General features: G+C 37.3%; 2 protein-coding genes, 1 long non-coding RNA gene and 2 other non-coding genes across 8 annotated transcripts; 2 read left to right on the top strand and 3 right to left on the bottom strand.

The window, feature by feature from the left end:
- Window positions 1-8827: 8827 nt before the first annotated feature.
- Window positions 8828-8934, bottom strand: LOC141626098 (small nucleolar RNA R71). Its single transcript, XR_012535823.1, has one exon. It is a non-coding gene; the product is annotated as a small nucleolar RNA R71 (small nucleolar RNA).
- A 30162-nt stretch (window positions 8935-39096) lies between these two features.
- On the top strand, window positions 39097-42357 carry LOC141617727 (uncharacterized). Its single transcript, XM_074434891.1, has 4 exons — window positions 39097-39867; window positions 40034-40225; window positions 40683-41498; window positions 41665-42357. The coding sequence occupies exons 1-4, from the start codon at window positions 39097-39099 to the stop codon at window positions 42355-42357; spliced, it is 2472 nt and encodes an 823-aa protein (XP_074290992.1).
- A 1313-nt stretch (window positions 42358-43670) lies between these two features.
- Window positions 43671-63870, top strand: LOC141623428 (mannosyl-oligosaccharide glucosidase GCS1-like). Of its 2 annotated transcripts, XM_074439537.1 has the most exons (22): window positions 43671-44141; window positions 44219-44292; window positions 48629-48880; window positions 49521-49695; window positions 50326-50412; window positions 50787-50855; window positions 50971-51067; window positions 51579-51661; window positions 55760-55867; window positions 56338-56456; window positions 56556-56663; window positions 56748-56821; window positions 57105-57230; window positions 57434-57501; window positions 58317-58463; window positions 58690-58740; window positions 59034-59090; window positions 60110-60256; window positions 62005-62096; window positions 62227-62336; window positions 63139-63202; window positions 63297-63870. In XM_074439537.1, exons 1-22 carry the CDS (start codon window positions 43851-43853, stop codon window positions 63457-63459), a joined length of 2562 nt encoding a protein of 853 aa, XP_074295638.1. In that variant the 5' UTR covers window positions 43671-43850; the 3' UTR covers window positions 63460-63870. The 2 variants fall into 2 exon arrangements, with proteins under 2 accessions (XP_074295638.1, XP_074295639.1); XM_074439538.1 differs by lacking the exon at window positions 48629-48880 and having other exon boundaries at window positions 43717-44141.
- A 26031-nt stretch (window positions 63871-89901) lies between these two features.
- Window positions 89902-94363, bottom strand: LOC141623427 (uncharacterized). 3 transcript variants are annotated; one of them, XR_012533370.1, is made up of 6 exons: window positions 94021-94363; window positions 92850-92902; window positions 92418-92493; window positions 90750-90829; window positions 90529-90581; window positions 89902-90186 (listed from the first exon to the last, which is right to left on the bottom strand). It is a non-coding gene; the product is annotated as an uncharacterized LOC141623427 (long non-coding RNA). The 3 variants fall into 3 exon arrangements; XR_012533369.1 differs by having other exon boundaries at window positions 89903-90186; window positions 90750-90811; window positions 92414-92493; window positions 94021-94362; XR_012533367.1 differs by having other exon boundaries at window positions 89904-90186; window positions 90750-90811; window positions 94021-94362.
- A 6430-nt stretch (window positions 94364-100793) lies between these two features.
- On the bottom strand, window positions 100794-100900 carry LOC141624844 (small nucleolar RNA R71). Its single transcript, XR_012534648.1, has one exon. It is a non-coding gene; the product is annotated as a small nucleolar RNA R71 (small nucleolar RNA).
- Window positions 100901-144179: the final 43279 nt, after the last annotated feature.

The raw sequence follows: 144179 nt of genomic DNA, 5'->3' as shown, positions 1-144179 counted from the left end.
AATGAATTTATAACTTCAGCTATAACATGAATAACTATATCAAAATTGGTTCTTTAGTAAGATTTTTACGCACAATTTAGGTTTTCAATTACCCTGTTACCTGAAGCTGCAGGAAATATTCAAAGAGTTTTACTACAAACGTCTGGAGTTATAATACTGTATTATTGAAGTTATACATATTTGGGTCAGAGTTTTTCAAAAACGCACTGGAGTTATAATTCCTACTTGATCAAGCTTTTCAATTTCGATCATTTTTTGCCATCAACAACAAGCTACCAAAATGAAAGAACAATCTTGATGAACACCATGAAAGTACAACAGTATTAACAATAATAACCTAGACACAAATAAGAAAGTAAACAACTCACCTTCGACGGCAACTTCAATCTGCATATGATCCACTTCACAAACACTGAATGTCATTTCCTGCTTATTTCTCTGATGAAGAATGACAATTTTTTTAACGGATGAACAATAACGTACTTTATCTTATAACAATTTTTTTATCTGACGATCACTGACATAGTTTTCCATTAGCGCTGATATTTCTCTTATTTTTTTGATGATTTATATTGTATTTTACGGGATTTTGGATCGTTTTTCCGGGATTTTTATGGGTTTTTGCTTGTTGAGAGGTTTTGAATGGTGAAAAGAGGAGGGAAGCATGCAAAATGATATAGGAGGCTTTGTTTATTCATAATGTCCGCGGGATTTGATATGGTGGCGATACATAAAACGAGTGGAAGTGGTCCCTCTCTCACACAATCAACATTTTCTTTTTTTTTTTTTTTTTTTTTCAAAAAAACACGCCCTCTCTCCTCATCTCATCCCTTCAATCCCTTCATCCAAGGGCTCTTATAAAGACTTAGGGCCTTATAAGGTATGAAGACCTTATAAGAACCCTTCTATATATATATATATATATATATATATATATATATATATATATTTTAACTCACATTCTCATTTTAGTACTCTATGTCTCCATGATTCCTTATCTTGCACCATATAAGTTTTGCAAACTTTCACTTGACTTATTCCAGTCCTTCTTGTCCCATTATACTTGACAACACCCATAATCCACTCAAATCATTACTCCTACTACCTAGCTCTTTAATCATTCTGTTACCTTCTCATTACTTCCCAAAAATCAAATTCCATAGTCTATATCAAGAACTTCTCATTCATTTCTTATCAACAATCTCTCTCATCATGCTACTCACTTATATTCACCACCAATAGGTCCACCCACTCAATGATTTCTCCTTAATTGATTACATGTTCCTTTAATATCTCCATAAATAAAGATTCTCCTCACCCGTTACTTCCCAAAGAATTACACACTAGGCTCACCTCCTAGTAATCCAAATTCCCAAACACAACCACTACATACAAATCCACATTGCGGTATCCATCGACCTAAGCTCATTAAACACCATTCTTTTCCATTCTTCTATCACGGTTTCCAAGTACACATATCCGACACCAACATAGTCATACCCATTTCCCTCCATTAGACCCCTACATATCCTAAATTACCACAATTCACATCCCTCATTTCAATCTTTTCATTCTCACATTCCTCAGAAGTACATTACCCCATGGCCATATACACCTATCACTACATAAATGAAGTTTACGACTATATCGCTCACCATCTCACAAAATATGCTCTTTGCCTCAATAAATTCATCAACTTCACTTCTATTCGACACGCTCACATATGACCACACAACTTCCTCACAACCCATACTAACCACAACATGATGTTCCCACATTACAGAATCCGTCTACCTCATGCATTAAGACCAAAATACACGTAAAACAACACATTAAGAACAAAACAATGCTATTGAAATCAATATGACATCCAAATAGGTCAAAAGACAAGCGTAGGTCCATGACAGGGGTCACTCGAACGAGTACAAGCCACTCGGTTGAGTTCTACAACTACTCGGCTGAGTGCTCACACTCCAGAAGCCGACCTATATATAAAATAAAAGAACTCGGTCGAATACTAGGGGTACTCGGTCGAGTACGACCTATTCGGTCGAGTACTCACTCAACTCGATCAAGTACGACCTACTCGGTCGAGTACTCACTCAACTCGGTCGAGTGGCCACATTCCAGAAGCTACGACAAAATCACAAACACCGTACTCGGTCGAGTGCCAGTGATACTCGGTCGAGTACCTCAGTTACCGCGTACTCGGTTGAGTACTTCAGGTACTCGGTCCAGTACCCTGCGCAATTCTCAACAGTGTCCTGTTTTCCTAAAACAGACATATCTCCCTTATTTCTTGGTCATTTTGGGCGTGCGACCTATCGTAGAATCGTAAGAGAACAAGCTATCAGTATTCTATCACCTCCAATTACAATCACGTCAATATCATTCCCAGAACTCGACTTATGACCTAAAGACAGCCCTTCCATAATCGGACTTCATACAAATCAATTTTTCTGAACAAAACAACTTAAACATTACCAATGCAAATAATAACAACTCAATACTTCTAAAGCCAATATATTAAGTGAGCTTTTATCATACCAACATGTAAATTAAACACAACATTCAATATGCATAACAAAACGACGTCTTTCTTCACATATTCAATTCCTCCACATTCGCATCCCTACTTTTATCAATTCGTGCTCATACTTCCCCACCACTAATACACATCACATCTCACCCATTTGAAACACCACATGATTGATACCATTCGCTATATTCATCACATTTTCATGCCAACCACACTACTCATAAAAATCATCCCATTACTCACATATACACGTAATCCACATCATGATACTTCACCTTTTTTAAGCATACATACATTCACTCTACACACACATACATAGAACACACATACATATAACGATCCCCTTGACACACCCCGTAGTAACTGGTTCGAATTTGTGAGGGCAGTATTGCGGTTTTAGGACGTCTCCCAAACCTTTGCGGTAGCTCCAAACAATCCTACCCAGGTTCATTTTATTAGATGCCCTATGTTCATTTTGTTCATTGGTTTTAGGTTCCAAAATTATCGCTCTGATACCACTTTGTAACACCCTCATACACCGATGTGCCTTACCAAGGACCATCTTAGCATATCGAGTCATCTCGGTTGCCCGAGGAAAAGTATATCAAATGGACCATAATAGAACGTTTATTAAAAGTACAAACTGTTTAACCAAACTCAAACTGAAACCAAACCAAAACTGTTTACAACTCTGAAAAAGAAACCAAAAGAAAACCTAATGTTTAAGACAATAGCGGAAGCTAGCTAAAGAACATGTGATGACTTTGCCCTGTCCATATCCCGCGAGCTACATCCACATCCAATGCCAGCTAAACCAACTGCTCACCATCCCCGAATGGATCACCACAGTTTTGAAAACAATAACGGGGTCAGTCAACTGCATAACTAAAATAAGAATTGCAATAATACAACTCAAACGAACTGTAACCAACAATCCTCCAACTCCAAATGTAACCAGTAACCGACTACACACCGAAGTGTGTAGCCCTGCCAGGTTCTCATCGCAATGGGAAACCCACACTACCAATGGGGGACTGCAGCCTTGCCCACCTAATCCCCGCTCATCGCAACGAGCGAACCCAGGTTATTAATGTGCATATTCCCCTTGTAACGGGAGCCAGAAAGGGTGAACATGGGGTTTGAACCATCTCCCAAAAATAGTCCCATAACAACAACCAATCAGCAGTACAATCTCAATCACAATGATAACAATACCAAACAATCAACCACAATCACATCTTATAATTAATTATACAACCAAATGAGTATGGAAGCCCTACCTTTTTGCAATCCAAGCACACACAAGTAACCGTAATAGCAATCCTCCATGAAACTGCCACCTACAAATAATAATCACATACAATTACTAACTACCCCTCAATTAACTGATCTAGTATGCCCAATTACCAATTCCCCCAATTTCCCCAAATTAGGGTTTACTTAACTATAAGAATAACAATAAATCAACAAGGATAAGACACTTACTACTGCGATTGACACGAAATAAGATGCTAAAACTCAAGATCTAGCAACCTTCACCTTGGAGATGATTAGGATGATTAGAGAGGCAGTGTACGTAGTTTATGTTTGAGAAAAGTGATTAAGAAATGATTAGAAACTTTTAACACGACTTTATATACTTCTCCAATTATTTTAATCAAAACCGCGGAAAATAAACGTAACTGAACCCGGCACTCGGTCGAGTACCTGACATACTCGACCGAGTACGCCATACTAGACCGAGTACCAACAAGCTCGGTCGAGTGCTAACACTCCATAAGCCAAACTCCAGTCACCCGATGACCCACTCGGTCGAGATGAGTATCCCCCACTCGACCAAGTTCCCTATACTCATAAACCCGTGGTATTACATAAGCTCAGTTAGATTTGTCATAATTATACAATACTCTAGTACAACCAGTTGTATAATAGTATTTGTGAAACCCGAAAGGATGGGTAATCAAAGAAGGTTAATTGAAACTGTTGAAAGTGTAATGTGAAGCTTACAATTAAGATCCATAAGTGAAATATGCAAATTTCTAATTAAGCACTCCCTTCCTTCACATCCAGATACTCCATTTGTTTCATATTTGCCGACACACATATTGCAATGTTAATATTTTGAATCACATTATAAAAAATTATAAAATTTTGATATTTTTATTGTACGTAGGAATACGTATTAAACAAGATCCACATGACTATATTTTATCTCATATGAAAATATGAAGATTCCTTTCATCCATGAATAGTGTCAAAAACACAAATATGGGATTTGGACTTGAATGGGCAAGGTAGTATTTTTAGGGTTTAAAAAAACTTCCTAATTCCGATCCTACGTAATGTTTTTAATATAACGTCTTTAGCTAAGTCACAGGCTCTAAGCAAGCTTAGGCCTATGTTAAAATAGACCAAGTCGACCGACTGGGATAATAGGACAGATTAGCTCAACTGACTTCAACTCTTTTAAGCGTCTTTCTCTTCTTTTCTTTTCGTTCCAAGTTGCGGTAGCGATGCCACTAACTCCCGACCTTTTGTATGCGGTAGTGGGTGTTGAGTTGGAAAAGCCGGTAATATAAGTGGTAGTAGATAGTGGTATAGTTGGCGGAGAATTAGAAATGTGATAAAAAAAAAGAGAGGGGTAAAGTTGTTTAATGTGTGTATGATTTACTAAAAGTCACACTATTTATAATTGAAAAGAGGTTCATATGAAAGAAATTATATAAAACGGATCCATGTATGATATGGAGCCAATGGAGGCACAAAATTGTGCTATGTAATAACTCGCTTAACTGTTGAGCAACTAGGGGTTAAGTCGCTAGGCACCTTAACGACCTTAATTTTTTTTCTATAATTTTATGTCAGCTCTGTTTTATTAGTTTTCTTTTCACTTAAACAATAATTAAAAAAAAGGGTAAAAAATTTGATTAAACACTTCGTAATTTCGTATGAGAATCCTTGGTGATTATCGTAAACGGGGAAGTGGCAAATAAGCCCCATACGTTTGACACTATGTGCAAATTAGCCCCATAACTTTCTACTAGTGCAAATTGACCCCATTAGTTGTACCTCATGTGCAATTAAGCCTAATTAGAGATATTCGGGTAAATTTTTCGCCGGAATAAAATTACATGTTATCGGAAAACTGACTAGGATTAAACTAAATTAAAAAATTGAAATTACCACTACCAAATTCCCTGCCACTTTGTCACTTATCTCATTACTTTCCCTTATCTCTATTTCTAATGAGATGATTAAATGAACAACTTGGATTTGCTTCATTGTGTCTTTGAGCGGAGCTCTCTTTATTTCTCTTGTTATTGTTGTTCATCTCTCTCCTTACTTTCCTTCACTTCCCGACTTCTTTCCTTCAACAGTAATATCAACATGGTCGTCATCTTTTGTTGTTCTTAAAATACCGAATCTTGCATTAATTTACTTCATAAGACCCGGTGAAAAAAAAGGAACAATATGAATTTGTTTGATTTGTCTGGAAAATAGCTCAATTTGATCCAGTGAAAGAAGAGGAACAATTCGCTTAACCTAATTTTTTTTTGTTTTTTTTAATTTAATTTATTCCAGTCAATTTTCCGATGTCATGTAATTGTTTTCATGCGAGAAATTTAAAGGAATATCTCTAATTGATGGGCTTAATTGCACATGCGCTATAAAATGTGGTCAATTCGCACTAGTAAAAAGTTATGGGACTAATCAATACTATATATTAATTCCAGAAATCAAGGGACTTCAATGTAATTAAATAAATCTATACAAATTAATTATACTATATAGTTTTAAATCAATATCACTGTGCGATGGTGATGTGACCATAATTAGCGCATATTTAGCCCCCGAATTAGCCTTGTTCCCATGCTTTTTAGTGCATATTTGGGTCATTTATTGTCTTTAGTTCTTTGTTTTGCATATTCTTTGAGATTTTGATCCCTTGGTAGGAAAGGAGTGCAAATCTTGCATTTTCATGGCAAAACGAGACTAAATTGATCGAATTCAATGACCAAGCATCAAGGAGAGATAAGATTAGAAGGCCTTTGTACATATTATAGTAGATGAGCAATGTTGAGAAAGGATCCTTGAGTCTCCGAGGAAATCCCCAAGGAATTTATGAAGAAAAGGGAAGAAAAGAAGAAGAAATGTTGCTGAGGCACAATCCGTGCGGTTTCCCCACAATCCGTCCGTCCTTCTCAAGCACAATCCGTGCGTTTTCTCCCTAAGACGCTCGGGTTTGCAGCCACCAGAATCCGCCCGGATTCACCTGAAGACGCCCGTGTTCCACCGCCAGAATCCGCCCGTCCCGACTCCAAAACGCACGGATTCCTGTACAGCGCAATTTCGTCTTCTCCAAACTACAAAGAAAGAAGCCCTTCCTTCGAAAAATACCGGCTCCTCCTTGCTCAATCTAAAAAGTGTAATTACTAGTTTAGCCCTTAGTTAACCCTAATGCATCCCCCTAATTTCCACTATAAATACCCCATTAGTCTAATTAGAAGAGCATGTTCTTCTTATCAATAATTAGAGTAGTTAATATCAATCAAATATCTATTTAGTATTGTAATCAACAATTAATCAAGTTCTAATACAAGTTTTATTTCCTTAATCTCTCTTTTGTTCATCCTTTATTTTGGGTAATTGAAGATTATTTAGGTTATTATTGGGAGATTGACAACCTCTCAATCAAGCATCAAGTACTTCTTTTATCTTTGCTTTATTATTGGAATCATTAGTAGGTATAATTCTCTTAATCCCTCTTTAATTATCATTAATTACTTTTATTTATTCATCATGTTTCCTTTTGTTGGTATGATTGACAACCTTGCTAGCATGATCAACATGATAATGAGTGAGTAGTCTCTTAGCTAGGGTTAATGGGTGATTAGGGAAAACCAACATGGGGAATGATTCATGCTTAAATTAATATGCTTTCATGGTTTATTTGCTTGCTTGTTTTGATCTCAACTCATGAACATGTTATGTTTGATGAAATGCTAAGCCTATGAATCCTTGCATTTACCACCATCTCCTATCTTTTCAATGAGACTTGTAAGACATAAACCAACTCGAGTCTCATTAGACCATGCATGTTGTTGAGTAGGGAAGACTAAGTCGACTTGTAGGTGTTGTACAATCTAATCGATTCGGCTCCGGGACCCAAACTTTCCTAGGATTGTAAGATATAACCCAACTCAATCCATCACAACAATAATTGCTTGCTTATAATTTGAGAACATGTTTGTATGATCAATTCCCATGAATCCCCTATGACCCCATGACACCCTAGTGCTTTTTTATCAATTGTTTACAACCCTTTCAATTCATCTTGCTTGTTTATTTCCATTGCTATTTAGTTTAGTGACCTTCTACATCAACCCAAATTGTGACACCCCTAAGACACCACTAGTTTCAATAGAAATCTCATCTCAATTCCCGTCCCTTGGGATCCGACCTTTACTTGCCTCTTTACTAATTGTAGAGTTGTTTGTGAAGCTATAAATTGTGTTTTGATTCGGACGTGACCCAACGACCACATCTATTTAATTTTGAACACGAAACGGACCAATCAAAAATGGCGCCGTTGCCGGGGACGGTGTTTACTTGATTTAGATTTTCTTTTATTGTTATTAGTTGTGTCTTTCTTCACCTTGGGGAAGTAAAACTCCTCAAGCTTTGTTCTAATTATTTTCGAGTTGTTTGATATTTTGCATGTCTAGAAGGTCACAAGGTGATTTGTTACCTTTTGACCGTGAAATTGAAAGAACCTTGACAAACAATAGGAGATTTGCTAGGAGGAATTTGAGAGGTATTAGTGAGGTTGTTCAACCAACTATTGAGTTCATCAACCCTTTTGCAAGAGAAGGTGAGGAGAACCCAATACAAAATACCCCACAAAATCAACCTACAATGCCTAAATTTTCGTCACATTCCGTACCCACCGAGGAGAACCTACCCAATGGTACTCCCACACCACAACATCTAACCGGAAATTTTATTGCCCAATCCGCCTTTATCCAATTAGTCGAAAGGAGCCAATTTGGGGGGATGCCTAGTGAAGACCCTCATTCTCATATGGAAACCTTTTGTGACTATTGTGATGCGATTTCTCAAACCGGTGTGACTCAAGACCAAATTCGATGGGTCTTATTTCCTTTTTCTCTAATCTGCACCGCGAAACAATGGTTGAAGGGCCTTGACAAGGCCACTCTCGGAATAGATTCTTGGAAGAAGTTGGCTCTAGCTTTCTACAAAAAGTTCCACCCACCGGAAAAGACTAACATGCTAAGAGCTCAAATTACGGGTTTTAAGCAAAGGGATGAAGAATCTTTGTATGAAGCTTGGGAGCGGTTTAAGGGAATTTGTCGCTCATGTCCTCACCATGGACTTAGCGAATGGTTCTTGGTACAACAATTTTGGAACGGTTTATATGAAGATTCAAGGAACATTCTCAACATGGGATCAAATGGAATGTTCACCGAAGTTGATGACAATCAAACATGGAACAAAATTGAGGAAATGGCGGTCCATAACTCACAATATAGTAGACCTCGCAAGGCTACTAGAGGAGGAAGGCATGAAGTGGACTCCGTTACTCAATTGGGTGCTCAACTTAGTGCTCACATTGACACAATCAATTTGAAGTTTGAACAAGCTATGGCTAAACTTGAAGAAGCCTCAAAATCACCAAAGCATCATGTTAATGCCATGACGGCATCCTCATCAATCCCAAGTGGGATATGTGAGAATTGTGGAACTTTGGGACATGACCAAAGTGAATGTAGGGGAACAAATGAGCAAGTAAATGCTTTCCAAGCATACAAGAGTGGTACCCCTTATTCCAATTATTACAATGAAAACACCAAGTTTCACCCAAATCTCTCATACAAAAGCCAAAATGTTCAAAATCCTCAAACAACTTACACTCCACCTCCTATGAGAAACCAAAATCAAAGACCCTTTTACAACCAAAACCAAGGTTACCAAAATCAAAATCCATACAATTACCAAAATGACCAAAGTTTTTATGTTCAAAAAGCGGTCCTCCAAATGCAAAAGAATCAACAAGAGTTTTTCACTCAAATGCAAAAAGATAGTCAAGCAAAGGAAACCACCATCAACAACATTCTAGCTCACACCAAGATGTTGGAAACACAATTGACTCAACTAGCATCTTCAAGCTCACAAAGACAAAAGGGGCAATTACCACCTCAAAGTAATCCCCCAAGACATGAAACGGTTAGTGCCATTCACTTGAGAAGTGTTACAAGGTATGAAGCACCGAAGAAGCAAGTTGAGGATGAAGTTGTGGAAGCTAGTGATAAGGAAGAAATTGTGAAAAACTCCAAAGATGGAGAATCATCAAAAGAAGAAATTTCAAAGAGAAATGAAGACAAGGTCAAGAAGAAGGAGCCCATTGTGATTAGACTTCCTTTTCCAAGTCGTCAAGCCAAGCCCAAATTTGATGACCAACTTGGAAAGTTTATGGAAATTGTGAAGAATTTGGAAGTCTCAATTCCCTTCACGGAATTAATCAATCACGTCTTCGCCTATGCGAAATACATGAAAGACATCCTCACAAAGAAGAAGTCGATCCGGAAACTTGAGACTATCGCCTTCACTAAGGTGAGTAGTGCAATACTTCAAGGGAGTTCACCTCCAAAACTAAAGGATCCGGGAAGCTTCTCAATACCGTGTACCATTGGCGACATCACGATCAACAAAGCCTTATGTGATCTAGGGGCTAGTGTGAGTGTTATGCCGTACTCGGTAAGTAAAAGGTTGGGGATGGGAGAGCTTAAATGCACCAATATCACACTCCAAATGGCCGATAGATCGACAAAGACACCATTAGGGATATGGGAAGATGTCCCCGTGCGAATTGGGAAGTTTTTCATCCCGGTGGACTTTGTCATTGTTGATATGGAGGAAGACTCTAACATTCTAATCATTCTTGGAAGACCCTTCTTACACACCGCGGGTGCGGTGATTGATGTAAAACATGGTGAGCTCACTCTAGAAGTGGGAGATGAGAGTATAACTTTTAATCTTGACAAGACTATGAGAGCTCCCCGTTTACATGAACCATTTTTTATGATCGATCATTATAGTCGGAAGGATGAAAGGAAGAAGTCGGAACTCCAATGGAAGAAGAAAATTGAAGATGCTCCATTCAAAGAGCAAGTGAATTATGACAAGGAGAGCTTGCAAAGCTCACCAAAATCAAACAAAGAAGAAGAAGATGGCCTCATTGGCCAAGAAAAGGAAATGGGAAAGTTGTCACCATCAAATCAAGAGATTTTCAATGATCAACTTAATGAAGTTTGTGGTCTTTGGGACGACGAATTTGAAGGGATTTTTAATCCCTACATTGGTAATGCCATCGATCAAGACCGACAACAAGGGCCAAGGTCTATTGAAGACCTCTACCATGACAATGAACAAGCTTTTGATTACTTTTTCAAGGTGTTGAGCAACATCAACAACACCTTGAACATGCCCTCTTGACATCTCATCAAGAATGAGAGTTTGGTGGAGTCCTCCCTAAACCACCATTTGTAAATATTTCTAACTCCCTAACTTGCATTTCAATTCTTGTATTGCATTTTTGTTATTTTTGGATTTTTATACTTTGATCAAGATAATTGTCATGTTTGAGAGAAGTGAGGGAGGGATTAATAATTTCAATTAATGTGTAGTGCTTTAGCATAGTGTGGGGATGACAATTGCCTAGGCTATCCATGCCTTAGTAGTGCCCCCACAATGAAGAACACAAGATTTGAAGAAGAATGGAAGAATGACAAGGGATATGCATTGTACACGGATGGAACTGAACCCGGGTACAAAGGGGTCGAATCCGAGCGGATTCAGGAGAATCCGCCCGTTTTCAAGAAATCCGAGCGTGTTGGGTAGAAGACGTACGTCCTGAAATGAGCTGAAGTTTTGAAATTTTTGACTGTAAGCGAATCCGGGCGTCCTGCATCATAATCCGCCCGTCTTCAAAAAGCCGCCCGTCCTGAAAGGAAGACGCCCGTTTTCTTGGCTGAGGAAAACAAGAAAAATCCCTGGACTGAAATCCGCCCGTCTTCTGTATAATCCGCCCGTCCCGTGTCTGCGAATTCGAGCGTCTTCCCTTAAAGACGCCCGTCTTTAGGCGAGTTTTTCCCAACCCATAAAAGGCAGAATCCGCCCGTTCCGAGCAGAAACCGCACGGATTGCCCCTGCAGTTCAAATTTTTCGGGCTTTATAAAACCCCTCCCACATTCATTTCTTCATTCCTTCATTCATAACATTACTCAAAACCCTCAAAACCCTCATCCTCTCCATCACAAAAACAAAATTCCTCAACTACATTCACCAAAATCAAATCAAAACATCCTTTTAATAACAAATCAATCACTCCTTTTTCAATAAAAATCAAAACAAAGCACAAAATCTTCAACCTTTGAGTCGATTTTTGAATTCATAAAGGCAAAGCCTTTCATCTTTAAATCGATTTGGGTGCACTAGAAATTGAAGATTTTTCACTCTTTCTTGGTTAATTCATCAATGGCAAGGACTAAGGGAGCAACAAAGGCAACAAAGGCGAAGGCACCAAAGGCAAAGACACTTTCACAAAGGCAAAAGACTCTTCAAGCAAAGAAAGCATTGGCTATGGTGGTAGCAAACCCAAACTTGGAAGTGCAACAACAACAACAACCTCCCATGGGTGCAACAACATCTACTACTCCGGAAATTGATCAACTTGCAAACTATCCGGAGGTAACTTTCATTTCCAAAACCCATAGGGACACTTTTGCTAAGTTTGCTAGAAAATCATTTCAATCCACCAAGTTTATATGTGAAGATACCTTAGAAAAATTGGGTGTCCTTGAGCAAACTAGAGCCTTTTTCAAAGCCATGGGGTTGGAGAAATTGTTTGAATCAAAAGAATTGACATACCCCTCCCTTACCTTAGAATTTTTGAGTTCTTTAAAAGTTAACAAGGTTGAGACTATGGAGAACCTCGAGTTTCGTCTAGCTAATGTTAGTAGGCGCATCTCCTTTAAGGAGTTGGGTAAAGCTTTGGGTCTTAGTGATGAACCGAGTTATTTTAAGAATGTTGGCAAATATGACCCCGACCCTCTTTGGGAGGCAATTTCCGGAAGGAAATTTGAGGACTTTCATGCGAGTCGTGCTCTTTTAGTCCACCATCCGGGCATAAGAGTATGGCACAAGGTCATAGGGAGCACCATCAATGCAAGAAAAGACACCAACCATTTCACCAAACTCGATTTTATTCTCCTTGAGTCGGCTTTGAACATTGGAAGAGTACACACCAAGCCTTTCAACTTTCTAAGGCTATTGGTGGATAGATGGCTCAACATTGATTGTGGGAAGAAAGGCACTACCGTTATTGTGAATGGAGGCCTAGTCACTATCCTAGCTAAATACTTTGATCCTAACTTCAACAAAGATAACAAGTATGAGGCGAAAGAAGGTGGTCATCTCGTTGATTTGCATACTATGATACACAAGTACAAGTGGGTTGCCCATAACCCTCTTGACACCAAGTATGGATGGCTCACTAGTGAGGCTAGTTCTTTCACTTTGCCTTCAAATATTTGTCGATTGAGTGTCCACCGGACCAATTATCTACTTCCCCTTTCAAAAGAGGCCGAGTATATTATCCAACAACAAAAGGGTGAACTTGAAATACCCTCCTCTTCCATTGTCACACCACCTTACCCTTTTGAGTACCAAGAGTTCAAGCCGGAGGGTGTTGAAGTAAGAAATGATTACTTGACTCTTCTCATGCAAGCAATGCACAAGCAAGCCTTTAAGGATCGGAAAAATGCTTACTTAGCTCAATATCCACCCCTCTTACACTTAGCTAGGCAAGGACTACTTGACCCATCATGTCCTTTGCCTAGTTAGGCGGATAAGGAAGTCCTATTTCCGAGTGCATCTAGGGTTGTTCCGGGTGACAATGAGGTTGTTGGTAATGAAGAAGTTGATGATAACATTGATAAAGAAGCTAGTGAAGAAGGAGAAGAGGATGATGAGCAAGGTGAAGAAAAAGGTGAAGAAGCAAGTGAAGAAGGAAGTGGCAATGAGACCACTTCTAATGAGGAAGATGATGAAAGTGATGATATGATGGAAGATTAGCAAGATTTGGAGGCTCCTACCCTCTCAAGGTTTGTCTATTTCTCTCTTTGTTCTATTTATTTATTTTTCTTGATCATTGTTGAAGTAGTCCAGCACCATTGAGGACTCACACCTCGGTACTTTTTGAGGTGTTCTCATTTTATTGTTCCCACTTTCAAAATCCAAAATGACAAATTAGTTTCATGCATTGCATAGTGTGTGCATGAACTACACCCATCCTTGGACATTAGCAATAGTGTCTAACTCGGTTTGGGGAAGTTAATGCATACACAACGGGAGGTAATCTAAATTATCCTCTCCGTCATAAACAAAAAAACCATGCATCATGTAGTGTAGACTAGTGTAGATTGCATTTAGTATAGAAATCATGCATCATGTTTGCATAATTTCCCATCATTTTGGCCATTGAGGACAATGCCCATATTAGTGTGGGGATGGGGAATTCTAACTTAACTTTTATTCAAAAATCCAAAAAATTGAAAATTTTCGAAAATACATAAAAATTTGAAAAATTGAAAAACCCAAAAACATGTTTATTTCCTTTTGTAGTGTAGTTATATTGTATATATTGTATATATTGTGTTTGTTCTATCCTTGTTCACATTGATTGATTACGCCACATCCGAGACATGAGGATCATGAAGACCGCATGGTATGATCTTTCCAATCTCCTTTTTCCTCTTTATGTTAATGACTATGTGGCTTTATTTTGATTGATGCGGTATAACAATGTGAATTTAGGACTTGCATTTAGTTTATATGTCATACTAGTTGATAGAATCACTTTCATTAGGATGTGTATATTAGTTGCATCATTGCATGTAGTTGCATTTAGATAAAACATTTTGAAAAGTGCCTAATTGAGAACTTTGACAAGAGCAACTAAGCCATTACAAATACTTTTTCAACTTAAGACTTTGCCTACTAGAATGGTTGTAAAACACCCTAGATAGTGTCATACTAGTGTCTTTTGACCCATGACCCAAAGCCTAGTCAAGGGTTTGCATGTGAGTCACCTATCCAACCCCCTGATGCGATGTGGACTTGGTTAACTTGTCTAGGTGACCTTGATTGACCTTGTGGTAAGGCAACCCAAAATTATTTTCTATCAATAAGCTTGAAGTGCTCATTTCAAAGAATTTTGTCATGTGGAAGTAATTTAATGCCAAGGAAACCTCAAAAGTTATGAATTGTTGAATGTTGAGAAATTTAATTGTTTTGATGGAGGCGTACCACTTCGATGTGCTTTGGAGCGGGATCCATTGAATTGGGCCCCCACACGGTTGTGAATTCGGCCGCCCAGAGACATAGTGACTATCACCCCGAAAAGCTATTGTCTAGAGGTTAACCGGTTGCCTAATAAGCGATTGGCGAAAGCAAAGGACACTAGCCCGGAAGGGATAAACCCCATCTTAAATTTTTGAAATGTGAAAGTTAAATGAGGTCAAATTTTGAATACTAGTCATATCCACCCGTTGTGTATAAAGATTTGACCATTTCATTCCCAAAAAGCCTTTTTGTCAAGCCACTTTGTCGAGCTTGGGACGATCCATGACCTTTACTTTTGTAGAGAATTCGAGACTTGTCATGTCATATGCTACTAGCATCATAGGGATCATCATTCCACCACCATTCGATCGCTCTTGACGAAAGCATTTGGAAATTGAGGACGAAAGTAGTCTAGTTTAACACCATTTGGAGGTGATTTAGTGCCATCCTCTTAACCTTAGTAATTTGTTGAACTAGTATTTGTGAAGGATTACATACTTTTAAATTTGTTCTCTCTTGGTTGCCTCCGCCACTTGATGAGGAAGTGGCTATTCCTTTTGTAGATGTATCCATTATTTGATTTTGTGTGCTTAATGTTTGGATGTGTCGCCATTTTGGCAAGACCCGCCTTGCCTTGCAAGAAGGCATCCTACCTCATGGTTGCCTTGTTATGAGTTGAAGGGGCGGAGTGAGACCCGCTAATTGTCTCATATCGGCTATGTTATTAGGATAGTTTAAATAATGGTCCTAGTCTTTGTCACCTCTTTACTCGGGACGAGCAAAGGTTCGGTTTGGGGATATTTGATGTGACCATAATTAGCGCATATTTAGCCCCCGAATTAGCCTTGTTCCCATGCTTTTTAGTGCATATTTGGGTCATTTATTGTCTTTAGTTCTTTGTTTTGCATATTCTTTGAGATTTTGATCCCTTGGTAGGAAAGGAGTGCAAATCTTGCATTTTCATGGCAAAACGAGACTAAATTGATCGAATTCAATGACCAAGCATCAAGGAGAGATAAGATTAGAAGGCCTTTGTACATATTATAGTAGATGAGCAATGTTGAGAAAGGATCCTTGAGTCTCCGAGGAAATCCCCAAGGAATTTATGAAGAAAAGGGAAGAAAAGAAGAAGAAATGTTGCTGAGGCACAATCCGTGCGGTTTCCCCACAATCCGTCCGTCCTCCTCAAGCACAATCCGTGCGTTTTCTCCCTAAGACGCTCGGGTTTGCAGCCACCAGAATCCGCCCGGATTCACCCAAGACGCCGTGTTCCACCGCCGAATCCGCCCGTCCCGACTCCAAAACGCACGGATTCTGTACAGTATGCAATTTCGTCTTCTCCAAACTACAAAGAAAGAAGCCCTTCCTTCGAAAAATACCGGCTCCTCCTTGCTCAATCTAAAAAGTGTAATTACTAGTTTAGCCCTTAGTTAACCCTAATGCATCCCCTAATTTCCACTATAAATACCCCATTAGTCTAATTAGAAGAGCATGTTCTTCTTATCAATAATTAGAGTAGTTAATATCAATCAAATATCTATTTAGTATTGTAATCAACAATTAATCAAGTTCTAATACAAGTTTTATTTCCTTAATCTCTCTTTTGTTCATCCTTTATTTTGGGTAATTGAAGATTATTTAGGTTATTATTGGGAGATTGACAACCTCTCAATCAAGCATCAAGTACTTCTTTTATCTTTGCTTTATTATTGGAATCATTAGTAGGTATAATTCTCTTAATCCCTCTTTAATTATCATTAATTACTTTTATTTATTCATCATGTTTCCTTTTGTTGGTATGATTGACAACCTTGCTAGCATGATCAACATGATAATGAGTGAGTAGTCTCTTAGCTAGGGTTAATGGGTGATTAGGGAAAACCAACATGGGGAATGATTCATGCTTAAATTAATATGCTTTCATGGTTTATTTGCTTGCTTGTTTTGATCTCAACTCATGAACATGTTATGTTTGATGAAATGCTAAGCCTATGAATCCTTGCATTTACCACCATCTCCTATCTTTTCAATGAGACTTGTAAGACATAAACTAACTCGAGTCTCATTAGACCATGCATGTTGTTGAGTAGGGAAGACTAAGTCGACTTGTAGGTGTTGTACAATCTAATCGATTCGGCTCCGGGACCCAAACTTTCCTAGGATTGTAAGATATAACCCAACTCAATCCATCACAACAATAATTGCTTGCTTATAATTTGAGAACATGTTTGTATGATCAATTCCCATGAATCCCCTATGACCCCATGACACCCTAGTGCTTTTTTATCAATTGTTTACAACCCTTTCAATTCATCTTGCTTGTTTATTTCCATTGCTATTTAGTTTAGTGACCTTCTACATCAACCCAAATTGTGACACCCCTAAGACACCACTAGTTTCAATAGAAATCTCATCTCAATTCCCGTCCCTTGGGATCCGACCTTTACTTGCCTCTTTACTAATTGTAGAGTTGTTTGTGAAGCTATAAATTGTGTTTTGATTCGGACGTGACCCAACGACCACATCTATTTAATTGTGAACACGAAATGGACCGATCAGATGGACCTGATCAAGGGACTTCAATGTAAATATAATATAGTTTTGGTTAGTATAAATTTAGAGAACACCGGAATATGATGATTTTTCTTAAATAAACATGCCCCATTTATGGTATTAATTAATATAAATATGTTAATTATTTTAACATAAACAAATATAATATAAGTATACTAGTATTGGTGTCCGGCTTTGCCCGGTCTACCTCTACTTACCATTAATTTTTTTCATTAAATAAAATTCCTTAAAGTTGCATAACCCTTAAATTTATCATTAATATATTTTGCAATGACATAACCTAAAATTACGATGAAATAAATTTTGAGACAAATTCACTACTCCCGCTATTAATATTTTACTTTTAATAATTAAACAATAGTAATAACATTTCACTACTTGCCTGTAATCATTGTTACTTTCACTACTCCCACCGTAATTATTGTTACTGTCACTACTGGCGCATTAATATTGATAATTTCATTACTCCCGCCGTAATTATTGTTACTTTCATTATTGCCGCATTAATATTGATTATTTCACTACTCCCATTGTTGTTTCTACCACTTTCACTAATCTCGCTGATAATATTGTTACTTTTATTATTCAAATGAGTGATTACTATCATATAACTATATCCAATATTACTACAATTCTTTTCTTCACTGACGAAATTACTTTTACTACTTAGGCGTGCAATTTTAAGAGGATTATATATTTATATACATATATTACATATATGCATTAAATCAAATCGAAAGAATTATGCAATATTATATATTATGGAATCTAACTTGAATTATTTATAACCTACTTATATTATATTTTTGTATGTTAAATAATTAACATCTATATACATCTAATAAACTATAAAGTTTAATAAAATTGCATAGATTTAAAATTATAATATAAATTTATGATGATAATAATTAATACCATAAGTGTGCATCCCCTATTTACTAAATGAATAGGCGATTCTACGTTTTTTCCCGCCTAAAATATTAACTTCTAATTGGGCTTTTAATTTTGGCATTCTACTATGGGCCAAGTCTAACGTAAAAAATGATTGCAAAAAAAAAAATATATAACGTCCTTCTATTCAAGATATGTGATATATTAACAAGGCCAAAATCTGTGATAATAAAGGAAGATTTAGGAGGGAGGAATATTTATTTAATGTTTACTAAATGAATAGATCCGTCTTAGCATGAGTATATAGATATAATGAATTTCCAAAAATTATTGTCTTATATCACGTGATCTAAACTAGGAAATAAGACAATAATTTATAGACGTGTGGACAAGGCCCTCGGGAACTGCGTCCGCGGGATCCACACTAGGCATAATCGACTCGAGGTTCTTTCGAATCGAATTAAGACATATTAGAGTCGCCACCAAGTTTTTTGGGAACTTGGAACCGTTCAAGTCAACTTTACACCTTTCATCGAAAAGCATAAAGCCAATCGACTACGAGTGATTAAAGATAAAGACTTGTACCCTATATCACTCGATTTGAATGACTCTCGTAATCCAATGGTATTTAGACGGATCCACAAACCATAGATCTTGAGTAAGGGGTGAGGGTACGTGTTGGGAAGCCCATAAGGACACCCAACCCCGCCCGTCGATAACGGCCTCTACTAAGTCAAGTGTCGGAGTTCAAACAAGGTCATAGCTACTACGATGTATGATATGCAAACGTTGTTTTAACCCTATCATGTGACAACAATTTCTATGTCGTTTTAGATGCAACTAAACTAACTTTGTCAAAGTTGTAATTTAGCATGTGGGTTGATTGATCTAGCAACATTCAAACGAAAGCAAACAAGGCTTAAGGGGGAATGGGGGAGCCGTTGGGATCTACCTATTACAAACCAGGCATTTCATGCCGACACAACGATAAATAAATTACAACTCGATCTAATTACAATTGCTACATACAACTCAAAACACGACACAAAACACACGGCCATTGGGCCTTGAAAACCGTGCACATGAGGATGGCCCACGGCTCACATGACCCACGGTCCTTGGGTCACTCCTCGTAATGCGTGCTCGCGCTTAATCTCATCGAATTAGACATAAGGCTACGCACCAAAGCATGCATTAGCATAAACCGGGCCATGTTGCTTTCGACAACATGCGGTTTACTACGCTCCTACAAGCATTGGGGAACAACCGTCTAACCAAACAAGACCAAGGTTTTTGAAAAGGTTTTGACTCAATAAAAGAAAGCTAACTTGAAAAAAATACAACTCGATAACAAACGATAAAATACAAACAATGAAACAACGAGGAAACAAACGGTATAAAAACAAAACGAGAAAGGTAAATAAAACGGCCAACCCACGGCCCAAACCAACGGCCAACCTAGTTCCTAAGTTAGATTCATTGATTAGATCGAGTGATTGCGAAAGGGGATAAGAAACAAGTTAGAAAACGAGTAAAAAAACGATGTTGATTGATTGTCGCGCAAGGGTGCATTCTACACGGCCTAAAGGGTCTAATTAGGTCAAATTCGCTAATTAATTTAACTCATCGAGTGTCAATAAGAAGGTGCTAATCACGCACTCTTATACTAGCGAGAAATTAGGTGAAAGAGAGAGATGCATTCAATTATTTACAGAATCGTCGATTGATTTTATAACTTATGTCGAAGCCACCTATCGTGTCTAATTAGGTTATTAAATTGAATTAAAGTCATCTAAATACGTCATAGGTTAACAATCAGAGGTTAAACTAACATGCAACGGGTCCTAGGGTCTGTCGATTTGGCCGAAACAAAAGGGGGTCGAAAACGAAGAACAAAGTTAGATAATTGTTTTATTTATGCCCTACCTTGAACACGAGGATATGTAAATGAGACGGGGGTGTACGACCGACAGATGTAGCGGTTTCTTTTCCCATCTCAAGTCAACACGGGTGTTCATAGTGGTACTTTAACTCATACTCGGACTAACTAGTTTCATAGTTAATTTAAAACAATCGATAAACAAGCGAAAAAACAAACAAAAAAAGACAATAAAAAAGGCATAAAAAAACGAAATAAAAAAGAGAAAAGAGAAGGGGATTTGATGCACCCTCAACCTACATGTATCGTTGACACCGTCTTGGGTCGTAATCGATGGTAGATTTTATCTCGAGAGGCCGTCGTCGACGAAGAACAAAGCAAACACGGGTTTTGGAAAGTTTCTGGACAGCGATTTTAAAACAGTGATATCTCCCTCGTTTCACGACGAAAATTCGATTCGAAAGATGTTTTGGAAACTAGAAAGAGAGGAGAACAAGGATCTTAAAGCAACCCCTGCTCGATTTGGGTTATTGGGCACGAAAAACGAGCACAAACAGAACTGGACAGACAAGAGTAAACCGCGAAAACAGAGTGTTATTTCACTCTGTTTTTCGAGGGATCTCGTGTACTCTCAAGGGCAATTTGGCTCATAAATCTTTGTCTAATGTGTAGATGGATGTTATGTGGTTAATTAGGAACAAGAAACTCGAATTTTTATGGAGTTTTGATGGAGGAACGAATGGGTTTTCGAAGAGGACACACAAACAGTTTCAGTTTGTGTGTCGGTTTTGTTTAGGGTTTTTGGAGGATGTTTAGGGTTTGTTTATAAGGTTTAAAGCTTGTATGTGATGCTTGGATGTATGGAGAACTTAGAGGAATGAATGTATGGTGAAGGGGTGGTATTTATAGGGAGTTAAAGTAGGTTAAAAGAGAGGAGGAGGCAGGGGGCTCAATCCCGTATGGGCTCCGCTGTCCATCGGTTTTTGTGAGGGTTTGAGGGGGGTTTTCTTGGTGATTAAGCTAGGATAATATGGGTAGGATACTAGGGTATGGGTTAGGGTTAATGGGTACGGGTCTTGGTAGTGTTTGGAGCGGGTTTGGGCTCGAGAATTGGCGGCCAAAACAGGGGCCTGTTGCGGTTTAATGCGGGCTGCTTGGAGTTGTTTTGAACGAGAATTTGGGCCATGGTATGGGGGTTCGAACATGGGTGGATGGGTATTGGTCTAGGTGGGTTAGTGTACTCGAGATTCGTGCCAATTCGTAAAGGAAACGGGCTCAAAAACCGAGCCAAAATCGAGCTCAAAAACAAGTACTCAAAACGAGTTTCCTTCGCTTTTCAAATCGATTTTTCAAATCAATTAATAAATTAAAATAAATGACTTTTCAAATCAAATATTCTCATAAAATGATTTTTCAAATCAAATATTTATTTTATTTTCAATAAAATAAACTTAAGAAAATAAATTCAAAATAAAGCTTTAATTTAAATATCATTTAAATTAAATGAATAATGAATTCACTTAAAAAACACATTAATTTTAAATATCATTTAAAATAACAAAATGAACTCACTAAAGCATTAAAATAAATATCATTTAAATTAACAGAATGAATTCACTTAAAAAACATTAATTTAAATATCATTTAAATTAATAAAATACTTCATCGACGACGCCCATTCTACCTCGTAAAACGAGCTCCAAATAATGACAGTGACAACTAAAGAATACATGTGTCCTATCATCATCGGGTGTTTGCCGGGTTCTCTATAAATTCCAATATCGACGGATACGGGTATCTACAGAGCCCCCACTTTGACTGAGGCTTGGACAAGGCGAAAGTCAAGTATACCCCAGGTCCCTTTCGACCTTAGGATTCTTCGGGTCGTTTATAGTCCATTAGACTTGCGTATATAAGCTCGCCAGCCATAAGAAGAGATCATACCTGAAACTTCGTCGGGGATTAACTCTTCCTTCTGTTGCGTCGAATTATCTTCGTTGGTCATCGACCCATAAGTTGCATAAATGGTGGGTTGAGCCTTATCCTTAGGCGCCTACGTATCCGTTTCTCGACGAATCAAACCCGCGTCGTAGTTCGGCCATCGCCGACACATGCCCAAAGTTTATCATCTCACGCGCGTATATCCAAAATTCATCATCTCACGACATTTGCCCAAAATTTATCATCTCGGCGCTTGTCTAAATGGGACGGGACTTTCCGAGGAGGTTGCCGCCACTTTCATCATTTGCTTTCACCAAGGAATTCTTCCATTTCATACTCTTGTATTGAATTGAATTCTTGGTGGATGTCATCCATTTCATCTTGATAATGGTCTCTCGAAGCCAACGGCTTGTAGCCCCATTTTGATTCTAGAACGGCTCTAAAGTCGAAGACTTTAGAGCCCCCAGTTGAAGCATATCCTGCTATATTTGAAACACAAAAACGTACTAGCAATAATCATCACATAAGCACATTTGGATCATCGATCTTGAAATTGGATCATTTTGAAGTACTGGGTCATCGACCCGAAAGTTGAATTTGATAATTTTGAATAATTGGGTCATCGACCCGAAAGTTGAATTTGAAAATTTTGAATGATTGGGTCATCGACCTGAAAATTGAATTTGAAAGACTGGGTCATCGACCCAAATTTTGAATTTGAAATGAATCACTTGGATGCTGGGTCGTCGACCCAAAAAGTTTTTGAAATTTTGAAAGTTTTTGAAATTTTGAAATTTTGAAATCGAACTTTGATGGGTGAGCATGAAATGTGACTCAGACATTCTATACGACCGGTAAACAACGTGGGCGTAGCCCGCTACCGCAAAACAAAAAAAGAAAATAAAACCGTAAGTGTGCACGAGTTTTAGTTCAAATATTGACTTGTCGAGGGTAGAAATTTAAATCGGCCGTTCCGGCGCCAAAAGATGGCAAATGGGAATCACAAGGTCGTCGAACTTGGGACGGAGAGATATCGTATGGCATGGGCGTGCTCCCGAGGGCACATGGGAATCAAGATCACTTGGCATTGACAAGGTGGATTAAACTCACAGAGGAACAACGTTGGCTTCGCCCAGACACTAAACACAGGTTAATTTTATGGGAACACTTAGACATCACAAATCACTCTTGTTGGGAACATTCTGTCACTCTTCTCCTCGCCTCCTTTCTTTTCAGCGAGTATTCATCATTTATTGCCACCGCCTTTTTTCTTTTCAGCGGGCTTTTAATATTTTTCTTCCACGCCTTCTTTCTTTTCAGCGGGTTTTTCATATTTTATGTTCCCAACGCAAACCTACATCTATATGACTCGGCATCTTTGCCTAAACCGTTAGATAAAGCTCATTCCGAGACTTGACACTACTCATCTGAACCTATATCCTCGTCCTAGCCTACGTCGAGTGCTAAGACTGAGAAGACTCCTAAGACCGACTCACAAAGCGACGGTGTGTGGAAACGGTTTGGTTCAAAGGCACACTCGGGCTCAGCCTTAGAAGGGAGGCTTGGTCCTCGCTTGAGTGTAAAAGATAGGCTGGGCCCTCGGGAGGAAATGACGATCCCTCCTAAGAAGCGCGCTAGACAGAACACAACTACCCCTCCTCCACAGGAGCCTCGGTCACGTGACCCACAAGGCAAAGGGAAAAAGAAGATGTAGGAGCCTTCGACTCCAAATATATTATTTGATACTACTACTTATTATTTGTTGCTAGCTGTTTTTCTTTTTTTTTTTCTTTTGAAGGATGTAATGGGCATCGCCCGATCTTTAATAAGACTTACTATCTATTAAAAAATTCCAGTTTCTGCATAAAATTTCATTTTATTCAAGGAAGGGTCGGTTGTACTCTTTTAAAGAGTCGCCTACGATCTGTTATCAACGAGAATCAAACCGAGCTCGTAGTTCCACAAAACAAATGCGCTACAATCATTGATTTATAACGCACAAAAAAAGCAAATGGCAAAAAAGTGCCGCGGCCTAGACTCGCTCACGAGCACTGCAATTCAAAATTTTTATTTTACGACATTGAGAATGAGTTCTACGGATAGTATTTCTTCAGTTGATCCAAATTTGTCGGATTCGCAAAGTCATTTCCATCTAGATCTGTCAGTCTGACTGCGCCTCCCGATAATATCTTCTTTACCAGGTAAGGACCGGCCCAGTTCGGCTTGAATTTTCCCCTCGGGTCAATTGGTAGTAAAGCGCGGACGGACTTTAGGACTAAATCCCCATCTTTTATTCCTCGAGGTTTCACCTTCTTGTTAAATACCCTTTGTATCCTTTTCTGATAGAGTTGAACATGGTGTAATGCGTTTAACCGTCGCTCGTCGAGCATGACCAAGGAATCGTACCTGGCTTGTAGCCGATCGGCCTTCAGGGACGACTTTCTAACAGGATCCTTAAAGAAGGTACCTCTAATTCGATAGGTTGAACTGCTTCCATCCCATATGTTAAATAGAACGGAGTTGCTCCAGTGGCTGTGCGAATAGACGTCCTATATCCCCATAGTGCGAATGGTATCTTCTCTGGCCATTCGCGATAATTGTCGGTCATCTTTCTGAGGATCACAGTGATTGTCTTGTTGGCGGCTTCCACTGCACCATTTGTTTGAGGTCGATACGGTGACGACTTGTGGTGTTTGATTTTATACTTTTCAAGTATTATGGCAGTTTCAGCCTGGAAGTGAGTGCCATGATCGCTAATGAGCTCATGCGGCACCCCATATCTGCAAATGATTTCATTCTGAATGAACTTTGCTACCTGCTTTGCTTGTAGAACCTTGTACGATTTCACTTCCACCCACTTCGTGAAGTAATCGATGGCGACTAACATGAAGCAATGCCCACCTGTTCCAGATGGGTTGACCTTTCCGATAATGTCGATTCCCCATGTTGAGAAAGGCCATGGTGATGTCAGAGTATATAACAGTGACGGTGGCACATGCTGTATGTTTGCGAAGATTTGGCAATTATGGCAATGTTTGACATATTGGCGACAATCTGTCTCCATCGTGGTCCAATAATACCCTAATCTCATGATTTTACGAACCAAAGATATGGGCGTTCATGTGTGGGCCACACTCTCCGTCATGGACTTTTTCCATGACTCTTTTCAGATTGGTGAGTCTATGCATCGCGAAGGATGTTCTGCGCGTCTCTTCTTGTACAATTGTCCGTCATTGGTTCTAACGAACGGAGCGGCTAGCATTCGAATAGCGCGCTTTCCGCGGTTATCCATGTCGGGTGGATACTCTCCTGATTCTTTAAATTTCAGAATAGCATGATACCAAGGTTCGGCCTCGGTTTCTTCTGTGTCTCCGATTACATTAACATAGGCGGGTGATGATCTTCGTTCGACACATATCGGCATAGTATCCATATGATCGGGTATGTTGATCATAGCGACTAGCTTTGATAGTGCATCCGCAAACTGGTTTTCATCTCTGGGGAGGTGCACGTACTTGACATCGGCGAACAACTTTTCTAGTTCTTCGATTTTTGCTTGGTACGGAGCCAAGCTATCACTTCGGGTCTTCCACGTCCCGGCCACTTGATTGATCACTAATGACGAGTCCCCATGTACTACAAGCTTTTTGATACCTAACTCGAGAGCACCTTGCAAACCGAGTAGGCATGCTTCATATTCACCGCGTGCGTTATTAGTGACGTTAAAGTCCAACTTGATCGAAATAGGAACATGTTCACCTTCCGGCGAAATGAGTAGAACTCCTATCCCGTATCCCCTATAGTTCGATGCTCCATCGAAATAGAGGTCCCACGTATCATTGTCTATGTGAACGATATCTTCGTCGGGAAACGACCATGTATCCACAACCTCGCTTTCTTCTATCGGGTTATCCGCCGGAAATCTCGCAACCGCCCTTCCCTTTATCACTTTTAGCGGTACATATTTCAGGTCGAACTCGGAAAGCATCAAAGTCCATCTTGACACCTGCCGTTCGAATCGGTTTTTCAAATAAGTATTTGATCGGGTCCATCTTCGAGTGGATGCGGAGACACTATGACCGAGCATGTAGTGCCGTAACTTCTTCGTCGCCCATACTAAAGCCAAACATGTCTTTTCGAGTTGAGTATACTTGATTTCATACTCCAAGAACTTTTTACTAATGTAGTAAATTGCTCTTTCCTCTTTATCGACTGTTTGCGCCAGCATTGCCCCCATTGCAGTATCCGTGACTGTAAGATACAACAAAAGTGGTAACCCGGCCGTTGGTGGGCTGAGCACGGGAGGGGAAGATAGTATTTCTTTGATCTTATCGAACGCAGCTTGACAGTGATCATCCCATACGACGTGTTCCCCGACCTTCAATTTCTTGAAAATTGGTTCGCATATCATAGTTAGCCTTGCCACGAACCGACTTATATATTGGATTCTTCCCAGGAAACCTCGAATTTCCTTCTCGGTTTTCGGGTGAGGCATTTCCATTATAGCCTTTATTTTTGATGGGTCCACCTCGATGCCATGGTGGCTAACGATGTGACCCAACAGTTTGCCGGATGTGACTCCGAATGCGCATTTTTGTGGATTCAACCTCATGTTATACTTGCGCAGTCGCTCGAAGAATTTGCGTAACGTACCAAGGTGGCCATCACGCTCCTTTGACTTGACAATCATGTCGTCGACATAAACCTCGACTTCCTTATGCATCAAATCATGTAACAATGTTGTCGCGGTCCTCCGTATGTAGCCCCGCGTTTATCAACCCAAAAGGCATTACTTGTAGCAATAGGTTCCCCATTGCGTTCGAACGCAGTCTTATGCATATCTTCTACCGCCATCTTGATCTGATTATAACCGGCGTATCCATCCATAAAGGATAGTAACGCATGTTTTGCCGTGTTGTCCACCAGGATGTCGATGTGAGGTAATGGGAAATCGTCCTTCGGACTTGCCTTGTTTAAATCCCGGAAGTCAACACAAACCCGAACTTTACCATCTTTCTTTGGGTACTGGAACGACGTTAGCCACCCGGTCAGTATTCGACACTTTGATGAACCCAACTTTGAGTTGCTTGTCGATTTCTTCCTTGACTTTCAAAGACCAATCTGTGTGCATTTTGCGTAGCTTCGCTTGATCAAGGCTTATACCCCGGCTTGATTGGGATCCTGTGCTCTGCAATTTCCCTATCAATGCCCGGCATGTCTTTGTAGGACCATGCGAAAACATCCTTGAACTCATGCAACAAATCAATGAACCCCTGTCTTTCGGTGGGACTTAAAGTAGTTCCTATTTTAAGCTCCTGTGGTTCTAAGGTTGTACCTACATTGATGGTTTCGGTATCTTCGATGACCGAGGTTTTCTGTTCGTACTCTTCCAACCCTTTTATCAACTGTAGAGGTGGTTCCATTTCTTCTTCTTCTTCCTCGACCAACTGTTCATCCTCGACCTCAGTCTCAATGTCATTATTAAAACAATCATTTTCAAAATTTGAATTGCAATGTAAGTAAGACAAGTCGTAAGCAAACTGGTTCATATTATTATTGATTTGAAATCGCGCGAAATGCGCTAACATTTGAGCCAACTGATCAGAACTCAGTGGCGAGATAGGGGTATTCGGGACAGGCCCCGGAATACCACCATTAGGAAAAGGTGCATAGGAAGGGAAAGCTAGGGGAGGGGTATTTTCAACACCTGACTCCTTAGACTCAATCTTAGGACCTATCTCAGACTCAGACTCCGACTCAGACTCAGACTCAGAATCGGTAACATCATTTGGCTTGAACATCTCTCCTTCTCCCGTTGTCAACTTGAAAAGAAGTCCTTTGTTGTCAGTCCACTTGATTGTTTTTCGCCATCCCGTGTTGGTCCTAAGAGGATCCACATCGGTGATGAGGGTAGATGGGTCGAACCGCTCGCTTCTCAGGATCATGCTTACCAAATCTTCGTTTGGTATTGGTGATTTCTTCTCTTCACCGAAAAGGAGACCCATAGCTTTCGTCATTTATTGGATCCGGTTTGGTTTCTACCGGCATCACGGTCGAATGTCTTCGGGGATGTAGTAGCAATCTTGGAATACTTCGATTCCTGGGACCATAAGGTTCTTCTTTGGGTCAAAGATAGGTTCGGGGAAGTCCATGCAAGGGAGTTCTTCCCCAGCTTTCCCGAAGTGACCATTGAGAGTTAGGTGATACGGTCCCATTTTAATATCTCGATCTTCGATCGTTCTTACCCTCTTTTCCCGTAGATCTTTCTCAGTGGGCTCATATCCAAGCCCGAAGGTTACTCCTTTGGCTACGGGTGGTTTCAACTCGAAAGCCTCCTCCTTTCTAGGATATAATGAGAAACCGAAGTACTTCCCCGTTTTGAGAATCACCTCGCAGACATGACTTCCCGTATATAGATCCATATTTTCTCGCCGGAGTTCAAATTTCGATCATGTTGACAATCTCGAAACCACATGCGTCATTGGTAGCTTCGACCCTTACTTCGGAAGTAATGTCTCCTCCCGCTACAGTAATTGGCGTGGCGTCAATGGTGACGGTTTTGCCATTGAGTGGGACCTTGATTTTTCGATGCAGCGTTGATGTTACGGCCCTTGTAGCGTGGATCCAAGGTCTCCCCAACAATAAGTTGAAGGATGAGCAAATGTCAATCACTTGGCAACTCACTTTCTTTTCTACTTGCCCAGTCTGTACTACTAGATCGACAAGTCCACTTACTCGACGCACAGTGCCATCGAATGCCCGGATCCGTACGTGTAGTGGGGATGAAGTCATTCTTCTCCAAGCCCAGAATGTGCGCCGTTTTCAGAGGGAGTACATTGACGGCCGATCCGTCGTCAACCAAGGTCATAGGGATATGCTTGTTGAGACACACGGTAGCAATATAGAGGGCCAGGTTATGTCGAGGCCCGAACGGTGGTAGATCTTCGTCGGAGAATGTCACAAATTGGTAATCCGAGGCCGATTCTGGGCGATGTGAGTGACCATGTCCGCAGGAGTAGTATTCGACGACACGGTCATGTTCATCAAAGCTTGTAACAAAGCTTGACGATGTTCGAAAGAGCTTAGGATAAGTTGCCAGATAGACACGTCGGCCTTAGTCTTTTGGAGTTGCTTGATGAGGGAAGCCTCGGAGGTCGACCCTTCACCAAGAACTTCGACCACTGCCGGTTCCTTGAGAGGCGCCTTACTCGGGGTATCCTTAGCTTTCTCCACACGATATGGGCGTCCGGATCTAGTCAAATGGTTTGACTCTAGGGCATCTTGCCTCACGTTTAAGATTTCTTCTTGGGTGTGAGGAATTGTCGCACCTTTGACGAGGTAAACATCATCCTCGTCATCGGCCCAAACGCCATTGATTTCATTGCCGCTTCGGAGTATGTAAGGAGTACAATCGACAATAAAATCCCCGAATGTGATCTCGTTTCTCGAGCTTGGTAGGAATTCGGAGCAATCCACGAATATTCTTCCGATGAAAACCCCTTTTAGACGACATGGGCGAATCAAGTGAGAGTAATCGACACTATCTTCGGTAGAGACAAAGTTAGTGTGGTCGCCAAATGGATTGGTGACGTTGTTGGGCTTTATGGCCGGGATTGGGAGCGTTCCGTTCTCAATCATATCTTGAATTTCGTGCTTTAGTCTAAAGCACCTTTCGGTATCGTGTCCCTTCCCTTGATGAAAGGCACGGTAGGCATTCGGTTTGTACCATTTGCCTTGTTGATCAGCAGGAGGGTCCGGAGTTGGACCAATGGGCTTCAACTTTCCTTGGGCCATGAGCCTTTGAAGAGCATAGGCGTAAGTGCATCCGATATCAGTGAATACCCTCGGAGCTTGGCGCGGAGGCCTTTTTGACTGTCCATCTAAGAGATTGACAGTTTCAACAAAGTGGGCCGTTGCGGGTGCTTTTGCTTTAGATGACGAAGCCCCTTGGTATCCCTTTGGCTTCTCGGCCAAGAATTCGGACATCGTCCTCTACCTTTATCCCGATCCTTATCAATTCTTTGAAAGAACCAAAATTTTGGTATTTCAGAGCATTACGGTAAACCGGTCGTAAATTCTTCACGAACTTATCTACCATTTCAACTTCATCAGGCTTTTTAGCTAACTTCACGCTTTCGGTAGCGCCATCTTGCGAGGAATTCAATAAAGCCCTCTTTCTCCTTTTGCGTCATAACCTCCAAAGTTCTTATGTTGGTTTGAATCTCGACATTGTCGGATAGTGCTTACGAACTCCACCGTAATATCTTCGAAAGTGGGGAAGTTCTTGAGGTCAAGATTATAGAACCACGCCTTCGGTGTTCGCCCGCAGATTGGGGCGAAAATTTCGAGAGCATATCAAAGGTACTCCCTTCAAAGTGCTAAGTACCCTTTATAGGCCTTAACATGGTGGACTGGATCTTCGGTGCCTTTGAACTTTGGGATGTCAGTGAGTACCATGTTCGTGGGCAACTTGTCCTGAACTGGGGCATAGGCCCTAGCATTCTCATAGTGGATATTCTTCCCTTGGGAGAGCTTCAAACGGTCCTCGATGAACTTGAACCGTTTCTCCAAATCGAGTCGTAGGTGGAGTAGATGAAGAGGAATCTTCAACCAACTTAGACTCGATCACATCCATTCGGGTCATCATGAGGTTCACGGCCTCCGTGAGCTTGTTGATAGCATCTTCCATTGCTTGACGTCGGGTTTTGGGCGGCCTTTCTACAAGAAAACCCCGTACTGAGTCAATATTTAAAGTAAGAGCCCCTGCACACTTAAGGACACGACCCTAACTTGACTTGAACAAAGACTCGACTTGAGATTGACTAACCAAAGGTTCGACTCACGGTTGGATTTAGACCTTGATTCATTTTAGACTCGACGAAACGACATGACTCAAACTGTCATAACTCGATTCTAAACTGGACTCGGTGTGACTAAACCCGTGATTGGGCTAACATAGCCCAGGGTTCGAGTGAAACGTCCATAAGGCCTAGCTTGGACGTTTTTTTTTTTATGGACTATTCTAGACCAAAAGGTCGACCAACATGACTCAAAGCCCAAGAGGTGAGTTTGGGTGACCCAACAAGGTCGTGTTCTAGACTCTTGAAACAAACCCGGCCTAACACGGCCATGACCCGGACACGACTCGACGCATTTCATGCTTGGTTGAGGTTCGAGAAACATTTTGGATCGATTTTGAAAAACGAATGATCGATTTGAAAAAAAGAGATTTGAAATGGGCAGCATGCCGGCTATAAAAGCTTGTTTTGGGCCGAAAATCCTAGTCCTATTTGGGCAGCATTCCGCGTTTTGAAAATCATGCTAGGTTTGAAAGTAAGTTGTTCAAAAGTTCGGTTTTGAAAAGGACTTGGAATTTTCGAAAAAAAGGACTCGGGAAAACACATTGCACATTGTCATTCTCATGTTATAAGGATGTATGCTCCTAGACATCTCTAAGTCTCGGCAAGTCTTCTATAAGAAGGTCTATGCCCTCCATCCTTTTGCGGTCTAATAGAGCGAGGTGTCTTAAGGTAAAGTACCTAGAAGATCGTCCCCACCCTCAAGAACCACGCGAGGCGAAGTGGAAGCGAGCAATGTGCGCTTCGGCATAGTGGGACGTCGCCCCCACGCATCACGAAGAAACGCCGGGACGGCCCGGCAAGTCCTTAAGGGTTTATGCATGAATCGTAGCACTATGAGTAATGTTTTACTTTCCAACACTTTCTTTTCAAGTTTCACCTCGGAGGAAAAGACCCTAGAAACACAAAGTGTAACTAGTCCTCTTTTCCCAAATGAGTCGCCAAATCGTGGACAAGGCCCTCGGGAACTGCGTCCGCGGGATCCACACTAGGCATAATCGACTCGAGGTTCTTTCGAATCGAATTAAGACATATTAGAGTCGCCACCAAGTTTTTTGGGAACTTGGAACCGTTCAAGTCAACTTTACACCTTTCATCGAAAAGCATAAAGCCAATCGACTACAAGTGATTAAAGATAAAGACTTGTACCCTATATCACTCGATTTGAATGACTCTCATAATCCAATGGTATTTAGACGGATCCACAAACCATAGATCTTGAGTAAGGGGTGAGGGTACGTGTTGGGAAGCCCATAAGGACACCCAACCCCGCCCGTCGATAACGGCCTCTACTAAGTCAAGTGTCGGAGTTCAAACAAGGTCATAGCTACTACGATGTATGATATGCAAACGTTGTTTTAACCCTATCATGTGACAACAATTTCTATGTCGTTTTAGATGCAACTAAACTAACTTTGTCAAAGTTGTAATTTAGCATGTGGGTTGATTGATCTAGCAACATTCAAACGAAAGCAAACAAGGCTTAAGGGGGAATGGGGGAGCCGTTGGGATCTACCTATTACAAACCAGGCATTTCATGCCGACACAACGATAAATAAATTACAACTCGATCTAATTACAATTGCTACATACAACTCAAAACACGACACAAAACACACGGCCATTGGGCCTTGAAAACCGTGCACATGAGGGTGGCCCACGGCTCACATGACCCACGGTCCTTGGGTCACTCCTCGTAATGCGTGCTCGCGCTTAATCTCATCGAATTAGACATAGGGCTACGCACCAAAGCATGCATTAGCATAAACCGGGCCATGTTGCTTTCGACAACATGCGGTTTACTACGCTCCTACAAGCATTGGGGAACAACCGTCTAACCAAACAAGACCAAGGTTTTTGAAAAGGTTTTGACTCAATAAAAGAAAGCTAACTTGAAAAAAATACAACTCGATAACAAACGATAAAATACAAACAATGAAACAACGAGGAAACAAACGGTATAAAAACAAAACGAGAAAGGTAAATAAAACGGCCAACCCACGGCCCAAACCAACGGCCAACCTAGTTCCTAAGTTAGATTCATTGATTAGATCGAGTGATTGCGAAAGGGGATAAGAAACAAGTTAGAAAACGAGTAAAAAACGATGTTGATTGATTGTCGCGCAAGGGTGCATTCTACACGGCCTAAAGGGTCTAATTAGGTCAAATTCGCTAATTAATTTAACTCATCGAGTGTCAATAAGAAGGTGCTAATCACGCACTCTTATACTAGCGAGAAATTAGGTGAAAGAGAGAGATGCATTCAATTATTTACAGAATCGTCGATTGATTTTATAACTTATGTCGAAGCCACCTATCGTGTCTAATTAGGTTATTAAATTGAATTAAAGTCATCTAAATACGTCATAGGTTAACAATCAGAGGTTAAACTAACATGCAACGGGTCCTAGGGTCTGTCGATTTGGCCGAAACAAAAGGGGGTCGAAAACGAAGAACAAAGTTAGATAATTGTTTTATTTATGCCCTACCTTGAACACGAGGATATGTAAATGAGACGGGGGTGTACGACCGACGATGTAGCGGTTTCTTTTCCCATCTCAAGTCAACGCTGGTGTTCATAGTGGTACTTTAACTCATACTCGGACTAACTAGTTTCATAGTTAATTTAAAACAATCGATAAACAAGCGAAAAACAAACAAAAAAAGACAATAAAAAAGGCATAAAAAAACGAAATAAAAAAGAGAAAAGAGAAGGGGATTTGATGCACCCTCAACCTACATGTATCGTTGACACCGTCTTGGGTCGTAATCGATGGTAGATTTTATCTCGAGAGGCCGTCGTCGACGAAGAACAAAGCAAACACGGGTTTTGGAAAGTTTCTGGACAGCGATTTTAAAACAGTGATATCTCCCTCGTTTCACGACGAAAATTCGATTCGAAAGATGTTTTGGAAACTAGAAAGAGAGGAGAACAAGGATCTTAAAGCAACCCCTGCTCGATTTGGGTTATTGGGCACGAAAAACGAGCACAAACAGAACTGGACAGACAAGAGTAAACCGCGAAAACAAAGAGTGTTATTTCACTGCTTTTCGAGGGATCTCGTGTACTCTCAAGGGCAATTTGGCTCGTAAATATTTGTCTAATGTGTAGATGGATGTTATGTGGTTAATTAGGAACAAGAAACTCGAATTTTTATGGAGTTTTGATGGAGGAACGAATGGGTTTTCGAAGAGGACACACAAACAGTTTCAGTTTGTGTGTCGGTTTTGTTTAGGGGTTTTGGAGGATGTTTAGGGTTTGTTTCTGAGGTTTAAAGCTTGTATGTGATGCTTGGATGTATGGAGAACTTAGAGGAATGAATGTATGGTGAAGGGGTGGTATTTATAGGGAGTTAAAGTAGGTTAAAAGAGAGGAGGAGGCAGTCGGGCTCAATCCCGTATGGCTGCTGTCCATCGGTTTTTGTGAGGGTTAGAGGGGGGTTTTCTTGGTGATTAAGCTAGGATAATATGGGTAGGATACTAGGGTATGGATTAGGGTTAATGGGTACGGGTCTTGGTAGTGTTTGGAGCGGGTTTGGGCTCGAGAATTGGCGGCCAAAACAGGGGCCTGTTGCGGTTTTAATGCGGGTCGCTTGGGTTGTTTTGAACGAGAATTTGGGCCATGGTATGGGGGTTCGAACATGGGTGGATGGGTATTGGTCTAGGTGGGTTAGTGTACTCGAGATTCGTGCCAATTCGTAAAGGAAACGGGCTCAAAAACCGAGCCAAAATCGAGCTCAAAAACAAGTACTCAAAACGAGTTTCCTTCGCTTTTCAAATCGATTTTTCAAATCAATTAATAAATTAAAATAAATGACTTTTCAAATCAAATATTCTCATAAAATGATTTTTCAAATCAAATATTTATTTTATTTTCAATAAAATAAACTTAAGAAAATAAATTCAAAATAAAGCTTTAATTTAAATATCATTTAAATTAAATGAATAATGAATTCACTTAAAAAACACATTAATTTTAAATATCATTTAAAATAACAAAATGAACTCACTAAAGCATTAAAATAAATATCATTTAAATTAACAGAATGAATTCACTTAAAAAACATTAATTTAAATATCATTTAAATTAATAAAATACTTCATCGACGACGCCCATTCTACCTCGTAAAACGAGCTCCAAATAATGACAGTGACAACTAAAGAATACATGTGTCCTATCATCATCGGGTGTTTGCCGGGTTCTCTATAAATTCCAATATCGACGGATACGGGTATCTACAAGACGTAACACATACAAAATTAGTAAATAATAAATATTAATCAAGCTCTTGGCAAATTTACTGATAAGATTACTTAAAATCCCCTCCCCTATCTACTAAAAGAATAGGTGGAATTCTAAATTTTCCCGCCTAAAATTTTAGAATCTAAAATTGGGTTATTATTATAGTCTATTCTATAGTTGTATCTTGAACTATAAATGGATATAATCTTTTAATTGGATATATTAGTGTAGTTCCCGTGCTATAGCACGATACTTTTTAGATTCATTTTATAAAGAGATATTATCAATTAAATTATTTACATAAATTAAGTATACTTTTAATTTAATGTTATAAATCTACTAAATATAATATTAATAAGAGATTGAAAAAAAAAAGTTTACTACCATAAGAAGACATTTTAAGTTAAGTTATTTTTTTACTATTAAAAATAATACAATAATTTTATACCATTACATGCAACTAATTTATGAAACTAATAATACAATTATTAAGTTAGTTGTATAATTTTATTAAAACGCGTATTGACCTTAAAACGAAAACCGGTAACTAAGACAAAAATATACATAATAAATAACTGATGATTCCTTACAAAAGAGGCAATATATAAATATAATATAAATTTAAATTTATACGAAATTAAGTTCACTCATCTAGCTTATAATATGACATGTAGAGTCCAAAATTATGGGCTATTAATAACTTTTACTTTGATAGATGAGAAAGAAAAAGTGGGCTACGTATAAGGTCCACAATTTATAATCCATCAAATCTTATTGTGTTAGTAGTATCCAGAAAAATAGGTCCAATTAAGAAAAAGTTTCTTTAGGCGGGAAAACTAAGAGAATTTTTATTCTCTTAGTAGTAGGGGAGATTCATAAATTGAAATGCTCACAATCTGCAAGATTTGCTTCCACGAGTTTTATAATAAAAAATTCATTGATTTTCTATGAAAATATAAGAAATTGCGGATTAAAATTACTAAATAAATAAAATGTTTTAAAATAAAATGATTATGAAAAATGATCTCATCAAAATAGACATTTCTAACCCTACTCAATTCTCTTGATTACTTTTTCAATATTGAGTTTATTTTTCAAATCAAAATATACAGATGACGAACACATAAAAAATTAATGAATTGTCAAAAATTAATGAATTGTCAAGTTATAAACTAAAAAGTAAAACTTCATATATACTGTGCACCAGGTCTATACTAATAATACATTAAAATGTGAAACCTCTATATATACCGCGCATTGCGCGGGATCTAAACTAGTGTTTATACTAATTAATTATTTTATTTTAAGAAAATTGACCATCTTCTAGTCTTCTATAAATATTTAGGAAAATTATCAAGCATCTTCTTTCTTTTAGTCTCCTTGAAATTGACCATCATAATTAATTATTTTATTTTAAGGAAATTGACCATCTTAATTAATTATTTTATTTTAAGGAAATTAATCATGTTTTAGTCTCTTACAAATGTTTAGAAAAATTACCAAGTTTTTATATAATTTAATTTTAATCCAAACTATATAATATTTGCATTGAGATCCCTTAATCGGGTCCATCACACGGTGCTACTGATTTAAAACTATATAGTATAATTAATTTGTATAACTTTGTTTAATTATATTGAAGTCCCCTGGTTTCTGGATTTAATATATAGTATTGATTATATTTTGGAAACTACTAAAATGTAAATAAATAAAGCTAGATTTCCAAAAAATATAAAATTCCATAATTATTTCGATTTGATTAATTTAACACATACATGTAATATATTTAATGCATATATGTAATATATTTATTAAAGTAATAGAATTAACATTGGATATAGTAATATGATACGGAGTAGTAATTACTCATTAGATGCTTAAATAGTAAATGTAATTCAGTTAGTAGTGAAAAGAATTGTACTAAATTAGATATAGTCAAAGTAACAATATTAGCAGCGAGCGGAGTAGTGAAAGTAACAGAAATAACAACGTGAGTAGTGAAATTATCAATATTTATGTACAAGTAGTAAAAGTAACAATAATTACGGCGGGAGTAGTGAAAGTGAAAGTAGTAATAACGAATGTAATAAAAGTAACAATCTAACAACAAAAGAAATTATATATATGAACAATTAACTAAAAAATCGATTTAAGTAAAATATTAATAGCGGGAGTAGTGAATTTGTCTCATAATTTATTTCATTATAATTTGTGAAAATTGTAAATTACCACCTAATATTTACGGTATTTTACAAACTACCACCTTGTATTTGATTTATTAAAATCAACCACCTACATTACATGGAATATATCCGAATAGAGCGATTTTTCTTTCCCTTTTCCGGTCATGCCTCGCTTAAAAAAATCTACTGCGCCGCCTGCTCCTCCTCGTCGGGGACGTTCCCAATCGGAGCTGGCTGCTGAAGAGACTCTTTCTACTCCTCAGGTACCTATTTTGAATGACTGTATTTCACATGCTTTCGCGGCTTCGACATCCCGAAACCCTAGATCGAATCATATTTCTGTTAACACTGGTGGTTCGCCGCCGCGAACTAGTACTCCTGTTGTTATTCCGTCGGTAGCGGTTCCATCTGTTCCGGTGATTCCTAAGTCCAAACCTACCTGGGCTGAGCGTATCGCCAAGTCGCCTGTGGGTATGGAATTACATCTGGTTAAGGACTCCTCTGATAGTGGTGTGGTAATTGATGCCGAGGACATAGTGGATGAAGTTGCGTATTGGTCCAATACTCTGGTGGGGCAATTCATAGGTGGGAAACCCTCTTTGGTTCAGGTCAGGGAATTTGTGGCTAAGAATTGGAACCATGTGCAGAAGCCTGAAGTCCTCTACTATAAGAAGGGATGGTTCTTTTTCAGATTTCCCAGTGAGGGGGATTTGTGTACCATTCTGAGAGGTAGTACTTGGAGCTTAGGAAATCACTCTCTTGTGATGAAGAGATGGACTCCCCAGATTTCTAAGGAGCTGGACTCTATATCACGAATACCAGTCTGGGTCACCTTGCCTGATCTTGATCCTATTTTCTGGTCTGAAAAGGCTTTGAGCAAGATTGCTAGTAAGCTAGGTACTCCTATATATGCAGATCCTGTCACTACTCATAAGGAGAGGCTATCTTTTGCTCGTATTATGGTTGAAGTGGATGTTTCTGGGTCTCTACCTGAAGATGTTCTCCTGCATACTCCTTATGGGCAAGTTTTGCAAAGGGTGGTTTATGAGTGGTTACCATATTACTGCTCTCATTGTAAGAAGTTGGGCCATGAGGTTCAGAAATGTAGGCTCCTTAAACCAAAGCCTACTCCACCGTGGGTCGCCATCGTTAAGGCCGGTGGGATTTCTAAGGAGGCAGTGGTTATCCTTAAGCCCGTGCATGATACATCAGTTGAACCAGTGGTTTCAGAGGTTGTTGTTCCAACTGAGACAGTGGGTGAGGTTCCAGCAGAACCAGTGGCTCATGTGACGCAGGAATCTCCTGGGACTGTGAAGACTTCTGGGGTGAATCAGACTGGTGGCAAGGTTACCTTTCATAAAAGGATTATACCTGTGTTAAATGTATTGGTTGATGATAGGGTGCAGTTGCACTTTGAAGAAAGGGATGTTGAGGATACTGAACCCCCTCCTTTACATTCACCATGAAAATTGGAGTTTGGAATATCCGAGGTATGAATAAAGCGTTTAAACAACGTGAAGTAGTGGATTGTTTTAAAAGGAATAATTTGGACATTATGGGAATAAATGAAACAAGAGTGCGTAGTCACAAGTTTAATTACATTAGTAGATTGGGTTTTCGTTTTTTTCAGTATTCTGACTAACTATGACCAGCATGATAATGGTCGTATTTGGGTCATCTGGAATAAAGCAAGTCTGGTGGTTAAGCCTTTGTCTATTGGTAATCAGTGGATTCATGTCCATGTTGAGTCTCCTGGATGTCCCACTATTCAGGTGTCTTTTATATATGGTCTGAATTCTTTGGAGGGGAGAGTAGGTCTGTGGTCTTTTATGCAAAACTGCATTCCTAATGGCCCTTGGATTTGCTTAGGGGATTATAATTGTGTAAGGAATACGGATGAGAGGATTAGTAGTAAGCCTGCAAACCTCCAGGCTATTGATGAATTTAATAATGCTATTTCTTCCTCTGGCTTGGATGAGCTTGTTACCCATGGCTGCACTTTCACATGGACTAACAAGCAGGATGAGAATGACAGGAAGTGGATGAGATTGGATAGAGTTTTGGTAAACTCAGACTGGATTCAGAGGTTCCCTGCTTCCTATGCTGATGCTTTGGTGGCTGGTGTCTCTGACCATTACCCATTAGTTATCACTGTTCAGACTAATGATGTTCAGAGACCAAAGCAGTTTAGATACCTCAACTGTTGGGGTCAGGATCCCTCTTTTGTTCCTGTGGTTAAGAAGGTTTGGGAGTCTGAGATTCAGGGTTGTCCTATGTACAGGCTGATCACTCATCTAAAATTGGTGAAGGGGAAACTTAAGGATCTTCATAAAGGGGTATATTCCAATGTGGCTGATAGAGCTAAGGATGCTAGGAGTGCTCGGATCACCATCAGCTCGGGATTCGAAAGCTCCCCTAGATGAGAATCTGCTCAGGCTGGAGGAAACCTTAATTGAGAAGTATTGTAAGTTAAGGAATGCTGAGCTTAGTATGATTTATCAGAGAGCTAAGATCACAGATGTTAAGATGATGGATGCTAGTACTCAATATTTCTTTGCTAAAGTTGCTGCCAATAGGAGTAGGAGTCATATCAGTAAAATTCAGAACACTACTGGGTTGGATTGTACTACCTTTGACAGCATCTCTGATGCGTTTTTGGATTATTATAAGGGTTTGTTGGGGACTGCCTCTCAGGTTAGTCCTATTGAGGATGATATTGTTCTTAGGGGCCCTTGCCTTCTTCGTAATCGAAGGATTTGTTGGTGGTCAGTAAATCGGCAGAGGTTCATGATGCCTTATTCTCTATCGACATAAATAAAAGCCCTGGTCCGATGGCTTTTCATCGTGTTTTTTTCGTCTTGGGAGTATTATCGGAAAGAATTTGTGAAGGCCATCCAGGATTTTTTTTAATCGGGAGACTTCTCAAGGAAGTAAATTCCACCATTATTTCTCTTATCCCAAAACAGATCACCCTAATACTTTTGTTCAAGATTTCGTGCCCATCTCCCGTTGCTCTACTATCTACAAAACTATTAGTAAGATCCTTACTAAGAGGCTCAAGACTGTGATGCCCGACCTAGTGGGATTAGAACATCCGCTTTCACTCAGGATAGGTCTATTGGTGATAATATTCTCACTGCTCATGAACTAGTGGCAGGTTATGGTAGGAAGAACTCCTCCCAAGATGCGTTATAAAGGTAGATATCAAAAAGCATTTGACTCGCTTAATCGGGACTTTCTAAAAGCTATTCTACCTCTTTTGGTTTCCCCCTCGCTTTGCCACTGGATTATTACTTGTGTTACTACTACGAGATTTTCTCTCAATATTAATGGATCTTCTGTGGGTTACTTTGAGGGTAAGAGGGGTCTCAGGCAGGGAGATCCTCTCTCCCCTCTGCTTTTTGTGTTGAGTATGGAAGTGCTTTCACGGATGCTTAGAAGGCTTAATGACTCCAGTTTTAGCTATCACCCAAAATGCTACAGAATTGGTCTTACCCATCTAATTTTTGCAGATGATCTCTTAGTGTTTGCTAGAGGAGACTTCCCTTCAGTCAAAGCAGTGGAAACTTGTCTTCAGAAATTTGCTGAGTTCTCTGGTTTGCAACCTAATCCAGCAAAGACTAATATATACTTTGGAGGAGTGCATCCTGATGTCAAAAACCTTATCTTATGTGATACCAGCTACCTTGAAGGGACATTCCCTTTTAGGTATCTTGGTGTCCCTCTTCATTCTTCAAGATTGAAAAGGGTTATGTATCACTCCCTTTTGGATAAAATCAAGAGTAAGGTTACTTATTGGGCAAACAAGTACTTATCTTATGCAGGCAAGGTTCAATTGATCAATTCTGTGATCTTTGGGATTGAGACTTTTTGGTGTGCTAGCTTTCTTTTACCTAAAGGGGTTATGCAGGAGATTGAAAGGTTGTGTAGACAATTCCTATGGAATTATCAAGCTGCTAGGAAAATGGTTTTTTTTTGCCTGGAGTAAGGTGTGTATAACAAGGCAGCAAGGGGGGTTTGATATTCGAGAAATTCTAAGCTGGAATAAAACTTTGTTGATGAGACTCTTTTGGAGACTTGCTACTGGTGTTTCATCCATCTGGGTGCACTGGTTCCACCACTATATCCTTCAGGGAGCTGATATCTGGACTGTGGTTCCTGGTAATGCCACGTCCATCATCCGGAAAGCTTTGCTGCTCACCCGTGATGATTTTATTAGTTTGGTTGGCTCTGTGGACATTGCTAAAAACCTGCTGAGTGGATGGAGTCTCTCTGGTTCTCTATTGTTGCACCGGGTTTACTCTGTCTTTAAGGGCAGGCACTCCAATCTGCAGTGGGCAAAGCCTTTAATGGACCAGGTGGTGCTGCCTAAACATGCTATCATCACGAGGCTGGTAGTGCAAAATGGCTTACCTACTGTGGATAATTTGATTAGAAGAAGGATGGTCATTGTGAACAGGTGCTCCTTATGTATGGCAGATTTGGAGAGCATTAGGCACCTGTACTTTGTCTGTCCTTATTCTAGCTCCGTCTATCAGCAAATTCTCCTTTGGACGGGTGTTACTCGCAGACCCTTATGCTTGAGACAGGAATTACTATCTCTTTCCAGGTATAAGGGAAAAGGTTGGAAAAAGAAATGGGCTAGGGGGTGTGTTGCTGCTGTTGTTTATCTTCTATGGCAGGAACGAAATCGAAGGTTATTTGAGGAGGCTTCGAGGAATGTGGATCAATTGGTGAAGTTAATTAAATATTTTGTTTCCATTAGATTATATGCGAATGTAAGTAACTATCTATTTGATGAGATAGTTGCACATCTGGTACCGTAGTTATAAGGTACCATTAGAGGCTTGCTTGTAAGAAATTGTGCTTTTTTCTTATTCTAATGAGAAGCTGATTTCTTCAAAAAAAAAAAAAAAAAAAAAAAAAAAAAAAAAAAAAAAATATCCGAATTCCCACCGTATTTCATTCCCGATCACCATTTTATTCAAGTCCCGACTCGTTAAGCTTATTATACTATAAAAAGACCAAAATACCCTTATTTTAATTTATTCAACAAACACTAACCCCTAAAAACTAAACATGTAAACATTATTCATCAGTCATCAGTCATCACAACATCCCCAATAATTCATAGTCATCAACTCATCTTCATCAAATTGTCAATCACAAGAAAAAAATTATCATCATGAAATTGTGAGATTGTTATGCTTATGCCCCCCACTAGATCGACCACAACCAAAAAACTCAAACCATCACTTGCCACCGCCACCTCACCACATGTCCCACCATCTACTCACCACCCCCACCGGACCACGACCTCATTCACCGCAAACTCCACTCATCACTCGACCCACAAAACCTCTAATAAACCTCCCAAAAACAACCCCAACCTATGAATGAAATCGTCTACACCACCAACAAAAACCCTAGATCTAGGGATTTTGTGGGTTTAGGGTGATGGTGGCTACTAGTTGGAGATCGACTAGAGGTGAATAAGGTGGCAAATCTGGACATGCATAGTTTAGCGGTGCAGAGGGTGGTAGGCCAGGTAGCAAAGGTGAAAAATTTGTGAGATAAGCTTTGGGTGAGGTGGCGACGGCAGCGGCACCGAGGAGATGGTGGAAGGGATGCTGTATGGTGGACTCCCTGGAGGGAGAAAGAGGATTGTAGATTTGTATAATGTGGAAATATGATAACATTTAAGGGTAATTACTTAACTAAAAGATTATCGGTTGTCTTGGTGGATGAAGATCCTCAGAACTTTGCTTGTTGAATTTTGATTTTTCAAGATAATTTGATTGCATGTGATTGTTATTTTTGGGGTTTGAGAAGTAAGGGCATTGTGGTCACTCTTTCACTTAATAAGTCGGGAATTATGTTAACTGTTGATCGGGAATGAAATACGGTGGGAATTCGGATATATTCCATGTAATGTAGGTGGTTGTGTGTAATAAACCAAATACAAGGTGATAGTTTGTGGTAATTTACAATTTTCACTTGTAATTTTAAGATATACTCCGTATCATAGAAAAATATATTAATGATAAATTTATGAGTTATGCAATTTTAAAGTAGTTTTAGTTAATTGAAAATAAATTTTAATGCTAAATAACGATAGTCCGAACGAGCACATAGGCTTATTTGCCACTTCTCCAAAAGTAAAAACTCCCAGTTCCAAGTTAAATAAACCAAGTCAACCCCAAGTCCCAACTCTCACTGTTAGTTCATCGTCTCTCATCAATGGCGGTCACCTCGACATTTTCCTTGTCTATTTCTCTCATGCATTGCTGAATTAATCCTCCTCCTTAAACCTTTAAACATGGCTGGAACTTCTAGAAGAAATGCTCGTATCACACCTAAACCTTCAATCGACACAGAAGATGATCACAACAAATCTAATCTCAAACTTCGCAAAGATCGTCACAAATTTCGCGCATCTTCTACAACATCCACATTCAATTTTCAATTGATTTTCATTTCCGCCATTTTTATCTTCGTAACTTCTTCATACTTCATCTACAAGTATTTCGCCATGAATTCCGGTCACGCGAGTTCGAGACCTAGAGTTATAACTCCATTTCCTTCTCCTAAATTAATGGACCTTCCTCAGGTTTATTTCATCATCTCTACATTTGTATAAATTTCATTTATCGACTGCGTTTTAATCGTTTTTTTTGGTGATTGTAGTTTCAAGGGGATCATAAAGAGAGTCTATATTGGGGAACTTATCGCCCACACGTTTATCTCGGTGTTCGTGCAAGGTGAATTTCATGTTTACATCTTTTTTGTTTTTGCAATTTTAATGAATTGAAGTAGTAACTTTGATTGTCACTGTGTCTATGATCATATGAATTCAAGTTTGAAATTCCAGAGGTTTTTATGTCTAGTTATGTAATGTTAGTGATTAACTTGGTAAGCTTAGTTCATTCATCATTTATGTCCAATTGAAAGCGGGAAGCTTGTACTCCTATCATTTAATTTGTACCGATATTGCTAACAGACATTGTCAACTTAATTACTTAAGTGAAGTGATGGTGTAAACATTAACCCAGTGAGCTTAAATTCGATATTGTCAGTGTTCAAATTCTGATAATACACAAGCTCACACACTAACAAAGATTGGGAACACCCAGTTAATTTCAATGAGCTAGTTCAAAGTTTTCATTTTGTTGCTAAATCCCTGGTAGTTTTGGAGCTTTTGGAGCTTTTGGGTGATGAGGTACATGGCATTTTTTGGGGTTCATTTGGACATAATTTGATAGCTGAAGTCATGTTGTCGAAAGCACACAATTTGTTTGACGAAATGCCTGGACTTAAAAATGCGACAACACCAATAGTGCTGACCCTTGCTCAGAAATATACGTTGACGCAGACACTAATTTTCCTCTTTGCAAGTTTGGGTTCATGGGTACGTATTTTTGTATTTGGGGGTGGGGAAATAAAATAATGCTCTACTTGAGGACAAGGGTGACTTTGGGGTGAGGAAGATAATGTAATGCAACATATACTAGGAATTTTCCCAACCTTGTGGTCTTTTGGCATAGGCATAATTGTCTTTTTGATTGGACAAATAAGGCGTTTCTTACCTAAATATTTTATCGTGGTGGGGAAGTCCTAGAAGTGCTACTTGAAGGATATAATGAAGTCTTGATTTATAGACATGAGTCTGATTCTGCCGAGTGTCCTAAGGAAATAGTGGCACAAGTGAAGGTCTTTGATCCAAGGCTGGTAGCTGTAGATATCATTACTTAAAGGGTATTGTCACTAACACTTTTGTGCTCATGTTAAACAAGCTTGGAGTTTACGGTACTGTATCATTAAGAGGCCACATCAACAGTGATGGTACTACATTTGCTCTAGTTGTCCATGATAGAATTAATTATTATACAAAGGTAGTGGTCCTGGCAGTATGAAGATGGAAAAATTTCTGTCAAATGGATCACATTCGTGTACGCAGAGCTTTCCGACTGAATTTAACTGCCAAGCCCAAACTGTTTTGTGCCCTTACTCGTTAGGAAAAGGTTGATTATAAGGGGGTGACATATGACCGTGTGGTGTGTTGTAACACCACGAAAGACAATATATACTGATCAGGTCGCTACTAGTTCAGATTTTAAACATAAAGGAGTGGAGTGACTACAAAGGTCTCTCTCCAAGTATAGTATGAGTTTTTCAATTGCTTGGATGTTTGACCTACGACAAAATGCTGATTCCCTCAATTCTGAAGGGTGCACACGGAGAGTACCTTACAAGGCGAGGAAAATTTTTCTTTTGCGTGAATCTGTCACATGTAATCAAGGTGGCACTATCCTTGTCTATGATCCTGTTGGCTTGCAGAGCCACTTACTCGTATCTTAGAACTGACTTGACCTGGAATTACTCACCTGCAACCTAAGGGATCTCCTCGTTTCTCACGTACAACATGCTTCTTGACTCCTTCCTATGAGGCAAATATGGTCCTTTAGGACAAGGATCATTTTACAGGGTGGTATATAATGAAGGGTAATTTAGTAACATTTTCTCACTATTATACTCCCTTCCATTCTCTAGTAGCTATATAAGGGCTATAGCCACACTAACATAATTTTCCAGAAAATTTGCTCTCAAGTGAGAAATACGAGCCCATCCTCATCTCAGTCTTCTTTATTTATTGCTTTATGCTATAATCCTAGGTGAATTTCTTCACCCCATTCAACATGGATTTTAGTAATTGCAACCTATCCATCCTTAGATTGAACAGCTTTACCAAGTGCTTTCTAATTGATACTTCGTATTTTGCATTAATTTATTGTTTTCAATATCATGTAGATCATGATTCTACAACAACAACAACATCAGAGCCTTAATCCCAAAATGATTTGGGGTCGGCTGACATGAATCATCCTTTAGAACCGTCCATGGGTGAATGCACACCTCAAAATGCGAAAAAAAATAGAAAAGGGAAAAATGAAAAACAAAAGGGAGAGCGAAACATAATACAAAGTCAAGGTAAATTTATAGGTTTTAAAATCGAATTCCGGATTTCTTTTATCAAAACTTAAAATTAAAATCGAGAATGAAGATTATAACGATTTTGAAAACCGAAACAGAATTTAAGGATCCGGAATACCTTAAAAGTAAACTAAGTAAAATATATAGGAAAGTGGTTGGTAAAAAAGGTCTAATAAAGGAAAGAAGAACAAATAATTTTTTTTAAAAAATTAAATAAAAACACTAAATATGTCAAATAACATCAAATACTAAAAATCCACATGTATCCTTTCCCTCCATTGTGCCCTCTCCGTCACCATACTCTCCTCAAGCCCCAGAAATCTCATATCGTGCTCTATCACTCTCAACCATGTCTATCTCGGTCTCCCTCTACCCCTAGGGACCTTTTCTGTTCTCCAAGTCTCGAGCCTCCTAACTGGTGCGTCCATAGGTCTCCTTCTCACATGGCCAAACCATCTTAGTCGATTTTCCATCATCTTGTCCTCTATTTGCGCCACTTTTACCTTTTCCCTAATCACCTCATTCCTTAATCGATCTTTCCTTGTATGGCCGCACATCCACCTCAACAAATGCATCTCCGCCACACTCATCTTTTGAATGTGACAATGTTTCACGGCCCAACACTCGGAATCGTAAAGTAAGGCAGGCCTAATTGTCGTGCGATAAAATTTTCCCTTTAATCTTTGGGGCATATCTTTATTCCATAAAAACCCTGAAGCACTCTTCCATTTCAACCATCCCGCTTTAATTCTGTGAGCCACATCCGTCTAACTCCCCATCTTTTTGAATAATAGATCCTAGATATCTGAAGAAATCTGACCCCTCAACAACATTCCCATCGAAAATAATACTCCCCGCCTTTGTCGATCTCGACCCCGCCACGTTAGTGAACTTACACCTCAAATACTCGGTCTTACTCCTGCTCAGCCTAAACCCACGAGTCTCTAAACCATGCCTCCATAATTCCAACTTTCTCTCCACCCCCTCTTTCGTCTCATCAATCAACACAATATCATCAGCAAACATCATACACCAAGGGATGTCGTCCTGAATATCCCTTGTCAACTCATCCATAACTATAGCAAAGAGAAAAGGACTAAGTGCGGAACCTTGATGCACCCCGATGGTAATGGGAAATTCTTCCGTTCTCCCAACATTAGTGCGAACACTTGCACTAGCCCCCTCATACATGTCCTTTATGAGGTCAATATATTTTCGAGACACACCCTTTCTCGTCAAAGCCCACCAAAGTACTTCTCTCGGTACCTATCATATGCCTTTTCCAAGTCAATAAAAACCATATGCATGTCTTTCTTCTTGTGTCGATGGTGTTCCATCAACTGTCTCATGATAAAAATCGCATCCATAGTCGATCTCCAAGGCATAAATCCAAATTGGTTATCCTAGATGTCTACACATTTCCTAAGCCTTTGCTGGATTATCCGCTCCCATAACTTCATCGTATGACTCATAAGTTTAATTCCCCGATAATTGGAACACTCTTGAACATCACCTTTGTTCTTGTACAAAGGGACAAGAGTGCTTCTCCTCCAAGCTGATGGCATCTTGTTGCTCCTCCAAATCTTGTTGAAGAGCATGGTTACCCATTCCATTCCTTTCTCCCCGAAGCACCTCCAAACTTCTATGGGTATACCATCCGGTCCCTCTGCTTTCTTTGACCCTATCTTCCTTAACGCCTTTCTAACTTCACTCTTTTGTATTCTACGCACAAATTCCCGATTAACCATGCTTGGTGTTACTTCTACATCCCATGTAGATCATGATTCTACGATTGTAAAAATTGTATATCAATTGAATTCTAAATTTTGTTCTGTGTAACTACTATTACTAAAAGTATGGAGTAGAGACCATTATCTGTTGATGATCAATTCGCTTTGCGTTGTCATTCAGTAATTGCAAATGCTTGTTGTCCTTCACTCCTTCCAATTGAAAATTGAAATTCAAAGTACAGCTACAAAAATGAGTATTGATTAATCAAGCATTATATCCTTAACATGATTTTAGTGCATTTGCTGTTCTGTTGCAAGTTAGGCTTGTGTTGGATTTTAGTGCATTTGAATACTTAACAAGTGAATTTTTTGGTAGGACACCAAAGTCACTGATTGCTGGATTAATGTGGATTGGTGTGAAAGATGGACGGTATCATATGCGACACGTGTGCCAAGATTCTGATGACCTTGGCACTTATGGTTGGACTCATCACAATGGACGAGATTATGGACGACAGCTTATCGTTGACAATGGGTTGACTTTGGAGACTAATTTTGTGAAATCAAAGGCGGAGGGTGGTGGCTATGGAGGTGACTGGGCTGTCCGCATTGATGTGCAGAGTGAGAAGTAATTGTCTTTTCTTTTCACGTTGTTTGGCTCGATGGTTTTCACTTGTTTCTGATTTTTGTTATTCAAAAAGATTTGGTTGGAACTCAAAGCTTGAGTTGCAATTGAAAGATGATTTCACCATCTAAGATAATGGTAATTTGTGTAGTTAGACCATGACTCTAAAGCATTATATGCATCTGACCTTTGTTTTTTGAAACAGTTATCTGAAATGTAATTATTGATATCTTAGGTGACTTGGATTTGAATTTGTGATTCTTAATTTGTTGGAAATATTGGTAAATATCTGCATATGTGTTAGAGGAGAATCCTAAGCTAATTGACGTATGATTTACCCTACTCCCTGAAATAACTGGTGGGTAAGGGATGAATTGCAATTTTCTGTGGTAAGCCATAGTTTAGTCTTTAATGCTCGTATAAAAGAAAAGTGCTTGCTCTATGTGCATCCAAGCTTATATTTATTGTACGGCTCCTATAATTAATTTGCTGTGTTTGTCTTTTGGATGAGCATCATATTCTCTAATCCGATTCTTCATTACTTGTGTGAGTTTTCTGCATGTAATAGGCTGCTAGATGATGAAACTTTTATTAGCTTACGTCTTAAGTTTTCTGCAATTTTCATTTCATCTTTGGTTGACAGGTTAAGCCCAGATGTAGATGTCATGGAAACTGGTCATCTGTTCTTTTATGTGGCTGATGAAGATGCAAACGATATCAATTTGAGTAGGGATAGTTTAGATGTTCGCGAAATTTCTCTATTGGCTTCAGGCTCAAGAGGGGATGTTGGAGGTTGGCAGTTGCATTTACAATCAACAGTATGCGCTTCTAAATGAGCAAACCTCTGATTTGCTTTTCTTTCCCATTCCTCTTCTCCTCTGCTGATTTCAGCCTCACAATTTCTGCTCTCTTTTTTTACTGTACCCCCCTCCCCTCTTTTTGGTCATTTTCATATATCCATGACACAACCATTTAAATGAGAAAAAGAATTGGTTGCTGCAATGCTGCTTGCAGTAGAAACATGAAATAGACAACTTCGTAGCTTCTCTTATCAATTGCATGGTGAAAACTGTCAAGGATCAAATTGTAAATCTCGTGTTTTCAGCTTGTTGTAAGTAATCAATTGTGATGGGCTTCCAATCTTGATGCCGCTGTCTGTTAATATGTTGGCAGTGTGCTCTCACTTTTCCATGACCATCACGATCTGGTTGTTCTATAGAACTGACTGTACACGGATTTGAGATAATATGGACATCAATTGTCAACGTGCTTCTTGAAATAATTGACAAAATATTGTTTGCGACAATTCGCATATGTAATCAAGTTGTTTATATGGGTGTATTGTCTTGGAAGTTATACCATTCTTTTCTTGGACACTGCTGTTCATGGAGTAAATGAACAAGCACTAAATAGTGTACTGATCACTTGCACATTATTTTCCTTTTCAGAACAATGTGGAAATTCACTACTCTGGTCTCAGTACACCACATTTCCACAATTTGTCTGACCTTGTTCAAGTTGATCTTGCACATCAGGTAGTTTTCTTCTTTTATTTTGAATCATAATTGACATTGAAAATGCTTTAAGTACTTGTCTGTACCTGCAGGCTTGTTTACAATAAAAGCAATGCAGTTGGTAAAATAAACTTTTCTTTTTAACAAGATGCTGTCTTTGCCTGTGCACTAGTTTGTTTGGCTTCATTTGATGGCTAAATAGGTAAAGGTGTGTGCTTTTAGGTGAATTTTTGACCACGAGGTTTTGAATTCAAAACTATACTCTTTAGTGCTTGAAATTCCCCTTATAAGATTAATTTTGCTTCGGCCTGAGATAAGATGGCTTCAGTGTGGTCCTTATCTGCTCTTAGGTGACTATAGTTGATATTATTGGAGTTATCTCTGTTTCATGGCAGATTAGAAACTTTGGCCGTCTAGAGCTTCCGGACACTTCTGGCCATTCCTCAAATGTTGCTGTCTTTCAGGTAATATTTTGTTGTAGAACATGCTTGAAGAAATATGTCTTCATTTGCCTACTTAATGTGACAGGGCTTGTCAGGTTCCCACTTTCATGACCCTTACTGATTGAAAGTTCTGCAGATCTCTGCAACATTTCCTTTCGGAGCAGACTTCACTTTTGTGTCAGGTACTGACTTGAAGAGTTCGAGAGTGGAAGAACGCATTAGTAGACTGTCAGGTGGGTTCCTTTTTTATTGGGTGATGTTGATTAGTAGACTGTCAGGTACTGATTTTGAAATTCTTAACCTCTAGCGGGAGCGAGCTCCCCTGCTATCCCTCCCCAATCCCCTAGCTCCACCACTTGCATAGATTTGTGTTGGTTAACATTCGCAATGGAGTGGTTGCTCATATTTTATCTTTTCTTTTCTTATTCGTCCACCTCATTTTCCACTAATTTTTCCATATACCCTCCCCAATTGATAACCGCATTTATGCAACAATGGGGTTCCTCAACAATACAAATTTACACACAAAAATATGGGAACCTCCCCAAAAGACATATCATTTGCCCTTACTTTTCATTTGGGAACCTCCCCTAAAAATGGAGGAGCCCCATATATTGGGGAGGTATGTGCATTGATGGGGTACCCATTTGATGAAAGAGGAGGCATATGGGAAGTAAAAAGTGCCCTTTGCGGATGCTCAGAACTACTGTATATTTTAACAAGCTGATGTAACAAATCATGCAGGTGAATCCCTGACCAAGAAGCTAAGGGAAAAGAAGTATGAGTTTGAGGACAAATTTCAAACATGTTTCAACTTGTCTGAGAAGGTATCAGTTGAATATCCTGCTCTACTTAATAGTTTTTGTCATAACTCAAATGGGAGAAGAATATCGCCCCTTGGATTCCCTTTATGGTGTGTTTGGGAACAAAGATTGTATTCCCAAATTCAGATTTGGACCAATTTGCATGTTTGGCAAACCTATTAGATTTGGATTTCTACCAAATCCAAGTAAGGCTAAAATAAACTCATTTGAAATCCACTCTGTAACCCCCCTCATTTCCAAATCTTTATTTCACTTTGCTAACTTTAAAATGAGGCATTTCAAATTAAATTCTTGTTGCCAAACACTCTCTTAATGGATTTTTTTTTCTTGGTTTCTAATTGGTCAGAGGCCCTTTCTGTTGGGAAATCATACTGTTGCCTTGTGGGGAGTTAGCCGCACCCTTGAATGACATAAATCTCACTGTTGCTTTAGCTTTACTCACATCAGTACTCTCAGTAGCCTATTTCTATGTCTGTCTTGCAAATACAGATTGGTCTGTAACTTTATTTTTGGTAAATACATTAAACCAACTACAAATATTTTACCCATTAACATTTCAGATGATCACATAAAACCTCTATCACATAGCTTTCACTTTTCCGAAATATATCAGCGGATGAATTAGTAGTCGTTGTTCTTGTTTCTTTAGTACCTTTAGTGGTTCCTAATCTTCCTAAACTTGTCATGTTCCCCGATTATTTACAAGTGGAATTCAGGCTCTTATTGTTGAAAATTTTACCACATTATATAGGTGCATCCATGTAATGTCAGCGTTGATTAGTCTTAGGCAGAGTCGAACTTTTGATTTAGATCCAATCATTCGCGGCTCAAGAGGATCTATTTATTAACACTAAATTCTATCAAGATAGAATCTTATCATAATAAAAAAAAGTCGAGGATCATAAAAACTTTAGTTGGTTAGTAGAGAGTGTTTGCACCCAATATGAGGCATTTAATGCTTGTAGGTTCATTTTATTTAAGTGCTCTAGAAAAGAAATCTTGGGGTTGTTTACTGAAGTATTTGCCTGTAGATTGGCAAATTCCCTATAGAGCTCACAAAAGCCGACCCATGTGAAGATATAACACAAATATAATGATTTTATTGATAGATTTGCATGAATTACAGTAATGGAACATTTACTATTTATACAAGGTAGGTTATACAACAATAGTCATGTTTCAAGTAAACTAGTGAAGAGACACAACTCTTCATATATGAGAGAGATTTATCTCTTACAACCTGGCCCTGTAGAACCCGAAAAATGAGTGAACCAAAAACATCTCAACTTGACCCGAGGTTAACCCGATGACCGACAACATTCTAATCTGTTCAAAACCCAACAACCGATACAATCAACCCATGTCCCGATATTGACTCTACCCAATGGAAGACCCGTAACTAACTTAATAATGGTGGAGGTATGACCAAATTCACATTCATCTTAAATTGTTTTAGTTTCGAACTAAAACAAATCCACCTGAAATTGTTTTAGCATGGAATTTTCGCAAACAAATATTTAAGATAAAATATATGTTGATAACTTGACTTGCTAATGGCCCCAACCGAACCGTACCTGACCTAGACATTCTAGACAAGAATCTGAACTGAGCCGAACCTGAATATTGGCCAGACAAAAATCCAACCCGCTTTAACCTAACCCCATAAGTCCATGACCAACCTAAATGGCCCGATTGGCTGGACTATTTCGTTGTTTGGATTCAAATGGCATTTCAAAGGAATGTTGCGTACCTGCCTACCTGGAGACAAATATATTTTCTGTAACATTAGTAACCGTCTCCTGTTAGCAGATGAGATTTAGACCACCTCACATCGGGCCTAGGTAGCTTGTCAAAACGTTGCACTCCAGTTATAATTTCAGACAAGATTAGTTGATAGAAAATAACAAAAGTCAACCTAATGACAATTACAAATACCATTATTAACGGAAAATCAATCATGAATGATCTTTATTTTTGCCCAAAACTGAATTCTAGTGGGGGGGTAAGACCAATTTTGATTTATATTTGCGAAAAATGAACCATTGGTGAAAGTAGTGAATATTATTGTACAACTCTGCTGGTACTGGTTTGAGCGCTAACTGATTGAGAATCTGTACATTCAATTTGGGTCCCAAGCTGAACCCTGGATGCTTTCCAATGACCGTCTTGAATCCTTAGCCTGGCATTTAGGATGGTCAAATGTGTCACAGGCTTGGTAGTCATGGTATGCTGTATGTCACCATGAAATAGTTAAAAAGTTGACTGATTGTTGCATAGGTTATGTGTAATCATCTACAAATTTATTTTCCAGTGATTTCCTATAATGAATTAAGTGCGTGCCTTTGCTAACGTGTCTTCCTGTTGGTCATCATTGTTGGAGATAGTGCTCCAAAATTTGTGTAATTAGTTCCTAATAATATGGATTAAGGAAGTAGTGGATTAGTGGTCAATTACCATGTGTATTATTGACTAAGTAGTGCTAATAGTGGGTAGTTACCATATTTCTAGTAGTTAGTTTTTCATCATTGTTGGAGATAGTGCTCCAAAATTTGTGTAATTAGTTCCTAATAATATGGATTAAGGAAGTAGTGGATTAGTGGTCAATTACCATGTGTGTTATTGACTAAGTAGTGCTAATAGTGGGTAGTTACCATATTTCTAGTAGTTAGTTTTTCAGCATTAGGTTAGGATCGTTAAGCCTATATAAGGCCTTGAGTTTATGTAATTAATTGAGCAAGTTTATCCTTTTCTCTCTAATTACATTCCCCTTAGAAATTCTACATGGTATCAGAGCTTCTTGAGTCGAGAAGGTAAACATAACCTCCATTCAAGTAGCCAGGTTCGATTCGAAAATGGGGTGTTAAAAAAAAAAAATTTAAACAAAAATGGTGAGAAAAGTTTTTAATGAGAAAAAAAATGGTGAAAATTGCACCATTGTGAGATAGAGAGAAGTGCTCTATCGGGTTTGGTAGAGAAAAATGGCTCTACCGTATTTTGGGTGAAGAGAAGTGCTTCACATGTATGGTGAGAAGTGCACCAATGAAATGGTGGAGATAAAGGCTCTATCGATAAATCGGATGTTGGAGAGAAGTGCTCCAAATGAAAGTTGGTGATAATGTGCACGAACAAGAGGGTGACGAGAAGTGCGTCACAAAGTGAAGACAGGGGCTTCACAAAGTGAGATGGAGAAAATACTCTATCAAATGAAAGTTGGTGACAGTGTGCATCAACAAAGAGAGTGACGAGAAGTGCGTCACAAAGTGAAGACAGGGGGGCTTCACAAAGTGAGATGAAAAAAAAAAAAATTTTACTCAATCAATTGAGTAATTGACGTTGGTGATAATAGGCATCAACAGGGTCGGTGACGAAAAAAAAAAAAAAAAGCGTCACAATGTGAAAGATAAACAAATCAAAAAAGTTGCAGTGTAGTTAGGCAAAGCAGCCTATTGCACATATTGGAGTTTCAATTGGTGCATTAGCAATGCAGAGGAGCACGAGAACATGGAACATCTTCTATATTTCAAGTATGCAAGTCTAAGAAGGCATGCATTTTTTGGACAGAAGCAGCAGTCAAGAGTTGTACAAGTCAATACGTACAAGTCTATCAAAAGGAAATTAATTCCAGCAAGTGTCTTGGGAAAGTTGGAGCAATCGAGAGTTGAGACCAAAAGACAAAAGTCTCAAATGAAATATTACGAGGACAAAGAGGTCTTGTAAATTTGAAAGGCCGTGACTACAAGATAGGTCAAGCTGCAACATCGAAGTTTCGAATGGCTTTTACAAATTTTGGATCAAAGGGGTGTGTTGGAGATAGTGCTCCAAAATTTGTGTAATTAGTTCCTAATAATATGGATTAAGGAAGTAGTGGATTAGTGGTCAATTACCATGTGTGTTATTGACTAAGTAGTGCTAATAGTGGGTAGTTACCATATTTCTAGTAGTTAGTTTTTCAGCATTAGGTTAGGATCGTTAAGCCTATATAAGGTCTTGAGTTTATGTAATTAATTGAGCAAGTTTATCCCGATGACTTCTCCCTTTTCTCTCTAATTACATTCCCCCTTAGAAATTCTACAATCATTGTCTTTTTCTTATATTATTCAGATTGATGCTGAATCTGTTGAAGTTGGAAAGTCTGCTATTTCAAATTTGCTGGGTGGCATTGGCTACTTCTATGGCCAGTCAAAAATATCCGTGCCAAGTAAATCTGGTGTATGTTGGTAACTTCTATTTATTTTCTATTTGTCGCTGTTTGAGTGTTGTATAGATGTGCACTCTTATTCATAGGAACTACTAGTACATTCAACATAAAATACTCAATGACGAATTATATGTCTATAAAAAAAGGGATCTTTTGGATACTCATCAGCTACATGTTGTCAACTTAAAGAATGAGTACTGTATTTTCTCATTATCTGTTATTGAACTTTTGTACAGTATGAATAAAATGCTGTCTATGCATCTTTGATATTTGTGTCTGGCTACTGGAAGGATGCATTTTATAATCATCTTTATTTTATTTTTATTTTTATTATTAAACTCTTGATCATAGATTCATAGTGGTTGTAGGCTTTTAGTTTGCCTTACTCTCAGTTCTTCCTGACCTAAGTGCTGCTGTTCTTATTTCTTGTCATTATTTTTGGAATGATAATGGTTCTGAATGGTAGATTCTTCCAATGCAGATAAAAGGTGATGACTTTCTTATGTACTGGCCAGCAGAGCTGTACACTGCTGTTCCTAGTCGGTCATTCTTCCCCAGGGGTTTCTTGTGGGACGAAGGTTTTCATCAACTTCTGGTCTGGTGGGATACATATTTCAGTTGTCTCTGCATCTTATTACATTATGCATAAGAGAGTACTAACTAACTCCCTCGTATCTGCCATTGCTGCCTTTGATTTAGGCGCTGGGATATTCGTATATGCTTGGATATCATTGGCCACTGGTTAGATCTAATGAATATTGAAGGTTGGATCCCACGTGAACAGATTTTGGGTGCTGAAGCTTTAAGGTAACTGCTACTCCTTGTAGTGTTTTGTGACCTCTTAATTCAGTAAGTGGCAAAAATTTTAATAATGACTTGCTCATCCTGCAGTAAAGTTCCTGAAGAATTTGTTCTCCAGTATCCATCAAATGGCAATCCTCCAACATTGTTTTTGGTTTTACATGGTACATTTATATTATTCAGTAATAATAACCTGGGAACTGAAATTTCTTTTATAATAATAGAAAGATACAGGTTTTGGATTGCTCTTAAGAACTCAGAAATGTCCTATCTGTCAGATGTATTACATGATATTTACTTGTGTTATCGGTAATCAAGGTTAATATGTGCCAAAAGAATAAAATCGTATTTAATAAAATCCCATTCCATTTATCTGAAAAATATTCCGATGTAGAAACCATTTGCTGCTGTATACAATCTTATTCAGCAGACTGACATCTCTTCCAGATCTTGTCTCCGGAATGCAGACAGGCCAATTTACTGCAGCTGAAATCAGTGAGATTTCATCCTTCATGGATCGTGCATTGATTCGCCTTGATGCATGGTTTAAATGGTTCAATTCGTCACAATCAGGTTTTTATTTTTGCTCTCTTCTTATGTTTCAATGATTTATTGCATTGTGTGGGATCTACATCTTTTCTATTCGAATATAGGCGTGCATACACGTGTAAGTCATTGCATCCTTACTTTATGCAACATGTTCAGATCAAGTCATCATACACAAATGTATTCAAGATTTGACAAATCCTTGATGAAAAAATTGTCTTTGTTTGCAGGAAAGCTGCCTAACAGCTACTTTTGGCATGGTAGAGATAGTGTTACTATTCGGGAATTGAATCCAAAAGTATGACATAACCTATCCACATATTGTCTATTCATCTATGCAGTTCATTTTAGTTTCAGAATCTGTCTGACTTGTTTTATGTGCATTTCTCTTGATAACCGTTTCCTTCCTTAACCTCTGGTAAACCTGTTCTGTAGCTGGAATTTCTGTCTGTGCCCATTAGGATCTCAGGCTTACACTTCCTCTTTGATGTCTTTGAAATTTTTCCTTTGTTGAATGTTAGTCAGTTACAGAACACACTTAACTAAGTCGTTTCCTGTGGAACACACTGAACTTCTTTGTAGATCTTGTCCAGGCAATCAATTTGAAAAACAAAATGCCACATTCACAATTCGGGGCGCAGAGTTGTGTTTGGTATTAAATTCTTCGGTAAAAAATCTAGTATATGGGGTTCCATTTACATCCCTTGGGAAAATGAATTTATGAATCGCTCAATTTGTCAACCGTTTCCCCTCTGGCTAGCAGGTTGTGTAGTTACCGTAGAGGATGACAAACTTTCAACCAAGAAAAAAAAACGTAGTGACCATGATATGAATGAAAATACGGATGTGGATTTTCTGGGGATTAAGCGAATTCAGCAACTTGTCCTCATTGGTTATTATCTTGAAATTTTTTGAAACTTTTCTTATGAAGGCTCGGCTATGCTTTTTTAGCCTTAAATTATCCTAAATGAGACAAAGTTGACAAAGCGGACGAAGTAACTGATTCCAATTCTGTCATACCTTGGGACAATTTGTTGTCATCTATGGAAATACCGTCTATGCACACTTTTTTTCAAATAACCAATAATGTCAGTTTATTTTGGAACTGCGCAGTCACTGTCATCTGGATTAGATGACTATCCACGTGCTTCCCACCCCAGTGAAGATGAACGACACTTGGACCTTAGATGTTGGATGCTTCTTGCTGCAGATTGCTTGCATACAATTGTCAAACTCTCTGAAAATCATGGACTAGGAAAGGTATGAAGTAATAAAAATTGCAATTTCACAATTTAGTCTGTTTGATCAGTCAATGAATGAATGAATCAATGGATTTACCAGAATTGCCTCTGTAATATAGTCACGGTGTATACCTCTTTGACCCCATCTCAACTGTATTTAGACAGGAGATTCTTCAGATGTAATTTTAATATTTCGTCTTCGTTATCTAGTTTGATCACGGAGGCTTATGAATGACTTTTTGCAGGAGTATGGTTTAATGGCTCAACAGTTGTCAGATTTTGAAATTCTCAACAAGGTTCGTAATCTTTCTCACTTCGTTAGGGAGAGCTGGGGGTTCACAATAGGTAAGATTGGCGCTTTGGGTTAAAGACTTGAAGGAGAAAGGGGGGAGGGGACCTTCTCACCAGCTAGAGTTATTTACATTTTACAGGACTTGTCCTCTGTATATTTGACAAGAATTTATCGAAAAGGTCTGCTAGAATCCAGCTCAAATTAATCAACATGTTTTTGCTTGGGCTTTGTTGTAGACTTCTAGGGAAGTTATATAAAACGACTTGGTTTTATCTTTTCATTTTGTCTTCTCTACAGATGCATTTTGCTGAGGCTTATGGAGCATATTTTGATTTTGGAAACCACACTGAAAGAGTATGCATATATTCTCTTTAGTAAACCGCAGATGATAATGAATTCGATATCCTAATCATTCCCTGACTTATTGTGCTTCTGTTTGTCATTCATTTCATCTAATTTCTGCTTTATGGTAGAATGAACTAGCTACTACTGCACTATTTTTGTTTTAGTTTTAAGTGTGAGGGTTTTGGAAGTTTGGTGACCGTGGGGTGGAAGGGATTTTGAATTTTCCCCCCAGTGCTTTCTATAAAACACATACAACTATACAAGTGTACAGCTCAAGTGGAACAATTTATAATTTGCTCTCTTGTGAGGATGTTTATTCCTCATTTCCGTTTTTTTTACTAATTTTTTAGCATAATGTTTCTTCAAATAAAAAAGTAAAATAAAAGAGGTGATGTAAATTATTGTTTTTTTGGTTTCCTATCTTTTTTTCTTCTCTTCTGGCTACTGCTACCACAACTTCTTCCTTGTTATGACTTGCTCTTCCCATTGTTGTCTATGACAATTGACAACTCATGGAAGTTAAAGAAAAGCAAAGAGTTGATCCTCATTTCATCATTTGGTCCATGGATTCTCTTGGTGGGTTTAGGTTTAAGTACCCTATTTAACCCTAACCATCAGAAATTAAAAGGTGAAGGTAATCCATTTGTCTCATTATTTCAATGTTTCTTTTGCTTTTCCCTTGGGTTTAACTTCAGTTGGGGGTGAATTGAAAATCTTTGAATTAGGTATTAATAAAAGGATATGTTCCATGATAGAAACAGAAGTTACAATCAAGCGGAAAAGAATACATGCTATTTTGCCGGATACCAATTTAAATATTGGCTTCTGTCACTCTTTATATAGAAGCTTCACTGTGCTAAGACAAATACAATACAGAAACCCTTGAGAAAACATTAACTAATTGGCAGTATATATGTATTATTCATATGCATGATGTTTATATTGCCAATCATGTCTTGTTTGTGGAAAAGGGAGGTTTCTCACACCCATTCACACTCACTGACCTCTCTCTAACAATCTTTATGTAGGTTCGCTTACACAAACAATTGATTATGAATGGAAATTTTGCTAGTCAAGAGATGGTACGAGAGGTTCTGGAAATGCCAAAACTGCAGTTTGTACCTCATGTTGGCTATGTCAGCCTCTTTCCATTTGTGGGAAAACTTATTCCGCCTGTAAGTTGCTCATTTTCTTGGTGGTTCTGAAATTTGAGGGCGAGGTGCTCCCCGGTTAATTTATCATGAGATTAGATGCGTCCTTTTTTTTTCCAATTTATGCATTCAATTTTGCTTAGCTCTGCTGTCATGAACTATGATCTTACATGTTAGTGCTCCCTCACTTGTTCTTTTCTTGGAAATTCTTATGTTTCATAGAAGATGTTGGTTCCTACTTCAGTACTTCCTACTCTTAGAAATACTTGCTTCTTCTTCTACTCCCTCTCTTCAATTCCAAACACCTCGCAAATTCATCCCTTTCACAAAAGAGATGTCGTGGTGTGGTGTGCAGGGGGCGGAACCAGGAATTATATGTATCTAGGGCTAAACTTTTTTTTTTTCAAGGTTCAAAATACACTAAAAGGATTAACAAGTCTATAAATATACATGTTTTTACCTTATATTATTATAAAGTATATTTTATGTGTCACTTTCATGGTATTTTAACCAAACATGACAATTTTTTTTTGACAAATTTCGTATTTTAACTGAATATTTTATACTAAATGAACAATACTTGATTACGTGTATACTAAACGAACTGCTTTATTTGGGTGGTATTTACTCCCTTCGTCCCAATCACCCAATCATTTATTTATTTGTAATTAAAATACTTTTCGCAGTTAATGTAAAAGGCAGAAAAAAAAAAAGATTAGGAACGGGAAGAAGATTATTTGGTCGGAGAAAGAGAAATTAGAAAACCAAGTAACGTATTAAGTAATAAAAAGTAAAAGTAAAATAAAAGAGAATAAGTCCTAACAAACAAAGAGAATTAAAGTGCAATGGTGGGAATTGAACCTTGGTCTTCTCTTTGGAAAGTGACATTCCAACCATTGTGACAAAGAGCAATAACTAAATTTTTACCACTCTATTATATATATGTAATTTTTTTACCTGGAAACTACTAGGGCTATAGCCCTAGTCAAACGAGCCTAGATTCGCCCCTGGTGGTGTGGTGTTATCAGATCATATCCCCAAAGCACTTGGAGTAATATCCCTTATCTACTTCAAAAATTAGGAGAAGCTCAAAAGTTTCCTGCCTAAAACACCCAAGCTAAAATTGGGTCTAATTGTAGTCTATTCAGTGAACATATTTGGGCTAAAACTTGCATATTCTTTAAATTGAAATATTAATATTATTCACAAGGTCACAATGCTGAGATTTGTCGTGCAAACCATTAGCTTTTAGACGTTTTTTAGTTTTTTTGAATAGAAAATGCATTCACTTTTTATGATAAAAAGGTGGTGGCTAAAAATGTTGCTTTTAGCGAAAAATTATAAAACTATAGTATTATTTAGCTTCATGTGAAAAATATTTTCATGATACTACTTAATTCTCTTTATTAATTTTGTCTCAATTTTCTTTCTTAAATAAAATTTAAAGACTGAAAAATAATGAATTACCAATTTAAAATCGTTAACTAATATAATAAAAAATTAAAAATTTATAAGTAATACACCACAATGTAAAGCTCTATATATTGCACGGGATCTATAATAGTGAGAGCCTAATTGACTAATATGCTATTAAAAATACACGAGAGTCCAGATAATGACTGACCTCTCCTAACTACATCCAATTGTAGATGATTTTATTGTAAGAATTTGAGGATACAACTAGCTGCCTAGGATTGCACTCTGCACACGAACTCTTTTATTACATTATTGTACATGCTTTTACTAGACTAATACTTGATGCTTTGTTACAGGAATCAAGGATCTTAGAACAACAACTTGACCTAATTTCTAACAAGAGCATACTGTGGAGTCATTATGGGATTCGCTCCCTTTCTAAAACAAGGTTCAATATACTCTCCAGAGTGACGTATTTTTTTGTTGGTGTTTAAAAATTTATATCTTTTCCTGCCTATTTAATACTTCTCCCCTCCACTGTAGCTATTCAGATCTTCATTCTGTTTTGTTTTCTCCAGCTCAGTATACATGAAACGCAACACAGAGCACGATCCTCCTTACTGGAGGGGAACAATTTGGATGAACATGAATTATATGATTCTCTCCTCTCTCAAATACTACTCTGAAGGTACACTGTACTGATTTTGCATATACATCTCTAGAAATATCTTACTTTGGTGCCTTAAGGTTTGAGTTAATTCCACTTTAGTGGCACGAGTTTGAACGCACTTTGGTTCATTCTAAATTAAATTTTAAATTTAATTGATGAAAAGACTTTGCGAATTTAAATATTGGATGATCTGATCAGCAAGACAGCAAGGACCATGATTGGTAAGGTAAACTCTTTGACAGCATGAAAAAGACCAAAAGCCCTGCCCTCCCTACCAGTTGAGCAGGGACGAAAGTCGGCGAAGAAGATGCGGGTAAAATATGTTCTTCCAGTTGGGAATCTAAAGTGCAATAGAAACCCAAATTTGTTATCCAAATCACTAAGCGGTCGTTTGGTTTAATAAGGTAGAATGGAATGGATTGGAATCTCACACCATTGAGGTATGGATTTAGAACCCCATACAACTCTAAACTTGTTTGGTTTGATCGACTCTCTGCTCTCTGGAATCAAGTATCTAACTCCATTCCAAAGTAAGGCAACCAAACACTGGAATGGGCCAAATCCATTCCAAAACACTCAACCAAACACCCCTTAGGGTTTGACATTTGTGATATACTGATATGCCTCGAGTATAGTTTTGTTTTTCTCAAAACACTCACCAAACACCCCCTTAAGTATATATAGTCTGTTTTTTTTCCTTTGGAATTTTATCTTAAAATCTACTTAGTACTTTATTTAACGTCATTCATGACTATAATTACATATCGCGCTCAAGGGTGTGTCATTTCTGATATACTGATATGCCTTTAACCTTTTCCAGCGGATGGGCCATATAAACTGAGAGCTGGAACTATATACAATGACTTGAGAACCAACCTAATAAGGTATTCACTATAGACACCAATCTAGCTGTGATGTGCATGCAAGCTTGACTAGCTTATCTTCCAATGCTTCATTTTATTATTGTTTGCTTGGCAGAAACGTTGTCCAGAACTATTACAGAACTGGTTATCTGTGGGAACAGTATGATCAAAAGACAGGGAAGGGTAAAGGTGCACACCCATTCACTGGTTGGACGTCACTTATTTTACTGATCATGGCAGAAAGTTACAGCGATGGGTGGAGCATTTCAAACTTGTGATCAAGCAGCGATTAGCGACATTGTCTGGATGATATTTTTGCCATGCTCGATCTTTCTTAACGTTTTTTAGATTTAGGAACACCTTGACAGTTACGGACTGTCTATCTAGAAGGGCCTAGGTCATCTATATCGTCTTTTTTTAGCGGATGCTCAATCGATGCACCTGGCTTTCTGAAGCCCTCGTACCATGGCTGTTGCTAAATTTCCATGATGAATATATTTCTTGAAACTTACATTATATAGATGTAGCCTGTTTGATGCTACAGGTCCTGTCATCAATTCTTTTTGGCAAGAATGCACAGTATTGTAATGTGCATGGTTACAGGGAGGGAGGATGTAAACTTACAGTTATTGCTAGTAGAGAAAGGCGTATTATTGTCATCATTGGTAATTATGAAACGGGGGCTTTCCGAATGAGAAGAGTTTTTCAACTCTATTCTAGATATCTATATTTTTAATGTTGCTTTGGTTCCTTTTATTTAATTGTTAATTGAACAAATAATTGAAAAACAAGACAATAAGTACAAAAATAAGCAATACACCATCCGTGTGCAAAAATAAGTAAATACTCCCTCCGTAAAGGGATGGCAATGGGTAGTATTAACGGGGCTAAACTCCTAATAAGTCGACGGGCTACCAGGTCGAGCTTTCATAAATTTTTGAAAATGCGTTTTGATATCCACTAATCCGGACGGATTGAACATACATAGTTTTAATGAACATGAGTACCGATAAATAGCTCTAATCTCTTATATAGAATTCAGGAAACTCCCTAGAAATAATGGAAGAATTAGGAGTTTCGAGGTTCTATACACATTCACAATTATAGAAGAATTATAGAGAGAGAAAGAGATAGTTGAAAGATTAAGATTGTATTGAGTTTTTGTGTAAAATGATGAATGAATGATTACAACTGATGATTGTTGTTTATATACTATAATTGGACAACTCATTGCCAACTAACTGACAACTCATCTGCTAACAACTTCCTAACAACTTTTGGCACCAACATCCAATTCTGTTATTTCAGTTATTTAAGTATTCTGCCTACATCATATCTTCATCCCTTAGAAAAAACTTGTCCTCAAGTTTCAGTCAGAGTATGGACAATATCAGGGTACTGCTGTTCTAACACCTCTGCAAATTCCCATGTAGCATCATGCACAGGGAAACCCTCCCAATGAACCAAATACTGAACAACAGCTTGATTTTGCCTTTTAATGACTCTCCTCTCCAAAATAGCTTCAGGCTTTATGACCTCCTCATTAGATACTTCTTGCAGGCAATTTGGAATATGAGCTGCAGCTGGAAGAACACCCCTGAAAGCCTTAAGTTGAGAAACATGAAATACTTTGTGAATCTTAATAGTAGCAGGAAGTGCCAACTTATATGCAACCTTCCCCACAGTGTCTTCTATTTGAAAAGGACCATAGTATTTTGGTGATATCTTTTCATTCACCCTTCTGCTGACTGATCCTTGTCTGTAAGGTTGTAACTTCAACCATACCCAATCTCCAATGTTGAAAACTCTTTCTGACCTTCTTTTATCAGCCATGGTCTTCATCCTATGCTGAGCTTTTGCTAATTGGGTCTTTAGCCTGTCCAACATAGCTTCTCTTCTCTGCATAGTTCTGTCTACACTTTCCACAGTAGATTCCCCAGGTAAATAAGGAAGATGGAGAGGAGGGGGTTGATTATAAACCGCCTCATAAGGAGTCAGCTGAGTAGCAGAATGGTATGTAGTATTATACCACCGTTCAGCCAAGAGCAACCTCATAGACCATTCCTTAGGCTTTTCTCCACACATACATCTCAAATAGGATTCAATACATCTGTTCACCGCTTATGTCTGGCCATCTGTTTGTGGGTGGTAAGCAGATGATAAAAGCAATTCAGACCCCTGAAGTTGAAATAAAGCCTGCCAAAATTGACTTGTAAAGATATCATCCGTATCACTCACTATGCTTCTAGGCCAGCCATGCAACTTGAACACATTATCCAAATAAGATTGAGCCACCCCAATTGCTGTAAGGGGATGAGCCAAGGCCATAAAATGGGCATACTTGCTCATCCTATCAACAACCACAAAAATGACTTCCTTTCCTTGAGATTTTGGCAGACCAGTTATGAAGTCCATTGAGATATCCATCCAAATCTCAGAAGGTATAGGTAATGGCAGGAGTAAGCCAGGATATGCTGACTGATCATATTTATTAGCTTGGAAAGTAACACAATGTCTAACAAAATGACTTATATCCTTAGTCATTCCTTTCCATATGAACAATGCCTTCACCCTTCTAGTAGTAGCATCTCTTCCAGAATGCCCACTTTGAGGTGCACAGTGAAGCCATTCAAGAATTTTATTCCTTACTCCCATATCTGGACCAACTACAATCCTGCCTTTTTTCCTAATTAACCCATCCAATAACTGGTAAGAGGGGACAGTGGAAGGATCACTTGTCAGCTTCCCTACTAATTCCCTCAAAAATTGTCAAGTTCATAACTTTGTTGAGTTAATTCAGGTAAATCAGATTGAGCATCAGATAATGCCAAGCATAACAACTCACTCCCAGACTGCCTAGACAAAGCATCTGCTGCCAAATTTTCTTTCCCAGATCTGTAATGAATCTCATAGTCAAACCCCATTAGTTTGGATAACCAAAATTGCTGAAAAGGTGTAGAAATCTTCTATTGTAAGAGCCACTTAAGACTCTTCTGATCAGTCTTAATTATGAATTTCTGGCTTGTAAGATATTGTTCCCACTTTTGAACAGCAAAGACAATAGCCAACAACTCTTTCTCATATACTGATAATTTCTGCCACTTTGGACTTATAGTCTTGCTAATAAATGCCAATGGATGATCATCTTGCATAAGTACTGCTCCAATGCCAGTATTAGAAGCATCAGTCTCCACCACAAAGGTTTTATTAAAATTGGACAGTGCTAGAACAGGAGCACTACTAAGGGCAGTTTTGATATGTTGGAATGCAGTTGAAGCTTCTGTACTCCATCTGAATTCTCCTTTCTTTGTTAACTGAGTAAGTGGTTGGCTAATACTTGCATAACCCCTTACAAACTTTCTGTAATACCCTGCTAAACCCAGAAAACTTCTTAATTCTTTGACAGTTTTTGGTGTAGGCCAATTTGTTACAGCCACCACTTTAGAATGATCAGTCTCTATCCCCTGTCCAGAAATGAAATGTGCCCCAGGTACTCTACTTTATCAATAGCAAATGAAATTTGCTACTCTTAGCATATAGCTTATTTGACTTCATCAACTCAAATACTGCAGAAAGATGCTGCTGATGCGTGTCTAATATATGATATTTTACACCTCATTTCACACGCATTTCAGAGCTCAATTGAGTAGTTTATGCTACTATTTCCCTTGTTTCGTGTATTTCTTCCTTTTTGTGTGATATTGCAGAAATATGAAGATTTCAGCGGAAAATGAGCCAAATCCGTCCCTAAGTGTTTAGCATTGCATTTGACACGGAGTAAAGAATCGGGAAGCGAACTTGGTGCGCATTTCAAGGCCTGAAAGACATATTTGCGAGAGTTTAGAAGCGAACTACCAGCTACAGTGGTCTATAGACTGACCTACATGGTCTATAGACTGTCAGAATGCTTCTCGACATTGCAGCCTGCTTCAGATGGCAATATCTCGAGTTCTAGAGCTAATAATCGAGTGATTCCAATTGGAGGTGAAAGCTTATCCTCTTAGCTTTCCAACGCCGCGTAGAAAGCCTGATTTGACCAAGTAACGAAGAAATGGCAGCTGTTTTAAGATCGGTGCGTCTTTGCGCAGAAATGACAGAATGCACTGCATGCAGGCGCATGTGGTCGATCGACTGGTCCAAGTGGTCGATCGACCACCCCACGAGCTGTTGCGCAAGTTAAAAGATCGAGAATTCCAAAGCCCATTGTGATTAGGTTTAGGAATAGAGGTTACGCAGGATTATTCCTATATAACATAACCTTAGTTTTTAGAATAAGGATCCAGCTTTTATCATTCAGTTCTAAAATACAATTCAACATTCGTTAGTTTAGATTATTTCCGCCAATAAAGTTTACTCTTGCATTCGGTTTTGATCTTTCCTTCCTGTTCTATACGGTATTCTTCTGTTCTTATATTCCGTTTTATTGCTTTCGTTCGTAGTATAGAATTGCTAGGTTAGATCACCCGAAGCCAAATTATTGTTTTTATGTTACTCGTTTATTTAGCTATTTCAATTATGAATTCGTCTGTTTTATTAGTCAATTTTATCGTTGTTATTACCTTCAGTATGAGCAGCTAAATCACCTTGCTAAGATGTAGGGGATCTATGGCTTAGATGGCAGTAGAATAGGTAACCTCGCATTAGGGCTTGGTCGATCAACTGGCTTAACTAGTCGACCGACTGAGCCGATTGGTCGATCGACTAGGGTAGCTGGTTGATCGACTGACTTCGTGTCTGATTAGCACCGTATAATTCGTTAAGTGCAATATTTAACAATGAGACCGAAAGGAGACTTGTTAGATGCTTAGTTTTGACCAATCCGTAGATCGAAAGATAGGGAAGGGCATTAATTAACGAGTTGACACGACTAAATTGCTGAGATCGAGAGATAATGTAATTTAGGCTTTAGGAATCACTAATCGGGGCGAGAGCTAGCATTAGTGAGACTTAGGGACTGGTAGCATAGGCCGAAAGGAGCTACTAGTTAACTTGGATCGAGAGGACTTGTTTTACCCATCTTACACGACTGTATTTCGGACTTACCTAGGATTTTGTGCCATCGCAGCTATAGTGAACCGACCGTCTTAGCATTTCTTTTATCATTGTTTACATCATTTGCTTCTATTATTCGTTTATTTCGTTTATGTCATTAGATTTAGTTATAATTCTCATCAAAACCCCCTCACTGTTACCGTTAAGACTAGAATTGAAAGCAACTATAAATTCCCTACCTCCCTGTGGTTCGACCCTCACTATCACTTGCTAGTTGTAGTTTGGTTTTATAAATATTATTTTTGATACTCACTTCGACAGGTATCAAATTTTGGCGCCGTTGCCGGGGAGGCAGCGCTAGTTTTAGTTGTTTTTTATTTTAGTCTGTGTTTCGCCTCAAGGGAAGACTGAGTACCTTGAGGCAGTTCTTACCATTTCCTCTAGTGTTGCTTTGTTAGGTCCTACAGTCCTATCTACGATTTTCGAAGGGTGCACCCATGTTCCATTCTCGGGAGCAAGAAAGCCGTTTTGTGGGAGATGCGGCAGCGGGACACACATCCGAGGCATGCAGAACCCTAAGGAGAAGATGTTTGCTTTTCATCAACTTCATCTCGACAATTCGTATAATTACGATCCTACTTCACCGCATCAACCATATGTGCCTCCTTATGAAGCCCCACCACCATCCACTCCGTCACAAAGAAGAGTCAAATAATGAAGTTGCAGAGTTGATAAGTCTAGTACAAATGCTTATGGTAGAGGTACGAAAAGTAATGCGGCAAATGAGGTCTCAATCATGGAGTGAAATCTCAAATTGCTACATTAGACAAGAATGCAAACGAGATATCGAGTCAATTCCACTCTCTGAATCAGCGTATTGAGACCGTACATGAAATGACGCCGAGGAGCGGGTCTGCTCTCGATGGACCCGAGAAAGCTGCTGAAAAAGGGAAGAAGAAAAAGGGCGAGAAAAAGACGATCGGCGAAAATCACGGTCGATCGACCTCATCACCCGATCGATTGACCATCCGCGAAATGACATAGCTTCGGTATCATTGAAACCAGTCGATCGATCCGATCAATATGGTCGATCGACGAGGAAGCAAACATGATGACGAACCATTCCATCCTCCAATGCCGATAACTTGAGGGACTTCTTGTTTCGGTACTACACTCCAAATCATCGAGGCAAGATCCAGATGTTTATGGGTTCGTTCCGATTCCAAGGTATGACCCTACGACGGTTAATGGTTCATTCCTAAGACGGTCTGAAGAAGGGCCAAGTTACAACAAAGACAAAGTAGTGGATTTTCACCTAAGTCCACCGATGCCGGGTATGAGAGACCTAGAGGAGAGGGCAAAGCTACTTCGACAGACTCCTTATCCGAAAAGACTAGTGCCAACCAAAGATGAGGTAACGTTCGATAAATTCAAAGATTTAGTGCGTAGTCTTAATGTGCAAGTACCTTTCTTAGAGCTAGTTAATCAAGTACCTGCATATATGAAGTTTATGAGATAGTTGCTAGCTAAGAAAAGGTCTTTGAATGTTGTCGAGTCTCATCCAATTAATCGAGGAGTCTAGTTCATATTTAACTCACAAAGTCGCCCAGAAACCGTCGACCCCTGTAGTTTCTCCGTCCCCTGTAATATTGGTACCTTCTCAATTGAGAAGGCACTATGTGATTTAGGGGCTAGTGTCGATGTTATGCCCTTGAGTCCGCTAAGAAATTGGGATTGACTAGATTTGCTATTACGACATGATCAGTGCAAATGGTGGACCGTTCAGCGATTCGGCCGAGTAGGGGTCTTAGAGAATGTGCATGTTCAAATTGAAAAATTCTTTTTCCCTATTGACTTTGTTGTTTTGGATATTCCTGAAGATGTCAACACCCCAATTGGGAAGACCGTTTCTGCACACTGCTGGTGCAATAATTGATGTAGAGGAAAGAACTTTGAGATTTAAGGTAGGGAAGCACTCTATTATGTTTGCCCGGTCCCCTAGGAAGAAAGACCCCATGTGGCCCATGACTGTAATATGATTTACGAAAAGAAATCTTATTTTGTGCTTTACGATGTGCCTCGCCCTCGTGCCTATTCCTGTTATGACACCTCCGTCCCAGAATGGGAGCAAATTAGAGGGAGATTCTTCTATTTTGACTGTTGCAGGAACCGGTTTGGAAGGAAGAACTGTTCGCTGCTCCAACTGTGAAAGGAGCCAATTGTTCAGAGAGGCGGTCTAGGATGTCTTAGCTATGGCACTGACGAGAAGCCAGATGAGGAGCCCAAGAAGAAGGAGCTAGTCAAAATTTCGGAGTCGGATCTTGAGTGTGAGGAGCTAGAAGATGATGGCCATGCTTGGGAAGATGCTAGAGATGATCCATTGAGTATTCCAATCGGAGTAGAGTGGAGTCCAGCCTTCCGAGATGAGCATCGGAAGCTACTTCATGTAGACAAGCCTTGGTCGGAGATTTTCCGCAGCTTTAGTTGATCTATGCGTTTCTTAGACCTTTTAAAAACTATTTTACTTGCTTTTAGACTATTTATCGTTTTTCGTAATGCGCGAAACTTCGCTTAGTTTGGTTTGCTTAAGATTTTTATAAACTTTAGATCACATTACTTTGGGTTTTGCGCAATTTTTGGCGCATTATTATGTGTATTTGCAAGTTTATAGACCTTGTTAGCTCAATTTATTGAGCTAATTCAAGAAATCGTAAGTTACAACAAATTTCGATCGATCGATCGCCATCTCGATCGATCGACGAGCGCTACGATTCTAGGAGCTTGTTCCCGTCATCTTGGTCGATCGATTTGGGTAAGGTGGTCGATCGACCGCCGTCCGTCATTCTTTGACTGTTTCGATCATTCCCCTGCTGTGTTTGGTCGATTTGAGGAGTTGAGGGAGTCTTTTCTCCACTTTATTCTCCGATTTATTTCTGTTTTCTTCCGTTTCTTTATTGTGCACATAATTTTGCGTTTCATAAATTGCCTTCTCGGAAATTATGCGCGGTACTTTTGTTTGTCTTTTCAGGTATTTATTGGTAGCACTGCTGGCTACTGAAACCTCCTAGCTCACGCTGGTTTGAGGAGGTTTCCTTTTGCTGCGCTTAAAGTCTTGTGAGTTTCCGAGTCCTTTTCATGTCTTTTTAATTAATTTTAACGCAAAATCCCATTTCCCTTTTATTTCATTACATGACTTTGCACAGGAGACATTATGTGATTTGGTTTGGGGAAGGGTTTTGCGTTGCATTTCATTTGCTTGCATTCACGTTTACATTTTGTCTTGTATTGTTGTTTATTTTCCCTTATATATACAAAAATTCAAATAAAAATTGAAAAATTTCAATTTCAAAAAAATATCATGTTTATTTTAGCATATAGGTTGAGTCGGAACGGTAGTATTTCAATGATGACATTGCATTTGCAGCTGTTTATGCCTAAGCCTTACTTAATTGACACGTTATTGGTAGAATCATTTGCATAGTCTACGAGTTTTCGTTATATTTCTTGCTGAACTTGAGACTTGACTTAAATTTTGGCAAACTACTTATATTCTGAGGTTTAGAGCTTATAACTGGTGTCATTCATGACCAGTTTATCTAGGATTGTGAGTAGTTACTCCTTGCATATCATGTATCATTAATTTGCACATTTATTAAATTCAATTGCTTTTTGCCCGCATACATTCGGGTTAGTGGTTGGTGTCACATGCAGGGAGGTGCTTACAATTTCCCCTTAATTCATTTTACCCATTGAACTCCACATTAGCCAAATTTGCCTGTTGACCCTTTGCTACATCCAAATTTAGCCTGCCTTGTCAAGCTAGTTTAGATTGTTTTGCGGTATATAATTTATTGTGCCAAATTTGGTTTGTATCCAGTGATTTGGAGTTGGTATTTAATGAAGAGAAGGAGGATGAAAAAAAAAAGAAAAAAAAAACGTGAAAGAAAAGAAAAAAAAAAAAGAGAAAGAGAAGTTGAAAAAAGAAAAATTCGAAAAAATGATGGAAAGAAAGATTGAAAAAAAAAAAGAGATGTTGTTTGATGAGACGGTTTCTGCTCCTATGTTCTATCTTATATCATTTGAGGAGTATTTTCAGTTCGGTTTGTTGAGTTTTATGCCAAATGAAGGGCCCGTGCTTAATTCATAATCGGATGAGAAATGGATGTTGTCATATGGTTTTGTTTAGGTACTAGCTTGATCACCTATATCTCCACATTTCCATAAATTTTTTGCCTTTTCTCACCCATTGCCTCACTTTACCATATTTTTGTAAGCCCTCGACTGTGACAGGACCTTGTTTGGTTGGAATGTATGTACGGTAGTTTAAATTGTCTATCATATTAGTTGCATGCATGATTATGTGGGTCATAGTCTAGGTGAGCGGCTATTTCTCGTCCTCTCTTACATATATATGCTTACCCTTTGCTTCATGAGAGAAGAGTGACCCGTGAGAGTCCAATTTTAAAGGTCTTGCAAGGTCGATTCGACTTTTATTTTTAACGACTATATAACTCGTTTGCATGATTCATATTACTAATTGATTGTTAGTTGTTGCATTAAATTGGTTTAGGCTTTACATGTTGCATTTCGCTCTGAGATTGAACTCGTTCCATTAGGTTTTAGGATCGAGTCTAGTTCTTGCTTGGGGACAAGCAAGGGTTTGGTTTGGGGAAGTTTGATGCGTGTCTAATATATGATGTTTTGCACCTCATTTCACACGCATTTCAGAGCTCAATTGAGTTGTTTATGCTACTATTTCCCTTGTTTCGTGTATTTCTTCCTTTTTGTGTGATATTGCAGAAATATGAAGATTTCAGCGGAAAATGAGCCAAATCCGTCCCTAAGTGTTTAGCATTGCATTTGACATGGAGTAAAGACTCGGGAAGCGAATTTGGTGCGCATTTCAAGGCCTAAAAGACATATTTGCGAGAGTTTAGAAGCGAACTACCAGCTACAGTGGTCTATAGACTGACCTACATGGTCTATAGACTGTCAGAATGCTTCTCGACATTGCAGCCTGCTTCAGATGGCAATATCTCGAGTTCTAGAGCTAATAATCGAGTGATTCTAATTGGAGGTGAAAGCGTATCCTCTTAGCTTTCCAACGCCGTGTAGAACACCTGATTTGACCAAGTAACGAAGAAATGATAGCTGTTTTAAGATCGGTGCGCGCTGTAGGAATTGACAGAATGCACTCAGCATGCGGCGCATGTGGTCGATCGATCGTCCAAGTGGTCGATCGACCACCCCACGAGCTGTTGCGCAAGTTAAAAGATCGAGAATTCCAAAGCCCATTGTGATTAGGTTTAGGAATAGAGGTTACGCAGGATTATTCCTATATAACATAACCTTAGTTTTCAGAATAAGGATCCAGCTTTTATCATTCAGTTCTAAAATACAATTCAACATTCGTTAGTTTAGATTATTTCCGCCAATAAAGTTTAATCTTGCATTCGGTTTTGATCTTTCCTTCCTGTTCTATGTGGTATTCTTCTGTTCTTATATTCTGTTTTATTGCTTTCGTTCGTAGTATAGAATTGCTAGGTTAGATCACCCGAAGCCAAATTATTGTTTTATGTTACTCGTTTATTTAGCTATTTCAATTATGAATTAAATGCCTGTTTTATTAGTCAATTTTATCGTTGTTATTACCTTCAAGATGAGCAGCACTAAATCACCTTGCTAAGATGTAGGGGATCTATGGCGTAGATGGCGAGAATAGGTAACCTGCGTTAGGGCTTGGTCGATCAATCTGCTTAACTAGTCGACCGATCGAGCCGGTTGGTCGATCGATCGGGGTAGCTGGTCGATCGATGAATTCGTGTCTGATTAGCACCGTATAATTCGTTAAGTGAAATATTTAACAATGAGACCGAGAGGAGACTTGTTAGATGCTTAGTTTTGACCAACCCGTAGATCGAAAGATAGGGAAGGGCATTAATTAACGAGTTGACACGACTAAATTGCTGAGATCGAGAGATAATGTAATTTAGGCTTTAGGAATCACTAATCGGGGCGAGAGCTAGCATTAGTGAGACTTAGGGACTGGTAGCATAGGCCGAAAGGAGCTACTAGTTAACTTGGACCGAGATGACTTGTTTTACTCATCTTACACGACTGTATTTCGGACTTACCTAGGATTTTGTGCCATCGCAGCTATAGTGAACCGACCGTCTTAGCATTTCTTTTATCATTGTTAACATCATTTGCTTCTATTATTCGTTTATTTAGTTTATGTCATTAGATTTAGTTATAATTCTCATCAAAACCCCCTCACCGTTACCGTTAAGACTAAAATTGAAAGCAACTATAAATTCCCTACCTCCCTGTGGTTCGACCCTCACTACCACTTGCTAGTTGTAGTTTGGTTTTATAAATATTATTTTTGATACTCACTTCGACAGGTATCAGCTGCCAATGTGCTGCTAAAGAAGGGTTGTATACTAATATATCATAAAAAAAGACCAGGACACACTTTCTCAATAAGGGTTTGAATATATTGTTCATCCAATTTTAAAAAGAAGAAGGTGCATTTGTTAAGCTAAAGGGCATAACAAGAAACTCATAATGGCCTACATGAGTTTTAAATGCAGTTTTGAAAATGTCACTCTCATATACCCTCAATTGATGATACCCTGCCCTGAGATCCAACTTTGAGAATACATGTGAACCAGCTAGCTCATCAATGAGCTTATCAACCACTGGTATAGGAAACTTGTCTTTGACAGTTCTCTTATTGAGTTCCCTATAATCAACACATAGCCTCCATGACCCATCTTTTTTACCCACCAGAACCACATGAGAGGCAAAGGGGCTGCAACTATGTTGAATGATTCCCTGATCCAACATTTCTTGCACCAATTTCTCTATAACATCCCTTTGTTTAAGTGGATATCTATAGGGTCTGATGTTGACAGGTTGAGCATCCTGTACCAAAGGAATTCTGTGGTCATAAACTCCTCTACTGGGTGGGAGACAAGTAGGTTCCTCAAATATATCCTTGTACTGTTTCAACAAATGAACAAGCTCTACAGGTTGAACAGTGTCATCTCTGACCTGTTGAATACAACATAACACCTGGGATCCCTCATCTTCCTTGGTAACTAATTGTATAAAGCATAGATGGGCAGCATTGTCCAAGATTTTAGAAGTGGGGTTGACTGTTCTGACTTTTTGAGGAGCCATTCCCCTCAATACATGCCTCATGTCCTTATATTTGAACTCCATCTTCAAATTTTTAAAGTTCCAGTTAACTGTTCCTAGGGTACTTAGCCACTGTACACCTAAAACCATGTCACATCCCCCTAATGGAAAGATCAACACATTAGTTTCAAATTGAGTGTTCTGCAGCACCCAAGAAAACTGCTTACTCATCAATTGACAGGGAAATTGACTCCCATCAGCCACTGTCACTGATTGTGGTTCAATACAGTTTAGTTTACATCCCAACTTGACAGCCATTTGCTGATCTAGGAAGTTATGTGTACTTCCAGAATCAATCAATATGTGGATGACCTTTTTCCCAACATAATCAGTCACCCTCATGGTCTGAAAACCTGAACTGCCAGACATGGCATTCATGGAAATACATGGAACAGTCTCTACCATTTATAGCCCACATCTGACTCTTCCTCCTCGTCCACTACATCACAATCCCCATGTTCATCCTCTTCTTCTCCTATTACCTCAATTGAAAACATTTGAGTCCCTTTAAGTTTGCATTGATGATTTCTAGTAAATGGTTCATTGCAAAAATAACACTCCCCTTTCTTTATCTTTTCTGCCCTCTCAGCTGCACTTATGAAACGAGTGGGTCTTATAGAATTATTGGTAGGCAATGTCTGAGAAGGATTAGATTTAGGGGTTGACAACAATCCTTTTGAAAAATTATTAGATGGGGTCTTAGTATTATGAACTAAAGTGGAATTTTGTGAGTTGTGTTTAGGAATATATTTGGATATAGCTAATGACTCTTCCTGTAACCTTGCATATTCAACAACAGATGCAAGAGTTTGTGGTTTAAAAGCTTGAATAAATGGTTTAACAGAAGGTTTCAATCCTCCAACAAAACTGTCAAGAAAGTATTGGTCAGGGAGTAAGAGATTTCTCTGAAGCATTAAACCTCTCAAAATTTCAAAAGCATCCAAATAATCATCAATGACAACAATGTAACTATTAAACCAAGATTCATCTCTCCCGACCATATACATACTAGCCAAATCAACACGTTGATTATCAGGAATCTTGCATAGATAGAAGTATTTAAGACATTTCTTCATCCAAATTCTAGGGTTACTGCCATCAAAAGTAGGAAATTCGAGTTTAGGCATAAATTTCAGAGTATTCCTATTACCTTGATGATAGGAGTCACAAATCTCAGAATCTGATTCTCGATTTGGATTCCCTTTTTGATGATCATTTGCTTTCAATAACGCCATTATCTCCCTAAGAACTGTTGTCTGTTGCTCCAACTTCTCCTATAATGTCGAAATTCTACTCTTCATTGCTGATTTTTATTGCTGAACTGTTAATTTGCGAGTAGCAGGAGCTAGTTTATGTGTGCAATTAAAATTGGCTTAAATTTTGTGATTTCGCGGAAGCAATTGTAAGGATCAAAAGCTGATACCAATGATATAGAATGCAGGAAACTACCTAGAATTAATGAAAGAATTAGGAGTTTCGAGGTTCTATACACATTCACAATTATAGAAGAATTATAGAGAGAGAAAGAGATAGTTGAAAGATTAAGATTGTATTGAGTTTTTGTGTAAAATGATGAATGAATGATTACAACTGATGATTGCTGTTTATATACTATAATTGGACAACTCATTGCCAACTAACTGACAGCTCATCTGCTAACAACTTCCTAACAACTTTTGGCGCCAACATCCAATTCTGTTATTTCAGTTATTTAAGTATTCTGCCTACATCAATCTCATACCTAAAATCATGTTGGATTTAAACCATAACTTTTAAAAGTGGCTAAACTCCTAATAATTCGGGAACACATCCTCACATATATACGGAGTAAGATTTAATGATTCACGTATTCATATTCCTTCATCAACAAGTTGCGTCGGGTCATGTCAAGTTTGAAGATCAGGTAAGTGCTGTGGTGGCGTTTGAACTCTCCCAACTAAACCTAGTAAACGGGTCAATCGGATCGGGCCTGTTCGGTCAGGTCAATTCGGCCCGGGTACGTCACATTTTTGGGTTAATTCGGGTTTTTTTTGGATAAGTCAGGTCATTTTCGGGTCAAGTTGTTTCGTGTTCGGGTCAATGATTAAGAGAAAAAATAAAAAGTACGTTTAGTATTATTATCTATTTTTAGTTTAGTTTTGATGATTGCTTATTTATTTTAATGTAATTAATATAAAGTATGCTTTTAAATTAATCACTAGTTTTGTAACCCGTGAAAAATCACGGGCCTTTTTAACATTTTTTTCGCTTATCGAGAATATTTGTTTGTTCTATTATAAAATAGTGTTCATATAAAATTATTTTGGATGGGTTAGACAACGATGACAAAAATGGTGTGCCATCATAGATAAAATTATCCAATAGCTCTTCCATATAAACTAAACCGATATAATTAAATTAAAATTATTTTGTGTGAATTTTTCAAAGGAAAAAACAAATTTGTGAATTTCAACCTTAGGTAATGTGATAAGATGTATTTGTAGCCTTAACCGTATTAGTAGAATATCTAAAAAACTTAATTAAAAAGATGTAAGTAAAGTTAAAATTTCATTTCAAATTATTTTTTTAAAAAAATACTGAAATAATAATTTTATCATCTAAAAAAATACAAATAGACATGTTTTACCTTTGACCATATCATCATGATAGAAACGCTTTGACAGAATCAATTCCTCGAGTCATACTTGAGCTAACTATAAAAACACAGAAATATAAAGTAGGACTAATCTAACTACTATAATAAGCAAATTAACACCTTTATGATATTATAGTATTAGTATACGAAAATCATTCCTCGAACTCATCTAAATTGACATTTTATATAGAGTAATAATAAACGTGAGTAATTTTTTTAATTAGAAAATTAATTTATGTCATAAGCAAATCTTAAAAACAGTATCGTTATAAGCCTATCACTGCTGACCTCAGTTACTGTAAAATTTAGAAAAAGTATCTGCAATTCTTGGTAAACCTGGACTTATAATGAGTGAAAATCCATGAAAATGATAATCCTCTTAAATAACCTGCAATTTCAAAGAAATAAAAAGATTAAACAAAATTAAGCTTCAAAGATGCATATAATACTTAATTAAGTATAAACTAAAAAATCCGAAAGAGTGACAAAATTTTTGTACAAATGAATTGCCAAATTGAATATATATTCATATTGATATTTGCAGTTACAAACAACCTAAAGGTTACAATTAATGGTGTGCGAAGCAATTATGATGATTTAATTACAATTATGATGACAATTGAAGAATCATATATGTTGTTTTTGTTACATTTAACAAAGTGGTAAACTTAAGAGGCAATTGTTATTGTCTTTTATCAAATTCATGCACATATAATCAAATTGATTTGGATTTTCTCATTAATTTTATTTTTCGATAGAAAAAGATGGGATAAAAATACTCAATACATGTAATATTCTACATGACTTTGTGAGGAGCACTAGTTGAAAACACATTTAAAATAATCATCTCTCAGCTTAATTACCTTTTTATATTATTATTACTAATATTATTATTGTATAGAAACATGAATAGGTTGGCACACTGACATTTTCGGAAATGCACAAAACTATTAGTTAATTCAATCATCATTCAATGCATTTTTTTTGTTAAAATTATCCATTAATGTTGTATTTCTAATTAAATAATCTATAATCAAACACTAAATATAAATTTATTGTAAAAATGTCACTTCAAATAAAATTTAATACTTTAGATAGCTTTTAAACTAAATTTTTTAAATAGACCGATAGATTATCGATAATCAATAAAATTAAATAATCAAATAATTAATAAAATTCAATAAAATTAATGAATGTAAAATATCACGTGGAATAAAATTTATTGTTTTAATTTGCCTTTTAACTATATAGTATAGATTTAAAGTTTTTTTTTTTCAATTTAAAACTCGTGTTTTGTTAGGACATTTTCGGCTTGGATAGTTTTGGTTTTGGTCATTTCGGGTCAACAAAGTTTGAGTCATGTTCAGGTTGCTGTCAATTCAAGTTTGGGCTCACATTCAGCCAGCCATATTTCGGATCTTGGGTCAGCGTATTCGGATCGGTTTGATTTCGGATCATGGGGGCTACTCCCAACCAAGAAACAAAAGAAGCTTAGGGTTTAGGAATCAATATCTATCTATATTATTAAAGGAAGTTTTTTCGAGCGATTACAGAGAGTCCAACTTCTACGGAACACTTAGAGTTTCCAACTTTAAAAAAAAATATTAAAAAAACATGTTAATTATATGATTAAAACAAAGTGAACATTTAAGAGATGAAGTTTGTTATTAATATATATGCATGCATTTTGAGTTGTTCACGTATAATAATTTTATGAATATAACAATACTAAGCCAACATGATTATTGTGCATATATTATATTGCTTTATTGTCTCCAAAATTAGCAAATTAAACCATGCATTCCGTTTGTTTTCTAATTTCTTCTACTGTATATTTTTTTGCTTTCTAATTTACTAACAATTATACGTTTATTTTAATTTGTAGGTACAATGCACAATTAACGAACATGGTTCCAATTTAACGCAAACAGAGAACATTGCAAAAAGCTTACAAGTATGGATTACAAATTTTACAAGGTATAGAGCATAGATGATGTCCGTTACTTTTAAATTTCTTCGCTCATGTTTCGGTCATATTTCATACAACCCGTTTACGTGTTTATTTTACTATCTAAGGATTTTTCATTATTTACCATACAAAGTTCCATATAAGATAAGTTTTTTTGATAAGATTATTGTTGATCAGACCAATTGGTTTGATTTTGAGGCAACGATTCGCGGTTCGGTACACGACTGTTACAACAATTTCGATTCGGTGCACCATTATCATGATTAAAAAAAATAGAACATTTATTTACTATGTTGATTTTTTTTTTGAGGAAACCCAATGGGTTAATTATATTGAATCAATATTAGCGATATCTACAACATACATGGTAAGGTCATCGACCCAACATCGTCTGCCATAGACCCATGGGCCATGGCCTAGCATGAGCTATCTCATGAACATCCTTATTAAAATCTCGACGCACATACCTAAAAACAACGGACTTAAACAAATTACAAATTAAATAAATGTCTTCATAAACTAAATGAATATCGCTCCTTCCCTATTTACGTTGCTTCAAGTCATCAACAACACCAATATTATCGCTCTCGATTATCACCCTTCGGTAGCCCGTCCTATGTGCTTCCTTCAACCCATGAGGACCGCTTCCGCCACCTTCACCTCATATCTCTCTTCACGTTGAACCGCAATACCCTAGCAAATTTTGCCCGAATTCTCCCTGCATACTGCCCCCATGCCCATGCTCATGCCCAATCCTTCAACGAAACCCGCATCAACATTAACCTTGATGGTTCCTACCATTGGCTTCTCCCACCCTCCTTCAGCACGGTCAGTCCCCGTTCTTGCTGCCACACAACCGACTTCATCTTCTATTTCGTCCATAAGCCTTTGTACACTCTCAATGACCGCCAACTCACCCCTGATATCCTCTTCAAACACCCTTTTATTACGTCTCTCCCATATAGCCCAACAGAAAGTCATAAACACGCCTCGTTCCTTCGCGTCAAGCTCCCTCATCATTACCTCCACCCAATCCTTAACACTCGTGAATATCTGTTCTTTATACACCTCTATTCCTACCCCCCCCCCATATATCATCCACCCATCCACAATCTCGCACCAAATGAAGACAAGACTCCCTTTCACTTAGGCAAAGCGGGCATGTAACATCCATCCCACCAATTCGCTTCTCAATATTACTTTTCGTGGCTAAAGCATCCTGACACAGCTACCATAAGAACATCTTAATGCGTGGCAAAATAGGCGTTTTCCATATCAAATTCCATAGCAATTTTCCTCGGGCAAAACTAGACGGTTCCGACTCCTCATCATTACCGACCAACAGCCTATAAGCAGATTTCACGGTGAAATCGCCATCTTTTTCATCATCCTAGCACCACTCATCTAGCGGCCGTTGCGAACTGATACGGATATTGAGAATATGTTCTTTTTCAAAGGGAAGGAAAGTCGAGCTGATCTTATCACGGTCCCATTTGCACCTGTCTTCAGTAAGAAGGTCAGCAACTCTCATCTCCGGGTTATGTCCAAGTCGAGGTGAAATTATCCGTCTCGATTGTGTTCTAGGAATCCATGGGTCTTCCCAAACAAAGGTACTATTTTCATCCCCAATCCTTCTCCTAACCCTCATAGTAATAGTGTTGCGGCCTTCTACTATACTCCACCAAGTAAAGCTAGGATTATTCCCCATCTCCGCTTTCATGAAGGGACGATCCCAGAAGTACTTCGCTTTAAGTATTCGAGACATTAGGCTATATTGATTATTAGTGTCACTTATTTATTTTTATTTTTATCAGTTAAGTGATATGGATTATGGAGTATATCAGTATATGCGATTTTTCTTCTATTTGTAAACATGGAGATTTTTGTTAATGTTAAATGTGGTAGATTAGATTTACGTTTATAACTTAACTGTAAGATAAACTTTACGATTTCATTAATGAAATCAGTCCCAAGAATCAATATATATTACGTACCTTTTCGCACAATCAAAACCCGATCGTACCTTTTCGTGAAAAAGGACGTATATTAGGGTAAGGTAAGAGGGAATAATAATTCCCGTACTTTAATTACATTTAATCGAAACCGATCCATCACGGTGTCGTCTTTTATTATAAAGTCTCGTAATATTTAATATAAACTTAACTTGTATTTAAACCTGAAACACATAGGCCACCCGAATATTATTAAATATTATAACATTCTCCCAATTGGCCTTTGTGTTGACTTGATGGTTCAATAATACTATAATGTGCACTTTTATGTTAAGCTCATTAACTTTTGTATCTTTAATTGAACTAGAACTAATTGGATCATGGCGGCCACACGTCATTTATTAATCGACATGATTCCTTCCATGTATCACAAATCAATTCCAAATCTAAGTCACCTTTAATTTGAGAAGAGCATTAATTATCATAATTAGTCATATGTAATCCAATAACTGTAATGTATACATATACTATAATGATTAACATGTTTGTTCTAACAGAAACAATACTATAAGTGAATTCTAGATATCACATTTATTACAAGCATATTAACTTTACAATAAAAAGGCCTTTGATACAACACCCATGCGTTCTACATGGCCAATGAACGCCTTAGGTGGTAATCCCTTAGTTAATGGATCTGCTACCATCTTATCCGTTCTTATATGCTCAAATGACACTCTTTGCTTCTGTACCTCCTCTTTGACCGATAAGAACTTTAATTCCATGTGTTTAGCACCCTTGGAGTATTTATCATTTTTAGAGAAGAAGACGGCTGCAGAATTGTCGCAATAAATTCTCAGCGGCTTGGCTATACTATCGACGATTCCAAGTCCCGAGATAAAGTTTCTCAATCACAATGCATGAATAGTGGCCTCAAATCATGCCACAAATTCGGCTTCCATAGTAGAAGTAGCAATGACAGACTGCTTCCCACTTTTCTATGATACTGCCCCTTCAGCTAAAAGGAACAAGTAGCCAAATATTGATTTTCTACTATCAACACATCCAGCATAATCTCAATCTGAATAACCAATCACCTCAAGATGATCGGATCTCCTATAAGTAAGCATGAGCTCCTTAGTGCCTTGTAAGTACCTAAGGATCTTCTTCGCAACTTTCCAGTGGTCCATCTCGGGATTACTTTGATACTGACCCAACAATCCAACAGTAAAGCTGATATCTGGTCGAGTACATGTCTGAACATAGTTCAAACTCCCAACCACAGATGCATAGGAAATTCTCTCCATTTCTTTTCATTCCAGTTCATTACAGGGACATTGCTTTTTACTAAATTTGTCCCCTTTTTGTATGGGAACTATCCCCGCAGAGCATTCATTCATTCTATATCTCTCTAAAACTTTGTCAATGTAAGCTTTCTGAGACAACCCTAATAATCCTTGTGATCTATCACGGAAAATTTCACTTCCAATCACATAGGATGCCTCACCCATAACTTTCATTTCAAAGTTCTTAGATAGATATTTCTTTACATCATGCAACATACCTAGATCATTCGCAACAAGTAAAATATCATCCACATATAAGAATAAAATAACAAATCTGCTCCCACTGATCTTAATGTAGATACAACCAATCGACGGTAATCTCTACAAACCCATATGACGTGATGGTATCATTAAACTTTAAATACCATTGCCTGGAAGCTTGTTTTAGCCCATATATCGATTTTCTCAGCCTACACACCTTATGTTCATTACCCGAAGATGCAAATCCCCCAGGTTGATCCATGTATACTTCTTCCTTAAGCTCACGTTAACAAAAGCCGGTCTTTACATCCATTTGGTGAATTTTCAGATCATAATGTGCTACCAAAGCCAAGACAATTCTTAAGGAATCTTTCTTTGACACATGAGAGAAAGTTTCTTTATAGTCAATACCATCCTCCTGAGTGAAACCTTTGGCAACAAGTCGAGCCTTATATCTTTCAATATTACCTTTAGAGTCCCTTTTGGTCTTACAGACCCATTTCGACCCAACGGCCTTAGAACCCTCAGACAACACTACTAAGTCCCACACTTTGTTGTCATCCATAGATTTCATCTCCTCTTTCATGGCAATTAACCATTTTTCAGAATTATCACTTTTCATGGCCTTATGGAATAAGACTGGATCCTCACTAATGCTCAAGTCACGTTCAACCTCAACGTTATATGTCTCGTAGTCATCTGGGATGGCTGATCATCTTTCTCTTACAGATCGCCTTAATTGTTCCTGTGGAACGTTGGCTAATCTCCTTCACCTTACATATTGCCTTGACTGTTCACGTGACATATTATTCTCCCCTTGAATTGTGACTTGATCATCATTGTTATTGTCATTTTGTGGGTTTTGCACCTCATTTCGTTGTTGTTCCACTATGTCATTTGACTGTGACGGCATAATTGGTACAACAATTTCATGTGCAGCTTTAGGAGAAGGAACTTCAACCTGGATTTCTTTAATGTCCACTCTTCGTGGTTCAATGCTCCCACTAGTTTGACCGTTTTCAATGAATCTAGTATTTTCAGTCTCTACTATTCTCGTACTATGATTAGGACAGTAAAATCTATACCCTTTTGACTTTTCAGGATTGCCAATGAAATGACCATTGACTGTCCTAGGATCTAGCTTCTTTTCATTTGGGTTATACAACCTTACTTCAGCTGGGCAACCCTAAACTCGAAGATGTCTTAAACTCGGTTTCCTTCCCGTCCAAAGTTCATAAGGAGTCTTAGGAACTTCTTTACTAGGAACGCGTTTTAAAACATAGGTTGCTATCTTTAATGCATAAATCCATCGTGAAAGAGGTAAAGAACAATTACTTAGCATGCTCCTAACCATTTCCATTAAAGTACGGTTCCGCCTTTCAGCAACACTGTTCTGCTGAGGTGTACCGGACATTATATACTGTGCACAAATACCCCTACTTTCAAGTAGCTTTGCAAAGGGACCGGGACATTGTCCATTTTCAGTAAACCTTCCATAAAACTCACCACCTCTATCAGACCTCACAATTTTCACTTTCTTTTCTAGCTGCCTTTCCACCTCATTTATGAATATTTCAAGGATATCCACTGAATGAGCCTTTTTATGCAACAAATAAGTGAAACCATATCGGGAGAAATCATATATAAAGGTGATAAAGTACTTTTCACCACTCTAGGATGGAGTGTCAAAAGGTCCACAGATATCGGTGTGTATAATTTCTAAAAACTGAGAGCTCCTTGTAGCTGATTTCTTTACTGTATGTTTAGTTTGCTTACCTTTAATGCAGTTTACACACACATTAAAGTCACTAAAATCCAATTGAGGTAGAATTTCATCTGTTACCAACCTTGTTAACCTTTCTTTGGATATGTGACCTAGCCATTGATGCCACAAGTAAGCTGATTTTTCATTCGATGCACTACGTTTAATACCTTGACACTCAACATAAAATAGGGAATCAGAAAATTAAACATCAAGATTGAGCCTATAAAATGAATCAATCAAAGTACCACTACCATAAAAGTATTCATTACGATACATTGAAAATACACCATGTCCAAATTTGAAATTAAAACCTAAATTATCCAATCTACTTAATGATACAAGATTTCTAGCACAATCGGGTACATAGAGACAATCTGTAAGATCTATATGACAACCAGTGTCTAAGATTAATCTGTAAGTCCCAATGCCCTCAATGCGTGTCATAATCCTGTTTTCCATGGATACAAACTGTTCGGCTCCTCTTATGGGCTGGATTATACGATATCCTTGTTTAATATGAGAAATATGAGTAGTTGCACCAGAATCTAACCACCAAGTATTGTTAGGTACTTCTATAAGATTTGATTCAAAGTAAACAAAACTATAATGTTTACCTTTCTTTTTGAACCATGCCTTCCTTTTAGGACAATCCTTCTTAAAGTATCCCATTTTCTTGCAAAAGTGACACTTCTTTTCTTTTTGGATCGCACTTTCAGGTCCTTTAAAGAAAGACTTTTCCTTCTTACCATTCTTACCCTTCTGACTCGGTTTAGCCTTGCTGCTGCTGGCACCATCATGACTCAAGAAATGAACAGCTTGATCTTTCATCTTCTTTAATCTCCCATCCTCCTGTATAAGCATGACTTTTAACTCTTGATAGTTCCACTTATATTTAATGGTGTTATAGTTCACCTGAAACTGGCGAAACTCATAAGGTAGAGAGTTAATGATGAATTGGACTAAGAAAGTATCACTTACGTCCATCCCTAAAGTCTTCAACTTTGTTGCCAGGTTAGACATGTGTGTCACATGATCATGAACCAGTTGAGACCAGTCAAATCTTTTAGTAGTCAATTCACTTATTAAACTACCAACAATTGACTTATCAGCTAAATCCGACTGTGAACACTCCCTTAATTTGAGCATGATTTCTCTTGCTTTATCTATTTTAGGCATGAAGGGCTTAATGTTATCAGCCATTGTCATCCTCATAAGGTGTAAACCCAACCTGTTAGATTTCTCCCAAGCCTGATAATGACACTTTTCGGCTTCGGAACTATCAGGTGTAATTTTTGTTGGTTCCTCATCTGTCAGGATGGCAATGTCCAAAGCCATTATACCCAGTGTATACGGGATATTTAAGGCCCACTCATCATAATTAAGTCCATTGAACTTTACAAAACAGTCAGCAGATGCAAACATATTTGGAGATGTTGCAAACATTTATACATGTTTATCTATTAGTGCTTTGAAAAACCATTATACAGATTCAAATAAAATCATATAAACTTTTATACATGTATTTAAATGACCTTTGGGCAACACTTAAACACAAGTAACCATCATTGATGTTAATATATACTTTAACAATTAATTATAACACACATGAATCAAATAAGAATGCTATCTTTGGATATACATACTATTAGACCCAATTTATGAATAATTAATCCTTTTATATTATGAACTATATTTAATGACCCACCATTGGGTGATCTCCCAAAATATAGATGACAAAAATAATTGATCAATCTAACTATAATGTCATTTAAACATCTCTTTAATCATGATCAATTGATAACTTTTATTTTAAATGTCTAAATGTAATATAACAAGGCCACTTTGGTAACTAACATGTGATATACAAAATAAACATTTAAACTTTAACTAGTTCTTTTGCTCGTGAAATTCACGAAACATTTATGTTTGTCACTATCAGTATGTTTTACGATGATGTAGAATTTTATAAGGTAAAGGTTCTCGCGGTGATACCTTTATTTTTTGTTGTATATATGAATTATGAAATGTAAAGGAATTCATTCATCTATTGATTTCAATAAATATAAGTGACAAAATGAGTAATACTTATAGATGAGTGTAGTAAATGGTAAAATTAATAAACTAATAAATGAGCGAGTAAAATGCCTCGTTTGGTTCATACGGGAATCAAATTCATGTGTTAATTTGCAATGCACAACAGTTTAATTCCTACATTAAAATTCACATGAATTAGAGAAATCCGTTTGGTTGTCTTGTTGGAGTTTTATTCTCCTAGGAGTTTCCAATGACCATGAGGGGGGTAGGTAGTTAAATTCCTCCATCATGTAGGAGTTAGAAACTCCTTGGAGTTTGAAACTCCCCCTTTTTACAAAAAAAATGGGGTAACCAAACAACCTCTAAAAACCACAATTTATGGGATTTTAGAATTCTCATGAATTGGATGGGCAACCAAACGAGGCATAAATGCTAGAATGTTGAGAGTTCTTTTTTAATGAAGTTGCTCAATTGTTTGTCTTGATGGTTAATAATTTAATAGAGATATGAAAAGCTCTAATTAAAATTGTGTTTAAAGACAATCACATTTGAGAAGTTTATGCAATTTAGTGTTTTAGATGCCTTAAGAAGATGCCATGTCACATGCTCAATCTTGCTCCAATTTTTTTATTAGATACCTTTCAATAAAAGTAAATTACATACATATACGAGAAATTGAAAGTATGGTTCGTGTTTTGTATCATAGTCCCTGCTATTCTATATTTTCTTCCCCCCTTTTTTTTCCACAAGAAATAAGAAAGTGAATTTGAACCATACAAAGTCACTACTCACGTGCCATTGAATTTGGGTCACACAAATCATCCCAAAAAAAGTAAATATGGAATAAAACCCGAATAACCGAATAAGGAAATAATAGGGAAAAAAAATATAGAATAGGCGGGAGTAGTACATTTGTACACTACTTTACTTCTATGTGTTACTTGATCATTATAAGGTGACTTAAGTCCATACGTTATTAATTAACATAAAATTAAGACAAATGAGTACATTCCATCCATCATCATATTCTTTAAATCACAATCTCCTTTACTCGTTGATCAAAAATTGATCATGACGCATGTCTATAATATTCAACTTCACTTGACACCTTATAAGCTATACAATCAGTTATCAAGATTTAGGATCGTCACACTTTCAAGTTTTAACACCAATATGTTTTAAGACTTAGTTAATTAATAACTTTACATTGGCCATTTAAATTGTTATTTTTGAGAAAGTTGAGGTATATTTAGTGGTTGAAAATGATGTACTCCGTACATTATCAAAAGTTTATCATATTTTAATAAACATAGCATATCTCATGTATATAGTAGAGAGGAAAAACTTGTGTTTAAGGAAATTTCATTTGGTAAAATAAGAAAAGCTTACTACTTCGTTTACTTTTTGCTTGAACACGCACGATGACTTCCTTACCATTTATCACTTGCACAAAGAAAAAAATAACAGCATTACACAAATTAGTAATCAATTTAAAATTCAGCGGAACCTATGTATAATACTGTAACTAATGCAATAAAATTATTATTTAATGATCAAATTAATTTGCAAACCGTAATGCTAAAATGTCCGACATGATATTATGTACTCAAGGTTCAAGCAAATCTGGAATAAAGAAACAAAATATATGAGAAAGTTAGAATCATATGTAATGATCATATGACATGCAATGAAATATACGGATCATCCCACCAAAGAAATACTCATATTAATGTATAATACGCGTATATTAGTATATATTGATATAACAAAATTAATGAAAATAGCGATAGAATGCGCACCAAAATAAAGATTATGACAAATCAAATATATATAACCACATAAAATTATAAAAAAATAATTCAATAAATCATTATATCAAAAAGGGAAATTGGAATGATAATTACCTGCAAAAATAATAAAATTGTAGGGAATTATAAGCTTTTCCTTTTTACAATTTATATATGCATAGAAGGGTAGCTGGATAGGTTGAAAAACTTGAAAATGACATAATTAAGGACTTGAACAATTATAGGAATTTAAGCGTCATTAAAGAAGGGAGATGAAAAGTCTAAAATTGTTAAGAGAATATAGTCAATATACTATGAGACTTCAGAGTTTGGAAATACACCAAATAAAGGCTTCTGAATGAAGGAGAGGTTGCCACCACTAGTAGAAAAAATGTCATTGACATCGGTTATTTTGCTCCATTTACATCGATTTTGTGGCGATGTTTCTGGGGGCGACGTATATAGTATTTTTAACCTTAACATCGGTTCTAAAACCGATGTAATTTGCATACAATATACATCGTTTATAGGTGAAAATCGATGTTAATAGTGTCTCAATTACATCATTTTTGGTCTAAAACTGATGTAAATATTATCATTATTTACATTAATTATTCCCCAAACCGATGTATGGTACATAACAATAACATCAGTTTCAAAACTGGTGTTAATACTTCCGTTAATTTATTATAGCAATGCAAGTTAAATAATTACCAGCAATTACATGCTACATGAATTACAGCAGCACTTATTTGTGAAATTTACATTCTTACGCTATTAGGAACCTGCAAAATCAATCAATATACAAATAATAATCCTGCAACTTATGCCTTAAACACAATTTAAACACAACTATCTATATATTATACCAAAAAATATCATAGCGTATTACAATTTCGTCCATTCAAAGTAGTTTAAAACACTACAAACTTTTACTAGCATTCATGCATAAAAGTAGTCTAAGACACTATACTACACGCTCCCACGACGCAAAATGTGTGTTTTCAATTACAATGTCTAGAAATCTAGACCATACATACACTAGACGTTCTTTCCACAATAAAGCGACCAAAGCTCTCGAACCTCGTTCATTTGTTCAATTGTCATGTACCTGAAACACACTACATAAAAGCGTAAGGATTAGGATTAGGAAGAGGTAGACACTTAAAAAATACGAACAATATCTATACATAAAAATTCAAAGGGCGTTATTAGATAATACTGAGCTAGCCGCACTACAAATTTTTCTCCCAAGCACCAAAAACATAATATAAGATGCTCAACTAAGTTTCGAATGTAGCTAGGCTTAGATGTAAGGCAAAGTGTTTAAGGGATGGAAAAGGAGAGCAAAGTAAAAGTGAATGACTTCAAACGCTTAGCAAAACATGAATATAATGCCCATAAGAAGTGGAGGAAGGAGTATCTATGGTTATGTATAAGTGTATAACGAGTGTACGACTTACCATAGCGTCAAGTATTTCAGAATGGCATCAAAACAGATTCCAAATCAGGCAATCTGCATACAAAATCCAAATATTGTACTACGGTAAGAAAGTAAAGGATCACCAAATGTTGCGGTAATTGGAGTATATAAGGAAGCATGCGATAATTTAATAAGGGGTTTGGCTACACCATCAAAGTATGAATCTTAAATGATCAACCAAAATAATAGCTATATACTTACCTTTTTGCACAAATCGAACCAATTTGCTATTAACAATGTCATAAGCTTTTGCTTCTCAGTACCTGCAAGAAAATTATGTTCTAGTAAACATAAGCCTTCATAAATATTACTTAGAACAACCCAAAAATGACCCAACTGACCCGACTCATAAGCAAAAATGATGTCAACTGCGATGACCAGAACGCCCCATCGAACGAATAACGTGTCGGAAGGCAATGTCACATTGAGATTCATACACTAGAGGATTTCTACTTATTTGACTGGACATCACAAGGTTCCCTGGGACAGTCTACTAAACAACACTTCATACATGGAATGAAAGTTTGGAGCTAGAAGGAGTTCTAAGCACACTATAAAATAAATATCAATAAGACAACTACAAGTCTACACCAATTTAGTTGATGCTCAAACGTCAAAATCAACCTTTGAGCATGTATTAATTCCCAAAGGTACTCACATCTTAAACACATAACCAGCACAACAGGAAACATCAACAAACAGTCAAACATTAAACATAAATAACCAAAAGAAAAAGGGAGAATCAAAGAATGTATAATTGGAACTCGGAAAAATGTATTTCATTTTGCAGGTAAGAACTGAGAGTAACTATGAAACAAGGAACAACGTGACAGTCATTATTTTCGCAAACTCAACACAGAAATAAGAAACAACCCACCACAACATACTACGATCCATAATTTAGCAAACTCAACACTGAAATAACACAATGCGATAATCATTACTTTCGCAAACTCAAAATTGAACTCAACTCTTCTACTTATTTCTATTTAATATTCCATTCCATTTTTAGGTATTTGTTTCAAAGTTCTTGTCTTTTCAGTTTTAGTCTCTTATATTATTTGTTTAAGTCACTAATTCAGATCATGTCGCAGAAAATGTGGCTGTTTTTGTGAAGAATCATGAATAACATGTTCAAGAATCATGTATTCTAATATTCACCAATGCCTAATGTAATACTCCATGTAAATCTCAGTTAATAAGTACATTAAGTTTTATTCGTTAACATTACGGAAGAAAAGTGTTAGGAAACATACTATACAGTGCCAGAAGAAACGTAGTTACTTTAAGAGTTGCCACTCTCGTACCTTCTTTTTTGCACAATAATAATATCATCATCAGCAATTGAATCAGTAGCACGTGTAAGGAAGCTCATACTTTTCATCCCACTATTATCCCTCCCTTGAAAGTTAACAAATTTTTTACACATTGAGTAAAATCTTGAACATTTGGTAAATTTCCAAGTGAATGAACAAAATTTCATGAACATTAAGCAAGCAATTTTACTACTCGATATAAACTTTCAAATAATTCTACAGTTTGATAAACTTTAAGGGAACAATATATCAATTTAAGAAATTAAAAAAGCTAAAGATTATGCAGAATAATTGAGAAAGAAACAAAGTAGAAGCAATCTATATATTTTCTTATTCATTAAAAACCAAATTACTGATTCTCAACGGTTACATAATGAGTTTTTCACTGCTATGTTAAACAAAAATCAACAATCATAACATCAAGCAAATCCGACGTCAACAAAAAGATTAGTGCATTTACATTATTAAACAATTGCCTTAAGAAACAACAGTCTGACAGCTATCACAAAAGGATCTGAAAAAGGGGTGCGGTAAGGAGAGATAACATACTTACAAGAGCCAGTGAAGTCTAAGACCACAACAAGCAAGTTTTGTCTCCCTTAACCAGCTTACTTCAGCAACTATGTAACCTTAAAATGAATAGAAGGGTGAATTAGCATCCTAAATATCAGATAGAATCAAATCGAGGCAACAAACATAATTAAAAATTGTGTTTCACGTTTTTAGATGACAGAGCACGGAAATATTCATTAGGTTTCATCATTTTATGGTACCTTCTCCTAATTTTAAAGCAAATCAAATATGATAATTGGAACAGCCCAAGTTTTGCAAAAAATTGTATGTGTTTCTGATGTGAAACCATTATGGGAGTAGTACGCTAAACTAATTAAACCATTAACAGAAATAGTGAAATTCATGTATGATATAGATGTAATTGAGCAAGTAGATGTAGATGACGAAGTATGAGAGCAAGAAGAAATGATACCTTTAGCAGGAGGAGCCATATCATTGATGTGCAAAACATCTACCTGCACAAACCTAAATCAAAAAATTTGAACAACAATAACAGAAAGTAGAAATGAATTAATTAAAGGCGAATTTAACAAAAATTACACAACCTTTGATAAGTCTTCCAAAAATAACCCGACCTTTTAACTTAAACAATAATAATCCAATCTTTGTATTTTTGTCACATAAATATCCCGAAATCTCAACTAAACAAATTTCTACCAAATATTGATAAATGATATTTGTAAAATAGTTTCATAAATCTTTAAAGTCTATTTTTTGATATCATATATAAAAAAACTCATAACCAAAAAACTGGAAAAATTATAATTTCTTTAGTTTGTCAATGGAAAATTAATTATAAAACAAATATATAATTTTTTTTGAAAAGAAATAACAAATAAGATAGATTTTAAATTTGTGGAAATAGTTATGAGAGAAATACTTTTGATTTTTTAAACTGTGGATTTGAGGAAACAAACAATTTTTTAAACATATCATTTATGCATTTTGGGATTTTAAACAACAGTATAATATTTTTTCAATTTTTTTTCCATGCTTCAAATTGTTCTTAAATAATTTTTTCATAATTTTATATAATTACTTATGCAAATATATGGTCAATAAGTTAATGGATTGATTAATATATGATTAAATTATTATTTTTCGAAATATAAGTAAAATGTTGGGACATTTTTGTGACACAAAAGCAAATGTTGGATTATTCTTGTTAAAATCAAAAGGTTGGGTTATTTTCGGAATACTTAACAAACGTTGGGTTATTTTTGTTAAATCTATCTTAATTAAATTATAAAATCAATGAGGATGAATGAATGAATGAATTGAGAAAAATGACATAGTTTGTGTTGTGAGTGTGCGACTGCGGGTGAGAATGAACAAGGGTTAATGGTAGCGTAGTACTACTTCGGCAACATACAAATACAATACAGCGGCTGTTTAAATAATCGACATTTGAGACCAAACGCTACAATCCTTGCTCGATTAAGAATCCCACAATCTTTCATTCCTTAAAACCCTATTTAAACCATCAAAATATAATCAACCAACACCATGACATTTTGACTCAACTAATTCACAGGTAAATTGATTGATTAAGTATAAGATCACCAATTAAGGTAAAAACTTACCAATAAGTGAGATAATAATCGACAGTGACTATATGCTTTGCGATCTCTTGAAGAAAATGTTGAAATCGGTAGCAGGATTGGTGACGGAAATAGTCGCGGAGGTGGAGAAGTTGCAGCGACGACGGGTAGGTTAGGGATTGTGGTGGCCGGCCTGGTGTGAAGAGCGACGAGGGGTAGGCTAAGGATTGTCCGAGGTTTACTGGGTAGAACTTTGGCCTCTCCAAAATTGAAGCAACGGGTTTTTGTGGGGGATTAGGGTAAAATTAGGGAAAAGAAGGCAACTGAAAGGTCGGTTTTGTTATATGTGATTGTCGTGTAAAGAATGGACTTTTGTGACATCGGTTATAAAACGATGCAATGTCAATTCCATTTAAATAAATTAACATCGGTTTTGTGAAACCAGTGCAACATAAATATATTAACATCGGTTTTTAAATAACCGATGAAAACAAGTGATGTAAACAGTATACGTAAATTAAATAACATCGTTTTTTTTTTCTAAAACCGATGTTAATAACTTTATTATTATTAATTACATCATTTTTAACAAGAAGTGATGTTATTAAGGCGATGTCAATAGCACTTTTTCTAGCCTTTTTATATTAATGTATAGATGTATAGATAGTGAAATTTTCTTCAATACTTTTATGTAACATCTTAATCTCATAATGTGTTTTAAACTTTACTACACACATATATATATAAATGTTACAATCTTATCATTCAAAATTTAATGACCAAACATATAACCACGAATGTGAACACAAACGATGCATGTGATTTAATAATAATACATGATTGATCACATTAAATGTACAGACTAATGCGATGCAGCGGACAAAAAAAAAACTTTCAGTTTCAAATATTGCAAACCTAGGCTATATTTCTACAAACCCAGTAAACAAAGAAAGTGATTAACATGGTCACAATCAAGATGTTAAAGTTTAAACGTCCGCCGTTCAATTGTAACCTTTAGTTTTATCATAACGCATACCAAACAATACCATGTATAATTCAACATGGAACAATAATTTTAGTATATGTGAAAGTGATGGATCAGGAATAAGTCAATTTCATTAACATATTATAATATAACCCAATAACATGCTTTTACCATAATTCAGTACAATCACAAAACTTCTTGAACAACAATTCTTACTGCTTTTTCCTTATATTATTTCATATATATAAATACAGTGATAAAAACTAAGGCAGTCAGAACTTTTATAGGTAAATTGAATATGCAGCGGAAGAAACGAAATAAATTGTTCATACTATGATCAAACCGTGATGAATCTTAATGAACATAAGGATTATATATTCTGTATAAATCAAGTTTACCATCCATAATTTGCCAAGTACTGTACCATGTGTTAAACAATTACTATAGTTTGGGCAACCATAAACATTAATTCCTTGCAGCCACGAATGCACGACATAAGACTACACTTGAAAATCTTATCAAAAGGAAAAAACAGATACTTTCTGCAATATGCAATTTTATTCGATAAGCAAGTACTTTTCGGGTAAATCAAACAAATTTATATTGGCTCTGATACCAAATGTAAGATAAACTTTATGATTTCATTAATGAAATCAGTCCCAAGAATCAATATATATTAAGTACCTTTTCGCACAATCAAAACCCGATCGTACCTTTTCGTGAAAGAGGACGTATATTAGGGTAAGGTAAGAGGGAATAATAATTCCCGTACTTTAATTATATTTAAGCGAAACTGATCCATCACGTTATCGTCTTTTATATTAAAATCTCGTAATATTTAATATAAACTTAACTTGTATTTAAACCCGAAACACATAGGCCACTCAAATATTATTAAATATTCTAACATTAACCACTTTATTTTCCTATTAGACTAATTAATGTTAGACCTAATATTTCATGCAATGAGGTTTTGAAGGTATAAAAACCCTAATTGAAGGCAGTGCATATACATACGATCAAATTGTTTTCAGAAGAGCGATTACGATAAGAAAACTGGACTTTTATATGCAAAGACAGTCAGCTTACATCAATGGCAAGAATTTTTTTTCTTATAATCTCATAACAAGTTGGTGAGGAAAAAAACACTATTTTGCACCAAAAAAAAATTATGTAAAGTAAACGTTATGATAGATTTTAAGAATAGTTTGTTAGTTGGATTGTATTTCATAAGTGCAAAATACAATGTTTATGTAGGTGATAGTTTAAGCAAAAGGATACTCGAGGAGTATATGCGTATGTACCAATTACCAAAGCATCAAAGCGTACGCGATGACGGTTGTTGATAAAGGGAGTTTCTTGCAAAAACAAACTCTAAGGGTGACTATCGTATTCACACCTCCAAGTTAGAAGTACCAAAGCGTACGTAATAATCGGAAAGCTCATCTCCTTAAGTCTGTACTATCATCACTAAACTACCTATTAAAAAGACAAAATTTAATTGCAATAACATTCTACACGTCCAATATGGACATATAGTCATTTTTTTTATTTATACAATCGAACTAATTTGGCAATCGAGTAAGATTATTACAAGAGTAGTTATATTGTGAAAGTTGTCACTATGAATCGGGGATCGATCTTGGAGAACATAGACCAATTCTTGAGTAGAAGTGTTTAAAAAAGGGATAACTATTCATTCCAAAAATATTGACCCGCCTATATGAATTCAAGCATGTGAAATTATGAGCAATTTTAAAGAGAGACGGTCTTTTATTAATGTTATGAGACACCTATGTCATAATAGATAGTTACCATTTTTATTTAATTTTTATGTTTTTTTAATTAGACCTTAGTTATTTATTAGTTGTTTCTCATTAATGTAATGAGAGAAGGTCTCTCTCAGAAGACTTACTAGATAACAGTTGCAAAAAATATGTTACTTTCTCAAATTCCTTAACTTGTAAAATAAGTTCTTTCTCTAATTCCTAAACTTTAATATGTTTCTTTCTCAAATTCTTAAACTTTATTATTAAAGAGAAACTAAGCTCTAAAATGTGCACTATTAATTCTTATCAAATTATATCTTGGTATGTGAATTGAAGTTAATTGATAGAAGTAACAACCAGACTCTTAATATTTCATTTATCTAACTAATAATAATAATAATAATAATAATAATAATAATAATAATAATAATAATAATAATTGATTTTATTTTTTTGAAAGTGGAATGTTCTAGCCTAGCAAGCGAATAGAAATAAAATAAATATAGCGTGCTTTTACCGAGTTAGAAGTTCTTATTAGGTAAAAGATTTGATAATATTAAGATAAGAAATCTATGATAAACAACCAATATTAAAAGTTGGTTAGAACTCCATGATCACAATATTGGATGAGCCTCACAAATGACAATATCATTTTTAATTAAACTAACTTAATCAAATTATAACATATCAATAACAATTATTTAATATTTTATTTTATTTCTATTTAGAGTTCACAATTTCTATTATATTTATCGTATAATAGAAATAGAATTGGATTTTATTTGAATTTGAATACATTATTATTCAATTGAAAGTAAGATAAAAAATAAAATGGAATTTCTTGTAATTATAATTTTATTTTCATTCATATTGACAAGAATGTATTGAACAAATATAATTAAATTATGAAATAAAAAAATTAAATGGATTTTTATGTCTTCTGCCCAATATTTTGATTTTATATCGAAAAAAATTTAATCAATCCTTGAATCAAAATATTGGATCTAAAAAATGTAGATTATTTGTCTAGCAAATTTTTTATTCAAGAATATCTTTGGTGTTTGTTTTTATGTTTGTAACGGGAATCAACTCAAAATTTTTTTTTAGATTTGTTGCTAATTCAACGTTTTGATTCCAATCCTATTTTATTGATTTCGATTGTATCTACATAACATAGCTATTTTGGGGGTTGCTAACTCAACGGTAGAGTACTCGGCTTTTAAGTGCGACTAAGATCTTTTACATGTTTGGATGAAGTAAGGAATTCGTCTATACCATCGGTAGAGTTTATACGACCACGACTGATCCGGAAAGGAAATTTATGGAAAAAAGAGCATGTCGTATCAATAGAGAATTTAGAACCTATTTCATTCTTATCAAAGCGATTTAAAACTTTATTTGATTTCTTGAAAGGAAATGCAATGAATTATTGTGTTGGTCGATTGAATAAATGGATCGAACCCTATCCTTATGGGTTCTAATTTTGTGGAAAGAATAAGCAATGAGCTTATCTTCGTAATTTGAATTATTACCCGATCTAATTATACGTTAAAAAAACTTAGTGCCTGATGCGGGAAAGGATTATCCCATGTGTAGATTTTCTTTTTTTAGTGAATCCTAACTATTAAACTTGATGTGACCAATATTTGAGCATATTTAGTCCCCGAATTAGCCTCGTTCCTATACTTTTTAGTGCATAATTGGGTCATTTACTATCTTTAGTCCTTTGTTTTGCATATTCTTTGAGGTTTTGTTTCCTTGGTAGGAGAGGAGTGCAAACCTTGCATTTTCATGGCAAAATGGAGCTAAATTGATCGAATCTAATGACCAAACATCAAAGTGAAGACAAGAATAGAAGGCCTATGTAAATAATGTAGTAGATGGGCAATGATGAAGAAGGTCCTTGCATCTCCGACAAGATCCTTGAGGATTGTTGGAAGAAGAAAAGAAGAAAAGAGGAAGAAGCTTGCTGGACTACAATCCGCCCGTCGCAACCTCGGGACGCTCGTCCAAGACCTCCACAATCCGAGCGTCCCACCACCCTGTCCGCTCGTCCTGCACCACCACAATCCGCTCGTCCCGACCCCTTGGCCGCTCGGATTCTTGCCCAGTACAACACGTATCTTCCTTGTTCCACTCGGGATGCGCATATTTCTGAAAGACTAGCAAAAAGAAGACTAGCATCTTCCTTCGAGAGGAGAATTTCCTCAACTTTTCTTAAGGGTCTTAATCGTCATTTAAGCCCTTAGTAACCCTAATTTATGTACCTAATCCTCACTATAAATACCCCCATTGTACTAATTATATTGTGACCAATCCTTAGTATTATTTATGTTCTTCCTAATCTCATTTTAATCTTGTAATCAACTTTTAATTAAGCATTAATACACATCTCATTTCCTTAATTTCTCTATTGTTCATCCTTTATTTTGGGTAATTGAAGATTATTTGGGGTTTATTTGGAGGATTGACAACCTTCCAATCATTCATCAAGTACTTCTATTATTCTTTGCTTATTATTTTGGAATCATCATTAGGTATAATTCTCTTAATCCCTTTTTAATTATTGTTAATCATCTTCATTTATTCATCATGTTTGCTTTGTTAGTATGATTGACAACCTTGTTAGCATGTTAAACTTGATAATAAGTGAGTAGTTTCCTTAACTAGGGTTAATGGGGAATTAGGGGAAACCAACATGAGGTTTGATTCATGCTTAATCTAATATGCTTTCATAATTAATTTGTTTGCTTGTTGTGATTTCAACTTATGCACATGTTATGTTTGATGAAATGCGAGCCTATGAATCCTTGCATTTTTTACCCATCACTTATCTTTTCAATGAGACTTGTAAGACATAAACCAACTCGAGTCTCATTAGACCATGCATATTGTTGGATAGGGAGGACTAAGTCGACTTGTAGGTGTTGTAAAATCTAATCGATTCGGCTCCGGGACCCAAACCTTCCTAGGGATTGTAAGATATACACTAACTCGATCCCATCACAACAATAATTGCTTACATCTAGTTGAAAACATGTTTGTATGATCAAATCCCATGATGAACCCATGACACCCTAGTGCTTTTAATCAATTGTTTACATCTCATTTTAATCATCTTGCTTGTTTATTTACATTGTTATTTAGTTTAGTGATCTTCTTATCTCAACCCAAAGTGTGACACCCTTAGACACCACTACTTGCAATCGAGAATCCTACATCAATACCCGTCCCTTGGGATCCGACCTTTACTTACCTCTTTACTAATAGTAGAGTAGTTTGTGAAGTTATAAATATTGTTTTGATCTAGGTGCTACTAACGACAAGTAACCGAAAAATAGTCTCAACTCCGACCAAAAATGGCGCCGTTGCCGAGGACGGTGTTAATTTGATTTCATTTTCTTTGATTGTTCTTAGTTGTGTCTTTCTTTGCCTTGGGGAAGTAAAACTCCTCAAGGTTTGTTCTAATTATTTTCAAGTTGTTTGATATTTTACATGTCTAGAAGATCACAAGGTAACTTGTTACCCATTGATCACGAAATTGAAAGAACTTTGACAACCAATAGTAGACTTGCTAGAAATACTTTGAGATTGTGGATATTCAACCAAATAATATTGAGTTCATCAACCCTTTTGCAAGAGAAGGAGAGGAGAACCCAACACAAAACCCACCATAAAATCAACCCACAATGCCTAAATTTTCATCACATTCCGTACTAACCGAGGAGGACCTACCCAATGGTACTCCCACACCAGAACACTTGACCGGTAATTTCATTACAAAATCCGCATTTATCCAATTAGTCGAAAGAAGTCAACTTGGGGGCATGCCTAGTGAAGACCCTCATTCTCACATGGAGACTTTTTGTGACTATTGTGATACGATTTCACAAACCGGAGTTACTCAAGACCAAATTCGATGGGTCTTATTTCCTTTTTCTTTGATTGGTACCGCGAAACAATGGTTAAAGAGCCTTGACAAGGCTACTCTTGGTATTGACTCTTGGAAGAAATTGGCTCTTGCTTTCTACAAAAAGTTCTACCCTCCGGAAAAGACTAACATGCTAAGAGCCTAAATCACGAGTTTTAAACAAAGAGACGAAGAATCTTTGTATAAAGCTTGGGAGCGATTCAAAGGAACTTGTCGCTCATGTTCTCATCATGGACTTAGCGAGTGGTTCTTGGTACAACAATTTTGGAATGGCCTTTATGAAAACTCCCGAAACATTCTCAACATGGGATCAAATGGTATGTTCACCGAAGTTGATGATAATCATACATGGAACAAGATTGAGGAAATGGCGGTCCATAACTCACAATATAGTAGACCTCGGAAGGCTACTAGAGGAGGAAAGCATGAAGTGGACTCTATTACTCAATTGGGTGCTCAACTTAGTGCTCATATTGATACCATTAATTTGAAGTTTGAGAAGGGTATGACTAAACTTGAAGAAGCCTCCAAATCACCTAAGCAACATGTTAATGCCATGGTGGCATCTTCATCAATTCCAAGTGGAATATGTGAGAATTGTGGAACTTTGGGACATGACCAAAGTGAATGTAGGGGAACAAGTGAGCAAGTGAATGCTTTTCAAGCATACAAGAGTGGTACCCCTTATTCCAACTATTACAATGAAAATACCAAATTCCATCCAAATCTCTCATACAAAAGCCAAAATGTTCAAAACCCTCAACCAACATACACCCCACCTCCAATGAGAAACCAAAATCAAAGACCCTTTTACAACCAAAACCAAGGTTTCCAAAATCAAACTCCATACACTCAATCAAATGACCAAGGTTTTGATGTTTAAAAAGCGGTCCTCCAAATGCAAAAGAACCAACAAGAGTTTTTCACTCAAATGCAAAAGGATAGCCAAGCAAAAGACATCACCATTAACAACATACTAGCTCACACAAAGATATTGGAGACTCAAATGTGTAACACCCCCATATCCAGAGGAGCCTTAACTAGGCCTTCCTTAGCATATAAGGGCGTTACCATCTCGGCTACCCGAGGAAAGTAGTTATCAAACGTCAATAAAAGAACTATTAGGCTTTATTACAAGTGATTCAAACCAAAATACAATACAAGGTACAACTCAAAGACTACTCGCTATGACCGTCATATCTCGTGAGGACTCATCCCGCCTGACTCCGCCTATCCACAACATCAACACCGCTAAGACCGATTTGCTCACCATAAGGGATCACGGAAGACACATAACAAACAAACAACCAAACAAGGTCGATCGAGATAAGACAAGACAACGGCAACTACAATCAACAATACGAACAATGACAACGGTCCCCAACCATAATCACAATAATCCAACCAAACTCATCCTCACCGATCCCACTGGACCCGACCACGCCGGGGGGACCGCAGCCGTTCCCACCTAAGCCCCGCTCATCATACGAGCGATAACCCTATCCCATTAATGTGCACATCCCCTTCCGTGGCGGGTTCCACGAAGGGCGAAACTAGGGCGTGAAGCCACTCCCGCAAGTGACCCCACTCAGCCGAGAACGCATCCCGAGAACATCAACAACAACCACAACCATCACGATACAACAATTATAGCAGACAACCAAACACAACACAGCCACAATATTCGACACACTAGACCATCTACAGAAACTGAGTAGGCGAACCTACCTTTACGCATCCGCAACCAATCCATGCCGACAAACAAAGTATCCAGCGCACAAGCAAAGCCTATTACCATCATGCAAATATCTATTACTACAAGCAAAACCCTAACTATAGAAACAAAGGCACGGATGATGAATATGACATACCTATTAGGGAAAACTCAAAGAAAAGACCGCTACCCGACTCAAGAGACGCTCTCCTAAGGCTCAAGAATCTTCAAAAGGCATCCATGGAGGTTTTGAGGTGAAGGGAAGGGAAAGGGGCGACTGAAGGATAGGAAGAAAGTGGCGGAAGTGGTTTGTGGATTTAACAAAACGCGATATATAACCCTCGCTGAAAACGCGGTACTCGATCGAGTACCCAACCTACTCGATCGAGTGGCCCCCTACTCGATCGAGTACCCTAGCTACTCGATCGAGTAGCCTCTACTCTATCGAGTACCACTCTCAACACGCAGCCCAAACAAGTTTTGGCACACTTTCCTAAGACTACTTCCACTCCCAAGGTCGGTCAACATCGGTCAAAGGGTCCCTAAAAGGGCGGGTATTACAGTCTTCCCCCCTTAAAAAGAACTTCGTCCCCGAAGTTCACCTCACCCAACTCCCGCTTGGGACTCGGGAACAACACCTCACTCATCCTCCCGCTCAACCCACTACTCCCTGGAAACACCATCCCCCCTCCATGTCATCATCATCACCGTCTATACTTATCTCTAAAGACTTTTACTACTATCATGCAAGCACTATTACCGTTAACCGTTACTCTATATACCTAGGAAACATCAAGCTCGTCATGCGAATCACCATCCACGATCACCCGACATACGGTACCGATATACAGTATCGACTATCAAACTATCGATCAGGACATGTCTCACATTAATTATCATATGGTACAACTAACGCCACCATGTTACTTGGCAACGTGATTCGAGCACGATTTATCACACTATAACTATTTTTCATGACCGTCTCTTGAAACATACAACCCCCTTCACTTTAAATAACTAAAGTAATTTGTTATATCTCAGAAATTTTTGTAACTAAAGCAAAACATAATACCAACAACATTGTAAACAAGCAAAGCATTATTCAAAAACAGCCTTTTTATTTCGCGACATTACTCTTCCCCTCTAAAAAGGAACTTCGTCCCCGAAGTTCACCACCCAAATGTCAACGCGTATTGTATCTTAACATTAAAGGAAACCATATTATTTGTTGTGGACATTACTCCCTAACTACATACTTGTTAATTTAAAAAAAAACATACGCAAGTCACCGGAATAACTAGTTACCGTTGACAACACACGTTAAAATGATATGCACAAATATAGGCGGAGTTACAACTCCGATAAGTAGATCGTAATGAGGCGTATGCAATATTAAAGTAACAAGAAAATGATTACCGCTTCACTAATCGTGACAACTATGCTTATAAAAGTTCAACCACAACTTGCAACATATGAATTAACGGTTTAAAGGTGTTACTACGCACTCACAACTACTTTAAACATTAAACTCGCAAATATAAAACAGTTGAACATTTTTAATTTCCAAAAATCCCAATAAAGTGCTACTCGATCGAGTAACTAGCGGTACTCGATCGGGTGCCATGCTACTCGATCGAGTGTCTTGGCTACTTGATCGAGTAGCCCGAGATCGTAATGTCTCCTTTCTTCCTTTCCCCGCACTACTCGATAGAGTGTGGGGTACTCTGTCGAGTACCTGCAGGTCAAGTACCTTTCATAACCCGTCGTAAACCAACATATAACACATGATCAAGTCACATAAATTGAGTCGGGATGATGCCCCGACTCTCAATAATCCTGCAAAAGGTTAGTGTAGCAATTCCGGCCTTATGGCCAATCATACAAATCCGATTAAGTTTCAATACTAAAAGGAAATAACTACCAAAATCTAACAACAATATCACCATCTAACATCAACTACTATCAACAAAGATAAGGGCGAGGAGTATCACTCCTCCTGCTGCTGCTGCTGCTGCTGCTCGAACATCACCTCATCATCACCTCCACCACCTCCGGCCATGCCCGCACCTGATGAACCCACTCCCGCATCACCTCCTGCTCCTGCTCCCGGGCCCACGTACCATGGGGTCAAGCCACCGTAAGGGAAGGACTGAGGTGCCCCCATGTCGATCGATCTACCCCGTAGGAATGGAAAACCCCTGTGTAGTCCCCGACTCCGCTCCACCACACCGGATGCGGTCCCTCTGTCCCTATCCCCTGCGCGTAGGCCATCTCATGCATGTTCCGGAGTGTCAAAGTAGATGACACTCTCTCCGCTGTAATAATCGGATCGCGTCTCCGGGGTGTCGAGGTAAGGGTAGCATGGAAAAGGCTGCTGCTGCTGTGGTGCTACAGGCTGTGACCTAGTCTCCGAGGCCCTCTCTCTCACTCGACGGGGTCCCCTCACCACTCTAGGCCTCTCCGCCGCCTGAACTCCCGCATTCTCACCCTTCGTCGGCTCCGGCATCTCCGTGAGAATGGCATCGTCGATGAGATAGGTCTGCAGCTGGCGGGGTACGTCCTCATCCTCCTCCTCATCATCATCGGAGTCCACCGTCACTACTGTCGGCTCCAAGGGCTCCGTGGGTGGGAGGTGCTCGGGAGCTGGAATTTTCATCCAACTCATCCCATGCACCCTCCATGCTAGGCTGCCGTCAGCCAAGGTCCTCAACCATTTCAGGTCGAGGTAGTATTCATGATCCATGGTAGGCACTGGGGTAGCTAGAGGCACGTACGCCGGAGAAGCCTCAAAGGAGGTTAGCTTTTCAGCTAACCGAGTGGCAATGGCACCACAACTCAGTGCACGGAAGAGGAAGAAGCCATCAAGGCGAGAGCAAAGACAAAACTATAGAAGGAGCATTAAAGACCACTTTCCCCGGCCCGCTCCGGGTTGAGGTACGACATCAAGAGTAAGACTTCATGGTTGTTCAATTTACTGATATCCTTACGGTCATAGAGGAGGTTCGAGAGAGAACGGAGAAAGACTCTCAAGGTAATATGCTGAACATCATTAATCAGCATGCTGCTAGAGGTGGGAGCTTGCTTCCCAGTCAAGCAAGGCATTAGGCGCGACGCCGCACTCGGCTGGGATGTCGGTAAAGGAGTCCTTGGGAGGCTTGGCCAACCCAAGGTGAGAGGCAAACAAGTCCATAGTCAACAGAAAACTGGTATTCATCAATCTAAACACGATAAACACGACCCTGGGTCATAGTTAAAAGAGCTCATGAACTCCAAGGTAAGAAAAGGGTAAGTATGCTTCCTCACCCTATACAAACCCGTAAAACCCAAGGTCTCGAATATGTGACGGACATCCGTCTCTATCTCCAACTCCTCTAATACACCGGTGTCTATACACTTTGTAGGTCTCAATTTGCGTTTTTGTAAGGCTACAAAACGCTCCCTTTGCTTAAAGTCAACAAAAACGATTGTAGGGTATTCGGGATCATGGGTACCACCGGCCCACTTCCTTCCCCTAACTCAAGTGGGTTACCCTCCCTCGTTTGCTTTGGCGTAGTCCAAGGTTCGTCTCGGCATCCGCTTAAGGCATATGGTCAAACAATTTGTATAAAACATGTAGGCATATATTCATACGATTTGAGTTCTATATACTTAGCAAGTTCACTAACTCATCAACTAGTTCCATATTTGAAGCACATAAATCATGCCATTAAACTTAGATGCTCAGCTAGGTACACACATTTCATCAATAGTTCCCTCAATTTTAACATATAGTCTCAGTTTGTAGCCACCTATAAACCGCAATTATGAAAATTTGGCATGTGAACACATATTCTCAGCAATTCGGATATCCTAGCATGCTTCTAAAGGTCGTTCCATTTACATTGCTAATTTCATGTTACTACTTCAAGAGAAAGAATAATTTATGGCATATCATCATCACTTTCATGTTATGTTCAACAACTCAACTAAAATTTGCGAGATTTGCGGTCTTTACAAATTGTGAAAATTTGGGCATATATTCATCACTCATCGATTCTATTAGCATAATGAAGTTCAACTCATGCTTATATGTCAATTACAACCTCAATTCTTCAATTATAAATCACGAATTTCCACTTAAGGCACTTTTAAGACGGAGTTTTAAGGCAACTTTCTAAGGTAAAATCACCAAAAATCTATCCCCCAACATGATATAAACAATACTTAAGGCTCAATTCTTCCATGTAATCATTGTAAAACAACCAAAAATCGATTTCAATTTTGGAAACCCTAGAAATTTCGGGTTCAATTTTGCAATTTCTAATCTAATTTACAGCAATTAATCACCAACAAACATGGAAATAAGGCATGTGAGTCATGTTTCAACAATTAAAAGCACCAAATTGATCATTATAATCGAAAATTTCAGATTAATACACTATTTTAACACATTCAAAGTAACAAATCACATAAATTAAGAAGAATAACATACCTTGATTGATTAGTAAGGTAAAGAAACGAATTAAACAAGAAAAATCAACCCCAAGAATCACTACTAACCCAAGAGAAAGAGAGGATTTGAGAGGGAATAAGGGATTGAGAGTGATTTAGGATGGGTGTGTCGAAATATAGAGGAATAAGGAGAAGAAATAGAAAGATGGAGGGTTTTAAGAAAACCCGTAGGAATTCTTCATGACAAGAACCTACTCGATCGAGTGCCCGGGGTACTCGATCGAGTACCACCCTACTCGATCGAGTAGGGGCTAAATCGTCGAGTGTCTGCAGGAAATTTTCCAAATCCCGACGTTATCGCCCCCTAACTAGATCGAGTGAGGTCTACTCGGTCAAGTAAGCACTCGCACTCGGTCAAGTATAGTTAAGTACTCGATCATAAGTACGAAGTAACTTGAAGGTTCCTGCAAAAACAACACCGCGTGTCGATTCCAACTAAGTTCGGAATTCGGCACTCATTATCAAATTCATTCACGTATTACTATTATTAACAAGGTCTACCATATTGCCAAACAAATGAAGCTTATCCTACGTACACTACACCCATTACCCTACTCGGTTTACCTGTTACCGAACCTCCCGTAAACATAATCACGTCATCGTATTAAATTTAAGCTTACTTTATATATTACTACTAAATTGAAACTTTTAACTTACCATTCGTTCATTCTTTCATTTGTCATGTAATTGCATAATTTTCATAATAAATGAATCTATCACCTCTCGCATAATGCATACTTTTAAACAACTCATTCGATCATGTCCTACATTCTATCATACGCAATTCACCTTGCATGAATCAAATATTACGCAGCGGAAAAATTTCGACCATCCTATAAGGCAACAATGCATTACCATACGCTATATCTCGAATTATAACTCACTATACTATAATTACCATCATGTGAGCTACATAAATTTTCGTCGCATATCTCATAACCATCATATAAGCTCACTACTCATCCAACGAGCTTCAATAATCTTATCAATAATTACCATACTCGGCCCAAACATTACTATCACACCTCTATTAATTCTAACAAAACTTAACCGGAGGTAGCTCCAGCACAATTAACATACATAACACACATAGACACACGGACTCCACATTCCCATCCCATGTGACTGGCTTAAGTGTCATGCGGCCAAAATTTTGAAATGAGGGCGCCTACTCACCCAAAATCTAGCATCAGCCGGGGCTCCCATTACACATACACCAGGTTCATTTTATTAGACTCTCTACGTTCATTATGTTCATTTGTTACAGGTTCCAAAATCGTCGCTCTGATACCACTTTGTAACACCCCCATATCCAGAGGAGCCTTAACTAGGCCTTCCTTAGCATATAAGGGCGTTACCATCTCGGCTACCCGAGGAAAGTAGTTATCAAACGTCAATAAAAGAACTATTAAGCTTTATTACAAGTGATTCAAACCAAAATACAATACAAGGTACAACTCAAAGACTACTCGCTATGACCGTCATATCTCGTGAGGACTCATCCCTGCCCGGACTCCAGCTATCCACAACATCAACACCTGCTAAGACCGACTGCTCACCATAAGGGATCACGGCAGACACATAACAAACAAACAACCAAACAAGGTCAGTACTGAGATAAGACAAGACAACGGCAACTACAATCAACAATTCGAACAATGACAACGGTCCCAACCATAATCACAATAATCCAACCAAACCATCACATCGATCGTCCACCGACCAGCCCTGCCCGAGTGGGGGACCGCAGCCTGCCGTTCCCACCTAAGCCCCGCTCATCATACCGAGCGATAACCCTGTCCCCATTAATGTGCACATCCCCTTCCGTGGCGGGTTCCACGAAGGGCGAAACTAGGGCGTGAAGCCACTCCCGCAAGTGACCCCACTCAGCCGAGAACGCATCCCGAGAACATCAACAACAACCACAACCATCACGATACAACAATTATAGCGATAACCAAACACAACACAAACACAATATTCGACACACTAGACCATCTACAGAAACTGAGTAGGCGAACCTACCTTTACGCATCCGCAACCAATCCATGCCGACAAACAAAGTATCCAGCGCACAAGCAAAGCCTATTACCATCATGCAAATATCTATTACTACAAGCAAAACCCTAACTATAGAAACAAAGGCACGGATGATGAATATGACATACCTATTAGGGGAAAACTCAGCAAAAGACCGCTACCCGACTCAAGAGACGCTCTCCTAAGGCTCAAGAATCTTCAAAAGGCATCCATGGAGGTTTTGAGGTGAAGGGAAGGGAAAGGGGCGACTGAAGGATAGGAAGAAAGTGGCGGAAGTGGTTTGCGGATTTAACAAAACGCGATATATAACCCTCGCTGAAAACGCGGTACTCGATCGAGTACCCAACCTACTCGATCGAGTGGCCCCCTACTCGATCGAATACCCTAGCTACTCGATCGAGTAGCCTCTACTCTATCGAGTACCACTCTCAACACGCAGCCCAAACAAGTTTTGGCACACTTTCCTAAGACTACTTCCACTCCCAAGGTCGGTTAACATCGGTCAAAGGGTCCCTAAAAGGGCGGGTATTACAAAATGTCTCAATTAGCATCTTCAAGTTCACAAAGACAAAAGGGGCAATTACCACCTCAAGGTAATCCCCCAAGACAAGAATCGGTGAGTGCCATCCATTTGAGGAGTGGTACAAGGTATGAAGTGTTATAAATCTAGATCTCTTTACTCAACATATTCATATATGTTATAATTTAATTTAGTCATAAAATTAAAAGGTGATCTTATGCATGCAAACTATAAATGAAATAAGGAAGAAAACATCATTCTTACAATGCTATTTCGGATCTTAAGGGCACAAGAGAGTTCTCCTACTCTCTTGTTCTAGAGCTCTCCTTAATGGATGAACTAGGATTCAAGTGTAGAATCCCTCCAAAGAAAAATACCCAAGGCAAACTCTTAATCAAATTAATATTATGATTACTAGAACAATATTAATTTAGTGTAAAATTGACCCAAAATAATATTTGGTCTCTCTATAATTCGGTCAAGAGAGAAGGAAGAGGAAGGAATTTTTATCTTTCTAAAACTTCTTATTTTCAGATGTGTTGAATGAATAATAATTCACACCTTTGCATGCAGTGTATTAGATGATAAAATGAGCAAAAAACCCTTGTCCTTATGACTAGGAAAACCGGGTAGGAGGGCTTGGGTATGGCCAATGCATGGCATTTTCTCTTACCCATAAAAGTAGGCATGTAAGGCTATAAGTTAAGGCTCATGATTATGCCTTCCACTTAAACATTATTAACACAAAAATGCCTAATCTTCCCTCCTAATTTTCGGCACATATGAAGGTAAAATGGGTTCCATTTTATCTTTGTCAAATTGTCAATTTGTCATATGTCACATGTCACATAAAATTGTTATGTATTTTTAACATATTAAAAATCAACATATTAATAAAAATACGTCATATACAAAATTGACTTAGTAATTCATAATTACTTGTACCAAAATATTTTATCAATTATAAATCACAACATCTTGTATTTATAATAATTTATTCATTCAAATGTAATTGTTTCCTTAAACATTAATCTCATCTAAGCAATAAAACAATTCGATTACTCAGACCGTATCTTATTCAATCAAATTTCAATAAGACACGTAAATATTACTTCCAAAATCGTCCGTCAATTTTAAATATTTTAATTGACCCGCATCGTATTATTGTCGGAGGACACATATTCCAACAATCTCCCACTTGTCCTCGACAAGTGTGCGTCACCAATTTTCTTGTCCTATTACTATCTCCCACTCAATGCAAGGTGTCTTTCAGGTCGTACTTGCAAGTGATCATATCGAGAGTGGTTTCCTCGATCTGGAGAACAACTGATTGACCGAAGTTATCCACCATGGATACATTCCGAGCGTGGCCACGCATTTCCAGTTCATTACTCCTCGAGTGGCCCTGAGATGTTGTTATAACCCTGACTAGGGGTGGACAATTCTTATCGCACTCATTCCCTTCGACTAGCCACATCCATCATAACCCAAAATATGCCCATTTGACCCCATTTACGAAGGTCGTAGTAACACAAATCAAAGTTAATCTGAAACTGTGCCATCTTAGGCGAATAGTCTTTAGTCAAAAGAATCGACTCATTAGAATACTATAGTAGCTCTCGCCACGACCAGGCTATATAAATTTGTCAGAACTCTATAAGCGGTCATAAGGCCCGACAAAATGTTCCTAACAGTCTGCCTATGTGATCGACTAGTCATTCTCATATGACTCCATGGCACTTGAACTTGCCATCAGTCGCATCACACTCTAGTCACTTCGAGACGTCACCTCAGGTAAGTAACTATGGGCGAATACAATGCTAATCCGTGTTCACTTAAACGGGGTTCAATTGTCTCTACAACCCGTTGGATGTAACAAAGTATAAGGTGAGTTAATAATAACTCAAACGACAAATGTCGACATCACACTCGGGTAGTCAATACCGTATTACAACCTTGTGATGCATATTGTAAGTGTGTAAACACTTGTTATTGCAATAGAAATTTAACATATCATGTGTCCATGTGTTCAAACTTCTTTTAATCGCATTTTCCTTTACGTTCATGTTATCTTCTCATAGCATGAACCTTACCAAGTACACATCCAGGTTCCCAACCTCGGTTTCAGTTCTTTATCTTGAGAAAACTTCCTTGTCGATTATCACATAACGAACAAATTTGTGGTGAATGATGTAACTTGTACTGGTCAAGTACTCTACCCACACACAATGCACTAGGTATATGTTTTGTAGAATCTTGCAACAGTTGTCAATATGATTAGCCTAGCACTTCTCACAAGTCCTAGCATATTAGGAAATATTAGTTTTGAGTAATTTCTTATTCAACTAAGTATCTTTCCAAACTTCCTATTTCTCCTTTTAGCTTAAGAGCTTAGGATTTTCATAAATCCTTAGATGTGTTCGAACTGCAATATGTGCAACCTCTTGACACACAACAGAGTATTCTTGTCAAACACTGAAATCGTTAATCAAATTCTCCTCGAGAATTCATGACATTTCATGTATGGCTTGCCAACGATCCATCATGCTCTTATGCATATGATGTATTTTGGACATGTGCATGATTATTCTAATGGCGGAAACATTAGTAACCTTTAATCATGTCATCAACTATTCTTAGGTTCAAGGAACGACCATGACTGCTAATGGCCTTTCCATTTTCATTTACATGAATAACCTACGTTACTTGTTGATTTGATGTGTATGTCTCTATACTTATCCAACATCTCATGGTGTGATTGGATTCATCATAGTCCATTTTCATCCAGAATTGAAAACTCAAATACTCCTTTTTGAAGGAAGGTATTAGCTCGTCATTCTTCAATGAGTGATGAGTTATAAATTTTACAAGATGATTGCTCCCACTAAATTCCATGTCTACACATGATAACTTCCAACTCCCACTTAATTCCACATAATTCGCAATTGACTCCTCAATTGAGACATTTCAAGAATTGAAATATATATTGCTTTGTTTAAGTTATTTGAGATAAAACCATATATGTTCCCATCATATCCTTTCAAAATACTTATTTTGAAGTGGTCTCATCTTAACCTTATGGAAAGAGATTTTAATCTCTAACTCATTCATATCATAATGATGCGTAGCAATGTCATGGTTTAAATATAAATAATATCTAATACATGTCCTTCAAAATACCCTTTTCGGAAGGAGGTTTAACCATTTCATTTTCATAATGAGGTTAAGTAATGACATTTCCCTGGTTAATACTTAACTTAGCTATTAAGGATATCGGTATATCAATCCTTGCAACCTCTAGTCATAAATCTCATTTATTTTCTAGGATGTAACTTTGATTCATTTAGGCTCTTAAGTAAATATCAATGTTGAAACTATTGGTCAAAATTTATCATAAACTAGTCAAAGCTCTTGTTAAGACTTTACATTAGTCATTTTCTTCCAAAACTTTCTTTTGGTCTCCTCGTGTAGTTATCTTGAGAAAACATTCTCTTGATTACTTCACTTGGTCTCTTTTGTCATGTAGATCTATTCGAGACCATAGATCTCATCTATTGGGCATACTATATAAATAGATATACCTTTATTCAAATCATTCTCCCTTGCGTAGATCTCATTTACACAAGTACATATATTTATCTTGGTGTTGTGTCCTCATTTTTCTCCCACTCTATCTTTAGAATAAATACACTAGAGATTCAAAGATAGTATATGAGACACAAATAATGATTTTTGAAGTATAAGGAGGACTATCTCATAGGTTGACTAAACTATCTCATAGGTTGACTAATTGTTTTAGATTTTGTAAGTGTACTTGGTGATTAACTTTCCTTTAAGAGAGTTCATTAACTCAACATCACTTTGTAAATGATCATACACAAGTCTTTAGCTTGTGGTTATATAATGAATCCCATCATTATAGTTGTTAATTAGATCACTTTAAGTGAATAATCATATGTTTCTATGAGCAAGCATGTATAGACGAATTTTAGAACAAGGATAAAAATGATAAAACGGGTGACTTGGGTTGCAAACCAAGCCACCATTATCCAAAATACAACCAATTATCCAAAATACATTTCCATGTCAAACACGGAAATCAAAAGGTTCTAAAATCCAAAACATAATTAAAATAAGACAATAAAAAGCGAAGCTTCATGGAAGCTATTCCTAGCTTCTCGATGGTTTCTCAAGCTTGCTTTTCTTTTCCCTTGTCCTTGCTTGGTGGAGGCCCTATTTACAATAAAAAGGGGATACATTATCACAACTTTGTATCACAATGCCACAGTTGAATTAGAAACATAAAAGAAAGGATAGTCATTTACCTACTCTTTGGAGTGATCTTTCCAAATTAATATCACCAAGGTATTTGGAACAATTTCTTTTCCAATGTCCAACACCATTACAATAATGACATTTATCAAGAGGACCCTTCTTGATCTTGGAGTTGCTAGCTTCATAAGTCTTAGCTTTGGTGAAAGTGGGAGCTTGCTTCTTACCCTTCTTCCCATTCTTTTTGAACTTCCCCTTGCTTTTGGTGCTTATGTTAAGCACATCTTTTGGTGGGTTCACATTAACCCCATGTCCCTTTCGGCTTGCACAAGTAACTTGTGCAACTCTTCAAGAGACACGTCCTTGTCTTGCATGTTAAAATTCACCCGGAATTGAACATATGCCTTGACTTTGGATAAGGAGTGTAGAATCCTATCTCTAATGAGTTCTTTGGGGATTTCAACCTTTAGAATTTTCAAGGTCCGACTAGCTCCATTAATTTGAGCACATGAGGGCTAACCTTTTGGCCCTCTTTGAAGTCGAGATCAAAGAATGCCGCGGCCGCCTCATATTGGACGATCCGCGGAGTTTGTGAAAACATTGTCACAAGCTTGGAATAAATCTCATTAACGGTGCCCATCTTAAAGGCTCTCCTTTGGAGATCCGCCTCCATCGCAAAGATCAACACGTTTTTCATTGCGGCGGACTCCTTATGGTAAGCCTCATATGCTTCCCTTGTGGCGGCGGTCGACCTAGTATTAGGTTCGGGTGGAGAGGCCTCGGTAAGGTAACGAAGCTTGTCGTCACCTTGGGCGGCTAGTTTGAGTTGGGCATCCCAATCGGAGAAATTTGACCCATTCTTTTCAAGTTTACATCGATCCATAAAGGATCGGAGCCATGAAGTATTAGTGAGAGGCGTGGCGTTGGTGTTTGGATTTGCCATTTGTTATGAGAAATAAGAGCGGTGTACAAAACAAAATATAGAAGGAATGAAACATATGTCGTTTTCAATATAATAATACTCGTAAAATAAATTTAAACAAGTTTTATTGCATTTATCTAGTGACCTCTACCCAACTTAGATAAATGATTCCAAGACCCAAATTCATATTAACTTAGGGCACGGTGTGCCGAAATACCCTTTATTAACATAACTCGGTGGATTAACCTTTTAATCGATTCTACTTTTAGAACTCTTGGTCGATAAAATTTACATTAATTTTTATCTCTAGCCCGAAACACATCCGGAAATCGTCGTGAATACTTTCGTTGAGTACAACCCAAATTTCGAATAAATGTGTCCATGATCCAAACTCATATCAACTTAGGGCACGGTGTGCCGAAATACCCCTCATTAACATAAATTCGGTGGATAGACATTTATCACCCACTTCCCCTACGTAACAAGGTTTGTACCCCGGTAGGGCCGAGTGCACTCCCTCGCGAAATAGGTTTTCATGGTTTCTACTATTTGGTAAGGCTATGTCTCAATTGATTGTTTTAGCGAGAGGTCATGTCAATTTATTATCTATCACGTTTTAAGCGAACTAAAGCGGTGAACTACGATAATTCTAATTGACACGGTCGATATACTCGATTAAATGATAATGCATGTTTTAGTTATGGCGATTTAGCGATGCATGCAACATATAAATAAAATGCAAAACATAAAAATAAATCGTAGTATGGCCTTCCTAAAATAGAAAATCTAATTAACTATTACATATTCGGAAACCAACTCCATTGGTCCCTTGAACTTCGGTTCTTGGCACGCATCTCGAGGTAACACCGTCTTTATGTATCGCCTTCTTGAATGACACCGTCTTCAAGGAACTCCGGAATTAATAAATTACATAACAAATTACATAATTTCCTATTATACAATTGTAATTAAAAAATAAAATAAAATAAATCTATTAAATTACAAAACGGTGATACGAGATCACAATAAATTACAACCGAATCGATATTCCCATACATTTCGGGCAATATCAATTAAAAACTAAGGCCATACTAAGTAAAATTACATAAAATAAAATTATGACAATCATAAATAAAATGCAGCATTATAATATGTATGAACATGCCCAATTTTATGCTAAATCGCCTTTAAGTAGCCAATATCGTATATTTAACGGTTTTTACGGATTTGCGTGATTCAACCTTTTAAAATCACAATAAAATACATAAATTCATTTTATGCATAAGTTAATTACCCTAACCTCTTAGGACTCAAAATTAGTCTCCACTAACTATTTGACCATAATTAACTCATATTTCTAAAATTGTTCATTAATGGACCTAAAATTATAATAAAAATGCTATAAACTTCAAATAAATCACAAAAATCCAAATAAATTCAAAATTCAAAATTTAAACTTATGAACATTCTGGAAAAATACCATGACACTCATAATGTTCAAAAACTTAGGTTAAAATTTTCGTAAAATTATCGGAAAAACTATGTTGCGGTTTATTGGATTTATCAATAAAAATCATAAAAACAGGAGAAAAATTATATTCATCAACTTTTCAATTTTAGATCTGAAAAAGATAATAAAATGCAACTTGTGACGTTTTTCCTTAGTCATAGAGTATGTTTTAGCAATTATTCACTAATTAAGTCACTATTTAAGCTATTTTTCATCAAAAATTCATAAATCATGCATGAAGACTTCAATATAGCCTATTATTTTACACACATCTTGTAAAATTACATGTGACAACATACTAAATTTCTATGACCAGATTCGAAATTCATCTTATATTAACCTATTTTTCTTCTAAATCCGATTTTAAACATGAAAAATCCATATTTCGAGCATAAGAACTCCAAAAATTGTGAAAATTTACAGGTCATCTAAAAATAATATATGTGATAACATATCCAAAAATCACTGGAAAATTCAAAGGTTAGCTAATTTTAGTCCGAAAACGACATTTTAATCATAAAATCATATTTTTAATGCCATTATTTTATAAGATGAACAATAAAAATTCATAAATTAACCAAAATATCCTAAAAACATTTTAGGACCAGAAACTTTAATGTGCATAATTTATTTCGTGATATATCATAATAACACAAATTTACAAGTTTTATATGTTAATCGTATAACTCGGAAAAACTATAACCGATTTGCATGCAAACAACCAAGGCTCTTGATACCGCTTGTTAGAAATCTAGATCTCTTTACTCAACATATTAATATATGTTATAATTTAATTTAGTCATAAAATTAAAAGGTGATCTTATGCATGCAAACTATAAATAAAATAAGGAAGAAAACATCATTCTTACAATGCTATTTCGGATCTTAAGGGCACAAGAGAGTTCTCCTACTCTCTTGTTCTTGAGCTCTCCTTAATGGATGAACTAGGATTCAAGTGTAGAATCCCTCTCAAAGAAAAATACCCAAGGCAAACTCTTAATCAAATTAATATTATGATTACTAGAACAATATTAATTTAGTGTAAAATTGACCCAAAATAATATTTGCTCTCTCTATAATTCGGTCAAGAGAGAAGGAAGGGGAAGGAATTTTTATCTTTCTAAAACTTCTTATTTTTAGATGTGTTGAATGAATAATAATTCACACCTTTGCATGTAGTGTATTAGATGATAAAATGAGCAAAAGACCCTTGGCCTTATGACTAGGAAAACCGGGTAGGAGGGCTTGGGTATGGCCAATGCATGGCATTTTCTCTTACCCATAAAAGTAGGCATGTAAGGCTATAAGTTAAGGCTCATGATTATGCCTTCCACTTAAACATTATTAACACAAAAATCCCTAATCTTCCCTCCTAATTTTCGGCACATATGAAGGTAAAATGAGTTCCATTTTATCTTTGTCAAATTGTCAATTTGACATATGTCACATGTCACATGTCACATAAAATTGTTATGTATTTTTAACATATTAAAAATCAACGTATTAATAAAAATACGTCATATACAAAATTGACTTAGTAATTCATAATTACTTGTACCAAAATATTTTATCAATTATAAATCACAACATCTTGTATTTATAATAATTTATTCATTCAAATGTAATTGTTTCCTTAAACAATAATTTCATCTAAGCAATAAAACAATTCGATTACTCAGACCGTATCTTATTCAATCAAATTTCAATAAGACACGTAAATAATACTTCCAAAATCGTCCGTCAATTTTAAATATTTTAATTGACCCGTATCGTCATACGATCAATTAATTGATCAATTAAGAGTGTTACCCTTTAGGTATGACCTAAGGGGATCAACTGATCACCACCGTCGCACGACAGTAATGTCAAACTCTAGTCAGCCAATCATTACCGATATGTGTGGACCAGTTGACAGTAAAATATTACTTCCCAATTGTATTCTTTAAAATGAGATTTAAACATGTGATCATTATGATCAACAGTTGTGATCGCATTATTGTCGGAGGACACATATTCCAACATGAAGGGCCAAAGAAGAAAGTTGAGGATGACATTGTGGAGACTAGTGACAAGGAAAGAGTTGTGCAAAAATCTAGGGAAGAAGAACCCACCAATCAAGAAGTTTCAAAGAAGAATGAAGAAAAAGCCAAAGAGAAGGAGCCTATTGTGATTAGACTTCCATTCCCGAGTCGTCAAGCTAAGCCTAAGTTTGATGACCAATTTGGAAAATTCATGGTGATTGTGAAGAATTTAGAAGTCTCAATTCCATTTACGGAATTAATGAATCATGTTCCGGCCTATGCAAAGTATATGAAAGATATCCTTACAAAGAATAAATCAATCCGGAAGCTTGAGACTATTGCTTTTACTAAAGTAAGTAGTGCTATTCTTCAAGGAAGTTCACTTCCAAAGCTCAAGGATCCGGGAAGTTTCTTCAGTCATGCACTATTGGTGACACCACGATCAACAAAGCTCTATGTGACCTTTGGGCAAGCGTGAGTGTTATGCCATATTCGGTAAGCAAGAGGCTAGGCATGAGAGAACTCAAATGCACCAACATCACGCTTCAAATGGCGGATAGATCAACAAAGACACCTTTAGGGGTATGGGAAGATGTTCCCGTAAGAATTGGCAAATTCTTCATCCCGGTGGATTTCGTTGTTGTTGACATGGAAGAAGACTCCAACATTCCTATTATCTTAGGAAGACCTTTCTTGCACACCGCGGGAGCGGTGATCGATGTAAAGCATGGAGAGCTCACCCTTAAAGTGGGAGATGAAACCATCACTTTCAATCTTGACAAGACTATGAGAGCTCCATGATTGCATGAGCCATGTTTTATGGTTGATCACTATAGCCGAAAAGATGATAGGAAGAAGTTGGAATTTCAATGGAAAAAGAAAGTGGATGATGCTCCATTAAAAGAGCAAGGAAATTGAAATATTGAGAGCTTGAAAAGTTCACCCATGACAAGTGAAGAAGAAGGCCTCATTGGGCAAGATAATAAAGAAGGAGAGTGTCTTCATCAACTCAAGACATTTTTAATGATCAAGTGGACGAAGTATGCGGTATTTGGGATGATGAGTTTGAAGGGATATTCAATCCCTATATTTGTAATGCTATGGCCTAAGACCATCATGGAGAACAATAAGTGCAAAGGTCTATTGAAAACCTTTATCATGACAATGAACAAGCTTTCGATTACTTCTTCAAGGTGTTGAGTAACATCAACAACACCTTGAACATGCCCCCTTGACATCTCATTATTGGATGAGAGTTTGGTGGAGTCCTCCCTAAACCGGCATTTGTAAATATTCTAACTCCCTAACTTGCATTTCAATTATTGTATTGCATTTTTGTCATCTTTGGATTTACATTTTTATGCCTTGATCAAGATTTTCATCATTTTGAGAGAAGTGAGGGAGGGACTTATGAGTTTATTGATGTGTGGTGCTTTGTTTTAGTGTGGGGATAGCAATTCCCTAGGCTATTTATGCCTTTTTAGTGCCCCTACAATGAAGAACACAATAATTGAAGAATGAAATGACACGGGTTACGAAGCACCCACGGATGGACCTGAATCCGTGTGGTCGAGGAAGAATCCGAGCGGCCCGATGGATAATCCGCTCGTCTTGAAAGAACCCGAGCGTCCAAGGCATAAGACGCTCGTCTTGTGAAGCTGCAAAAAATATTTTTGGGTCTGACTGTGAATCCGAGCGTCCCAGCAAGGAATCCGCTCGTCTCAGTCAGGACGGTCATCCAAGAGGAATGACGCTCGTCTTTTTACTGCTAAAATTTGGGATTTTTCACTGGAAAGGAATCCGAGCGTCCTAAGCCAAAGACGCTCGTCTTAGCTCAGGAATCCGCTCGTCCTTCCTGCAATCCGCTCGTCCCATGGCGTCTTTTTCTGAACCCAGAAATTGGAGAATCCGAGCGTACCAATACTGATGCCGCTCGTCTCCCTCTGCAATTCAAAAACCAACGTGTCTTTTAAACCCTCCTTTCCCATTCATTTTCATTATTTCAAAACACAAACACTACCCAAAACCCCAAAATCCCAAAAACCTCATCCTCTCTATCAACAAAAACCAATTTTCTCAACCAAAATCAACCACATCAAATCCAAACTTGCTCAAAAGAAAAATTAATCATTCCTTTAGCAACAACAAGTGATTCAAACACCAAAATCTTCAAGTTTTGAGCCGATTTTTAGGATACAAGGCAACCTTCATCTATCCTAAATCGATTTGGGCATTACTAGAAATTGAAGATTTCAATCTTTCATTGGTGTTACTAAGAAAAGGAGTATGGCAAGAACAAAAGGTGGAAACAAGGCACCCCAAAAGAAGAACCTTTCTAAGAGACAACAAGCTCTTCAATCCAAAGAAGCATCAAAGGCATTGGTAGTTCATAATGCAAGGTTGGAGATTCAAGAACAAAATCCTCCTATGGAAGCTACTACTTCTACCACTCCGGTTATTGAACAATTATCCAATTATCCGGAGGTAATTTTCACTTCCGACTCCCATAGGAAGAAATTTATTCTCTTTGCTAAGAAAACCATCATGCCTACTAAGTTCATTTGTGAAGATGCATTGTCAAAATTGGGTGTTCTTGAGCAAACTAAGACCTTTTTCGAGTCTATGGGGTTGAGTAAATTGTTTGCAATGCAAGAATTGACATACTCCTCCCTCACCTTAGAGTTTTTGAGCTTTTTGAAAGTCACCAAGGTGGAGACCCTAACCAATATTGAGTTTCGTCTCGAGAATGTTGATAGAAAATTGTCTTATGACGAAATTGGTAAGATATTTGGCCTTAGTAATAGCCCGAAATACACAAAGAAGCCTACCAAGTATGACCCCGCTCCTCTTTGGATGGCCATTTCCGGAAAGAAATTCGTATCTTATCATGATTGTCATGCTCTCTTAGTCCATCATCCGGGCATTAGATAAGGTCATTGGAAATACTTTGATAGCTAGGAAAGGCACAAATCATCTTACCAAACTTGATTTTATTCTTCTTGAGTCGGCTTTGAACATTGGGAGAGAGTTTACCAAGCCATACAATGCTTTACGACTTTTGATTGATCGATGGCTTAATGTTAATTGTGGCAAAGAAGGCACGGCCTTTATTACCAATGGAGGATTAGTTACCTATTTGGCTAAGCATTTTAACCGGGATTTCAACAAGAATAACACTTATACACTGGTAAAAGGAGGCTGAAGAGTCTATTGATCCAAAAATACTCAAGAGGGGGGGGGGGGGGGGGTGAATTGAGGATTTAAAACTTTTGAAATCTTTTTCGATTGTGCGTATGTAATTGATTACTTAAAGTTTATTGGTTAAACTTTAACTAATCAACTAACGATTGTAAGCAAAGTAAAGGAAAGAACGAAACAAGAAGAGACACGCGGATTTTTGAAGTGGTTCAGTTTCACAAGTCGAAACCTACGTCCACTATTCTCGATTAATAAATTTAGTACCAAATTTACTAACCCAACTCGTACAACTAACTCTAGCTGTAACTCAATGAGTACCGTTAAATACTCGAGTGACTAACTTACGCTAATAAGAAAGCACTAATGATTCTAACAAAGGTTCACGTTAATGAACAAGTTAAGAAATCAACTAAGCACTATTATCTTATAACGATAAATGAAGAACAAGTATGCGAGTTTTGTAACACACGACCTTTCAAAACTACAAATCGGTTTTCGTTAAAAACACACGGTTTGCTCTTTAAAATATGAAAACAATTTTTATGCTTAAGGTCTCTATTTTAGATGTTGTAAATGGCAAAGTATTTATAGGCAAGGAAGAGGTAGGCTACACGGTTTCTACAAGAACCCTAATAGCCGAAATAATAAGATATAATTACAAATTATATCTTCTTATTATCTATTTCCTAAAAGCCATAAAAGATAATAAAGAATATTCTAAAAGATAGAATATAACCTTTCCAAATATTATCTTTACTATAAGTTCTAAGATTATGATAAGATTTCCTAAAACAAGGATATCTTTTACCATAAACAAATATATTAAATAAGATATAAGATATGTAAAGATATTATTATAGAACAAAATCTTTACCTAATATCTCTTAGGTAACACGCATAACACGGCTCATAAGCTCGTGAATCATGCAAACCCTAATCTTAATATATAATTAGAATTTAGGTTTTAGGAGAGACTATATGGAAACCCTAATTGATAGTAAAGTCCAACTCATAAGTTGATCCAATGACCATCAATTAACGTCAACCATAAAACCGGACTCCTCACTAAACCGGGCTTTATAAAATAAATACTTTCATTAGAACATTTAAAATAAACGTTAATCAATTATAAATCAATTTTCGAAACATTTATAAGTCGTGTATGAAAACTCAGCATTTCAATGTTATAGTAGAAGAGCTATAACATTGAGCTCTTTTACTAGTAATGTTATAGCTGCAAAGCTATAACTTTACTAATTAAGAAACTCATTCTTTGATTACCATTACGAGACAATCACCTATACTATTCTAATCTTCAAGGAGATCTTCGAGTATAGGCTACATCATCATCCAAGCTTGATTATTCTTTAGACAAACTTTGTCTTCACATAATACTTGAATGAATCTTTGAATTGTTTGATCTTGAACGAAGACTTGAACTTCTCATGTAATTGTCACAATCCTCTTTGTTGCTCGTAATAAGTTAATACTAAAACACTTAACAAACGATTACACGCAACAAGTATATAAAATGTAAAACAACTTGACATCATCAAAACACAAACATATAAGCTATATGGTCCAACAGAGGCCATCTTATCGATTTGACCACCATGATTCTAAAGTTCAAATGGGTCAAGAATGATACTCTTGATAAAAAATTTGGGTGGTTGACGAATGAAGCTAAATCCTTCACATTGCCTAGCAAGATTTGCCGCTTGAATGTTCATAGACCGAATTACCTTCTCTCCTTCTCCCCCTCTCCGAAGAAGCCGAATACATCATTCAACACCAGGGGGAAGAAGTTGCCGAGCCCTCCTCCTCCATTATCACCCCACCTTATCCATTTGACTACCACGAGTTCAACCCCGAAAATGCCAAGGCGGGAAATGATTACTTGACTCTATTAATGAAGGAAATGCATAAACAAGCTTACAATGATAGAGTTGATGCTTACAAGGCACAATATCTGCCCATCCTATATCTTGCTAGGCAAGGACTTCTCGATCCATCTTGTCCCTTGCCTAGTTGGGCGGATAAGGAGGTATTCTTTCCTAGCACTTCTAGTGGTGGTAGACCGGGTGGAGAGGAGATGGTTGTTGATGAGAGTGGTAACCACGAAGGTGAAGATGAAGAAGTTCAAGAAAAAGAGGAAAGTGAGGAAGAACAAGAGAGTGAAAGTGAGAGTGGATATGACTCCACATCCATGGAGGTTGATGATGCCTCAAGTGAGGAAGATGATGATGATGACATGATGGGTGAGGACTAGTAAACTTTTGGAGGCTCCTACATTCTTACACCTCCTTTATGGTTTATCTAACTTCTCTTGTTTTTATTTTATCTTGATCATTTTGTGGAGTTCTATTAACATTAGAGGACTAACACCTTGGCTTCATTGAGGTGTTCATTTTTATTGTTCCCAACTTTCAAAATCCAGAATGACAAATTTTAGTTTCATGCATTGCATTTTATACGCATGAACTCCCCCAAAATTTTTGAGATTAGAAATAGTGTCTATTTTGGTTTGGGGAAGTTTATGCATATGCATTGGGAGCTAATCTAAATTATGCTCTCCACCATAACAAAAACACATGCATCATGTAGTATAGTTTAGTATAGTTTGCATTTAGTTTAGAAATCATGCATATTCATGTAAATTACATAATTTCCTATCGTATTGGCCATTGAGGACAATGCCCATTACTAGTGTGGGGACGGGAAATTCTAACTTGACTTTTAAAAGAAAATCCAAAAAAATTCAAAAAATTTAAAAATCCAAAAACAAGTTCATTTCCTTTGTAGTGTAGTCTTGTATATATTGTGTTTATTCATCCTTGTCCACATTGATTGACTACGCCACATCCGAGACATGAGGATATTGAAGACCGCATGGTACGATCTTTCCAATCTCGTTTTTCCTCATTATGTTAATGACTATGTGGCTTTATTTTGATTGATGCGGTAAAAAAAATATGAATTTAGGATTGCATTTAAATTATTTGGCATATTAGTTGGTAGAAGCATATGCATTAGGATGTATATATGTTAGCCGCATCATGGCATGTAGTTTGCATGTTAGAAAAATTTTGTGAAACCGTCTATTTGGGAAACTTGACAAGTGTACATAGGCCCTTGTAGATGCTTTTTCTTCTTAAGACTTTGTTTGTTAGAATACATGTAAAACACCCTAGGATGTGTCATACTAGTATCCTTTGACCCATGGATTAAGGCCTAGTCAAGAGTACCTTGTGGTGTGATAACTCCCTGGCTACCGTTTGTGATAAAGCTAAAGTCGTGTCACCAAATCAAAGTAAATCTATCTCAGGACTAACAAGAATAGCTAGTAGTAAGACAAGTATCGAATCCACAGGGAGGCGGTAAAAGCTAGGTCTGCAAATATTTAAGCTGTCTAAAGTAACCAATTTCGGGGGGTTTGTTTTGTGTTGATTCTAATAAACTAATTGCAAATAATTAAATGAAGGTTTTAACGATATTATTAAAAGTCTAGGATTTACGGTTCACTAGGTCAATCAGTCGGGGATTATCAATCAATTGCTAAATCTATCAAGTTGTTTAAGGTCATAAGATCTGTCGACTCAATTATGCCCTTTAGATCGATTCTAACATGCGGTCGCTATGATTAGATACTCTCTATTTGATTATCGCAGCCTATATCAATTCTAACCCGGTCGGCGATAGGATCAATTCGCTACACTAATTAATAACTCAGGCCTCAAGTTGATTAACTAGAAGAATTACAATAATCAAACAACAACTTTAATGATATCAATAGTAACTAATTGATTTACCCTTTTAATTAACCTAGATCCCCTTCATCCTAGATGATGGGATTAGCTACTCATAATTATAATAACAACAACAATGATGATTAAAGATGAACACATGATTGAAAGTATAAAACAAGAATTAATGAACATAAAACAATAAACGATTAATTGATGAGGAAAGATTAGTACCATACTGAAGGAAAAGTAGATCTATATACTTACATATTCATGTATGTTTTAATTTAATTTGTCATAAAATTAATGATTGATCTTATGCATGCAAACATTAAAACAAAATAAGGAAGAAACATTGTTCTTACAATGGGATTTTCGGTTAATAGGGCACAAGAGAGATCACCTTTCTCTCTTGTTCTTGTGCTTTCCTTTAATGGAAGAACTAAGATCCAAGTGTAGGATCTCGCCCAAAGCTTAATACCCAAGACTTACTATTAATTAAAATTAATATTATAAGAACTAGTACAATATTAATCTTGTAGAAAATGACCCAAAAATATTATAAAACACTTAATATTTTCGGTTTATGGGAGAGGAAGAAGGAAGCTTATTATCTCTCTAGAATTCTTATTTTAGATGAGTGAATGAATTAGTAAACCAACAATTACTTTATTGTGTAATTAGGTAAAAATATAAGAGAAAAACCAAAGAGGTTTTCTTCTTGAAAACCGGATGGAGGAAGAGGGTGGAGGGAGCCAATGCATGCACTTGTTGCTCTTCACAATAAACAATAGGGTTGCATGGCTAGTCTAATAGGCAATCATCATGCCTTCCACTAATATAATCAACATATAATTAGCTTAATCCCCTCTTATTTTTTTCGGCACATACAATAAAATGGAACCCATTTTATTTTGTTAATTTTGTCAATATGTCACATGTCATATGTAACATAAATTTGTTATGTATTTTTAACATATTAAAAATCAACGTATTAATAAAAATACGTCATATACAAAAACTGACTTAGTAATTCATAATTACTTGTACCAAAATATTTTACCGTTTATAAATCACAACAGTTTGTATTTATAATAATTCATTCAAATTTAATTGTTACCTTAAACAATTATTTCATCCGAGTAATGATACGATTCAATCACTCAGACCGTATCTCATTTTAATCAACTTTAATGTGACACGTAAATTTTACTTCCAAAATCGTCCGTCAAATTTTCAAGTAATTTAATTAACTCGTAACGTTATACGATTAATTAAATGATCAATTAAGAGTGTTGCCCTATAGGTATGACCAAGGGGATCAACTGATCACCACCGTCGCACGACAATAATGTCAAACTCTAGTCAGCCAATCATTACCGATATATGTTGATCAGTTGACAGTAAAAATACTTCCCAATTGTATTCTTTAAAACGAGACTTAACCATGTGATCATCATGATCAACAGTCGTGATCGCATTATTGCCGAAGGACACATATTCCAACAATCTCCCACTTGTCCTCGACAAGTGTGCGTCACCAATTCTCTTGTCCTATTACTATCTCCCACTCAATGCAAGGTGTCTTTCAGGTCGTACTTGCAAGTGATCATATCGAGAGTGGTTTCCTCGATCTGGAGAATAACTGATTGACCGGATTTATCTATCATAGATACCTTCCGAGCGTGGCCACGCATTTCCAGTTCATTACTCCTCGAGTGGCCCTGAGATATTGTTATAACCCTGACTAGGGGTGGACAATTCCTATCGCACACAGCCATCATAACCCAAAATATGCCCATTTGACCCCATTTACGAAGGTCGTAGTAACACAAATCAAAGTTAATCTGAAACTGTGCCATCTTAGGTGAATAGTCTTTAGTCAAAAGAATCGACTCATTCGAATACTATAGTAGCTCTCGCCACGACCAGGCTATATAAATTTGCCAGAACTCTATAAGCGGTCATTAGGCCCGAGAAAATGTTCCTAACAGTTTGCCTATGTGATCGACTAGTCATCTCACATGACTCTATGGCACTTGAACTTGCCATCAATCGCATCACACTCTAGTCACTTCGAGACGTCACCTCATACAAGTAACTATGGGCAAATACAATGTTAATCCGTGTTCACTTTAACGGGGTTCAATTGTCTCCACAACCCGTTTGGATATAACAAAGTACAAGGTGAGTTAATAATAACTCAAACTACAAATGTCGACATCACACTCGGGTAGTCAATATCAAATTACAACCTTGTGATGTATATCGTAAGTGTAAACACTTATGGATTGCAATAGAAGTTTAACATGCCATGTGTCCATGTGTTCAAACTTCTTACACTTGCAATTTCCTTTACATTCATGTTCTCTCTCATAGCATGAATCTTACCAAGTACACATCAAGGTTCCCGACCTTGGTTTTGGTTCTTTAACTTGAAAGAACTTCCTTATCGATTATCTCATAACTAACGAATTTGTGATGAATGAATGATATAACTTGTACTGATCAAGTACTCCATCCACACACAATGCACTAGGTACATGTTTTGTAGAGTCTTGCAACAATTTGTCAAGATTATTAGCCTAGCACTTCTCACAAGTCCTAGCCTAATTAGGAAAGATTAGTTTTGAATAACCTCTTATTCAACTAAGCATCTTTCCAAAACTTCTTATTTCTCTTTCTAGGCTTGAAAGATTTAGGATTCTCATAAATCCTTATATGTGCTCGGATTTTCATTAATATGCGCAACCTCTTGACACACAATAGAGCATTCCATCAACCACCGAAATCGCTCATCGGATTCTACTCGAAAATTCATGACGTTTCTATTGTGGCTTACCAATTAATCATCATGCTCTTATGCATATGATTTATTATTTGGACATGTTCATGATTATTCTAATGGCGGAAACATTAGTAACTTTTAATCATGACATCAACTATATTTAGGTTCAAGGAACGACCATGACTACTAATGGCAATTCCATTTCATTTAGATGAATAACCTATGTTTCTGTTGATTTGATGTGTATCTCCCAATACTTATCCAACATCCCTTGATGTAATTGGATTCATCATAGTCCATTTTCATCCAGAATTGAAAACTCAAATGCTTCTTTATGAAAGAAGGTATTAGCTCGTCATTCTTTAATGAGTGATGAGTTGTAAACATTCAAAGGATGATAGCTCCCACTAAATTCCATGTCTTCACATGACAATTTCCTAACTCCCACTCAATTCTACATATTTCGAAATTGACTTCTCAATTGAAACTTTTCAAGAATTGAAATATAAATTGCATTGCCAAGTTATTAAGACAAAACCATATATGTTCCCATCATATCCCTTCAAAATACCTATTTCGAAGAGGTCTCATCTTAACCTTACGGAAAGAGATTTTAAATCTCTAACACACTCATGTCATAATGATGTGTAGCAATGTCATTATTCAAATATAAATAATATCTAGAACACGTCCTTCGAAATACCCTTTTGGAAGGAGGTTTAACCATTTCATAATGAGGTTAAGCAATGACATTTGCGTGGTTAAAACTTGGCCATTGAAGATATCGGTATATCAATCTTTGCAACTCGATCATAACTAGTATGTTACTATGATTCATTTAGGCTCTTAAGTAAATCTCAAGGTTGAAACTATTGGTCAAAATTTATCATATAGAACTTAGTCAAAAACTTGTTAAGACTTTACATTAGTCATTTTTCTTCCAAAACTTTCTTTTGGTCTCCTCGTGTAGTAATCTTGAGAATATACTCTTATGATTACTTCACTTGATCTTCTTTAGTCATATAGAACTAACTTGAGACCATACATCTCATCTATTCGGTATACTATGTAAATAGATATACCTTCATTCAAATCATTCTTTCTTGCGTAGATCTTCATTTACACAAGTACACAATTTTTATCTTGTCTCGTGTGTTGTGTCCTCATTTTTCTCCCACTCTATCTTTAGAATAAATACACTATAGATTCAAAGATAGCATATGAGACACAAATAATGATGTTGAAGTATAAGGAGAACTATCTCATAGATAGACTAATAGTTATTGATTTCATATGTGTACTTGGTGATTGACATACCTTTAAGAGACTTCGTAGACTCAAGGTTACTTTGTAAATGATCATACACAAGCCTTAAGCATGTGGACATATAATGAAACCCGTCATTATATTTGTCTATTAGATCACTTTAAGTTATATGTTTCTAAGAACAAGCATTTAAACATGAATTTTAGAACAAACGGATAAAATGATAAAACGGGTGACTTGGGTTGCAAACCAAGTCACCATTATCCAAATACAACCCATTATCCAAAATACCTTTCCATGTCGAACACGGAAACTTAAGGTTCTAAAATCCAAAACATAATTTAAAATAAGACAATGAAAAGCAAAGCTCCATGAAAGCCATCCCTAGCTTCTTGATGGTTTCTCATGCTTGCTTTTCCTTTCCCTTGTCTTTGCTTGGTGGAGGCCCTATTTTCAATAAAAAGGGAGATACATTATCACAACTTTGCATCATAATACCATAGTTGAATTAGAAACATAAAAGAAGGATAGTCATTTACCTACTGGAGTAATCTTTCCAGCCTTAATATCACCAAGGTATTTGGAACAATTTCTTTTCCAATGTCCCATACCATTACAATAATGGCATTTATCAAGAGGACCCTTCTTGATTTTTGAAGTGCTAGCTTCACAAGTCTTAGCTTTGGTGAATGTGGGAGCTTGCTTCTTACCCTTCCTTGCATTCTTTTTGAACTTCCCCTTACTCTTATTGCTTATGTTAAGCACATCCTTTGGTGGGTTCACATTTAACCCCATGTCCCTCTCGGCTTGCACAAGTAACTTGTGGAATTCTTCAAGAGACACATCCTTGTCTTGCATGTTAAAATTCACCCGGCACTACTACAAAAAGTAATATAGACATCACTTAATAGACATCAAATATTTTAAAAAAACTGATGTATAATGATAGACATCAGATATTTTTAAAAAACTGATGCCTATACATGTAAGTATACATCTGTGTTTTAAAAAACCGATGTCTATTAAAAGCACATTTAAAGCACATCAGACATCTAAAGACTGATGTCTATTAATTCCCAAAAATAGATTTCAAAGCACCAGCACTGCACATTCAGTTGCTCACCTTATCTTTAGTAAGTCCTCTCTCTCTCTTTCATATTTCCCCCAAATTTCCAACCAACCCTAATTCCTTATTTTTCCCAAACACTGATGTATTCACATACACAGGCCTCAAATTCCTTAATTATCCAAAATCAAAGAATGAAGCAACCACAATGTCGCCCTCCCGTTGTTTGTCCATGTACGCCGTTGAGAGTCTCGCTTCAGCCACTGTCGTGTCGCCATAGGCGACCACCAATAATTTAATGGGTACAACTCTCTACTCTCATACTTCATTAATTTTAGTTTTGAAGTTGTATTGAGGGAAATCCATTAGTTAGGGTTTTAATATTTATGTTTGTGGAAGCATTTTTTGATATCTCTCAGTAATTGTTTGGTATTTGTTGTTGAATTTCGATTGCAAGGTATCGTATTAGTTTTCCCCAAATTATAAACCCTAACTTCTGAGTTTAATTGATTTTATCATGCTATTAGCAGCCGGTTTGTTTTCCCCAAATATATGATTGTTGTTTGTGTATTCTGCAAGTTCACTTATATGAAATTTTTCAGCAGAATTGATTATTCGAATGTGAAGTTGTGTATTCGTCTCAACTATTAGTATGAGTAGTGAGCTTGAATGTGAAGTTGTGATGTTTGTTTGTTGTTACTGTCGTGATTAGCAGTAAGTGATGGATTGTTGATGTACATTTGCGGTTTACATTTACAATTGATGGCTTGAAAGCTTCGAGGTGTTGCTGAGATGTACTTTTTTGGTGCTGTTTTACAGTTGAGACGAGGTCCTGATAGCGGCAGTACAATCAGGTGTCAGGCTGATGCTGTTTATTTTATCCATGCTCTTGCTCGTCCTTCGTAATTGGATGGTATACTTTGTTGTTTATGTTTATTCATTTCAATATCTAGCCTTTCAGTTGAGTAATAATTGATAGCGGCTGTACAAAATCTCATAGTATTGGATTCGCTCTGCAACTTTAAGGTAAGGTAATACTATTGTTTTTAAGTTGTTATTTTCTTGTTTTAATGGTCCATTGTGTTGATGATAGTGATTGAGGTTGTGTCATTTGATGGTGGTGATAGTGTTGCTGGTTGTTGGACTGTTCTTGATTCAACGATTGTTCATCCTAAATTTTTCTAATTGAATTATCAGTTTGCCACCCAAAAATTTCTCGCCCTTGGTTATATTTTGAGATACACATTTCAATTTGGAGATTATGTGGGAAATTAGTTAAAATTTATAGTAATATAACACCTTATGAAATTAAGCTTATACAGAGTACTTAATAACTAGAGGAATAATGTTGATAAAGTTGAATTGTAAGCCTTAGTTTGGCTTATTTTCAAGTAAGTTATGTTCTGCTTAGTGCTTAGAATGTAGATAAAATAGTTTTCTTTTTTTTGAGGTTTGGTTCTTTACATTTGTTGATTGATGGACCAAAGTAATCATTTCCCCCAAATGTTAGAATGAGGATCAGAGGAAGAAGGGGGACAGAAGAAGGGTGGTGGTAAAGAGGTGAGAGCTTTTATTTACCCTTGTCATTCCTTGTAAAATTATGGTTTTATCTGGCTTCATTTGAGCAACAGGTGCCTTATGTTTGTGTCTTTGTGAATAAATAATTTGGAGTTAGGAATGAGTTTTGAGTAACAAATTTGAGTTTAGTAATGAGTTTTGAGTTTTGAGTGTTACACTTGTTGTCGAGATAATGTAACATAAGCCATAATAGAGTTGGTATCTGTACTCCTGTCAAAGTTGTTATTTTGCAACTCAGAGCCTTTATCGTGAGTATGAATGGTAACTTGTAAACAAAGGGGATGGCAACTTGTAGATCTGACCTCAGACCTAACAAAACTTATTTCTGAGCGATATAGATAAAATAGATCTTATACTTACTGTTGGTAAGTGCTGTCTTTTATATGAAGTTAGTTTATTTTTATAACCACGTCCTTTGTTGCTCCTATTTGGGGATGATCTATTCTGTAGAGCCCCACCAGGGAGAATTATTCTTAAGCAGCTCAGCGTAATTCAGAGTCTAGTCTAATAAAGTATATATGCTTGTATATTTTTTTTAAATCACCCTTGAGAGCTTTTTCTTTTGTAGAACTAACTTTTGGCGTTAAGCAAAGTTCTATCGGTCTCGCTTGAGGTTTGTCTGCCTACTTTTATGTGCTCCTTGTCATTGAGATGTAGCCTGTAGGCATTTGTGGTGTTGATTTTCATGTACTTGTGTATAATTATCCATAGCATCATTTTTTTGAGTATGCTGACATTTACTTCATCTTTAGGTACATGGACAACCATCATATTGTAGTTGTCTCCGAAATCTTTAATAATTTGAAATGGGAAAAGAATAAGCGTCATATTCACAAGGCGAAATTGACGAGGAGCCTGATTTAGGAGCGGACTATTTTCTGAATGTAATGTACTTCATTAGATTGTGTGGATGATGGGTTTTGTTATATATATACAATAATTGTATGTATACAATGCTTTGCAATCTAGTCGGTTATGTTGGTCTCAAAGATGAAAGGAATGTAGTTTATTCGCTAAAAACCCATTTTTTTTTAAAAAAAAATAGAACAATATACATCAGACTTTACTAAAAACTGATGCCTATTTATGCAATAGACATCGGTTTTTAGTAAAACTCTGATGCGTATTCATAAAATAGGCATCAGCTAAAATTAAAACTGATGTCTATTTTTGAATAGACATCAGACTTAAGACTGATGCATAATCATAGAGAATATACATGTGTCAACTGTGCATCAGTAGCAAATCCGATGTCTATTGATGAAAATGTCCGATGTCTATGATGATTTTTGTAGTAGTGCGGAATTGAACATACGCTTTGACTTTGGACAAGGAGTGTAGAATCCTATCTACAATGAGTTCTTTGGGGATTTCAACCTTTTGAATTTTCAAGGTCTCGACAAGCTCCATAAGTTTGAGCACATGAGGGCTAACCTTTTGGCCCTCTTTGAAGTCGAGATCAAAGAATGCCGCGGCCGCCTCATATTGGACGATCCGCGGAGTTTGTGAAAACATTGTCACAAGTTTGGAGTAAATCTCATTAGCATTGCCCATTTTAAAGGCTCTCCTTTGGAGGTCCGCCTCCATCGCAAATATCAAGACATTTTTCATTGCGGCGGACTCCTTTTGGTAAGCCTCATATGCTTCCCTAGTGGCGGCGGTCGACCTAGTAGTAGGTTCGGGTGGAGAGGCCTCGGTAAGGTAACGAAGCTTGTCGTCACCTTGGGCGGCCAATTTGAGTTGGGCATCCCAATCGGAGAAATTTGACCCATTCTTTTCAAGTTTACATCGATCCATGAAGGATCGGAGCCATGAAGTATTAGCGAGAGGTGTGGCGTTTGGTGTTGGTGTTGCCATTTGTTATGAGAAAAAGAAGTGGTCTATAAAACAAAATATAAGGAGTAAAACAAATGTCGTTTTAATAATAATACTTGTAGAATGTACGATTTAAACAAGTTTTGTGCATTTTTCTAGTGACCTCTACCCAACTAGATAAATGATTCCAAGACCCAAATTCATATCGACTTAGGCACGGTGGGGCCGATTCATCCTTTATCAATATAACTTGGTGGATTAACATTTAATCGATTCTACTTTTAGAACTCTTGGTCGATAATATTACATTAACAATTATCTTTAGCCCAAAACACATCCGACAAGGGCACGGTGGGGCCGATACATCCCTTATCAAAAACTTTTGTTGAGTTCAATCCAAATTTCGAATAAATGTGTCCATGATCCAAACCCACATTAACTTGGGCACGGTGTGGCCGATACATCCCTTATCAACATGAATTCGGTGGATAGACATTTATCACCCACTTCCCCTACGTAACAAGGTTTGTACCCCGGTGGGGCCGAGCGCACTCCCTCGCGAAATAGGTTTTCATGGTTTCTACTATTTGGTAAGGCTATGTCTCAATTAATTGTTTTAGCGAGAGGTCATGTCAATTTATTATCTATCACGTTTTAACTGAACTAAAGCGGTGAACTACGATAATTCTAATTGACACGGTCGATAAACTCGATAAAAGAAGATGCATGTTTTAGTTATGGCGATTTAGCGATGCATGCGACATAAAATAAAATGCAAGCATAAAAATAAATAAATCCTAGTATGGCGTTTCCTAAAATAGAAAAACTATTTAACTATTACATATTCGGAAACCAACTCCATTGGTCCCTTGAACTTCGGTTGTGACACGCATCTCGAGGTAACACCGTCTTTATGTATCGCCATTCTTGAAGAAATCCGTCTTTGGGAACTCCGAGATGAATTTAAATTACATAATAAATTACATAATTTCCTATTATACATTTGTAACTAAAATAAAATAAATCTATTAAATTACAAAACGGTGATACGAGATCACAATAAAATTACAACCGAATCGATATTCCCATATATTTCGGGAAATACCAATTAAAATCTAAGGCCATACTAAGTAAAATTACATAATTCAAAAAATTACATAAATTAAAATTATGACAATCATAAAGAAAATGCAGCATTATAATATGTATGAACATGCCCAATTTTATGCTAAATCGCCTTTAATTAGCCAATATCATATATTACTCGGTTTTTACGGATTTGCGTGATTTCAACATTTTATAATCACTAAAATTACATAAATTCATATTTATGCATAAGTTAATTACCCTAACCTCTTAGGACTCAAAATTTAGTCTTCACTAATAATTTGACCATAATTAACTCATATTTATAAAATTGTTCATTAATGGACTAAAAATTACAAAAATAAGCTATAAACTTCAAATAAATCACAAAATTTCAAATAAATTCAAAATTCAAAATTTAAACTCATGAACATTCTGGAAAAAAATACCATGACACTCATAATGTTCAAAAACTTAGGTTACAAATTTCGAAATTTTTCCGGAAAAACAAGGTTGCGGTTTATCGGTTGTAACTAAAATAATCATAAAAACATGAGAAAAATTTTATTCATAAACTTTTCAATTTTAGATCTGAAAAAGATAATAAAATGCAACATATAACGTTTTTCCTTAGTCATAGATTATGTTTTATTAATTTTTCACTAATAATGTCACTATTTATGCTATTTTTCTTCAAAAATCCATAAATCATGCAAAAAGACTTCACTATAGCCCATTATTTTACACACATCTTGTAAAATTGCATGTGACAACATACTAAATTTCTATGACCAGATTCAAAATTTATCTCATATTAACCTATTTTTCACCTAAATCCGAATTTAATAATGAAAAATCCATTTTTCGAGCATAACAAGTCCAAAAATTATGAAAATTTACAGGTTATCTCAAAATAATATATGTGACAACATATCCAAAAATCACTGAAACATTCGAAGTATAGTTAATTTTAGACCGAAAATGACATTTTTACTCATAAAATCACATTTAAATGCCATTATTGTATAATATGAACAATAAAAATCCGTAAATTTAACCAAAATATCCTAAAACATTTTAGGACCAGAAATTTTAACATGCATGAATTAATTTCGTGATATATCATAATAACACAAATTTTACAAGTTTTATATGTTAATCTTTATAACTCGGAAAAACTTTTAACCTATTTGCATGCAAACAACCATGGCTCTGATACCAATTGAAGGAAAAGTAGATCTATATACTTACATATTCATGTATGTTTTAATTTAATTTGTCATAAAATTAATGATTGATCTTATGCATGCAAACATTAAAACAAAATAAGGAAGAAACATTGTTCTTACAATGGGATTTTCTGTTAATAGGGCACAAGAGAGATCACCTTTCTCTCTTGTTCTTGTGCTTTCCTTTAATGGAAGAACTAAGATCCAAGTGTAGGATCTCTCCCAAAGCTTAATACCCAAGACTTACTATTAATTAAAATTAATATTATAAGAACTAGTACAATATTAATCTTGTAGAAAATGACCCAAAAATATTATAAAACACTTAATATTTTCGGTTTATGGGAGAGGAAGAAGGAAGCTTATTATCTCTCTAGAATTCTTATTTTAGATGAGTGAATGAATTAGTAAACCAACAATTACTTTATTGTGTAATTAGGTAAAAATATAAGAGAAAAACCAAAGTGGTTTTCTTCTTGAAAACCGGATGGAGGAAGAGGGTGGAGGGAGCCAATGCATGCACTTGTTGCTCTTCACAATAAACAATAGGGTTGCATGGCTAGTCTAATAGGCAATCATCATGCCTTCCACTAATATAATCAACATATAATTAGCTTAATCCCCTCTTATTTTTTTCGGCACATACAATAAAATGGAACCCATTTTATTTTGTTAATTTTGTCAATATGTCACATGTCATATGTAACATAAATTTGTTATGTATTTTTAACATATTAAAAATCAACGTATTAATAAAAATACGTCATATACAAAAACTGACTTAGTAATTCATAATTACTTGTACCAAAATATTTTACCGTTTATAAATCACAACAGTTTGTATTTATAATAATTCATTCAAATTTAATTGTTATATTTCATCCGAGTAATGATACGATTCAATCACTCAGACCGTATCTCATTTTAATCAACTTTAATGTGATACGTAAATTTTACTTCCAAAATCGTCCGTCAAATTTTCAAGTAATTTAATTAACTCGTAACGTTATACGATTAATTAAATGATCAATTAAGAGTGTTGCCCTATAGGTATGACCAAGGGGATCAATCGATCCACCACCGCACGACAGTAATGTCAAACTCTAGTCAGCCAATCATTACCGATATATGTTGATCAGTTGACAGTAAAAATACTTCCCAATTGTATTCTTTAAAACGAGACTTAAACATGTGATCATCATGATCAACAATCGTGATCGCATTATTGTTGGAGGACACATATTCCAACACATACAAGGGAAAGATTAGGGTTCCAAGAGAGTTTTCCAGCAGTATCCAAGCAAAATATAACGTAGTCCAACAATAAAACACGAGTTTCTAATTTATAACAAAAGATAATCGTTTTAGGAAATTCCGGAAATTAGTCTGCCAGAGAGGATCCTCGATCGAGCCAGAGGTGACTCGATCGAGGACAGCTGCTCGATCGAGTCAGTGGTGACTCGATCGAGGAACCTTTTTCACAGACGGTTTCTTCTCTTCTTTCACTTCTAGTCTTCATACTTTCTCGTTTCCCGTGCCATGCTTCGTGTATTCTACTGTGCCGTCTCCGCCATGCTAATCTTAGCTTGATCATACTCATATTGAGTCATTTCTGCAACAAAACACAAAATAGCGGCAGTATCGACAATTCATTGAAATAAAGCATATAAATGATATAATAGGCACGAAACGGATTGTAAAATGGTATAAAGGGAGCTATAAAAGTATATATGAAAGTGGTACATCAAACTCCCCCAAACCAAACCTTTGCTTGTCCTCAAGCAAAGCAATCAGACCAAACAAAGAACAGCAAACATATGGTGAATGAATAACTCAGAGCAAATGTCTAGGCACATACAAGTCTCAGCTGTCCATATGTATAACAAAGTAATGACCAAAGTTGTGCTAATAAAACAAATTCAAAAGCACGGGTAATAGACTAACGCAGCTCTTACTCAAGATGTGACATGATACCGAGACTCAGCCAAATACTTTTCAACCTTGCAAGACAATTCTGTTGGATTCTCACGGTTTCACTCATGCACTCATAATGGGTGAGATATATGTAAGATAGAAAGAAATAAGACTCTCACTCAACTTATGAGATATGCATGCAATCTAATATGATAAGAGATTCTCCAACTAATACGCATTCACGAAACAGACCAAGTACATGTATCAAGGACAGAAAGGTGGTAAAGTGGCATGGGTATAGAAGTGGCTTGTGCAAAAAGCACGTATGGGTAATGTGAGGCTCAGACGGTAGTCGCAGCGCTAGACCAATAGCCAAATCTAATAAGTAATAAAACAATCATCCAACTGGAGATATAATCTCAACTTTGACAACATATGAGAGAAATGAAGAAGCTCTCCAAATGTGCATTAGACTCCAGTAATTACCACACACGACCTCCTAACATAACTCAATGAAGCAAACATTATTCTTTTTTTTTTCTTTTCCTTTCTTTTCTTTCTTTTTTTTTTCTTTTCTGAATTCTTTTTTTTCGAAGCTTTTTTTTCTCTTTTTTTTTTCTTTTTTTTTTCTTTTTTTTTTCTTTTCTTTTGCTTCATAATACTTCTCTTTTTTCAACATAAGAGGTCACACAATTGTTACAAAAAGATAGCTACTACCCACATGACAATAAAAGTCCCAACCCAACCAAAGTAGCTATAACAATAAGGCTCAAACAATTGCGACTGTCCCGAAAAAGGTAGGCAAATTCTAGGATGTAGCTAAGAAATAGGATATAAAATGGCTACACGGTTCAAACGGGCTAACAAAACTGGGTAATGTAAGGCTTATTTGAACAAAAAGAACCGCCTATCCTCATGTACTTAATCAAATGAATGCGCAAAAGCTAAGAAACTAATGTCACACTTATGCAGTTTGATATTACATATACCACAAGGAGACCACACTCATCAGCCTAAATAATAATGAGACCGGTTTATTAATGTTCCCGGCCTAGGAAGCTCTAAAGACCTCAGAAATTTAAGTGGTTTACCAACAAAATAAAGTCAAGTCTACTCGGCATAAGGCATATTGTGACGGTCAAGACTTGAGTAAAGAGCTTTGTTCATCATAGCTAACAGGTCAAAACAATGAACATGGACAACTAAATGAGACTCAAATGCAAAGACAAAGCAAGTTATCATCATTGCTATACAATTCACCAAGACTCGACTCAAAAATAACTAAAAATAAGTAAAAACATGTTTTTGGATTTTATAATTTTTCAATTTTTTCAATTTTTTTTTATTTTATTTCGCACACAATAATAAATAAAAGCACACAACAGAAATAAACACACTCCCCCAAACCTAAATGTCACAGTGTCCTCATTGTGACGCCTATAGCATAGCAGTCACACAGAAATCCAGCAACCTATGGGACACAACTAACAAAGGGAAGAGGGTAAAAAGGAAATGCAATAAAAACAAAACAAGAAAGATAATACCAGCTGTAGTGCAGAAGCCTCCCCCAAACCAGCTGGAAAGAGGGGGATGTAGTAACCAGCTGTCACTAATGGGCGTCATCAGTATCATCAAAACCATCAATCTCGGCATAAAGGGACATCAACTCAGGATCAGGAACGACACTGCGGCCACGACCACGGATGGCTCTCCTAGTACGGCCTCTACCACGACTGCCTCCTGGAGCAACAACAGCGGAAGTAGAAGCACTAAACTGACCAAACAGTCCTCTCTGGGAGCAAGGAAAACCGGCGTCCTCCGCAAAAACAGAAGTAGGCTGAGAGGGGCGGACTAGAGTGTAAAAGGGACGGCCCAAGGCACCGTAGGCAGTACTAAACTGCCCGAACTCTGTAGGGGTTACTCCATATAGATGAAACACACGGCTGTCATCACCCGGGGTGGTGTAATATGTAGGTGTCACACCCCGATACTGGCTCCCTGAAGCAAGAGACATGGCCTCCATCTGCTCCCACATCCTCCTCTCTGTCAAAGCAGTGTTGATGCCCGTATGCATCCTCACCTCTCGCTCTATAACTGGATCAAAATGGCAACCTGAAGCATAGCCCGAAGTAGGATAGGCTGAAGGAGGTGGAGGAGGAGCAGGCTGGAAAGAGCCTAGCAGATGGGTAGTGGGTGGACGACGTCGCCGGCTCCCGCCGGTGGTGGTAGTAGTACTAGACCCAGGAAAATTGACCAGAAGGTCCTCAGGAATCAGATAAGTAACCGGTGGGGGTCGCTCCACAGCCGTACTCTCCTCGAGGAGGTCGACAGCAGGTAAACGGGCGCAAAGTAGAAGCATGTAAGACTCGCCCCAGACCCTCCAGTAATGGTCCTTCCCATTCTTGATGTCAAGATAAGAAATGTCATAACGAAGGTGGTCATCATCAACAAGTGGCTCATAGTCAGCCATGGGCTCATATGGGTCATCACCCTCAAAATCACAAACAGCCCTAGCAATCTTGGTGACAAGAGCACCACAGTCAAGGTTCCCATACCTCCCAATCATCCGGTCAAAAGCCATACACACAAGAGCAGGGGGAGAGAACTGGAATGTCTCCTCCCTATAAGGATTCAAGTAACTAGCAAGGATTAGGACTTCAATAGTGGAGGTCTTGCTCTTGTCGGTCCGGCCATACAACAAATAGCTCAAATACCTCAAAAACATACGAAGACAAACGTGTTGGACGTCCAACAAAGCCATAGCATTGACGTCGGCATCCGCATAACCGGTAAATAATGGAAAATAACGAACATCGGACAGCCCACCAACACCATACAAGTCTCCGCGCATGCTTATCTATTCCCGGATTTCGAGATGAGGACGGTCAAAGGTTAAGGACCGTTCAACATTAAGCAAACGAAATTTGATAAGATGATCACTAGGAAAGTAAGTAAATGAGCTCAGAAATTCGAGAGTTAAAGCAGGGTAAGATAACTCGTGGAGCATGAAAAGACCCTGTAACCCTATCTCATTAAACATGCCATACATAATGCCATCGATCTTCAATGTGCGCAAAATTTTCCTATCAACACATCGAGTGGCACTCATAGACTTAGTTAACAGATACTCAAACCTGTCCTTTTGTGCTTTGTCACGGAATTCGATGAATGGGTAATCGTCCAAAGGAGACAAATCATCCTCCGAAGACACAACCTCTTCGGGAATCACCTCGGGTTGTTGAACCGGGGCTCTCCTTTCCCTAACCCTCTTATTTCCTTGCCTAGAAGTCGACATTATCTACATAAAAGCAAGTAGACAATTAAACTTCAACCTTAGCATAAAAACAGTCCCGTTTTTGGCATAAAGGGGTCTCAAAAATCAAGTTTTAAGACTCAAAATCATAATTAAATCATCCAAAAACTTAGGGGAACATGAGTATGTATCAAATATGGAAGATTCCACGCAATAGAATACAATTCTAACCAATTTAATGCATAATTTCTACCCGGATTTTGAAGAACCCTAATTCCCAAATTAGCAAATTAGGCATGAATTTCAACAATTAAGGGGCTAGAAACCAAGGAAATAGCAATTGTATACTAGCAATGGAAGATTTAATACAATAAACTCAAGTAATAAGCAAGAAATTTCAGAATTTTGCGAGACAAAAATAGACAAATTCGTGACTTACCTGAGCAATAAGAGTAAGGAATCGCGAAAATAAGCACAAGAAAGCGATGTAAACGAGTAATAAGCAATTAAACACAAGTAGGAAGTGAGATTTGATGATGAATGATGATAAATATAGAGAGAAAGAGTGATAAAGGAAGAAGAATGCAGGAATGTTGCACGAAAAGAAGAAGAGAATTGAAAGAAATTGGAGTAATTAGAGCATAAAACCGGGTAAAGAAAAACGCGGAACCCGGTCTGTTTTGGATCCTCGATCGAGTCGCAGCTGGCTCGATCGAGGAACCAAATTCCTGACTACCCAACTTTCGTTTTAAACTTTTTTAATTTCTTTACTGGTTCCTCGATCGAGTCGCAGCTGACTCGATCGAGCTGATAGGTTCCTCGATCGAGTCGCATCTGGCTCGATCGAGGAAGTAGGCTGTGGCTTCTTCTTTCATCATTTGTTACTCATAGCTTCAAATCCCGTCAAAATTCATGCAAAAGATACTTGAAAGCACATCAAGCACCCTCTCCTCACCTCTCAAAGTTCAAGGAAACATAAAAACAAAGACAAAACTTGAATTTAAAATCCTAATTACAAACTAATAATTTACAAAATCCGAGCTGCCTCTCGGTAGCGCTGGTTTTTGCGGTCCCGCACGACCGTAATTATTCATCAGCAAGAAGAATCAATGGGAAAGAGTTCAAGAGCCTCTATTACTCCCACAAAAGCACCTTTATAGTATGTTTTCAAGCGTTGCCCATTCACTTTGAAGGTTTTTCCTGTGTCAGAATGCAGTGTAACTGACCCAAATTTGTTCACATCAGTAACAGTGAACGGTCCAGACCATCTACTCTTCAATTTACCTGGAAACAAGCGCAAATGAGAGTTAAATAAGAGAACTTTCTCACCAACATGAAATTCTCTTTGCAAGATATGCTTGTCATGCCACTTCTTCGTTCGCTCCTTGTATACTTGAGCACTATCATAGGCATGCAGTCGAAATTCATCTAGCTCATTCAACTGCATCAGTCGTTTCTCACCCGCCAGTGAGGGATCCATATTCAGCTCTTTTATGGCCCACATAGCCTTGTACTCAAGCTCCACAGGTAAATGACAGGACTTGCCATAGACAAGACGGTAAGGTGAGGTTCCAATCGGCGTTTTGAAAGCAGTACGGTAAGCCCACAAAGTATCATCGAGCTTCCGACTCCAATCCTTTCTGTTCTTGTTTACTACCTTTTACAAGATCTGTTTCAGCTCTCTGTTGGAAATCTCTACTTGTCCACTGGTTTGAGGATGATAAGCCAATCCTCTTCGGTGTGTAACGCCATATTTCTTCAAGAGAGAATTAAGATGACACTAATTGAAATGCTTGCCTCCATCACTGATCACTGCGCGAGGCACTCCAAACCGTGGAAAGATAGTCTTCTGAAAAAGCTTAACAACAGATTTAGCATCAAAAGTGGGGGTGGCAATTGCCTCCACCCATTTAGAAACATAATCTACAGCCACTAAAATGTATTGGTTCCCAAAAGATGTAGGGAACGGCCCTTGGTAATCAATGCCCCAAACATAAAAAATCTCCACTTCGGAGATCCCAGTTTTAGGCATCTCATGCCTTTGAGAGATATTGCAAGTTCTTTGACAAGCATCACAAGAATGGACAAAATTAGTAGCATCCTTAAGGATAGTAGGCCAATAAAAACCCGATTGCATTACCTTAGCAAATGTCCGAGAAGGACCATGATGACCACCATATGAAGAAGAGTGACAATGAGAAAGGATGACACGTACCTCACCCTCTGGGATACATCGTCTGTATATACCATCGGCACACTCTCGGAACAGATAAGGATCGTCCCAGAAGTACCTCTTCACATCATGCATAAATCTCTTCTTCTGCTGATAAGATAAGTCAAGAGGAAGTGTATCTCCTACCAAATAATTGGCATAATCTGCAAACCATGGGGTATTTGCAGCTACAGCTAGAAGATGGTCGTCTGGAAAAGAATCATCGATGGGCAAAATCTCTCTTCCGGAGAATCTCAATCTGGATAAATGATCTACAACAACATTTTCAGCACCAGACTTATCACGGATTTCTAAATCAAATTCTTGTAATAATAAAATCCATCTAATAAGTCTAGGTTTAGCCTCTTGTTTGGTTAAAAGATACTTTAAAGCTGCATGGTCAGTGTGAACAATAACTTTAGAACCAACAAGATAAGCTCTAAATTTGTCTAAAGATTAGACAACTGTAAGAAGCTCCTTCTCTGTAGTGGCATAGTTGATTTGTGCATCGTCGAGAGTCTTGCTTGCATAGTAAATGGCATGTAACACCTTGTCCTTTCGCTGCCCCAAAACAGCTCCAACTGCATAGTCACTGGCATCGCACATAATCTCAAAAGGAAGGCTCCAATCTGGAGATCGGATAATAGGAGCTGAGATAAGTGCTTGTTTGATCCTGTCAAAGGCTTGAATACACTTGTCAGTAAACACAAAAGGAGCATCTTTATGAAGAAGCTGAGTTAGAGGTTGAGCAATTTTAGAAAAATCCTTAATAAAGCGGCGATAGAACCCTGCATGACCAAGAAAACTACGCACACTTTTAACATTAACCGGGTACGGGAGTTGCTCAATTACCTCAACCTTAGCTCTATGATGTGACC

This window comes from Silene latifolia, chromosome X (assembly GCF_048544455.1).
Source record: "Silene latifolia isolate original U9 population chromosome X, ASM4854445v1, whole genome shotgun sequence".
Taxonomy (NCBI): Eukaryota; Viridiplantae; Streptophyta; class Magnoliopsida; order Caryophyllales; family Caryophyllaceae; genus Silene; species Silene latifolia.
Note: the sequence above shows the minus strand (reverse complement) of the source record. Positions and strands in the feature narration are given on the sequence as shown.

Excerpts from the sequence above, each read along its gene's own strand:
- LOC141623428 (XM_074439537.1), top strand. The coding sequence starts at position 43,851 with ATGGCTGGAACTTCTAGAAGAAATGCTCGTATCACACCTAAACCTTCA. Across the intron at positions 56,822-57,104 it reads ATTGTTTTTGGTTTTACATG|ATCTTGTCTCCGGAATGCAG; the intron begins GTACATTTATAT and ends CATCTCTTCCAG. Across the intron at positions 59,091-60,109 it reads TTGGAAACCACACTGAAAGA|GTTCGCTTACACAAACAATT; the intron begins GTATGCATATAT and ends ATCTTTATGTAG.
- LOC141617727 (XM_074434891.1), top strand. The coding sequence starts at position 39,097 with ATGAAACAAGAGTGCGTAGTCACAAGTTTAATTACATTAGTAGATTGG. Across the intron at positions 39,868-40,033 it reads TTAAGGATCTTCATAAAGGG|AGAGCTAAGATCACAGATGT; the intron begins GTATATTCCAAT and ends ATGATTTATCAG. Across the intron at positions 40,226-40,682 it reads TGTTGGGGACTGCCTCTCAG|TGGCAGGTTATGGTAGGAAG; the intron begins GTTAGTCCTATT and ends CTCATGAACTAG.